Consider the following 144,179-nt stretch of genomic DNA (forward strand, 5'->3'; position numbering starts at 1 on the left):
GGTAGCTAGTTGTGAAAATTAGAAACAGAAAAACGGAACCCTGATGAAAATTAAGACTCTGTATGCTAACTTCAACTTGGTGGATGCAAAAACAGCGCACGCTGAGCACTCTAAAGGCGGCTGAAAATGTGTGCCCCGACCGGGACACAAACCCCGGATCTCCTGCTTACGTGGCAGTCACACTATTCGACTGAACCATCGAGGACACAGCGTATCTATCGAACTATCCTCTGTGTCCTCGATGGCTTAGACAGATAGAGCGTCTGCCATGTAAATTCTAAAGACGTGTGCATGTAGTAGATGCCTACAGTGGTGGCTGAAAACGCTATGTCCAGTGTGGCCCATGTTCTGCTCTATGTCAGAGAGATCTCGCCTAGCAATTCTCTGGAATGACCTTCAGGAGGCATCTTCTGTGACACCGTGAGGAGTTTCCACGTACTCTCTGCTACAAAAGTTGGCTAATTCTGCCAGTGTCGGAATCTCACCGCCAACTGCAGCAGACCTTTCGAGTTTCGACCACTGGTAGTTTAATAAATAAGATTAAGAATTTCATACTTTTACGTATTATGTAGTGGTTAACCAGTGAGGTATGTTTCTTCCTTGGCATACGGAAGACTGAAAATCTCCACCACTGTGTAACAAATTTCAAGGTACAGCCAATGCGAATACTTCCACATACAGTGTGTGGGAGCTCTCGTCTACTACAAAAATCATTAATATGAACTTACCAGAGAACCCACTGCTAAAATTTGAACAAGGATTGCATCTGTCCTCGTATGGACTTAAAGGCTGTTCCCATGTTTTGTAAGCTTGTATTATCGCCTGTCTTTCACATTTTTTTCTCTGCCAAACAGCATTCCTTTCACTTCGTACTTTATGGTATACTGGTGATCCTCATTCCACGCCCTGCTGGGCCAGGTCGGTAAATCACTCTATTTGTCCTTTACCTGTCCAGGTTGGCTTTCAGCAGAAAACATCTGTACAGCTAGTGCTGTTTCCCTTAGTGAATTTTTCCTGTCCGCCAGCTAGCTAAAAGCCACAAGCCTGCCATAATGACGAGACTCCCTCGCCATTCCAAGAGGAAAGTAAATGTAACATTAATGAGAGATGCAATCACTGGGAGATGTTATTATCAAATGCAGTTTTCATGCAGCATTAGACATTTGTCTTGACTCGCTAGTCAGAAGTACACATTTGCTTAATAAATTGGTTACATGACGATTTCTGGAACAAGCTGCCACATAATAGTATAGTCCATCACTTTTTTCTTATGCTATAAACTTAATTCTACCAAATAAGATTCAGTAACTGATTAGTTACCTGAACCACCCATCTCATCTTCAACACTCTCCTGTACCACCACATTTCAAAATATTTTATTCTGTTCTTTCCTGAACTGTTTATCGTCCACAACATCAGCTGTACTTGATACATACACCTGCAATAAGACTTCCTAACATTTAAATTAATATTCATTGTTAATAAATTTCACTTTTTCAGAAACACTTGTCTTACTGTTCTCAGCCCGTTTTAATGTCCACTGTACACAAACATCATGATTTATTTTCCTTTTTCATTTCCTGATTTAATTCCCTCAGCATCGCCCAATTTAATTCGACTACATTCTATTGCCCTTGCCCTTGCTATAATTTTGTTGGTGTTCGTCTTACAATCTCTTTTCCAGACACTGTCCTTTCAGTTTACCAGCCCTTTCAAGCTCTTTGGCCTCTCTGACAGGCTTATAATGCCACTCAAAAACTTCATTGTTTTAATTTCTTCTTCCTGAAATTTAAATTCAAATTTCTTCTTCGTTTTCCCCAAAACGCTCGCTCAATGTAGAAATGCTACAACATCAGCCGAACATCGTTGGTAGCCTACTAACCTGTCCTTTTCCCTTCTCAGCTACTGCTTCAGCTACATTTCCTTCGACTCTAATAATAGTCTTCTAGTTTCAAGAAAGAAATAGATAACTTGTCATTCCCTGTGCCTTTACCTTGCTACTTTCAGAGTTTCCAACAGATTATTGCAATTAATATTGTGAAAATTATTCTCTAAATCTGCATTTGATAAATATAAGTTTGTCTTCCCCCAATGTACCTTCTACTGTAAGTAATAGGATCATTATTGCCTCTCGTATTTTTACATTTCATCTTCCTCGATGTCGTCTTCCACCAGTTTTTCCATTCTTCTGTAAGTAGTTTGTGACAAAATTTTTAAACTACTATTTATTAAACTGATGGTCCACTATTCCTTACACTTCTTAGCAACTGTCTGCTTTGGAACTGGAATTCATTTTGACACCTGAGAGTACTGATTGTTTTTTGTAATGGCTGGTTCTCCAAGTATTTCAAAAACTGTGCTGGTATATCGTATACTAAAGAGAGTTTGTTTCGAATTAGGTCTAAATCCTCTGATGAATTTTTCTCAGAATATCATACTACCCATCTTGCCTACAATTAGTTCCTCTTCCTATTCTATAATACTGCCTTCATTTCGCTTCTGTTTATTCGTTCCTCCTTTCAGCTTTCCCTTTATTGCCATCTGAGCTCTTAATATTCATAGACGTGCTTCCATATTCTTCGGAGATCTTCTTAATTTTGCTGTCGGTGGTTTCTATCTTTCCCATAATCATGCAGTCTTCTTTACCTTTGTTGTATTTCTGCACTTCTACCGATCTTATATTTTAGACATCTGTATTTGCTTTTCAGCTTCATTTCTTGCATCTATCTGTTTTCTTCTGGTCTCATTTACATTGAGTATCAATTCCAGTAGTTCAAAAGAAACGCCCCTTTTGCATGCTGCACATTAAGTTTTTTTTTCTATTTGCCTTGTGCACCCATACGCGTTTCGCCTTAGTTACAATTCAGTGGATATTACACAGTTTTTTCGTTTGCACATACAGGTTATTGTTTTCACATGTAGGTTATAGATTTCAAAGGGTTCGTTGAGGTTTTTACAATAAAACGTAAAAGTACTTAAAGATCAGCGCTTAATTTATTATTTTGAAGCCAAACAGTTTTCCCTCAGGTGGAAAACTGGTTGAAAGTTTGTACTTTTCCTTTGGGTCACTGTTTTTAACGTATAGCAAATTTAACTTCTATTTTCTGTGTGTATAGTGTCATTTGTTTCTGTAACTGTTGCAAACTTTCTCAGCTTTTATTTTCGTCTGTTTCTTTGAATATATGTGCGCTGATATACGTTGTGTGTGTTTTCATTTTATTTCGTTGTATTTTATTTTATTTATTAATTTATTTCTCACATACATTTACATTATGTAAGTCTGCAAGCTTTCGTGGTCGTTGTCACTAAAGTTAAAATCTTCTGGGATGTTAGGCCACATTATATTTCCTCTAAAATAATCGACGTTTCGACCCCTTTGCCGGGATCTTCTTCAGGATCTTCCGGTGATCTAGCAATATTTGACACTAAGTTTCTTAAGAAGATCCTAGCAGAGCAGTAGAAACGTCGATTATTTTAGAGGAAATATGATGTGACCTAAAACAAAGAAGATTTTAACTTTACATTTACATTCTTGGGAGGGAAATGGGATTTCTGACCATCTATTGGGATTACTATCTATTATATGATCAGTCAGTGTAAACAGTGCGTAGCTATAGTCATTTTCAATTGGTCATTTAGTAGCATCTTCCTTTCAGCCATTGTTTAGTATACTTGGTAATTTTCTTGTAAGGTTAGGAAGTGTAATTCATTATTTACTCTGACTATTTTCATGTCGTTCTGTTTTGTAGTAGGTTTTTAAATGTTTTCTCTTAAACGTTCTGCAAAAGTTGAGTGGCCTGTCTTATATTTACATGCTCTGATATGTTCTTTGCATCGTGTGTCGAATATTCTTCTGGTTTTTCCTACATATCTTCCATCACTTGTATTGCATTGCTGCTGGTATTTTCCTGCTTTCCGCCAGAGGCCTGTGGTTTTTTTTATTTTTAGAGTGTACTTTTTGACTTAATTGTCTGTTTCGAAAGTTATGCTTCTTCCTTGTCTTTTGAAGATGTTTGTTATTTTATGGTCAGTCTGTGCTAGCAGGTCATTGTGTATCTGAATCTTCTTGCTGTGTGTGCTTGTTTGTATGGCGTTCAGTTGTGATGTTGTTTTTGGTTTAATATGTGTCATATTTATTGACTGTATTTGTTGTTTATTTTTTGTGTAACTTCTTGACTTGATTACTATTGTATACATAATTTTTAGCTAGTGTGTAATTATTTCTAGTTCTTCCTAGTAGCTTTCTGTGCTGACTGGTACTGTGCTGAGTCTACAAAGCGTGTATCTGAGACCTGATCGTGTCTGTGAGTGTGGGTGATTTGAAATCTAGTGTATCATACGTCTGTTGTTTTAGGTTTACAGTATATTTCAGAACTATGCTGATTGTTTTCTTTTTTGGTTATATCTAAAAAGTTTATTTGGTTGTCATGTTGTTTTTTCATTGCAAATCTTATATTTTTGTGTATTGTGTTTATATCTGCATGCAACTAATCAATTTTGATGGGGATTCATCAATTAAACAAACGCTATCGTCCATGTATGTGATCCAGTAAAGCATCCTGTAATTATTTGTGATAAAGTTCCTAAAATTAGGTTTACTAAGGGTTTATGAAAATGTTGGCTAGGAAATCTGAAACTGGGGATCAACTTGTAGACTATATTTCTCTAAAAAGTAATCATTGTTAATGTGAAAGTAGACCTGTTCAGTTATCAGTTTGTGTATTTCTGTGATGAGTTCATCTGGTCGTTGGCTGTTATCCTTCAGGGTTTGTTCTATGATGTTTGTTTCTGCTACTGGTATGTCAGAGTACATATGAGGTATGTCCACAAAGTAAGTTCCGTTTGGTTATATAAAACAAACGCTTACAGATACAGAAAAAATATTTATTGTACAAAAATCTACATCTGTTAAACTACGTTTCTACATAGCTTCCGAAATTTTGTAGACACTTGTTACAGCGTGGCTCAAATTTTTGTGTACCTTTTTCATAAGATGGTTGGCACCTATGTATTCAACCATGTGGTAACATGTTCTTTCTCTTGAAGGACAGATTTTAGATGTAAGAAAAGATGAAAGGCACTATGTGTAAACTTACGGTTGTGCCTAACCTTCTCGTCAATTGTGTGAACCAGTTCACCAGCAACCACAGATGGACGTCCACTTCGTTCTTCATTGCGCACTTGATCACGTCCTTCATTGAACAGTCTGACACATCTTCTAAACACTGAATCACTCATAGCGTTTTGTTTGTAAACCTCGCAGATTTTCCGATGAATTTACTTTGGTTTAACTTTCTTTGCATTTAGAAAACGAATCACAGATATGATTTCAGATGCGGGGGCATTTTCAACTACGGTTGACATTATAAAGAAGCACTACAAAGCACACGTCTGCAGCAGCGATCTGAAAACGGCGTACATGTCTTCTGCTTGAGTCAGAGTAACTGCCGCGCATGCTCAGAACTGCGATCGTAGCGCAAACGCGTATAGAAATATAAACGGGACTTACTTTGTGGACAACCCTCGTATTTTCTACGTCAAAAGAGAGCAGGGTAGCTGTGTCTGGTATTTATATAACTTTGTATTAACTGTGATGTATTTGTTAAACACCGTCTTCTTCTAGTTTACAGGTTTAAGATAGTAATTTCATCATGTGCCATGAAAATTTGTAAGTGGAACCTTTTTTGAAGTTAACGATCGAATGTAAAGGTATATTTGATTTATAGATCTTTGGTTGGCATGGGAGGATGGCTGCAGTGGGAGTATTCTGTATTAATTGTCCTCTTTCTCTGTCATCTAATTGTTCTCCATATGTTAAGGATACTTTTTACCTTATCCTGAGACCTGTTTGTTGGATCTAATTTCAATTTTTAATATTATATCATAAAATGAACTATTGTGTTTTCTCAACGTATTGTTGTTTCGTCATAATAACAACTATACTTCCTTTGTCTGCTTTGGAGTTAAAATATTTTCATTTTGTACTATCTTTTTTTGAAACATTATCACAAAGAATTATAAAATATTTTGTTCGATCAGATACATGCATGATATTCTTTGTTTAACTGACGTAACTCCATCAAAAATTGATCAATTTCATGCAGATATACACACAATACACAAGAATATAACATTCCCAACGAAAAACCAGCATAATAACCAAATAAACTTCTTAGATATAATCACCAAAAAAAGAAAGAACCAGCATAGCTTTGAAATTTACTGTAAACTTGCAATAATGGACACTATCATACATCACACTTCAAATCACCCACACTCACAGTAGCAATCAGCACTAAGATACATGCTTTGTGGACTCAAAACACGGCCACTCAGCATGGCAAACTACCAGAAAGAACTACACATCGTTACACAAATAACAACAAAAAAGAGTAATCTAGTCACAAAGTTAAACAAAAAAATTAAACAACAAATACAGGCAATAAATGTTACGCTCACTGAACCAAAAACAACTTCTCAACAGAACACCACACAAACAAGCACACACAGCAGTAGAACTACAGTGACACAAAAAATATATGAAAACAAGAAAGAAATTCAGGATGTTACACAGTGACCTACAAGCACAATCTCACATATGAAACAACAAACATTTTCAAAAGACAAGGAAGAAACATAGTTTTCAAAACCGACATTTCAATCCAGAAGCATATTCCAAAGATAACAAAAGACACAGACAGCTACCAGAAAGCAGGAATGTACCAACTGCAATGCAATACATGTGATGGAACATATGTAGGACATACCAGGGTAACATTCGACACCCAGTACAGTGAACGTATCAGAGCATGGAAATGTGGGATCAGCCACTCAACTTTTGCATAACATTTAAGAGGAAATAATCACCATCTTACTACAAAAGAGAAAAACATGAAAATAGCCCGAAATAATAATGAAGGACACCTCCTAACCTTACAAGAAAATTACCACATGTACAAAACAAAGGTTGAAATGGAGATACTATTAAAAGACCAAGTGAAAGTGACTAACTACTCACAGTTTACACTGATCGATCATATAATAGACAGAAACTCCAATAGATGATCATAAATCCCATTTCTCTCCCAATAAAATAAATATATGTGAGAAATGAATACATAAATAAAAATAAAGCAAAATAAAATAAAATGAAAAAAAAAATAAAATGCACACAAGTAGTACTCGTTTCACAACTCCTGCAAACATTCCATTGACACAAAATACTGACAATTATAGAACAAGTGTTTTTCTTTGTTAATTTGTAAATAGCTGACGCTAGTAACTTACTTATAAGGGTGCACACTTATGTGACGGCATTAACCATTGATAAAACATGATCTAATATTTTGTTATAGCTATTATTACAATACATCATACCATGAATGACGTATTTTTGTAAATTTCCAGTACACGCGCATGAAATCTTGTGAGAGGGCCGTATCGAATGCTAACGAAAGTCTATAGCCTACCATGCACTCGTCGATATTGTGTTTGACGTCATTTTTGGGGGAAATGTTGTCAAACGAGGGTTATACCCTCACCTCCCCCCCTCCCCCACCCACTCACACACACACACACACACACACACACACACACACATACACACACACACACAGAACTAAAATCAGCACACGTATAGTCACAGAAAAGACAGTTCAAAGCAAAGCCGGAGAAAGTTTGCAACAGTTACAGAAACAAATGACAACACAGAGAAAGTGGTTGTTAAATTACAATACGTTAGAAATGGTGACCAAGAGGAAAAATGCAAACTTTCAACCAGTTTGCCACATAGAGAAAGCTGTTTGGGTTAAAAATAATAAACTAAACGCTGATATCTAAGTACTTTTCCATTTTATTACGAAAACCTCAACGAACTGTTTTAAATCAGTGAACTGTAAGGGAAAACGATAAAACGATAACCTGTATGTGCAAACGAAAAAAATCGTGGAATGTATCAGGACACCCACTGAAGAGCTCTTGTAAGTAAGACGAAACGCATCTTCATGCGAAGTTAAATAAAAAACTTAATGTGCAGCATGCAAGAAGAGTTTTGTTTTTGAACTACTGGAATTTATATACAGCTGCTGCGAAAATGGTCAGCACAAGGAAATTTTTACATTCAATATCTTGCGGACTTTTCCAAGAAGTTCTTTTGGACCTTGTTGTTTTGCCTATTTTACTACGTGCTTCCTTCACTACTTCAGCTTTCAAAGCCACCCAATCGTCTCCTATTTTTCCTCTCTCCCCTTTTACAGTCAGTTGATTCACAGTTCTCTCTTAGAAACTTTCGACACCTTAGTTTCTTCCAAATGATCCAGATTCCGTCTCTTTAGTGCCTAACTTTCTGCAGTTCCTTCAGTTTCAATCTGAAGCTCATAACGCAATGAATTGTAGTGCGACTCCACATCAAGAAATGGAAATGTATCTGATATCGAAATCTCTGTTTTACCGTTTCGTAATCTACTTGTAACCATCCAGGTCTCCAGGTCCCTTCCACATAGGCATCCTCCTAGTCTAACGAGAAACACTTAGAGTTTGGAGGGCAGTATTGTGAATTTCCATGTTTGTGATTGGTTTATTCAGCGATAATAAAGGGTGAAACGATATGGCGGTTTATTGTTTCTTACATTTAAGTAAAATCTGAAAACAAACAACGCAAATCTGAACACAATAAAAAGCCTCCGACAAATACATGATTAAAAAGTCTGCCGAAGACGTCCTGGTTCCTATATGGGTCGCTTTGATTCGTAAATAGTTTGTGGCGATAAGAGCAAATATTACAACCCAGTAATCGTGCTTACAATTGAAACAGCTGCTTCCACTGTTATACGGATACCGTAGAACCGTATGTTTTTCTTTCAAATTCCCCAAACAGTGCGGGGAACTCCACTTCAGTTCAAAATCTAGGATGACATCCAATCACTCTTGTCTAGTTTCTAGTATGAAGGTAAGCAAAAAGGAAATTGAAAACTCTTGTTAAACGCTATTGACAAATAAAACCAACCAAACACACACACACACACACACACACACACACACACACACACACACATACATACATACGTACACACACGCGCACACGCACACACACACACACACACACACACACACACACACACACACACACACCAACGCCGACGGTATTTGATTGACGTAAATGTAGAATGAAATGTGTTAGCCTATCATCGCCTCCATATAGGTTAGAGTGTGGCGTATTCAGAAACACATATTCTCGGACTATTTACTGTAAACGTTCCGTATGCAATAAGTATTACATGATGATCAACTTTTCCATGGATTTTACCAGAGCATGGGAAACTTCCGGAATGCCGTTAGATTTCTATGCAGCAGGTATCTTGAACTATAGCTTCAAACGGTGGTAACTGACTCCTACATTAAGAATTCGAATTTTCGGAGCTAATCTTGTTGCCACTGGGAAATGTCTATGTATTTTGTATTTTCCTTCCCTAGTAGTGACCGAACAGGATGAGCTATTACTTCGAAAACACGAGTTCAGTTATTAATATATTCCGTACCATCTTTAACTCTTCCACGATGCCCAGACACGTATTACGGAAAATGTATTAATTATGCTGCTACTTACGTACTTATTTGTACGATTTCATCTTTACACCAAAATACACAGGTTGTGCCAACAACTGCTCGTAGCAGAGGGGACTTCTTGATCGTTGGAATAGCGTGTACGGTTGCATCTAAGTGTGAGAAGAATCACATGCTTCATATTGCCTCTGAGACAAACACAACCGCGCAGCGACTAGTCGCAGGGTACGCAGTTGTGTACGTCTCTTTAATTTGTGATCTGAGAAAAAGTCTACCAGGCTGCTTCTCCTTTCATTTCTTTCCCTAGTCCATGTTATCCTATTGGTTTTCGTTATCTCCCTTTCCGTACAATCGGATCGCAGTCCCCCGTCCCAAGTAAAGTTTTGTCACCGTTTACTATCTGGTTATACATTCTGCCCATCTTTCCATTGTCTGATGAGATAGAGGGCACATAAACTTGTGTTTCTGATGACCGTCGTGGTGAAAAAGTAAGTAAGTAGACTTGTGCATGCCTTTTGACAGTGATTATTGAGAGGGCCTCCAGAAACCATGCGGACCCATAGAAAGAACGCGAAATATGGAATCTGCAAATCAAAAATAAAATACAAGCAAGTTGAAACACATGGATGTTGCGTATTCTGAGTTCTGTCATATTTAGACATAGCTTGTTGTTGATGTTCTCTGTGGTTGTATTGCCAATGCGTCTTTGTAGACAGTCGTCCTAGAGTGTCTCAGGGAAGTCGTAGGCAAAGCTTGCAACTATCTTCATCAGCAAAATGGGAGACATTGATAAGTGACCAGTGCCTGCAGGAAATGGCAGATTTTCCAAATAATCTACGACAAACTACTTTAAGTTGCGAATGATAAGATCTGGTGAGTCGTTAGGCCCCGCTATATTCCTCTTCAGCCTTCCTCACTGGTCGACGTTTCGCTACTTCAGCTGGGAGTTTAATAATGATTACACTGGTGTCCCTTGATGACTGAACACTGTCGAAAGAGAGTCGCATTTATTTAGAAAAATACATTTTTCAGTGCTTTTTCGGAGAAAAGCAGTTACTGGCTACAAATCTATAGGCCGCTGTTACTTCACCTAGTGATGCTACAGCTCCGAAAAAGCGCAGGAAAATAGCCTTTTGGAAGTAAAATCTACAATTGCTTTCGATGGTGTGCAGCCGTCCAGTGACACTGTTGTATCCCTGAAGAAAATCCCAACACAGTGATCGAAGGGCTGAGCAGTCAACGCGTATGAAGAGGAATCTGATGCAGACTGACGGCTCTGAAGACACTATCATCGAAAACACCGGCCTGGAAAACGCGAGGCTTATATTTCGAAACTGTAGCCCTGAGGCATGTACTCGTTGGTATACTAACACATACTGTAGGAGAACCTTATTGAGAAATTATATTCGTCACCAACCATGTTATAAATAATTTTTTCAGTCTATTCGAGTTTACACTGCCACTATCTCAAACCACACATTACTCCAATAACATCACCTCCAGAAATCTTTGATGTGATATACGTGAGCCGTGCACGGCTCGTGTTCATGCCATTTATTGTTTGTCATCTTCTATTACAGTACTGCGACCTCATTTTTTTATTCCATTAACTGGCGTCACTAACTTCCTGCCTTACTTGCCCGTGCCGGTCGGGGTGGCCGAGCGGTTCTAGGCGCTACAGTCTGGAACCGCGTGACCGACAACGGTCGCAGGTTCGAATCCTGCCTCGGGCATGGATGTGTGTGATGTCCTTAGGTTAGTTAGGTTTAAGTAATTCTAAGTTCTAGAGGACTGATGACCTCAGAAGTTAAGTCCCGTAGTGTTCAGAGCCATTTGTACCATTACTTGCCCGTGAGCGGCAGGAGCAGCGCGTATCGATAAGTGCACTGTCGTACCATCTCTGGAGCGACCGATAGTATTTCCGGGTCGTCGTGCGTCTGGCAGTGAATTCAAGGCGGACCAGCTGAGTAGTCGGAGATGGAGCCCCAGTGAGGTCGGCACTGTCAGTACCAGCGGGGACTACCGTTGGTTGGTCGTTCGGTCGGTCGTCTCGTTGACGACGTGTATTTGGGTCGGTTCCTTCCTGTGCAGAGACGTCGGTTGTGTTACCTCTACATGGTTGGGTCGGAGCCAGTGTCTCCGAGATGTCCATCTGAAGGAAGAAAGTCGGTTGGAGACAGACCAGCAGTGCAGTCATGGACAGAGCCTCAGTGAGGTCGGCACAGCTAGTACCAGCAGGGACGACCGTTGGTGGGTCGTTCGGTCGGTCGTCTCGTCGACGACGTGTATTTTGGTCGGTTCCGTCCTGTGCGGGGACGTCGGTTGTGTCACATCTGCATGGTTGGGTCAGAGCCAGTGTCTCTGCGACGTTGTCTGTCCGAAGGAAGAAAGTCAGTTGGAGACGCACCACCAGTGCAGTCGCGACGGAGCAGCATTCGCGGACGGACCAACAGTCCAGTCAGTCGGTCGGCGTGGAGCAGCAAGCAAGATCAAATTGAGCGAAGTCGGGCTGGAGATGCTGGCAGCCTGCACGTGCGGTTGGAGTGTGAGGTGTTGCTTGCGAGTGCTGCGAAGTTCGTCGCCCACCGATCATGGACATGAAAGTTGAGTCCTCATTTAACTTACTATCGAGTCCCAACTATTTACGGGGCCAATATTCTGTGTGGTGTATTGAGATCTTGTGGTCATTTTGCTGGTTGCTTGGAGCGGAACTGATTTGGTTGTTGGGTCAGTCAGCTGTCTGTCGGTTGAGTTGCCTTTCGATTAAGAGGTTGTTGTTCAGGCTGCCTGTCTCGCCTAAACGGGCGTTAGTGTTACAGCTCCAGGCCGACCCTTGGAACTTCTGAGCGCCATTCCGTGTTTCCTGTTTGAGTTTTAGTTATTTGGTTGATGTGTGGCCTTCAGCCGAATTTTTATATATCCTGGATTAAAGTTTTTTTGTTGCCCTTAAGGCATGAAATTGTTGTTCTTATTGGTTCCTTCAGCCGAATTTTAAATCAAATATTTTAAGGTCTTAAGCTGTTAAATTATTAGTGTGTTGATGTGTGGCCTTCATCAGAGTTTTAATATAAATTAATGTTCTTGTCTTGCTCTTAAGGCATACGATCGTGACGCCTTCAGCCGTATTTGCTTAATTGTTAGAAAATATTTTTGGGGGACACCTCCAGAAGAACCTTCTATGTCAATTTCTTACTTCGGCCTTGCGTCTTGGATTTTGAGTGTTGCCTTCAGCCGATCTAAAGTTAATCCAGGAGGTCGATTAATGTTTTGAGTGTTTGCATTCTTGTGTAATGTTATGTGTGGACAAATAAAGTTTGTATCTTGAGTGCAACTGACATCAACCTCATTTTGGCACCTTTGCACAACGTAACCCTCTGTGGCCTGCTAGCCCAGGCATTTCAAAACGTCTATCAAATATTACGAGGAGTAATAGAATTATTTCTGTTTTTAGTTATTCACGTTTCCTCTGTCCTACGAAATCTGAGATCTGTCAGAGGTAATTTTGTGTTCCCTTTGGACAGTTACGCAAAGAAACAGCTGAGTGAGCTTAACATAAAAGGATGGTACGGCAGCAAGCAGAGGCCTGAGTGCTAACCTTTGTGCGAGGTCTGTCTCAGGGGTTGACAGGAGGGGGTGGGGGGTTTGGCCTCATCGGCCATAAGGAACTAATTCTGTGTTTCCCTTATTAGAGCACTTAGCGCAGCTGCACGGTGTATCATAAATGATAGCGAAAACTGACATGGTTGTATGTATACGACATTAATAGAAGCAGAAACGGTCCAGTAAACATCAATCAGCAAACTAACCGAATGTGTGGTTACAAGTCTTCACTGACTTCAGTAATGAGTATTGTCATAATTATTGTAAATGTATCTGAAGTGTAAACTTCGCAATTGTTGCATTGCACCAAAGAAATGGCCATTTGACACGAAATGGAAAATGAACATGTTATAAAGTGACGATGGACATCGAAATGAAGGCAGGTACCTGATTCTAAGTGAAATTCTTCTTCTCATTCACTGATGATACCAATATCATAAGCATATTTTATAATTAATATTCTTCCACTCTGACTTTTAATACCACCCTGCGCCCACGAACCACCACTAGTAATCTGCTGGAAAACCGACACGGATTCAGAAAATATCGTCCTTGTACAACACAGCTAGCTCTGTATTCCACTGAAGTAATGAGTGCTGTCGACAAGGGATCTCAGATCGATTCCATATTCCTAGATTTCCAGAAGGCTTTCGACACCTTTCCTCACAAGCGACTATTAATCAAATTGCGTGGATATGGAGTATCGTCTCAGTTGTCTTCCAGGATTCGTGATTTCCTCTCAGAGAGGTCACAGTTCGCAGTGATGGACGGCAAATCATCGAGTAGCAGAGAAATGATATCTGGCGTTCCCTTAAGGTAGTGTCATAGGCTCTCTGCTGTTCCTGATTTACATAAATGGCGTAGGTGATAATCTGAGCAGCCCCCTTAGATTCTTCGCAGATGACGCTGTAATTTACCGTCTAGTAAAATCATCAGACGATCAATTCCAACTACAAAATGGTCTAGAGAGAGTTTCTGTATGGTGCGAAAAGTGGCAATTGGCATAAAACAAAGAAATGTGCGAGATCATCCACATGGGTACTAAGAGAAATCCGATAAATTTTGGGTATACGATAAATCGCACAAATCTAAGGGCTGCCAATTGACTAAATACCTAGAAATTACAATTACGAGCAACTTACACAGGAAAGACCACATCGATAATATTGTGGGGAAGGCGAAGCAAAGACTGCGCTTTGCTGGCAGAACACTTAGAAGATGCGACTAACCCACTAAAGAGACAGCCTGCATTACACTTGTCCGTCCTCTGCTGGAATACTGCTGCGCGGGTGGGATCCTTACCAGGTAGGATAGACGGAAGACATGGAAAAAGTGCAAAGAAAGGCAACTCGTTTAGTGTTATTGCGCAATAGGGGTGAGAGTGTCACTGACATGATACTCGAGTTGGGGGTGGAGTCACTGAAACAAAGGCGGTTAGCTTTGCGGCGAGATCTATTTACGAAATTTCAATCACCAACTTTCTCTTCTGAATGCGAAAATATTTTGTTGACATCCACCTAGGTAGGGAGAAATGATCATGATAATAAAATAAGAGAAATCATAGCTCGAGCGGAAATATTTAGGTGTTCCTTTTTCCCACGTGTCATTTTAGAGTGGAACGGTAGAGAAGTAGTATGGAAATGGTTCGATGAACCCTGTGCCAGGCACTTAAATGTGAACTGCGGAGTAACCATGTAGATGTAGCTGTAGATGTCGAAGGTGATCTAGTCGTATACATCTGATGCCACGAACCTCTACAAACCTACCAAGGAATTGCCACTTGGATTTGCTACTGTGTAGCGTTCTAAAGGTGGACCAATGCGCTGTTACGCAACTGATCCAAACATTTTGACTCATCAGGTCTTGTGCTGCTAACTGATAGGTTGACAGTGGTGGCCCAGTGGGCTTGGTACGAGTGGAAGTTTCCCTTTGTGGAAGTTACGCACGTTGTCCCAAATCAATGAACCGTCGTAGGACAGAAATTTGTAATACTAGGCATACTGGGTAATGCAGATGTTATAAGAGCTCAGTGTAAACGCGGTTTGAGCATTTTTTAGATGTAATACAAGTCGACATACCTGGGGTGCGTAGTATTTGAGCTGAGCAACGTACGCTGCAACTGAGAAGGTGGAAAAGAACTTGTGTCACACTGTCATTGTCAGTGATCAGAATCGTGTAGGCCCATTTTGGATGTGTGACCTTGCACTGTAGATGCGGTCTTCTAGAGCTTCGTGACTGTGTCTAGCTGCGTCAAGGAGAGGTACTCTAAAGGTATTGAGGTTACTGATGTACCAAAAAGGGGCTACAACAAGTTGATGTGCGGCTACCATTTTTACAGCAAGCAAAAGCGCGATGGGCTGCATTTCAGTGAGTATACAGCTGAACGATTTTTGCGTCTCTTCCAAATGACTGAGCTTCATTTCCCAGGAAAAATTCTTAATTGCAATCAGGTACTGACGTATTTCCTTGCTTTACAGAAATGAATGATAATGAAAAATACAATGATAATGAAAAATACAACCCATCTGACAGTACTTCACCCTGTAAAGAGGAAGCTGGAAATTACTATCTTTTCATGATCATTAAAAAAAGACAGCTTCGTAAAACACATTGTATACCTTTTTTGACCATATTGCATTATCGAAATGAAAGCTGATTATTTAAAATACCTTCCATCTCAGTCTTAATTCATTGTTGCTTCTCGCATGTGGATCTGCACGGAGATAACTTGTCCTCCGATGTGTGATGGAGTTCGCAGCAGTTATTGCTTTGCCTCCCATGCACGCCGATGAAATGCGTCTTCACATGTATATTGTCTTCTTGGGTGTCTCCTCAGCACAGTTCTGCAGAGCTAGCTATGCAGCGAGCAGTTGTGGCCAACGGGTGGTGACGCTGCGTGGAAGTTTGCGGCCCAGCGTCCGGATTTGGGCGTTGTGTGACCGGCCAGCACGTTCGTAAAAGGTGCGGGCGGTAGCCTGGAAGAGGTCACGGAGCAGAGGTACCTCCGCGATGTCGTGAAGATGAGCGGTGGGGAAATCGTAAGGCAGGTGTAAGGCCAACCGAAGGATGCGATTCTGCAGTGTCTCCAGCTTCTTCAGATCCGTGTCGGCGGCGTTCCCCCAGACGACGGCGGCGTATTGGAGTACAGGGCGGAGCAGCGCCTTGTAGAGAGTGATGCCCAGCCGCGGTGGTAGTTGGGAGCTGGGGTTCAGCACCGGGTACAGGATGCGGAGCCTGTTCCGCACTTTGGTCTTCACTTCGCGGATATGCGGAACCCACGTGAGTCGGCGGTCGATGGTGCCGCCGAGGTAATGCGCCGTTGAACGCCACGGGACAGGGCTGCCACCGACGGTGAGCGGTTGCAGACCTTCAGGAACGAGTCGCCTGGTGACGATCAGGAACTGCGTCGTGGCCCCATTGAATTGTAGACGCCACTTGACTGGCCAGGCTGCCAAGGTGTCAACGGCGAGCTGCAGACGGCGGCGCATTACGGCGGCATTGAGGCTCCTCGTATATAGAGCCGTGTCATCCGCGTACAGGGCGAGCCGCACACGGTCGATTTTCGGGGCATCAGAAGTGTACAGCGAGTACAGGAATGGCCCCAAGACCGAGCCCTGTGGCACACCGGCGTTGATGCGGCGGACGGAGGACAAGCCATGTGCGGCCCGCACATGGAAGGTCCTATCGGCAAGATAGGAACGGATGAGACGGACGTGCGACGTCGGGACCCCAAGTTCAAAAAGTTTGAATAAGAGGCCGCGGTGCCACACACTGTCGAAAGCACGCGACACGTCCAGGAACACCGCGCCGAAGAACTCGCGCTGCTCGAGGGCGGCGAACGCATCTTCCACTAGCCGGAGGAGATGGTGAACTGCCGAGTGGCCCCTGCGAAAGCCGAACTGCTCTTCGGATTCAAATGGATCAAATGGCTCTGAGCACTATGGGACTCAACTTCTGAGGTCATTAGTCCCCTAGAACTTAGAACTAGTTAAACCTAACTAACCTAAGGACATCACACACATCCATGCCCGAGGCAGGATTCGAACCTGCGACCGTAGCAGTCGTGCGCTGCTCTTCGGGCATGAGGCCTTCCTCGTCGACGTGGCGCTGCAGCCGCCTGATGTACACCCTTTCAAAGACCTTGGAGACGGCCGGCAGTAAACTAATAGGTCTGTAGTTCGCGGGCTGACGCAGATCCTTCCGCATCTTCGGAATCGCCACGATCTCTGCATGCTTCCAGGACTGAGGAAAACTGCAGGACCGGAGGATTACATTAAAGACGTCGGCGAGATGAGTGACAGCCACCGGCGGCAACTTCTGGAGTAGGGCGTTGGAAACTTCGTCTGGGCCCGCAGGTTTCCTGGGGTTCAGGGCACGCAGGATGGACGACACCTCCTCCGCCGTCGTCTCCTCAGTGACGTCACTAACTGCTTCTCGAGTCACCTGCGGCTACGAATCCGGTACTCGTACCAGAAAACACTAGCTATAATAAACGTAGCGGCATGCATGCTTGCTTGTAGAGGGTTGTGGAACATACATTATTGTTCCCATCTCCAGTAACCCATCTTGCAATATCTCGAGGCGAGTATAATTTCTGATATACAATAATTAAAGTAAACGGAAAGACATACACCCATTTAAAATATCTCCAGAAGTATAAACTTTTTTGTTGAATAACAGACATGATTATTAAAGATAACTAATGCAGCTGACAACACTTTCTCATAATACTAATATCTTCAATGGCTCTTTCATATACTTAAGTAGATCGTTCCTAGAACGAACCTTACTTTTGGAGAAAATATAAACAACGAGGCACGTGTTTTCACCCAAACACAAACAGAAAAATGAGAACCAACATCACTCAATATTCAGTTTAGTCCTTAACTAAACATACACTCACTTCGAAAGAGCATCCATGCTATGCAAGAATTCATTTCTAGCGAATCTCAGATACACAACCCTATCAGACAAGGTGTCACTGAAAGGCTATGTTACCTATAGATCATGGAACATGAAAACTTCACTTTTATAAACTCTATTCACCACAAGAACATTTCGAACAGTGCTAAAACTGAAAGTTTATCTCCAAACTTCTCTACAGCACAAGCTAAGGTGCATAGGCGTGATTTCACCGAACCATGATATATCTGTATTCGCAACAGCCCAACTCGAGTGCTACAACATGGCCGGAAATGACGTTTGCCCGCTCTCTCTTTGTTCAATGTCCAATGGCGGGAGTGAGCCAAAGAAAAAGGCACAGACCTCACACAACCACTGCACGTGGGTAACTCGACACTCTGATGCGATCAGTACTCCATTCCCGCTTCCTGCCGGGTAATGAAACTACTGTCTCATTGGCTGATTCATGTTAAGTTATACGTTGGTCTTGAATTGGCGATTGACTTAGGCCCTTTTGCTGATTGGTCTCGGGGCAGTTTTTCGGCAAGCGCTGTTCGAGGTGAGGAGGAAGAGCTTGCGCGCCGGAGTGAGAGAGTTGAGTGGCTAATGAAGTGAAGGAGATGATTGGACTTCGGCCTGCTGCCAAGTTATTTAGGAGTTATACTTTAACTTTTTTCACGACTTTCAGATTATGGAACCGCACTGGTGTCGACAAGATGATGATTTCGGCTTCGCGCAGTCAACTTCATACAACCAGTGGCATTCTCCGCTATCATTTCTCACGCCTCAGTGAACACTGCCATCATCTTTGGCTGCGATTACGTGGCCGCGGTAAGACTGCAGATTTCGAAGCGCGTCTTCAGTCTCAGGCTATCCAGCAGAATGGAGAAGGAAAGGCTTACCTCGCTATATAGCGAGTCACTCCTTGAGTTACTGATTTACTTGAGGTCATGCATGTTTTTTTATTATTATTATTTTAGTTTTTTTTGCAGGCAGCTTTTAATTGAGATTTTCAATCGGTAGCCACTAACGAACCTGTTAATTGGTGCTGTTATCAACAGTAGATCTCACGACTCCTCTAATCATCTTGCAACTCCTTGATTTCAAATTCCATTCCAGTTGTGTACTAGGTTGAGGTCATACCGATTCGAGGTATTTTCTACGACGGTTTAAATTATTCTTTGTATGTCCGCAAATTGTTCCGTGGCCATCATTCCAATCGAATTGACCAGTATAATGCTGGTGACAACCCCTTGCAATTAATTACTCAAATATATATCCTGTTAAAGAAAGTCGGGTTTTAATAGCTCTTGTGTTTCCAGTCTATTCATTAAATCTTCCGATTTACCTAGTTTCGTCTTGAATAAGAATACAAATGTTCGCTAATCTCTTTCATTCAGTAGTTATTAGAATGCCCTAGGTATCGACGGGACCCTCTGATAGTTTTAGGTGTTTAATTTCAAAGTTTCTTATCCTCAACGGTCGGAATGTCCGTGAAATTCACGTACTTCATGGGAGTATTTTATCAGCTCTCAGGATGAGGTTTGATAAATCAGCAAGATCTGGTTATGTGCTTACCATTACTTAATTCATTGAGGCGGTATCAACTTACACAGAACACCGACTTCTGACACACGTAAGCTTTGTAAGGAGACAATGCCTTAGGGTACTCTCTGTGAAACCCAATTGGCATTCCATCCGGGCATGGTGAGCTATTTGTTTTCAACTTTTTCAGTTGCCTTTCTACGCCAAGGATGCCTATTACTGTGTCCTATTCGCGGCGTTCCGTTGTCGCAAAGCATCGACGAGTTTTCTACTCGCCATCATCAGCCGACGAGTAGCAACTCTCTACACATTGCGACAACACGAGGCCACAACTGGGCTGATCCCCCAAAAAGATTTCATCAATGGAATCCTGCGTTTCTACTTAATAGTCTTCTTACATTCTCTTATTCATGGGAAAGAGAAATGGCGTTTTAGCTTTCGGCTTAGTCGTATACAAACCAGGTATAGTTTTTAATACACTACTGGCCATTAAAATTGCTACACCAAGAAGAAATGCAGTTGATAAACGAGTATTCATTGGAAAAATATATTATACTAGAACTAACAAGCAATTACATTTTCACGCAATTTGGGTGCATAGATCCTGAGAAATCAGTACCCAGAACAACCACGTCTGGCCGTAATAACGGCCTTAATACGCCTGGGCATTGAATCAAACAAAGCTTGGACGACATGTACAGGTACTGCTGTCCACGCAGCTTCATCACGATACCACAGTTCATCAGGAGTAGTGACTGGCGTATTGTGACGAGCCAGTTGCTCGGCCACCATTGACCAGACGTTTTCAATCGGTGAGAGATCTGGAGAATGTGCTGGCCAACGCAGCAGTCGAACATTTTCTGTATCCAGAAAGGCCCGTACAGGACCTGCAACATGCTGTCGTGCATTATCCTACTGAAATGGAGAGTTCCCCAGGGATCGAATAAAGGGTCGTAACACATCTGAAATGTGACGTCCACTGTTCAAAGTGCCGTCAGTGCGAACAAGAGGTGACCGAGACGTGTAACCTACGGCACCCCATGCCACCGCGCCGGGTGATACGCCAGCATGGCGATGACGAATACACGCTTCCAATGTGCGTTCACCGCGATGTCGCCAAACACGGATGCGGCCATCACGATGCTATAAACAGAATCTGAATTCATCCGAGAAAAAGACTTTTTGCCATTCGTGCACCCCGGTTCGTCGTTGAGTACACCATCGCGGGTGCTCCTGTCTGTGATGCAGCGTCAAGGGTAACCGCAGCCATGGTCTCCTAGCTGATAGTCCAGGCAGCTGCAAACGTCGTCGAACTGTTGGTGCAAATGGTTGTTGTCTTGCAAACGTCACCATCTCTTGACTCAGGGATCAAGACCTGGCTGCACGAACCGTTACAGCCATGCGGATAAGATGCCTGTCGTCTCGACTGGTAGCGATAAGAGGCCGTAGGGATCCAGCACGGCGTTCCGTATTACCCTCCTGAAGCCACCGATTCCATATTCTGCTAACAGTAATTGTATCTCGGCCAACACAAGCAGCAATGTTGTGATACTATAAACCGCAATGGCGACAGGCTACAATCCGACCTTTATGAAAGTCGGAAACGTGATGGTACGCATTTCTCCTCCTTACACGAGTCATCACAACAACGTTTCACCAGGCAACGCCGGTCAACTGCTGTTAGTGTATGAGAAATCAGTTGGAAACTTTCTTCACGTCAGCACGCTGTAGGTGTCGCCACTGGCGCTAAACTTGTGTGAATGCTCTGAAGAGCTAATCATTTGCATATCACACCATCTTCTTCCTGTCGGTTAAATTTCGCGTCTGTAGCACGTCATCTTCATGGTGTAGCAATTATAATGGCCAGTAGTGTACTATCGTCGATTTCTTTAGATGTAAGGCAGCGGTTGTTATGTTCACTCGTTGTAGCTTAGAAGAATTCAGCATACCAGTAAAGTTCAATAATACCATGAAAGCTTTCGCGCCCAGCTTGCCTATCTGCTAAAATTTCAGGTCTAAGTGGCCATTATCGATGTACAAACAAAACGTAACTGTCCGCAGCTCGTGGTCGTGCGGTAGCGTTCTCGCTTCCCACGCCCGGGTTCCCGGGTTCGATTCCCGGCGGGGTCAGGGATTTTTCTCTGCCTCGTGATGACTGGGTGTTGTGTGATGTCCTTAGGTTAGTTAGGTTTAAGAAGTTCTAAGTTCTAGGGGACTGATGACCATAGATGTTAAGTCCCATAGTGCTCAGAGCCATTTGAACCAAATCGTAACTATTTACTAACGTACCATCGTCATCTGCGGGAGATATCTTCAGATGTAGAACTGGCCACAACCTCGAAATCTTGAGGTACCGCAATTTACAGGCATCTCCGCTCGAGAGAAATTCAGCATGCCCATTTCTGGTACAGTATCCTGAGAACGATGGATTAAGAGAAACGGGCAGATTCCGCACTTTCAGATTTGTGGAAAACATTAGCCACAATGCAGACTTAACGAAAATACGAGCATATGGAACAGATTCTCACAAAGGGGAGTTGTTCGAAGAATTTATAAGTAGTAATGCCATGCGGAGTGGCCGTTCGGTTTAGGGTGCCATGTTACGGATTGCGCGGCTCCTCCCGCCGGAGGTTCGAGTCCTCTCTCGGGCATGGGTGTGTGTCTTGTTCTTAGAGTAAATAAGTCTATGTTAGTTTAAGTAGTGTGTAAGTCTGGGACAGATGACCACAGCAGTTTGGTCCCTTAGGAATTCACACACATTTGAACATTTTTTTGATGTACTAAGACCCTGAGCTTTGACCTGTATGCTCAGTATTCATCAGGTAGAAAGGTGTCGGCACGAGTAATGCAGAAAAGTGTAATACGATCGCTCTTGTTCTTTACGTACTAAAGAATCTGCCAGTTAGGCTGAGTAACACTTTGCGACTGTTTGCTGATGCGCTGTAGCTTACTGGCAACTGTCGTCGTTGAACGACTTTCGGAGGATACTGGGTGATATGTACAGAATTTCTCTTTGGTGTGATTGCTCTAAATGGGGGAAAATTTAAGTGTACGAAGATACAGTGTTAGTGATGTGCCGCTTGACAGAATCATGTCTATTAAATATCTAAGCGCAAAATTACAAACCAGCGTCTAATGGAGCATATACGGCAGATTGTATGAAAATCGAATAATCGACTTTATTTTGTTGGACGGTTTCTAGGAAAGGTTAGCTCATCTGTAAAGAAGACCCCATGTAGAACGCTTGTGCAACCCAGTTTTGAGTGCTCGTCGAACGTATCGCATCCCCTCCAGATCGAATTACAGGAAGGCATCGAAGATATTGAAAGGCATACTGCTAGATTTGTTGCCGGTAGGTTCGATCAACAGGCGAATGTCATGCGAGTGGGCCATAAGCTCAAATGATATCCTTGTAGGGGAGAGTTCTTTTCGCTAAACACTGTTGAAAAAATTTGGAGAACCAGAATTTGCGATAGACTGGAGAAAGAAGCTATTGCTATCAATGGCTCACACGGAAGAATATAGAAAGTTGTTTTCCCTACCTTCATTTGCGAGTGGAACAAGAACGGGGATAACTAGTACCATAGCTGTACAAGGTACTGTCCGCCGTGTATCGTAACGTGGGTTGTGGTGCATCTGTGTAGTTGTACATGTAGATGTGATGTCATTCCATACCAGTGCACAATTAGCTCCGTCAGGTGAGATTACGCTCCATCAAAAAGTAATTGACTGGAAAAACTTTGGCTAACCACAATTAAAATAATTTTTAAGCCCAACAGGAATTAAAAATATTAATGTAGACTAGCTGCTACGTATAAAATACCATTTAGTATTCTGAAGTGTGTGTTGGAATCGCAAAAAGAAGTATTAGCTTTCACTTGTCCGAACAGAGAAGAAACTGAAACTTCGTGGCAGATTAAATGCGTGAGCCGGACGGGGACTCAAACACACGATCTTTGCTTTTCGCGCACAAATGCTCTACCGACTGGGGTAGGCCAGCATGACATACGACCCGTCCTCACAGCTTCACTTCAGTCACTACCTCATCTAGTACCTGAAGCTGTAAGGATAGGGCATGAGGCGTAGCTCAGCGTATTCAGTCAGGAGTCTAGCCAATCTCTAAATAAAAACTGAGTAATGCCCTCATTGAGAAAATTAGGAGGGTATCATGACACATCCACAAAGAATGATAGACGACGTAACAACGAAGAAAGAGATCGAAGGAAAGAAGACAGAGAAAAAAAAAAATCTGTAGAGCATTTTCCCGTGAAAGCAAAAGTTCTGTGCCGAGTCCTGGTCCGGCACACAGTTTAAGTGTGCCACAAAGTTTCAAGTACACACTCCACAGCAGAGTAAAGGATTCATTCTGGATAAGAGAAACTGTCGCTTGGAGTAAAATTACAAATTGGCCGTGGTGGATCATGCTTCTCGATTTGGAGAGCGTGAAGCAAACTTCCGTGAGAGTGACGAGAGTAGCCTTATACGTATTATATGGGCGATTAAATATCGGTAAACAATCAGGCAAAGTCGCTTTAAGCATTACGGCAATGTCCCTACTGTCGCACCGTGTTGAAGATACCCGTTTGGTGAAACACTGTATCCCGACGGCGAAGTTTGTAACTGCCTGCTGCACATCGATCCTTCGAGGCCTTTTTTGAAGCCACCGAAAGCGTACAGTCGCACGGGGAGCGGTCAGGACTGTAAGACGGGTGCCCGAGTGTCTCTCAGTTGAGCTGGCATAACTTCGGCATCACACCATTAGCGATAAGTGGGCGTGCGTTATCATGAAGCAACACGGAACATGGCGCATCGTTTCTCAACGGAGGTTTGCGACAGACATGTTGCCCCAAACACATTCTTCATTCTCCGATGGATGACTGCCAATGTTTGTCCTTCGGCAGCCAAGCAAAAGAAAAGCACCGCGCTGGCCGAGTATTGACGAATTTGGCGATAACGTTACCACATTAATCGCACGCCATCGGAAAGATACGAACGCCACACTTACATGTCGTTGGTTAGATAGCCACGTCAATGTCGCGCTGCTTTGTATGTATGTTGCAGCAGCGCCCTCAAACGCAAACTTCTAACAACCCTACCACAACAAAGGTCAAAATTTAATAATGACTGTGGTGTTGCTCACGCTGCTAAATACTGCATTTTGGGGCAACAACAAAGTTATTATGTGGCAGGCGTCATTAGAGCACAGTTAATAAAGTCATTTCATGTAATAATGAATAAACTAGGCACTCATCTTTTCGTGTTTCCCACGCTGGTCTCGTTGTAAAATCATGGCTCAATCGTCGAAAATCTAGGTGGTGATGATTCCAAGCGCAGATGCAAAGAGGCCACGGTTTTATTCTGCTATATTCAAAAGTTTTATAGATGTGTTTCACAAACCATTCTTGAAGATTAAACATTTGAAAGTTAGCACAATGGTGATGTAAAAAAATAATCAGCACTCCGAATTTAAGTTACACTTCCTTTTTATTGCTTTTCTTGCAATATCACGTAACACACAAAACATCACTTCACAATACAAAACATACTTGAAAACATCTTCCTCACATTTTATAAGCTAACTACAATATGCGTCTTTCCAACATGACGTCAAAGACTTGGCTTTTTCATGGTCCGACTCTAACAACTAACTAATCGCTTACGCGCCCAAAAATCAGAGTTACAAGTACGTCAAAGATTGTAGTGACAAAAGAAAGAATACACATAAGAATAATATCATTGCAATATAAACATATCGATGTATCACAAATGAAATCATATCTGAATGTCGTCTCAGAAATATGTTAAGTTGTTAACAGAAACACAGTAGAATATTACTGGTATCGAGAGGTTCAGGTGAGGTGCCGTAATGGTTACGTAATTCAAGTACCATTACAACTTGATGATATGAAAGACAAAGAAGGAGTATAATAAAATGCAATATTGAACGGTATTTGTACAAATTTACTAATTCTAATGATGGATTACTTTTAACCGGGACTGATGTCCCTTGATCTTTCGACGCAGTTAACATTTTCATCTCTAACGACCTCTCCTGCAGATGTGGACGAAACATTATTAAGTAGCTTTATACAAGTAGCTGTGTCTATCAGCTTAGAAAGTTTAATGGGAATTACCGCAAAGTGAGTTTGCACGCTTTTAAGTAATAGATGGATGTGTACTACTTTAATACGTTTGCCCCTATCCATAGTTCGTAGAGTTGGTATTCTAATCAAGGTGAGGCCGTGGGTAGGGATTGCAGAAAATGGCCACTCACTGAAACTTAATACAGAATGAGCAGTGTCCGTCACTTCTACATCCAGCAATAATACGTTGCTGTTGATGTATGATGCTGTTATGGTCGTCAGTCTGAAGATTGGTTTGATGCAATTATCCATGCTACTCTATCCTGTGCAAACCTCTTCATCTCTGAATAACTAGTGCAGCCTCCATCCTTCTAAATCTGCTTACTGTACTCAAGTCTTGGTCTCGCTCTAGGATTTTTACATACTCCCCCCACCCCCGCCTCCCCACACAAACACTTAACTCAGAAGGTTTCCTATCAACCGATCCCTTCTTTTAGTGAAATTATGCTACAAATTTCTTGTACGCCAACTCTGTTCAGTACCTCCTCATACCACATTTTAAAATCTTCTATTCTCTTTTTGTCTAAACTGTTTATCGCCCATGTTTCTCTTCCACTAAAGGCTACGCTCCATACAAATACTTTCAGAAAAGACGTCCTAACACTTAAATCTATATTCGATGTTAACAAATTTCTCTTCTTCAGAAACGCTTTCCTTGCCATTGCCAGTCTACATGTTATATCCTCCCCACTTTGACCATCATCAGTTATTTTGCTCCCCAAATAGCAAAACTCCTTTACTACTTTAAGTGTCTCATTTCCTTATCTAATTCCCTTAGCATCAACCGACTTTATTCGACTACATTCCATTATCCTCGTTTTGCTTTTGTTGATGTTCATCTTATATCCTCCTTTCAAGATACTGTCCATTCCGTTAAACTGCTCTTCCAAGTCCTTTGATGTCTCTGACAGAATTACAACGTCATCGGCGAACCTCAACGTTTTTATTTCTTCTCCGTGGACTGTAATACCTATTCCGAATTTTTCTTTTGTTTCCTTTACTGCTTGCTCAATATACAGATTGAATAACATCGGGGACAGGCTGCAACCCTGTCTCGCTCCCTTCCCAACCGCTGCTTCCCTTTCATACCCCTCGACTCTTATAACTGCCATCTTGTTTTTGTACAAATTGTAAATACCCTTTCGCTCCTTGTATTTTTCCGCTGCCACCTTTAGAATTTGGAAGAGAGTATTCCAGTCAACATTGTCAAAAGCTTTCTCTAAGTCTACAAATGCTAGAAATGTAGGTTTGCCTTTCCTTAATCTATTTTCTAAGATAAGTCGTATGGTCAGTATTGCCTCACGTGTTCCAACATTTCTGTGGAATCCAAACTGATCTTCGCCGAGGTCGGCTTCTACCAGTTTTTCCATTCGTCTGTAAAGAATTCACGTTAGTATTTTGCAGCTGTGACTTATTAAACTGATAGTTCGGTAATTTTCACATCTGTCAACACCTGCTTTCTTTGGAATTGGAATTATTATATTCTTCTTGAAGTCTGAGGGTATTTCGCCTGTCTCTTACATCTTGCTCACCAGATGGTAGAGTTTTGTCAGGACTGGCTCTCCCAAGGCCGTCAGTAGTTCCAATGGAATGTTGTCTACTCCCGGGGCCTTGTTTCGACTCACTTCTTTCAGTGCCCTGTCAAACTCTATACGCAGTATCGTATCTCCCATTTCATCTTCATCTACATCCTCTTCCATTTCCATAATATTGTTCTCAAGTACATCGCCCTTCTATAGACCCTCTATATACTCCTTCCACCTTTCTGCTTTCCCTTCTTTGCTTAGAACTGGGTTTCCATCTGAGTTCTTGATATTCATACAAGTGGTTCTCTTTTCTCCAAAGGTCTCTTTAATTTTCCTGTGGGCAGTATCTATCTTACCCCTAATGAGATAAGCCTCTACATCCTTACATTTGTCCTCTAGCCATCCCTGCTTAACCATTTTGCACTTCCTGTCGATCTCATTTTTGAGACGTTTTGCCTGCATTATTTACTGCGTTTTTATATTTTCTCCTTTCATCAATTAAATTCAATATTTCTTCTGTTACCCAAGGATTTCTACTAGCCCTCGTCTTTTTACCTACTTGATCCTCTCCTGCCTTCACTACTTCATCCCTCAGAGCTACCCATTCTTCTTCTACTGTATTTCTTTCCCCCATTCCTGTCAATTGTTCCCTTATGCTCTCCCTGAAACTCTGTACAACCTCTGGTTTAGTTAATTTATCAAAGTCCCATCTCCTTAAATTCCCACCTTTTATCAGTTTCTTCAGTTTTAATCTACATTTCATAACCAATAGATTGTGGTCAGAATCCACATCTGCCCCTGGAAATGTCTTACAATTTAAAACCTGGTTCCTAAATCTCTGTCTTACCATTATATAATCTATCTGATACCTTTTAGTATCTCCAGGATTCTTCCAGGTATACAACCTTCTTTTATGATTCTTGAACCAAGTGTTAGCTATGATTAAGTTATGCTCTGTGCAAAATTCTACAAGGCGGCTTCCTCTTCCATTTCTTCCCCCCAATCCATATTCACCTACTATGTTTCCTTCTCTCCCTTTTCCTACTGACGAATTCCAGTCACCCATGGCTGTTAAATTTTCGTCTCCCTTCACTACCTGAATAATTTCTTTTATCTCATCATACATTTCATCAATTTCTTCATCATCTGCAGAGCTAGTTGGCATATAAACTTCTACTACTGTAGTAGGCATGGGCTTCGTGTCTATCTTGGCCACAATAATGCGTTCACTATGCTGTTGGTAGTAGCTTACCCGCACTCCTATTTTTTTATTCATTATAAGAACTACTCCTGCATTGCCCCTATTTGATTTTGTATTTATAACCCTGTATTCACCTGACCAAAAGTCTTGTCCCTCCTGCCACTGACCTTCACTAATTTCCACTATATCTAACTTCAACCTATCCATTTCCCTTTTTAAATTTTCTAACCTACCTGCCCGATTAAGGAATCTGACATTCCACGCTCCGATCCGTAGAACGCCAATTTTCTTTCTCCTGATAACGACGTCCTCTTGAGTAGTCCCCGCCCGAAGATCCGAATGGGGGACTATTTTACCTCCGGAATATTTTACCCAAGAGGACGCCATCATCATTTAACCATACAGTAAAGCTGCATGCCCTCGGGAAAAATTACGGCACTCAAATAATAAAACTCATCTACTTCTTTGCCTCATTTCCTCATCTATTTCACTTGGCATCATCAGATTTAATTCTACTTCATTCCATTATACTTGCTTTGCTTTTATTGATGTTCATCTTATCTCCTCCTTTCAAACCACTGTCTATACCTTTCAAGTGCTATTCCAAATCCTTTGTCGTCTCTGACACAATTACTATGTCAAGAGGAAAATAAATTTTTTTTACACCGAAGCACCAAAGAAACTGGTATAGGCATGCGTATGCAAATACAGGTATATGTAAACAAGCAGAATACGGCGTTGTGGTCGGCAACCTCTATATAAAACAAATTTCTGGCGCAGTTTGTAGATCAGCAGGTTATCAAGATTTAAGTGAGTTTGAACGTGGTATTATAGTCGTCGCACGAGCGATGGGACACAGCATCTCCGAAGTTGCGATGAAGAGGGGCCTTTCCCGTATGACCATTTCATTAACGTATCGTGAATATCAGGAATCCAGTGAAATGTCAAATCAACTACATAACTGCGGCCGGAAAAAGATCCGGCAAGAACGGGATCAACGACGAATGAAGAGAAAAGCACAGCCCATCCTCAAATTGCTGCAGATTCGGAGTCAAAGGCCCACTTGCATATCCTTGATAACTGCACGACACAAAGCTTTACGCCTCGTCTGGGCCCGTGAACACCAACATTGGGCTGTTGATAACTGGAAACATGTTGCCTGCTCGGAAGAGTCTCGTTTCAAATTGTAGCGAGCGGACAGACGCTTACAGGTATGGAGACAACCTCACGAATCTAGGGACCCTACATGTCAGCAGGGGCTATTCAAGCTGGTGGAGGCTCTTTAATGGTGTGGGGTGTGTGCAGTTGGAGTGATATGGGCCTCCTGACACGTCTAGATACGACTCTGGCAGATGACCGTACGTAAGCATCCTGTCTGATCACCTGCATCTATTCATGTCCATTGTGCCTTCCGAGAGAGTTGGGCAATTCCAGCAGGACAATGTTACACACCACACCTCCAGAGTTGCTACAGAGTGGCTCAGGACACTCCTTTGAGTTTAAACACTTCCTCTATCCACAATACTCCCCGGACATGAATATTATTGAGCATATCTGGGAAGCCTTGCAACGTGTTCTTAGGCTTTTGTGGACAGCCCTGTGGGATTTATGGTAATTCCCTCCAGCAGTACTTCAGACATTAGTCGAGTCCATGCCACGTCGTGTTGCGATACTTGCTCGGGGGAGGGGAGGGGGAGGTCCTGCACTATATTAGGTAGGTGTAGCAGTTTTCTTGGATCTTCGATGTACGTCTTCTCCTTGAACTTTAATACCTACTCCAATTTTTTCTTTGGTTTCTTTTCATTCTGGCTCAATATACAGAATAATGCTAAGAAACTGTCAAAGCGGTTATTAAGAAAGAACGTTTCTTTATTCTTTATCTTTGGGTGAAATATAATATCTATTGTTTTTATGGTTTGACTTGTTTCTTTTCTACGACCATATCAAAACGACGAATGTTGTTAACATCAGCCAGTTTACGTGGAAAGAGGAAAAAATCTTTTCTGTCGCTAAATTTGATAGTAATGGAAGTAACATGACGGTGAAGAGAGTGCCCAGAAATGTTTGTTGAAGTAAAATGGTTCTATTTTATTCGTTCAGCTGCCAGTACGAAAACCATTGACGAGCTCTTTGCTGTTAACAGTTACATCAGAGAACGTGTGGGTGGATGCTGGCGCGCACGGGGCAGCATCGCCGGAAGAAGAGCACGTCGGCGCTGACACGGGGCGAGGTGGGGGTGGTAGCACCTGTTGCTGACCGCTGCTAATTGTCCCCTCAGCCGAGCCGTCAGCTGCACGCGACACGACACGTCTGCCCGGGGGCGGACAGCAGGGAGCGCTAAGCGACGCCAGGGGGTAGGGGTGCTGACGACGACACACCCTGAGGAATGCTGTCCCGAGTAGCTGCGACGGGACAGAGAACGGATGATGATCACATTGCGGCTGACAGATTGACTGCTGGGGGCACAAAGTTTTCTTTAAATGCAAATGTGACTTATGAATATCGGTTCGAACTACAAGTTGCTGTAACCAGTCACAATTCGTTTTTCTTTCCATCATGCGTTTCGGAGACTTAAAGTTCCATAATCAGGTAGATATATCGTAATTAATAAGACACGTATATGCTGTATGTACGTCTTCTGTGTTACCTGTAGCGGTGTTGGAGAGGTCACAGGCTCAGTTCCTTTTCATGTTTATATCTCACACATCACCACATGTACTTTGTGCACTTCTGCTTTGTAGAACGTTAATCCAAATACCACTTCCTTGGTATATAAGGTGTATCTTACAAGAATCATCCGATTTCACACGTATTTAGTTCTGAAACTAATAAAGATATATAATGAATTTTGTTTGTTGATGAATGGGAAACTCAAAAAGTTTTTCACACTTTTTTATCGGTGTTTAATATGCCCCTCTGAGATGCAAAGCATACGTCAGTGCGGGATTCATTTTGTTCTCTCACTTGCGAGCATGTCTTGAGTAACAGCTTCCACGACTGCTGTTATCCGATATCTCAGTTCATTCATTGTTGTATGTAATGGAGGCACATAAACAGTCTTTTATAAGCCCCCCTCAAGAAACAATCACTTACAGTCAGGTTTGATAACCTTGGAGGCCAACAATGAATCAATTGGTCCAGTACGACCGATCCATTGTTCAGTAATTCTTTGATTTAAAAGTTCCCGCACTTCCAGATTCCAGTGTGGCGGTGCCCCATCCTGTTGATAAATGAAGTCGTTCGAATCAGTGAGAAAAGAAAGTCCTCAAGCACATCGAGATATATGCGTTCTCTAACAGTATTTTGCCAAAGAAAAATGGGCCATACTCCTTTTCCCGTGAATCTGCACAAAAATCATTACATTTTGGGGAGTCCCTCTATGTTGCAGAACTTCATTAAATTGTTCCGTATCCTTAAATCATGACGGTTCACCTTTTTAAGTGGAATTTTTTCTCGTCACTAAACCCTAAGCGTGGAAGAAAACTGTCATTCTCCATCTTACCAAGAACGAAATTACACGCCTCCACATGTTGTTGTTTGTCACCTTCAAAAAGAGTTTGCAGTGCGGAATTTTGCATGGTGTCATGTGTAAATATCGACGCAACGCACAGCAGACGGGCATCGGGGGGGGGGGGGGGGGCGGGGGGGGGGGGCATGCTGAGATGTCGAGCTGCACAGCGAACGGATTTCTGCGGACACCTTGTGAAACTACTGCGGATGCGCTCCACGTTTGTGTTAGACGCTCGGGAACGGCCCGGCGGTTTGGCTGTACACAATCTGTTTCTCGGAACTTTTCATGCCATTGTCTAATGCCCTGTGCTGTAGGTGGATCCACACTATACGTAGTACGAAAGTCACTCTGAACAGTTATTACCCACCCGCACTGCACAAAACGTAGAACACAAAACGCTTGTCCCGACACCATTTTTACCAAAACTGAAGTGGTCGCACACTGCTGCAACTTATCGGGAACCATGTGAAACTTGAGAGTTTTCTCTTTCCAATAGAACGTTGTTTGCGCACATGTCTCAAATAACATAATAGTTATGATTTTCTAAAATTGGATGATTTCTTTTGGTACACTCTGTGTTATTTGTATATACGCCTCGTAACGAAATATGAGAAGCTCCTAGAAAACACCATCAGATGTCAATGTAACTTCACACAATGTAACTTTTTACACGTACATACCACCAGTGGAGCTGAAATGACTTTAGAATAGTGATTCCCTGTAATAGTCAGAACAGCCACTGGAGTGCGTAAGTGTACAGAATCGCTATTAAGTGATCTCTGTGAAGGACATCGTCATGCTGCGTGACCACGTGACGCAGCGTTATCAGCTAGTGACAGAGATTGAAAGGAGGCCTCATTATGGGTCTCCTTTAGTCTAGCTGGTGGAAGGTCAGATCGTGAAATATTGATTTGCGAGGCATTCGAACGTGAGCGTGGCCCGATGTTGGACTTCATGGGTACATGGGGGCAGGCATAAGCACCGTCAAGTTTCTGTTGGATAACGTGTGATCAGCACAAGGGATCATCATCTCATTATGCACCAGGCACACCATAACACCTTCCATCAGCACCCGCCATCTGAGAACAAGTAATCGACTCCCTGCAACAATCTGAGTTATTCCCCACCACTTGTCAAGAGACTAATACCAGCCTGCCTGGGGAATTACTGACTCATGTTTAGGCTGCCGTTGACACTGCAGCACGAACTGTTGCGCTTGGAGTGGTGTCATGACGTGGAAGCGTGAACTGTTGATAAATGGCTTCGTATTATGTTCAGTGAAGAATCATGTGCCAGCTTACCCTGGATGACTATCGTCAGTGAGTACAGTGGCGACCTTAGGTATGTCCCATTCTTCCAATGTTTTGGAGAGGCACAGCGGTGTTAGTCTGGGTGTCATGACGTGATGAGCCATCGAGTGTGAGCTCATGTCACAGCTAGTAGTGACTGAGGAAATTGCGATGGCGCAATGGTAGGCGACGGACCTTCTGCGTCCTCATGTGTTACCTGTCATGCAGCAGCATAGTGGTGCCAGTTTCAATGGGACAACACTCGTCGATACGTGGCACATATCACTATGAACTGTCTGCGAGTCCCAAAAGACATGTGTGGGACCGCAACTCTGCCCCAGCGCAAGTAACAGGATACCAAGAACCAGTTACAGCAGTTGTGGGCCAGCCTGCCTCAGAAGAGGACAGGACTGCTTTATGTCACACTTCCAAACTGAACCAGCACATGCACCCAAGAGTGAATGTAACGTTACAACGATAGTTGGTTTCATACTTCGAAGTTATTTACAAATTTGACATGATTTCATAATAATTGAAATAACATCATCCCTTCAGGAGGCTTCAAATGTTTTGAAAGGCACTGTAGTTTGGCAGCTCTTTGAATACTTGTGAACCAACAAAGAAGAAAACATAAATTACAGTCAGCCAGCACCCATCCACTGACAAACAGCAGCAACAGTGAAGTAACCAATTTTGTCACATTTTACCTGTTCCTGTGCCTGTTAATCTAACTTATCAGGCACAGTTTTGTATTTTCGCCAATATGTAAAGTAGAGTTCCGCAGCGCATGTCGATAGTCCTCTGTTTGTCTGTGTAGTGTAGATTTCCACGGCCTCTAGTATGGATAGTATTGACTGTGATTGCTGTGTGTGCTGCAAGCCCAGTTGGTGACACTTCTATCACAGCTCCAGGCTATATTGGTATCGGTTACACAGCTTGAGGCTGTGATGGATCGGCTTCTCTGTAGTGGGCCTGAGTGTGGATTTGACCTCTCATCCGTGCTCGAGTGGGAGGTCGCCTCGAGACGTGTAGGTTGGCGAAAGACTTAACAGTGGGCTGAACATAAGGCCCCCTCGGTTAGTCAGACAAACAGCTTCCAGGTGCTGCCTGTGGCTGACACTATCCCTCAGCCAGAAGCAGTCACCTGGTCTGTTTCAAAGGAAACCTCTCAGACTGCAACATGCAGGCAGTCGCAGAGGATGGAATTACTGGTAGTTGGGAATTCTATCGTTAGGGACGTTGTGCTAAGCAGGGGAAGAGAGCCAGTATGCACTGCGTGTGCATAAGGGGTGGAGTCATTCCAGACGTGGAACAGGTCCTTACAGATGAGGAGCACAGCTTGCAGGCAACTGCTGGTGGTGGCTCAGGATGATACCAGTGACGCTTTGGATCGGAAGAGACTCTCTGTGGTTTGAGTGGCTATCATAAGCGGTAAAGGCTGCCAGTCTTACTTGCGAGATGAATGCTGAGCTCATCATTCGCAGCATTGTCAACAGGACTGACTGCGGACGTCTGGTACAGAGCTGAGTCGAGAATCTGAATCAGAGTCTCAGACGGTTCTGCGGCAATGTAGACTGCAGATTCCTTGACTTGTGCCATAGGGTGTTGCCGTTTCCGGTTCAGGTAAATAGGTCAGGCGTCTATAACACGCAGGAGGCTGCTACGCTGGTAGCGGGTTGCTGTGTGGCATGGACTGGGCATTTTTTTTAGGTTAGAGGGTGTCGGGAAACAAAAAAAAGGCTGCAAATGGTGCAGGTTCAACAGAAGAAGAACGTAGATCTAGGAACCATTGGAAAAAGCGTTGTAAATTGTTGTAGCTGTGTGGGGAAAGTACCAGAGCTCCAAGCGCTAATAGTAAGAACTGATGCTCGAATCGTTATAGGCCCTGAAGCTGGATACACAGAGACAGAAATTCAGCCAAAATTTTTGCGAACGACCTAACTGTGATGGGAAAGGATAGGCTAAATACAGTTGGCGGTGCCATGCTTGTTGCTGTTAGAAGTAGTTTGTCTTGTACGGAAATTAAAGTAGATAGTACTGTGAGGATGTATGGGTAGAGGTCATATTTGGATACTTTAAGCGACCTCCCACGCGTTCCTATATTGGGCTAACCTAGAAGAGTAATGGGTCCACTTCTGCGGTCCGAAAGAACAGACACCACTCACTCACGTAGCTAAATAGCCTAGATGGGCAATGGACTCACCTTCTTCAGTGCAGATGCACAAGTATATCCAACCTCCTGCGGGAATCTCAGAGTAGCGAGCGTGGAGGAAATGGACTGCGGATAGGTGGTGCTCGGTGGAAATGTGGGTCGACCCTGAGGGGTGCCGAGGTAGTCTGCACGCTTGTGTTAATACTGTGTCCGAGATGGAGCAGTGGTTAGCCCATCTGCAGAGTAAGCAGAAGGTAGCAGGTTCGAACCCCGAGACTGGTACACACGTCCCTGCTGATTCTGAGTAATGTCCCGATGCAGCTGACATCAGTAATCCCTTCCCTTTCCTTTCCTTGCCCCCCCTCCCCCCTCCACCTTCAACTAACGTATAAAGACGAAAGACTGTTTAATAGTAATATAACTCTCTCTCTCCTTCTCTGACTTACACATAGATAACATACCCACCATCGATAGCATACCTACCATACAATACAAACGCTTAGGAGAGAATTTGAGTAGCATTCTTACTGTTGTTTGCAGACGATCTTGTCGCTTACCGCCGAATAGAGTCATTACATGATAAATACAAATAACAAAACAGATTTGCGAAATGTATATGTATATTGCGGAAATTGGCAACTGATCCAAAATAAAAGTGTGAGGTCATCCACGAGAATGCTCAAACGAATCCGTTAAACTTGGTTTACACGAACAATCAATCAAGTAGGAAGGCCGTAAGTTCAATTAAATACCTGGGAATTACAGTTACAAACTAACTAAAGGAACACATAGAAAATGTTGTAGTAGGGAAGGCGAACCAAAGATTGCGTTTTATTGGCAGAACACGGAAAAGATGCAACAGCTGTACTAAAGAGACTGCCCATACTACGTTTGTCCGTCCTCTTTTTCAGTACTTCAGCGCGGTGTGGAATCCTTACCACTTAGGGTTAATGGATAACATCGAGAAAGTTCAGAGAAGGGCAGCACGTTTTGTATTACCGAGAAATAGGGGAGAGAGTGTCACAGACATGATTAAAACAAAGGCATTTCTCGTTGCGGCGGGACCTTCTCACGAAGTTTTAAACACCAACTTTCTCCTATGCATGCGAAAATATTTTGTTTACGCCGACTTACATAGGGAGAAACGATCATCACAATAAAATAAGGAAAATCAGGGCTCGCACAGAAAGATATACGTGTTCGTTTTTTCTGGACGCAGGAAGTGGAATAACAGAGGTCTATTGTGAAGGTGCTTCGAAGAATCCCCTGCCAGGTACTTAAGTGTGATTTGCAGAGGATCCATGAGGATGTAGATGAACATTCCTTCGGAATTTGTGAAATCATTGAGATGAAATGTATAGAATTCATGAGACTAGAGGCATGCCATCAGACTTTCGGAACGATATCATAGATACAGTCACGAAGGTATCAAAATCTGCCAACTGCGAGGGCTCTTGCAACAATCATCTTAACAGCTGATACATCCGAGGCGTTGACAGCTGTACTTATTTCTGACTCAGTTTTCTGACTGGTTTGATGTGGCCCATCACGAATTCCTCTCCTGCGCCAACCTCTTCATCTCAAAGAAGCTCTTGCAACCTACGTCTTCAATTATTTGCTGCATATATCCCTATCTCTGTCTTCCTCTACAGTTTTTGCTGTCTCCATCTCCCTCTAGTACCTTGAAAGTCATTCCTTCATGTCTTAACAGATGTCCTGTCATCCTGTCCCTTCTCCTTGTCAGTATTTTCCGCATATTCCTTTCCTCTCCATTCTGCACAGAACCTCCTTATTCCTTACCTGATAGGTACACCTAATTTTCTACATTCGTCTGTATCACCACATCTCAAATGCTTCGATTCTCTTCTGTTCCGGATTTCCCACAGTCCATCTTTCACAACCATACAATGCTCCGCTCCAAACGTACATTGTCAGAAATTTCTTCCTGAAATGCCCTTGCCCTTCCCAGACATGACCTTTTTCCCAGTTTTATCCTACTTTTGGTGTTCTCCTTGTCCGTCAGTAATGGGTTATTTTGCTGCCTAGGTTGTAAAATTCCTTAACTTCATCTACTTCGTTACCATTGAACCTCATGCGAAATCTCTCACTGTTGATATTTCTTCTAATTACTTTCGTATTTCTTCGAGTTACTCTCGGTCCATAGTCTGTACTCATTAGACTGTTCATTCCATTAGGCAGATCATGTAATAATTTTTCACTTTCACTCACGACAGCAATGTCGTCAGCGAAACGTGTTGTTGATATCCTTCCACCTTGAATTTTAATTCCACTCTTGAACCTTTCTTTTACTTTCATCATTTCTTCTTCGATGTACAAATTGTACAGGAGGGGCGAAAGACATCCCTGTCTTACACCCTTTTTAATCCGAGCACTTCGTCCTTGGTCGTCCACTCTTATTTTTCCCTCTTGGCTCTTGTACAACTGCATATTACCCGTCTCTCCTTATAGCTTACTCCTATTTTTCTCAGAAGGCCATCTTGCGCCACTTTACATTGTCTAACGCTTTTCAGGTCGACAAATCCTATTAACGTGTCTTCATTTTTCTTTAATCTTGCTTCCATAATCAACCGCAACGTCAGAGTTGCCTCTCTAGACCTTTGCTAATGCCAAACTAATCGTCATCTAACACATCCTCAGTTTTCTTTTCCATTCTACTGTATATAATTCTTGCGAGCAACTTGGATGCATGAGCTGTTAAGCTGATTATGCGATAATTATGTAGATGTTATAATTCCGCAAGTCAGATGGTAAGTCGACAGACTCGTACATTCTTCACACCAACCGGAACAGTGGTTTTGTTGCAACTTTTGTTGCCAGTTCTGATGGAATGTTATCTATCCCTTCTGCTTTATTTGGTGTTAAGTCCTGCAAAGCTATTCTGTATAGCACGAATGCTATACAGACGAATGAAAAAATATGAAAAACCGTTAGACGACAATCTGTTTTGCTTTAGGAAAGGTAAAAGCAGCAGAGAGGTGCATCTTCCGATGAGCTTGGTATTTAGGGCAACGCTTTAGAATAAATCAAGGCATATTAATAGGATTTAGCGACCTGGAAAAAGAGTTCGGCAGCTTAAAAGACCGTATTGCAAGGAAGGAGTCTTTCTCTCCTGTCCTTCAACTTCCACATCAAGAAGCTACGTTGGATATGGAGCAAAGGTATTGGAATGGGATGACCTGTACTTCTTCGAGCATACCGGGAGTTATAGCATTCAACTGATCTTGGTATGCAGCGTCGCAGTGCACCCAAAGTTGTTAGCTTGGGAGGCACATAGACGAAGTCTTTCACCAATCCTCTAGAAATCATGTGTTACCTTGAGGTAAGGTAATTATGGAGGCAAATGGTGCTGTGAGGGAGGTGTACTCTCTTACGCTACGTGAGGTGCAATGATGTAATCTCAACAAAAATAATGCTACACATATTTAATGAATTGCACCCTCCCCCCCCCCCCCCACTTGAAAAGGAGTACGAAAAATAGCTTTTGTTGTTCTCTTATAGCCATTTTGATTCAGTTGGTTAATGAACGGACGAGCGAGATATCCGGACGAGGGTTTCCCCTACCAGGTGCCGCATCAAAAATGGTTCAAATGGCTCTGAGCACTACGGGACTTAACATCTGAAGTCATCAGTCCTCTAGAACTTAGAACTACTTATACCTATCTAACCTAAGTTAGAAGTAAGAGTGATTTCAGGTGTGCCGCAGGGGAGTGTCATAGGACCGTTGCTATTCACAATATACTCGTACATAAATGACCTTGTGGATGACATCGGAAGTTCACTGAGGCTTTTTGCAGATGATGCTGTGGTGTACCGAGAGGTTGTAACAATGGAAAATTGTATTGAAATGCAGGAGGATCTGCAGCGAATTGACGCATGGTGCAGGGAATGGCAATTGAATCTCAATGTAGACAAGTGTAATGTGCTGCGAATATACAGAAAGATAGATCCTTTATCATTTAGCTACAAAATAGCAGGTCAGCAACTGGAAGCAGTTAATACCATAAATTATCTGGGAGTACGCATTAGGAGTGATTTAAAATGGAATGATCATATAATGTTGATCGTCGGTAAAGCAGATGCCAGACTGAGATTCATTGGAAGAATCCTAAGGAAATGCAATCCGAAAACAAAGGAAGTAGGTTACAGTACGCTTGTTCGCCCACTGCTTGAATACTGCTCAGCAGTGTGCGATCCGTACCAGATAGGGTTGATAGAAGAGATAGAGAAGATCCAACGGAGAGCAGCGCGCTTCGTTACAGGATCATTTAGTAATCGCGAAAGCGTTACGGAGATGATAGATAAACTCCAGTGGAAGACTCTGCAGGAGAGACGCTCAGTAGCTCGGTACGGGCTTTTATTGAAGTTTCGAGAACATACCTTCACCGAAGAGTCAAGCAGTATATTGCTCCCTCCTACGTATATCTCGCGAAGAGACCATGAGGATAAAACCAGAGAGATTAGAGCCCACACAGAGGCATACCGACAGTCCTTCTTTCCACGAACAATACGAGACTGGAATAGAAGGGAGAACCGATAGAGGTACTGAAGGTACCCTCCGCCACACACCGTCAGGTGGCTTGCGGAGTATGGACGTAGATGTAGATGTAAGGACATCACACACATCAATGCCCGAGGCAGGATTCGAGCCTTCGACCGTAACAGCAGCGCGGTTCCGGACTAAAGCGCCTAGAACCGCTCGTCCACAGCGGCCGGCCATTGCCACATCAGCCGGCAAATTACAGCTGGCGGCAATGCAGACTTTTAGTTCCGGATGCGTAAAATTGAGTCTCTATCTCTTCAGTTGTAAATGAATAGTCGCTCTGGCATAGCGGGTGTTAATTGGGTGACAGGATCAGGGGGAAGGGATATCAGTTGCCTATTGACAAGACTGTTTAATGTAGGCGTTCATTTGTTATCATTGACGAATCCGATGTAATTGCCGTCATGACACAGACAGCAGTGGTTCCTGTTGCCTCCAGAGGGAAAGCCGTGCAAATACCGGGTGATTGTAAGTGCAGCTATTCGCTATGGTCTAGCGTGGGCTGTGATCATCGAGAGGGCCAAACTTCGTACATACACTGATGCGTTAGTTACGATTTTGGCCACCAAATGCAAATCTGGTGCTGTACGCTATATGATGGTATGACATCCACGTTGCGATAAGTGAACAGAGACCGTCAGAAGAGAGACCGTGTGCTGTTAGTGAAACTGTTTAATGTGAAGGACAGCAATTGCTGAAATTAAGGGACCGCACTGGGAGAGTATCAGTGTCTTAGAAGTCTGAGAGGCCTTAAGTGATTAAATGGTTGAAAAAAGATGATAACTGAAATTCGGAAACACGGGTCACCGCGGTGTGGCCTCTGAAAGGGGGAGACGTTCTGTCACAGTGGAATTATTGACGAGGTAGCTGTTGCTGTAACTGACCATACAGCACGTCACCCAGGTGGTGCCAGCGCTCGTGCTGAATCACGAGAATTGTCCATCCCATGATCAACAGTAAGGCAAGTTTTTTGGTCTGTTTTCTACTGGTGCCCGTGCAAGATGGAGAGGGTGCAGCAATTGAAACCCCACGATCCGCAGCAGCGTTGTGAATCTACTCTTGAGTCTCTGGCTCGGATCGAAGTTGATGAAATGTGCCCAGGCAATATTCTGTAGAGTGGCGAAGCACATTTTACACTACCAGGTGCAGTGAGTACGCAGAACTGCCGGATTTGCGCAACTATTAAACCGGATGTTGTGCCCATAGAACCACTGCACTAGCCGGATGTAACTGTGTGGTGTGAATTCACAAGCACCTCCATTGTCGGTCCGTCTTTCTTTGAAAAACCTCATCTCGCTTGTCCACTGAAAAATCTGCTTAATGCAACCGTACGCGCACATGCTATCTCCAGAGGTTTCCCAGGTGCATGGCCTGAATGATCGACTGTTCTCAATACACATGATGTGTAGCTCTGGAGATATCTAAAAGACCGCATTCTTCAGGGAAACGTGCGATCTCTTCGTGATCTGACGGCCAGTATACAGAAATAAGTTGCTCATTTTCCGCCAGAACTACTGCAAGCAAATGTTGATCACGTTGTTTTACGGATGCAGCATGTCGTCGAAGTCTCTGGTGCTCATACTGAATAAACCGTACAAGCGGCGGTTAATAAAAAAATCGACATTATGCCTTTCTCACTTGCTTGACCTTTTCCGTCCACATTCCATTCCTAATCCAGTACATCGGAAATATTTCTATACGTCTTCCTCGCATTCACAGTGTCATATTTGCACCGGATGACCAAAATTGGAACTAAATTTTTCCAGCGTAAATCGGTTCTGCATTAACACATTAGAATATCCACCAAGTTTCCCTGCCATAGTATAATTACAGCCGATACTTGGCCTCTGTGAGTAGCTGCACTGTAATTATAACTACCCTGTACGTGTGGTCCATCGCACGGTAGTTGCAATGTTTGAAAACGTGGCGAAAGGCCTAAATCACGTGTAATGGCCCATTTAATTTACGTTCCGAACGAGGAATTGTAAACCACGGTTGTATAGCGCTGAGCCAATCACTTAAAAAAATCAGGCCTTACTATTACGTTGTAACACGTAATGTGAATCACAAACGTAATAAAATATGTGTTTCCACCACAGAAATTTTAAAACACAGAAAAGTATAATTAATATCTCCTTACTGTTAAGTAATTATGTTACTAACACGAATCTAGAAGTTTTTCGGAGTAATGAGCATTCCATGAGGATTCGTGCTTGCAGCCGGATGAAACTGATATCTTCTCATCAGCAATCGTCAGACGAAATATTTCAAACGTGTAATGTTCAAATATGTTTGAAATCTTATGGGACTTAACTGCTGAGATCATCAGTCCCTAAGCTTACACACTACTTAACCTAAATTATCCTAAGGACAAACACACACACCCATGCCCGAGGGGGGGCTCGAACCTAAGCCGGGACCAGCCGCACAGTCCATGACTGCAGCGGCTAGACCGCTCGGCTAATCCCGCGCGGCTAAACATGTAATACTCACCTGAAGATGACTGTATGGCTGTCAGGTGAAATATCATGGCAAGATGGCAACATCATCCGGCTGCAAGCCCGAAACATCAGGGACTATTAGTAATATTATTTATATTTATTGTATATTTATCATAAACTTATTTGTCAACAGAAATAAAATTTTAGACATCTTCATATTTTACTTGATAAAAGCAAAATCCACTGACAATTACAGTAATATTTTTAAGGAAAAAATAATCTATAAAATCCAGATGTCAATGTAATCACATGAACTATGCAGAAAAGTGTGGAATCCAGTTTTATGTAAAGGTTGACATTTAAATTAAATCAGTATGTAAATTGATTATTTTTTGCATCTATGTCTATTAACAATTAACAACATATGTACATTAATATTTTGAAAAAACTGTTGCATAATACTTTCAAGAAAGCTGCCCCTTCTGTATTCTATCAATTTTTATGTCAAAAGAGATAAACAAGTTATTAGACAGCAGGTATATTTACTCTTCTTTCCATAAGGATTTAATGCAGAAATTAGTATTCTTGCAATTTACTTAAATGTCATCATATTTTTTCATTTTATTTTTGGGAACGGTTTGTTACATAACCTTCACTACTAGACTACATCTTCTAGTCACTATTTTCAACTTAGCTTAATCCAAAACATTACCTACGAGGTGACTTGAACGAGTATGTTACACAATGTCGTAGCAGGCCAAGTACTTTCTATCGAATGCTACACTACACTTCAAAGTGACACTATTTTTAGCATATGCACTCCAGTAAGTCTCTTTAAATAACAGTCGGAACATTCTACCGATCATTAATTCTTTAGCTATAAAAATTCACAGCTTGGTCACAAAGCCATTCGATAAGCACTGTAAGAAATTACTCATCACTGTAAAATTTCTTCACTCCAAATGCATCTACACGAGACGGAAAAGAAGGAAATCACTTGGACTATGTGGCGGGTCAGCAACACACAATCTGCACGGCCTTGCTCAAATTGTTGTGCAACATTTCGTTACACTTGGACGTGAAATGTCCGTATATCATCAATATTTCACGGTGAACCTGTGTGAAATTCAGACCTTCTACCCACAAAAATTGTACCATCCGGTGTTCTTCAGTTTTGGCGCATGTTAGCAGTTGCTGCACCATTTCACTCACACACTACGATGGGCATGTTATCTGTACCGCACCAGAACTACACTCCTGGAAATGGAAAAAAAACACAATGACACCGGTGTGTCAGACCCACCATACTTGCTCCGGACACTGCGAGAGGGCTGTACAAGCAATGATCACACGCACGGCACAGCGGACACACCAGGAACCGCGATGTTGGCCGTCGAATGGCGCCAGCTGCGCAGCATTTGTGCACCGCTGCCGTCAGTGTCAACCAGTTTGCCGTGACATACGGAGCTGCATCGCAGTCTTTAACACTGGTAGCATGCCGCGACAGCGTGAACGTGAACCGTATGTGCAGTTGACGGACTTTGAGCGAGGGCGTATAGTGGGCATGCGGGAGGCCGGGTGGACGTACCGCCGAATTGCTCAACACGTGGGGCGTGAGGTCTCCACAGTACATCGATGTTGTCGCCAGTGGTCGGCGGAAGGTGCACGTGCCCGTCGACCTGGGACCGGACCGCAGCGACGCACGGATGCACGCCAAGACCGTAGGATCCTACGCAGTGCCGTAGGGGACCGCACCGCCACTTCCCAGCAAATTAGGGACACTGTTGCTCCTGGGGTATCGGCGAGGACCATTCGCAACCGTCTCCATGAAGCTGGGCTACGGTCCCGCACACCGTTAGGCCGTCTTCCGCTCACGCCCCAACATCGTGCAGCCCGCCTCCAGTAGTGTCGCGACAGGCGTGAATGGAGGGACGAATGGAGACGTGTCGTCTTCAGCGATGAGAGTCGCTTCTGCCAATGATGGTCGTATGCGTGTTTGGCGCCGTGCAGGTGAGCGCCACAATCAGGACTGCATACGACCGAGGCACACAGGGCCAACACCCGGCATCATGGTGTGGGGAGCGATCTCCTACACTGGCCGTACACCACTGGTGATCGTCGAGGGGACACTGAACAGTGCACGGTACATCCAAACCGTCATCGAACCCATCGTTCTACCATTCCTAGACCGGCAAGGGAACTTGCTGTTCCAACAGGACAATGCACGTCCGCATGTATCCCGTGCCACCCAACGTGCTCTAGAAGGTGTAAGTCAACTACCCTGGCCAGCAAGATCTCCGGATCTGTCCCCCATTGAGCATGTTTGGGACTGGATGAAGCGTCGTCTCACGCGGTCTGCACGTCCAGCATGAACGCTGGTCCAACTGAGGCGCCAGGTGGAAATGGCATGGCAAGCCGTTCCACAGGACTACATCCAGCATCTCTACGATCGTCTCCATGGGAGAATAGCAGCCTGCATTGCTGCGAAAGGTGGATATACACTGTACTATTGCCGACATTGTGCATGCTCTGTTGCCTGTGTCTATGTGCCTGTGGTTCTGTCAGTGTGATCATGTGATGTATCTGACCCCAGGAATGTGTCAATAAAGTTTCCCCTTCCTGGGACAATGAATTCACGGTGTTCTTATTTCAATATCCAGGAGTGTATATTTATAGGACACCCAAAACATGTATTTCTTTCCCGTAAAGCATAACTCTTGTTATTAAATGCGCTTCGCATATGACGACATTTTTAACTTACTTTCTGAAGTCTCTACGAATATACCAGTGTACTCTGATGAAAGAAAGTCGTAATTCGCAGGTTTCCGTAATGGACTCCAGTGTTACCATAGTGCAAAGAGACACGGTGTCACAAGGTGCCACATGTACCTGCAAAACGGACAAGATAGCGAGAATGTGGTGCTCGAAACCTAACTGCGATTGGCTGCTGTCAAGGCTCGACTTCTCAACGCGTTGAAACGTCGATCAGAAAGTTATTTCAATAGAAGTACATCAATTTTAGTGTAAATTATAAGACATTTACAGTTTTGGCCGCGTCTTAGAACTTTCCGTCCACTATTTTTCCTGCCAGCAAAAACCCATACAATAAGATTCTGTAGGTCTCCTCGATTGCCACTCTTGACTTTTCTTTCTTTTTTTTTGCCAAGGTCATGCCTGACTAAAAGACTGGTTTCCTTAAATTGAATGGTTCTGTCCCAGTTTTCTTCGTATTCTGGCATGACTAATATACTACACTTAACAAGCCATATACTTTGCTAATGTCCTGCAGCATGCTTGTTGATTCGAAGCCCCGTCACGCCAAGATAGTTAGGGTTGCCGGGCGTTCCAATTAATAAAGACTGTTTTGAATTTAAAATTCCCGGATACTTACTTCGGGACGATCAACGTCCTGCTTTATCGTCTTCTTGATATTTGCATTGTCAAACTGTATACGCAGAGGCTCTGATCGTTCCTGTATTCAGGCGATTAGAAGGCGTTTGACGAAAAAGTTCGAAAAGGTGGGTATCATATCTTTCGACTGGTTCTGCCTGCTGCTTGTACCGGTGTTAGCAAATTTTACAAAAGTTAGCAAATATCGGACGACTATTTTAACTCATTCCGTCCTAGTTCCGCTCGGGCAATGTCGGTAGAACTAGACAGATTTCGTGCGCCCAACAGGTGGCATCTAACAACCAGGCATGGAGTTTAAAATGCCATTGTGTCATTGCCACTTGAATTTGTTTTATTTAGCGTATATTATTACAAATAATACAATATTTGAATGTGAACGCCCTTACAGTGGGCAATCGCAAAATCTTGTTATTTCCATAGAAAGGCTGGTAACTGCTTACCACTACACTACCTCTTCCCCCTCACTCACCTCTAAGGTGAACTCTTTAAAACCTTTTTTTACTGTACGCACAGTATAGTTTTTAAAAATTAGTGAAGAAGTTTATAGCTTTTTAGCCTTGTCCAAAAAGCCAAGGAGAAAATGCAAATTTTACAGCAAACATACCGAGAAATATCCCTTTATTAAAAAAGGTACATTGAAATATGAAGCCTTCCGCAAATACTGCAATACATATTTAAATATTGGTCATGGAGGAACTACAGATATAAACAACCACGTTGGAAAGCTAAAACATAAGTCCAACGTATCATTGTCAAGTATAAACAAATCCCTCACTAATTATTTTGTACAACACGATAATTTAGAAGAAGAAAATACTGCAGCAGAATTGTGTTTTGAGTACCATGTGGTCAAAAAACATCCAGTTTTTGCTTCTACAACCGCCTTAACATGTTAATACCAAAAACATTTAATCACTCAAAAATTGCTGCTCAGTATGCCTCAGCTAGAACAAAAACAACATCTTTGATCATGCAAGGAAATGAAATCCGAAAATCGAAAGGTACTGTTAAAAATATAGTATAGTATGGCACTGAAATGTTAATTACTTACACCGTCATATGCACAAATTATACTACTCAGCATAAACTAAGAAACATTGACGTCAACATCGATGACATTGTGCAGCTAAAGAATTTATTACTATACTGCAATGACGAAGAAACGCGTTTGTAAAGCAGCTTTATATTTTGGGTGTCAAGCTTTGATTAGCGATAAAAATATTTTATGATGATAGTTTGTAACAATCTGTATAAACAAAAACACAATCGGATTCCAGTGCAACGTATTGCCAATATTTCAGAGCATTCAGTCAAAAACTTACAGAGATTTGCGAGTATGAACATTTACGTCTCTGTATAAGTACAAACATAGATATTCTTTTTTTCAGAAACTCAGATCTCTGAAAGTTCTTCACGGATTACATTGACAATTTATATAAGTTTAATAAAAGGGAAACGATATAAAATGTAGATGTTGTTGTTGTTGTGGTCTTCAGTCCTGAGACTGGTTTGATGCAGCTCTCCATGCTACTCTATCCTGTGCAAGCTTCTTCATCTCCCGGTACCTACTGCAACCTACATCCTTCTGAATCTGCTTAGTGTATTCATCTCTTGGTCTCCCTCTACGATTTTTACCCTCCACGGTGCCCTCCAATGCTAAATTTGTGATCTCTTAAAACATGTTCTACCAACCGATCCCTTCTTCTAGTCAAGTTGTACCACAAACTCCTCTTCTCCCCAATCCTACTCAATACCTCCTCGTTATTTACGTGATCTACCCACCTTATCTTCAGCATTCTTCTGTAGCACCACATTTCGAAAGCTTCTATTCTCTTCTTGTCCAAACTAGTTATCGCCCATGTTTCACTTCCATACATGGCTACACTCCATACAAGTACTTTCAGAAACGACTTCCTGACACTTAAATCTATACTCGATGTTAACAAGTTTCTCTTCTTGAGAAACGCTTTCCTTGCCATTGCCAGTCTACATTTTATATACTCTCTGCTTCGACCATCATCGGTTATTTTAGTCCCTAAATAGCAAAACTCCTTTACTACTTTAAGTGTCTCATTTCCTAATCTAATTCCCTCAGCATCACCCGACTTAATTTGACTACATTCCATTATCCTCGTTTTGCTTTTGTTGATGTTCATCTTATATCCTCCTTTCAAGACACTGTCCATTCCGTTCAACTGCTCTTCCAAGTCCTTTGCTGTCTCTGACAGAATTACAATGTCATCGGCGAACCTCAAAGTTTTTACGTCTTCTCCATGAATTTTAATACCTAATCCGAATTTTTCTTTTGTTTCCTTTACTGCTTGCTCAACATACAGATTGAATAACATCCGGCCGGCCGAAGTGGCCGTGCGGTTAAAGGCGCTGCAGTCTGGAACCGCAAGACCGCTACTGTCTCAGGTTCGAATCCTGCCTCGGGCATGGATGTTTGTGATGTCCTTAGGTTAGTTAGGTTTAACTAGTTCTAAGTTCTAGGGGACTAATGACCTCAGCAGTTGAGTCCCATAGTGCTCAGAGCCATTTGAACCATTTTGAATAACATCGGGGACAGGCTGCAACCCTGTCTCGCTCCCTTCCCAACCGCTGCTTCCCTTTCATGCCCCTCGACTCTTATAACTGCCATCTGGTTTCTGTACAAATTGGAAATAGCCTTTCGCTCCTTGTATTTTACCCCAGCCACCTTTAGAATTTGAAAGAGTATTCCAGTCAACATCGTCAAAAGCTTTCTCTAAGTCTACAAATGCTAGAAATGTAGGCTTGCCTTTCCTTAATCTATTTTCTAAGATAAGTCGTAGGGTCAGTATTGCCTCACGTGTTCCAACATTTCTGTGGAATCCAAACTGATCTTCGCCAAGGTCGGCTTCTACTAGTTTTTCCATTCGTCTGTAAAGAATTCGCGTTAGTATTTTGCAGCTGTGACTTATTAAAGTGATAGTTCGATAATTTTCACATCTGTCAACACCTGCTTTCTTTGGGATTGGAATTATTATATTCTCCTTGAAGTCTGAGGGTATTTCGCCTGTCTCATATATCGTGCTAACCAGATGGTAGAGTTTTGTCATGACTGGCTCTCCCGAGGCCATCAGTAGTTCTAATGGAATGTTGTCTACTCCTGGGGCCATGTTTCGACTCATGTCTTTCAGTGCTCTGTCAAACTCTTCACGCAGTATCTTATCTCCCATTTCGTCTTCGTCTACATCCTCTTCCATTTCCATAATATTGTTCTCAAGTACATCGCCCTTCTATAGACCCTCTATATACTCCTTCCACCTTTCTGCCTTCCCTTTTTTGCTTAGAACTGGGTTGCCATCTGAGCTCTTGATATTCATACTAGTGGTTCTCTTCTCTCCAAAGGTCTCTTTAATTTTCCTGTAGGCAGTATCTATCTTACCCCTAGTGAGACAAGCCTCTACATCCTTACATTTATCCTCTAGCCATCCCTGCTTAGCCATTTTGCACTTCCTGTCGATATCATTTTTGAGACGTTTGTATTCCTTTTTGCCTGCTTCATTTACTGCAGTTTTATATTTTCTCCTTTCAACAATTAAATTCAATATTTCTTCTGTTACCCAAGGATTTCTATTGGCCCTCGTCTTTTTACCTACTTGATCGTCTGCTGCCTTCACTACTTCATCCCTCAGAGCTACCCATTCTTCTTCTACTGTATTTCTTTCCCCCATTCCTGTCAATTGTTCCCTTATGCTCTCCCTGAAACTCTCTACAACCTCTGGTTCTTTCAGTTTATCCAGGTGCCCTCTCCTTAAATTCCCACCTTTTTGCAGTTTCTTCAGTTTCAATCTGCAGTTCATAACCAATAGATTGTGGTCAGACTCCACATATGCCCCAGATGTAGATAGGGAAATTGTATTAATGGTTTATTGATTTATGATTAGAATATTACTACAGTATATGAATTTTCGATAACAATAAACTAGGTTCAAGGTAAGAGAGTAGAGGGGGAGAGGGGGAAGAATAGATGGACTTGGGGGGGGGGAGGTTGTAGGAGGAAATGGACATAGAAAGACGGTGATACGCAGAGGGGCAGGAGGAGATGGAGAGAGATGGGGCGGAGAAGAGTGACAGAGAATGGAGGGAGGAGCTGATGGACGAAGGAGCATGGGATGGCTAAGGAATGGAGGAGAGGGAAATGAACAAACAAAGGGGAGAGAATAAGATTAGGACGTATATTCAGTTCCCATACGTATTAGAAACATGTACTTTCTTTTCCATTTAAGCAGACTGTATCACAACAAATCGTGGCCTGGTACAGCTAGTAGTCAATAAAAGAAGCACGTTGTCACCGTATTTAATTCCTCAATTGCAGAAAGTCAATTAAAAGAGTTATCAAGAAATTACAATTTACAAACAAATGAGACTTAGCTGCATTGCTGCTGCAGACGTTGTGGTACAAGGGTAGATCAAAAATATTAATATCTCCATAATTCATTCCGTTGCAGTGTTACGTTAATTACTTCGATAGATTAGGAAATGAGACACTTAAAGTAGTAGATGAGTTTTGCTATTTGACGAGCAAAATAATTGAAATGTTCGAAGTAGAGAGGATATAAAATGTAGACTGGCAATGGCAAGGAAAGCGTTTCTGAAGAAGAGAAATTTGTTAACATCGAGTATTGATTTAAGTGCCAGGAAGTCCTTTCTGAAAGTATTTGTATGGAGTGTAGCCATGTATGGAAGTGAAACATGGACGATAAACAGTTTAGACAAGAAGAGAATACAAACTTTTGAAATGTGGTGCTACAGAAACATGCTGAAGATTAGATGGGTAGAACACATAACAAATGAGGAGGTACTGAATAGAACTGGGGAGAAGAGAAACTTGTGGCACAACCTGAGTAGAAGAAGGGATCGGTTGGTAGGACATGTTCTGAGGCATCAAGGGATCGCCAACTTAGTGCTAGAGGGAAGCGGGGGGGATAAAAATCGTAGAGAGAGACCAAGAGATGAATATAACAACCAGATTCATGAAATTGCAGTAGTTGCTCGAAGATGAAGAGGCTGGTACAGGATAGAGTGGCATGGAGAGCTACATGAAACCAGTCTTTGGACTGAAGACCACAACAACAACAACAACGTAGGAAGTACGTGCTACTCTGAAATGAAGATCTCTGCACAACAGAGGTATTCATATCGGCTGACATGAAACTAGTCAGAATAACGACTAAAAGCAGAAATAAGGTACATGACATTGCTTACAACGTAGTACTGCTGTAAGCGACTGCTTCTTAATAGAATTAAAATTAAAAGATTATATTTGGTGTCACTTGCTTCCAGCGCATTTTTTTCAGTTTCTGTCTTTTATTGACTTCTTTCCAGAAGACAGTTCTCATTTTCCGGAAAGTAGTAAAAAAGTAATAAAAAACTTTAAATCGAAGGTATTTAGTTCTGCATACAAAAGACCGACGCATTTCGGTGCCTCGATGTGTTACGAGGCTAAGGTCGCCGAACTGACCTGAAGATCAACTGCCAAGGAATAGATAAATATTTGAGGAATGTCTGGTGTTACGATTAGGTCCCATATCGTCTTTCGGCGATAAAAATGAATCACATGCACAGTAGAATATTCTAAACGGACCATTCGTTCTAATTGTAACAGAATAACTCTGGTTTCGCTTTCCAGCTTTTCAAATACCACTAAACTATACACATATAATTCACAAACCGGGTAACACGCATCCGGATATTCGGGAGCAAGCTGTAATCAGAGAAAATTCAAAGGGGGTCACTCTAAGGTAGTTACAGTGGGTCACTCATAGTGGTGGTGGGATACAAGCGCGCACTTGCCATAGTGGTGAAGTAAGTCCGTTTAAACTACTCGAAAAATATAGTATACAAAAGAATGATAATTTTTATAGGCAATACGTTTGTGTTTCATTACACTGTGCTGCTGACGATGATGAAAGATTAAGTCGCCATTATCACACAGAGCACTAGATGTCTGTTACTGATTCCAACACACCTACGTTTCTCCACTGGAAACAAAAAGTGTGTAAGCCTCGCACAATAAATCCTGCCACTGAATGAGGTCGTGTGTGTGAAGCGGCAGATCCCCAAATTCTTTAGCTATTTCCCTAAAGTGCTGTGCTTTGCTTGCCTGCGCCTCTAGCACGCGTGTAGCTCTGCGATGCCTAGAGGAGGATTTTGGTAAATCTGAGTTTAGCGCGGCGTGGCATGATACCAGGGCGCCATTAAAAATATACACAGGCCGGCCGGGCTGCAATGTTAGTCAGGGCACTCCGCGAGATCAAAGCTGCGCGAGCCGACGCTACCCCCCGCCGCCTACCACCTCCCCACACCACCACGTATATATACACCTGGTGCTGCGTCTACTCGCTGCTAGGACCGCGTCGCCTTCGGGTAAGTATCTGGTGCTGAAGGACAGCACAGCTTTCCATAATACGATAAAACTTGCGAGGGCAACATTAAATGTTGTTGACCAGCCACAAGAATTTCGTTGACATCGATGAGAACATTTTTGGTTTTGTTTTTTATGTTTGGTTATTTTTCGTTGTTACTAAATGTTGCAGAATGCCTCAAATGAGGTGCCCATTTGATCTTTGCAACAGTTTTCCGTAAATCCTTCACGAAAGAAGACGAAGTAAATATTCCAGAATTCGAAACCAGAACAGCTGTTAGCATGAGTGACATATAGCGCCTTTCTTAGCTCACTTGACGAAAGGTCTGTTCCTAAAGACTGGAAAGTAGCGCAGGTCACACCAATATTCAAGAAAGAATATAGGAGTAACCTATTGAATTACAGACCCATAGCACTGACCTCAATTTGCAGTTGGATTTTGGAGCATATACTGTACTCGAACATTATGAATCACGTTGAGGAAAATGACTTATTGATATATAACCAACACGGATTCAGAAAATATCGTTCATGTGCAACACAGCTAACTTTTTATTACCATGAAGCAATCAGTGCTGTCGACAAGGGATCTCAGATCAAGTCCATATTTCTAAATTTCCAGAAAGCTACTGATACCGTTCCTCACAAGCGACTATTAATCAAATTGAGTGCATATGGAGTATCGTCTCAGTTGTGTGACTGGATTCGTGATTTTCTCTCAGGGAGGTCACAGATCGTGTGATAGACGGTAAATCATCGAGTAGAACAGAAGTGATATCTGGCATTCCGCAAGGTAGTGTCATAGGCCCTCTGCTGTTCCTGATTTACATAAGTGATCTGGGTGATAATCTGAGCAGCCGCCTTAGAGTGTTTGCAGTTGACGCTGTAATTTACCGTCTAGTAAAATCATCAGACGATCAATTCAAATTACAAAATGATCTACAGAAAATTTCTGTATGGTACGAAAAGTGGCAATTGGCACTACACAAAGAAAAATGCGAGGTCATCCACATGGGTAGTAAAGGAAATCTGTTCTACTCTAAGTGTTCTGCCAACAAACCACAGAAGCACGAGATGGGGTAGCGGTCACTGAAACAAAGGCGTTTTTCTTTGCGGCGAAATCTGTTAGCGAAATTTCAATCACCAACTTTCTCTGCCGAATGAGAAAATATTTTGTTGGCACCCAGGGAGAAATGATCACCATAATAAAATAAGAGAAATCAGAGCTCGAACGGAAAGAGTTAGGTGTTCCTTTTTCCCACACGCCATTCGAGAGTGGAATGGTAGAGAAGTAGTATGAAAATGGTTCGATGAACCCTCTGCCAGGAACTTAACTGTGAATTGGAGAGTAACCATGTAGATGTAGATGCAGTTCTTTCTCTCTCGAGTTGAACTCAATGGCAATTTTCCCTTTCCACGTTCAGTGATCAGGACCAGGATGCAGCGCACATATGGAAAAAATTTAAAAGCCTCATTTAATATGTCTTAGGCAATAAGATCTTAAGGGATGAGAAAGATTCACCGAGGGTTAATAACATTGTTAGAAAAGTGCTCCGTGAACATCGAAAGCTTCACCTCACATTCAGGAGAAGTTAAAACATACATGACAAACAACACTTGGACGAAGCGAAAACGAACGTAAGGTAAGGAGAGCAATGGGAGAATGATTGAGTGATTTTAAAAGCAACTTTGTCAGCCGATCTGAGAAAAGACCCTAAGATGTTTTGGGCGAATGTAAAATCGGTTTTCCGAAATAGTTTCACCGCGGAGGATCGTAACACACTCCCCTTTCAGTCATCGTACGAACGTCGAAATGACAGATATTGAGAAGTGATCGTGGAGCGGAAAAGCAACTACACTCGCTTAGTAGTAGTAAGGCATCAGGACCGCATGAGTTGCCAGTAAGATTCTACGAAGATTATGCGATAGAATTTGACAGATACACACGATTACCGACCTTTATCGTTGACATAAACCTGTTGTAGAATTACGGAACATATATTATGCTCAAGAATTATGATGTTTCTGGAGAACAAAAAAAAATCCTTTAAAACAATCGCGGTTCTAGGCGCGCAGTCCGGAACCGTGCGACTGCTACGGTCGCAGGTTCGAATCCTGCCTCGGGCATGGATGTGTGTGATGTTCTTAGGTTAGTTAGGTTTAAGTAGTTCTAAGTTCTAGGGGACTAATGACCACAGCAGTTGAGTCCCATAGTGCTCAGAGCCATTTGAACCATAAAACAGTCAACATGGATTCCGAAAATTCAGCTCGCTCTGTTCCTCCATGGCATTCATAGGGCTGTAGACAACGGTCCTCAGGTTGATGCGCTGTTCCTTGATATCAGGAGGGCATTTGACACCGTCCCGCATTGCCGTTTAGTGAAGAAAGTACTTTTGCCGAGTATAGTACCAGGCTTGCGACTGGTTTAAGATTTCTTTGCAGATAGAATTCAACACGCCACTCTTAATGGAATAAAATCGACGGATATAAAAATAATTTCCAGAGTACCCCAAAGAAGATCGATAGGGCTGTATTGATTACTATGTTTATAAATGATGTAGTAGGAAGCGTCGGATGCTTTTAAGACTGTTCGCAGATGATGCAATTGTTTATAAGAAAGTACCAACGTCAGAAGACATAACGACTTGCAGAAGGATCTACAGAGAACGCAAATATATGTAACGTATTGCGCATGCGTAGGAAAAGAAAGGCGCTACTGTACAACTACACTTTTTATGGGAATCTGCTGGAAACAGTATCTACAGTGAAATATCTAGGAATAACTCTCCAGAACGACCTAGAGGAATGACGAAACAAAAAAACAAACTGTAGGAAAAGTAGATGCGAGACAAATTCTTATGAAGAATCTTAAGGAAATTTAACATGTCCACTGAGGAAATGGCTTTTACGGCGCTTGTTCAACTGATTCTTGAGTATTGTTCTTCGAGATGGGGTATGCCTAAGACTCCCAGCATAAAAAGTCACCTCTCATTCTGCCAACGGCCTTGTCAAAGAGGGTGGTGGAGCGGACAGAGGTTCAGGGCACTGTCTTGTCCTAGGTGTGCGAAAATGCACCTAAAGGCGGAAGAATCTGAAACGATGAACGGCATGAGGATGCAGAAGGCAATGGAAACCACTTCATTAAAGACACGTAACGTGTATCCACAGGAAATGTGAACTGTAATTGAAGAAGAGTCATGATGATGTCTCCTTTGGCAAAAGGATCCGGAATAGTCCCCCATTCGGATCTCCTGGAGGGGACTGCCAAGGGGGAGCTTACCATGAGAAAAATGGTTCAAATGGCTCTGAGCACTATGGGACTCAACTGCTGAGGTCATTAGTCCCCTAGGACTTAGAACTAGTTAAACCTAACTAACCTAAGGACATCACAAACATCCATGCCCGAGGCAGGATTCGAACCTGCGACCGTAGCGGTCTTGCGGTTCCAGACTGCAGCGCCTTTAACCGCACGGCCTCTTCGGCCGGCTTTCCCATGAGAAAAAGACTGAATAATCAACGGAAGGATAACGTTCTACGAGTCGGGACGTGAAATGTCAGAAGCTTAAACGTAGTAGGGAAGCTCTAAAGTCTGAAAAGGGAAACGCAAAGGCTCAATCTAGATATAGTAGGGATCAGCGAAGTGAAGTGGAAAGAAGACAAGTATTTCTGGCCAGTTGAGTATAGGGTAATGTCAAAAGCAGGGGAAAATGGTTTAACGGAAGTAGGATTCGTTATGAACAGGAAGGTAGGGCAGAGAGTGTGTTACTGTGAACAGTTCATGATAGGGTTGTTCTTATCAGATTCGACAGCAAATCAACACTGACAACGTTAGTTCAGCTATAGACGCCGACGTCTTAAGCTGAAGATAAAGAGATAGAGGAAGTGTATGAGGATACTGAAAGACTGGAATGCAGTTTTAGGGGAAGGAGTAGAGAAAAGGTTGCAGGAGAATGTGGGCTTGGGACAAGCAATGAGTGAGGAGAAAGACTAATCGAGTTCTGTAGTACGTTTCAGCTAGTAATAGCGAATACTCCGTTCTAGAATCACAAGAGGAGGAGGTATTCTTGGAAAAGGCTGAGTAATACTGGAAGATTTCAGTTGATTACATCATAGTCGGACAGAGATTCAGAAATCAGATAATGCATTGTAAGGCCAGGAGCAGACACAGACTCAGATCACAATAAAGTAGTGATGAAGAGTAGGCTGAAGTTTCAGACATTAGTCAGGAAGAATCAATAAACAAAGAAGTGGGATACGGAAGTACTAAGGAATGGCGAGATATGGTTGAAGTTCTCTAAGGCTATAGATACAGCAATAACGAATAGCTCAGTAGGCAGTAGAGTTGAAGAGGAATGGACATCTCTGCCGGCCGCTGGTGGCCGAGCGCTTCTGGGCGCTTCAGTCTGGAACCGCGCGACCACTACGGTCGCAGGTTCGAATCCTGCCTCGGGCATGGATGTGTGTGAAGTCCTTAGGTTAGTTAGGTTTAAGTAGTTCTAAGTTCTAGGGGACTGGTGACCTCAGAGGTTAAGTCCCATGGTGCTCAGAGCCAATGGACATCTCTAAGAAGTGACATCACAGAAGTTTGGAAGGAAGACATAGGTACAAAGAAGGTAACTGCGAAGAAACCTTCGGTAACACAAGAAATACTTCAACTGATTGATGAAAGCAGGAAGTAAAAAAATGTTTCGGGAAACTCAGGAACAGAGAAATACAGGACGCTAAGGAATAAAATAAATAGAAAGTGCAGGGAAACTAAGACGAAATGGCTGCAGGAAAAAATGTGAAGACATCGAAAAAGAAATGATTTTCGGGAGGACAGACTCAGCAGAAAGAAAAGTCAAAACAACCTTCAGAGACATTAAAAGCGAGGGTGGAAACATTAAGAGTGGAAGGGAATTTCACTGTAAAATGCAGAGGAGAGAGCGAATAGGTGTAAAGAATACATTGAAAGCCTCTATGAGGGTGAAGATTTGTCTGATGTTATAGAAGAAGAAACAGGAGTCGATTTAGAAGAGATAGGGGATCCAGTATTAGAATCGGAATTTAAAAGAGCTTTGGAGGACTTACGGTCAAATAAGGCAGAAGGGATAGATAACATTCCATCAGGATTTCTAAAATCACTGGGGCAACAAAACGACCATTCACGTTGGTGTGTAGAATATATGAGTCTGGCGACATACCATCTGACTTTCGGAAAAGCATCATCCACACAATTCCGAAGACGGCAAGAGCTGACAAGTGCGGAAATTATCATCTTAATAGCTCATGCATCCATGTTGCTTACAAGAATAAAATACAGAAGAAAGGAAAAGGAAACTGAGGGTGCGGTAGATGACGATCAGTTTGGCTTTAGGAAAGGTAAAGGCACGAGAGAGGCAATTCTGACGTTGCGGTTAATAATGGAAATGAGACTAAAGAGAAATCAAGACACGTTCATAGTACACTCCTGGAAATGGAAAAAAGAACACATTGACACCGGTGTGTCAGACCCACCATACTTGCTCCGGACACTGCGAGAGGGCTGTACAAGCAATGATCACACGCACGGCACAGCGGAACCGCGGTGTTGGCCGTCGAATGGCGCTAGCTGCGCAGCATTTGTGCACCGCCGCCGTCAGTGTCAGCCAGTTTGCCGTGGCATACGGAGCTCCATCGCAGTCTTTAACACTGGTAGCATGCCGCGACAGCGTGGACGTGAACCGTATGTGCAGTTGACGGACTTTGAGCGAGGGCGTATAGTGGGCATGCGGGAGGCCGGGTGGACGTACCGCCGAATTGCTCAACACGTGGGGCGTGAGGTCTCCACAGTACATCGATGTTGTCGCCAGTGGTCGGCGGAAGGTGCACGTGCCCGTCGACCTGGGACCGGACCGCAGCGACGCACGGATGCACGCCAAGACCGTAGGATCCTACGCAGTGCCGTAGGGAACCGCACCGCCACTTCCCAGCAAATTAGGGACACTGTTGCTCCTGGGGTATCGGCGAGGACCATTCGCAACCGTCTCCATGAAGCTGGGCTACGGTCCCGCACACCGTTAGGCCGTCTTCCGCTCACGCCCCAACATCGTGCAGCCCGCCTCCAGTGGTGTCGCGACAGGCGTGAATGGAGGGACGAATGGAGACGTGTCGTCTTCAGCGATGAGAGTCGCTTCTGCCTTGGTGCCAATGATGGTCGTATGCGTGTTTGGCGCCGTGCAGGTGAGCGCCACAATCAGGACTGCATACGACCGAGGCACACAGGGCCAACACCCGGCATCATGGTGTGGGGAGCGAGCTCCTACACTGGCCGTACACCACTGGTGATCGTCGAGGGGACACTGAATAGTGCACGGTACATCCAAACCGTCATCGAACCCATCGTTCTACCATTCCTAGACCGGCAAGGGAACTTGCTGTTCCAACAGGACAATGCACGTCCGCATGTATCCCGTGCCACCCAACGTGCTCTAGAAGGTGTAAGTCAACTACCCTGGCCAGCAAGATCTCCGGATCTGTCCCCCATTGAGCATGTTTGGGACTGGATGAAGCGTCGTCTCACGCGGTCTGCACGTCCAGCACGAACGCTGGTCCAACTGAGGCGCCAGGTGGAAATGGCATGGCAAGCCGTTCCACAGGACTACATCCAGCATCTCTACGATCGTCTCCATGGGAGAATAGCAGCCTGCATTGCTGCGAAAGGTGGATATACACTGTACTATTGCCGACATTGTGCATGCTCTGTTGCCTGTGTCTATGTGCCTGTGGTTCTGTCAGTGTGATCATGTGATGTATCTGACCCCAGGAATGTGTCAATAAAGTTTCCCCTTCCTGGGACAATGAATTCACGGTGTTCTTATTTCAATTTCCAGCAGTGTATTAGTCGACCTGGAAAAATCATTCGACAGTGTAAAATGATGAAGGATGTTCGCTATTCTGTGAAAAGTAGGGGTAGGCTATTGGGAGAGAGGGTTTATATACAATATGTACAACAACCAAGAGGGAATAATAAGATTGGACGACCAAGAACGAAGTGCTCGCATTAAAAAGGGTGTAAGGCGAGTATGTAGCATTTCGCCCCTACCGTTGAATCTGTACATCGAGGAAGCAATGATGGAAATAAAAGAAAGGTTTAGGTGTGGAATTAAAATTCAAGGTGAAAGGATATCAATGATAAGATTCGCTGATGACATTGCTATCGCCGGCCGCGGTGACCATGCGGTTCTAGGCGCTTCAGTCCGGAACCACGCGGCTGCTACTGTCGCAGCTTCGAATCCTGCCTCGGGCATGGATGTGTGTGATGTCCTTAGGTTATTTGAACATTGCTATCCTGATTGAAAGTGAAGAAGATTTACATGATCTGCTGAACGGAATGAACAGTCTAATGAATACAGAATATGGATTGAGAGTAAATCGAAGAAACACGAAGGTAATGAGAAGTTGTAGAAATGAGAACAGCGAGAAGCTTAACATCAGGATTGATGGTCACGAATTAGATGAAGTTAAGGAATTCTATCTAGGCAGTAAAATAACGAGTGGCGGATGGAGCAAGGAGGATATCAAAAGCAGACTAGCAAAGGCAAAAAGGGCATTCCTGCCCCAGAGATGTCTACTAATATCAATTATAGGCCTCAACTTGAGGAAGAAATTTCTGAGAATGTACGTTTGGAGTACAGCATTGTATGGTAGTGAAACATAAAACCGGAACAGAAGTGAATCGAAGCATGTGAGATGTGGTGGTGCTACAGGCGAATTTTGAAAATTAGGTGGACTGATAAGGTAAGGAACGATGAGGTTCTGCGCAGAATCGGAGAGGAAAGGGATATGTGGAAAACACTGATAAGGAGAAGGGACAGGATGATAGGACATCTGTTAAGACATGATGGAATGACTTCCATGGTACTAGAGAGAGCTGAAGAGGGCAAAAACTGCACAGGGAGACAGAGATTGGGATACATACAGCAAATAATTGAGGACGTAGGTTGCAAGAGCTTCTCTGAGATGAAGAGGTTAGCACAGGAGAGGCATTCGTGGCGGGCCGCATCAAGCCAGTCAGAAGACTGATGAAAAAAAAAAAAAATACAGAGATGCTTATTAAACTCCGCTGGCAGGCGTTACAACAGATACAACAGACGCATTGTGCATCACGGAAAGTTTTACTAATTGCGGGAGAGAAGTTTCCGGGAAGAGTAGGACAAGATGTTGCTTCCTCTCACATACATCTCATATAATGAGCACGACGAGAAAGTTCGAGAAAATAGAGCAAACACAGAGGATTACCTACAATAATTCTTCCCAGGCGCCATTGTCGGGTGGAACAGGAGTGCATCAATTAGTGGTCTCAGAAGTACACTGCGCCACATACCATTAGCTGGCTTGTGGAGTGTTATGAAGGTATAGATGTACATGTAGAAATACACTCTGTTATCCACAATTGTCTGCATCGAGTTTGTTAGATATACGGGTTGGCCAAAATTCTTCAGTGAACTAATTAGTTAAAACTGGTCTTGAAAGCATTTTGTACGCCTCAAGATAGGCAACCAGACTTCATGTTACGCAGCCAGAATGGATTATGTAGATAGGGTTGCCCGTATTAATACGTATGAAATATTTTCTGGGCCAATTTCATTTTTCCCGTCCTCTATTACGTTTAATAACCATAGGCAAATCAGTTACCGCATTATACGTATCTGGTAAGTTGAGAATCCGCTACGGCCTTACTACCACAATGTGTGGTGCTTTTCCGTGGTATCATCATTGGCATCTGTTTTACAAATGAGGCTTAAGAGTTACAAGCATCTAACTTTCCTTAACTGATTTGCTGTGACAATTATTGCATGGTTTTATGCGATGCATGTAGTTAGCAGAAATTCGTGAGTCTGTAAGACGATCTATGTGCGAATTACACAACTTACACCGTCTTTTCTTAGTGACAGATCAGCCCGAGAACTGGAAGAAATTTTGGTCCTACGTAAAATCGCTGAGGAGGCCGAAAGCTTCTATCCAGTCCTCCTTCAACTAGCTGAGGCAACGGATGACAGCAAAAGAAAAGTTTAAGTTTTAAATTTCGTGTATAAGAAATCATCCAGGCAGGAGGATCGTACAAAAATACCGTCGTTTGACTCCCGTATGGAGGACGAAGTAATAGGCATCCCTGGCAAAGAAGAACAACTGAAAGAGTTGAAAACAAATAAATCGCAAGGCCCGGACAGAATCCCAGTTCCGTTTTGCAAAGATTACGGCATTGGCTCCTTACTTTGCTTGCATGTATAGCAAATCTATCTCTCATCGCAAAGTCTTAAGCGACTGGAACAAAAATAGCGCGATTGACTTCAGTATACAAGAAGGATAAAAGAACGGGCACTCCCAATTACCTAACAATATCCTTAACTTCAGTTTGCTGCAGGATTACTGAACATGTTCTCAGTTCTAGTGAAACTCAGTTTCCCTTTTCTCTCATTATAGCCTGTAACCCATAGATGGAGGGAGAGAGCTAGATTCCATATTCCTACATTTCCAGAAAACATTTGACACGATGTTCCGTTGCAGACTGTTAACGGAGATAGGAGCGTACGGAATAGGTCCCCAGATATGTGAATGGCTCGAAGACATCTTAAGCAACACAACCCAGTACGCTGCCCTCAATGGCGAGTGTTTATCAAAGTCAAGGGTACCGCCAGGAGTGCCCCAGGGAAGTGTGGCAGGACCGCTGTTATTTTCTGTATACATGAATGATCTGGTGGACAGGGCGAGCAGCAGACTTCAGCTCTTTGCTGATAATGCTGTGGTGTATGGGAAGGTGTCGTCGTTGAGTGACTATAGGAGGATAAAAGATGACAGACTTTCTAATTGGCGTGACGAATGGGAGGTAACTATAAATGTAGAAGAATGTAAATTAATGTAGAAGAGTAGGGCAAACAATCGTGCAACGTTCGAATACAGTATTAGCGGTATGCTGCTTGACATAGGTACGTCGGTCAAATATTTAGGCATAACGTTGCAAAGCGATATGAAATGGAATGAGCACGTAACAACGGTAATATAGAATGTAATATGGAATGCTAATGGTCGGCATCGGTTTGTTGGGAAAATTTTAGAAAAAGTGTAGCTCATCTATAAATGAGACCGCGTATACAACACTAGTGCGACACATTCTTGACTACTGCTTTAGTCTATGGGATGCTCATCGGGTCAGATTAAAGGAAAATATCAAACAAATGCAGAGACGTGCAGCTGGATTCGTTATCGATAGGGTAAGTCGGCACACAATTATTACGGAAATGCTTGTGAACTCAAATGGGAATCCGTGGAGGGAAGACGACGTTCTTTTCCCGAGGCACTACTGAGAAAATTTAGAGAACCGTAATTTGAGGCTGACCTCAGAATGATTCTACAGCCACCAATGTAAATTTCGCGTAACGATGACGAAGGTAAAAAAAGAGAAATTAGGGTCCATACGGAGGCATATAGTGTCATTTGTCTCTCGGCCCATTTGCGATTGGAACAGGAAACGATACGTGTGATAGTGGTACGAAGTTCCCTCCAAGCCATACGCCATGCGGTAGCTTGAGGAGTTTATATGTAGACGTACACTATGCGATCGAAAGTATCCATACGTTTTTCATATTAGGTGCATTGTGCTGCCACCTACTGCCAGGTTCTCTATATCAGCGGCCTCAGTAATCATTAGATGTCGTGAGAGAGCAGAATGGGTCTCTCCGCGGAACTCATGGACTTCGAACGTGGTCAGGTGATTGGGTGTCGCTTGTCTCGTACGTCTGTACGTGAGATTTCCATACTCCTAAACATCCCTAGGTCCACTGTTTCCGATGTGATAGTGAAGTGGAAACTAGAAGGGACACGTACAACACAAAAGCGTACAGGCTGACCTCGTCTGTTGACTGACAGAGACCGCCGACTGTTGAAGAGGGTCGTAATGTGTAATTGGCAGACATCTATCCAGACCATCACACAGGAATTCCAAACTGCATCAGGATTCATTGCAAGAACTTTGACAGTTAGGAGGGAGGTGAGAAAACTTGGATTTCATGATCGAGCGGCTGTTTATAAGCCACATATCACTCTGGTAAATGCCAAATGACGCCCCACTTGGTGTAAGGAGCGTAAACTTTGGACGATTGAACAGTGAAGAAACGTCGTGTGGGGTGACGAATCACGGTACACAATGTGGCGATCCAATGGGAAGGTGTGGGTATGGCGAATGCCCGGTGAACATCATCTGCAAGCGTGTGTAGTGCCAACAGTTAAATTCGGAGGCGGTAGTGTTATGGTGTGGTCGTGTTTTTCATGACGGGGTCTTTCACCCCTTGTTGTTTTGCGTGGGAGTATCACAGCACAAGCCAAATTGATGTTTTAAGCACCTTCTTCCTTCCCACTGCTGAACAGCATTTCGGGGATGGCAATTGGATTTTTCAACACGATCGAGCACCTGTTCATAATGCACGGCCTGTGGCGGAGTGGTTACACGACAATAACATCCCTGTAATGAACTAGCCTGCACAGAGTCCTGACCTGAATCTTATAGAACAGCTTTGGGATGTTTTGGAACGCCGACTTCGTGCCAGGCCTCACCGACCGTCATCGATACCTCTCCTCAGTACACCACTCCGTAAAGAATGGGCTGCCATTCCCCAAGAAACCTTGCAGCACCTGATTGAACGTATGCCTGCGAGAGTTGAAGTCTAAGAGTGGGCTAACACTATATTGAATTCCAGCATTACCGATGGAGGGCGCCACGAACGTCTAAGAGTGGGCTAACACTATATTGAATTCCAGAATTACCGATGGAGGGCGCCACGAACTTGTAAGTAATTTTCAGCAGGAAGTAGAAGTGTGTGCCAATTGACTCCTCCCTGCGAACTGGAATCTGTAAATGAGTGAGTCTCTTTATTACAGCTCACCTGCTGTTTTTTGTACTATGAAATTATTGTGTGAAATACGGGGTCGCGTAGAGGAATTTCAAGCACATGTGACTGGCGATGGATATATTGCCTCATATTGTCCATAAGAGTCCTACAGTGATTTAAGTGTTTACATATGTCGTGTGATTATTTTGGAGGGGGTGTTTTATATGTGATTACTGCGTCTTGTTATGTGGTGGATTGTAATAATTAGTGTTAGTCCAGCCCACAAACAGTCTCAACTATAGTTAATTACGAACAATAGCCCAATTAGCGGGGGAAGCTGTGTGTCTATGCTGTGCAGTATATTCCTGTTACTGTACACAAATATTCACAAAAGCTCTCCATACTTCTATATTGGGACACTTTAACGTGGTTATCACTATTTCTCGTTAGACAAAATACAGACGACAGTCATATTTGGCAGGAACATCATAGCGTTTTGCATAAATGTATCCAATAATTTTAACTGCAAACAACGAAAAAATACAAGAACTGCAAATTTATGAGATGAATATTTAATTATAAATTACGCATGTTTCAGAGTAACTGATAGATGAATTAGTTAGATGGAAAGAAACATATCACTTATGGGAAAAAGATAAGTGCAATCAAAAGTTTCCTGAAATTCAGCCCCTTATTTACCGCAAAGTTCATTACTCTCATTTGGAGGAATTAGGGATAAATTGCACCCGCCATGGGACCATCCTCAAAGTATTTTACCGAGATACCACTTTTCTTAATGTAAATGTGATAAATGGACTGTAACCTAATGAACTGCTATCAGCGGATATCCGTTCTTTCTCTTGGAGTGACGGCAGCCGTGTGGTTATGATAGTCGGTCTTCGGAGCAGCATACCCACCGGACACGCGGCATTCGTCTTCGACCGACGTCTTCCTAGATGGTACCCACGAAATGAGCGTATTGAAAAAAAATCGAAAAAACACAAAGAAACATCACGCTAATACCGGGGAACACAACCTATAACCTTGGTAAAGTCTTATTTCCGCAACGAAGAGACTTCACAAGTCATGCGACACTTATCTGAAGCTAGTGTGGGCTATAATTATGTGGCAGCGAAAATTGATAGCTATTCTAATGTGTTAATTCTCAAACGATTTACAACTGAAGAAACAATTGTTCCAATTATGACCACCAGATGGAATTTTAGCTCTGTGAATGCAAGGTAGACGTATACAAACGTTTCAGTATGTAACCGACTACTAAAGTGGTTTGGGCAGAAAAGGTCAAATAAGTGAGAAAGACATAATTTTATTATTAACCCCCACTTACACAATTTGTTCCATATGATGACTGGAGACGTCGATGAGATGCCATACAGCGCCAGACTTGCACCTGGTAGCCAAAACTGAAACTAATTTTTTTCCCGCAAAGATCGGTACCGCATTAATGCATTAGCATATCTAACACGTTTCGCTACGATATGATAATTACGGCCCACACTGGAGCTCCGTGAGTAGCTGCACTTCAATTACAGCCACCTGGTAGCAAGTATGAATAAGTGTGGCAACTACCGTAGACTCATATGATTCTTCAAGTTAGCCCGGCGTACTTCGTTAAGAGACAGCGTCCACTGGTGAACAACCGGATGTTACTCTCTGGTGGGCACAATCTCTCAGTAAGCGACCATGTTAGCATCACCAGGTGTGTTGCTGGGGGGCCGGTGCCGAGGTTTTATCTCCCCCATCCCCTCCCCCCCCTTCTCTCCGATCTGTTTTTTATATCCGCTGTTTGCGCCCATCATATCCTCCTCCACTGCTCCCGCCGACATACTGCTCCGTCCTAGGTTGGAGCCCAGATATGCGTGCTGGTGAAACCTCTGCTATTTCTCCACCGGTCTCAGTTCATTGTAGGATATCTCCTTGTTCTTCTTTATCAGATTAACTACGGGGTGCCAGGCCTTACTAAGGATATATCCAGTATCACGACTAATCAGTGGTTCCTTTACTCGATACTCGATAGACCCTTAATGACACAGTCCCGGAAAGTAGATGTGTGACGCAGAGTGTACATGATTAAATACAACTGCAAAAGCTGCATGTGCCTACTGAAATACAGTACCATGGATTATCCATAAAATATCCCACAAAAAACCGTTGTGACATTAACGGAAATGATCCACCTGATGATGGAGGTATAACTGTTAGAAACGCGTACTTTGAAGAACAATAAATGTCACTGCTTACAGTAATTTGCATTTTAAAATGGCGGACTGCTCATTGGACATTACACTTTATACCGAGCGAGGTGGCGGAGTGGCTAGCACACTGGACTCGCATTCGGGAGGACGACGGTTCAATCCCGCGTCCGGCCATCCTGATTTAGGGTTTCCATGATTTCCCTAAATCGCTCCAGGCAAATGCCGGGATGGTTCCTCTGAAAGGGGACGGCCGACTTCCTTCCCCGTCCTTCCCTAATCCGATGAGACCGATGACCTCGCTGTTTCGTCTCCTCCCCCCAAATCAATCCAAATACACTTTATACCAAATACATGCCACGTATATTTCCCTGTTGGTACAGGGGCAGTTGTTTCAGTAAGTATTGCATATTTTCTACGTTGCCTACGCTCGTATGGCAATACACACCACACTCAGGAAATAGTAAGTTAGGTAGTTGACAATAAACATTTATCTTCTGCAAGGCCTGGACGTTCATAAACAGTGCCGGAAGGCAAATGGCAAGCAGTCAACGTCATCCTCTTTGAATCGGATCATAAATCACGATAAAATATGCTGCTTGCCCTGAGAGGAATAATGTGCTTGTCTGAAAGCATAATTCCGAGAACGAGACTACCTGATCTCCATCCTATTTAAAACTTGAGCGGCCTTCATTAATTACCGAGTTAGGGACTTAAGCTAACCGCCGCATTGAAACATTTATATCCCGACACACGTTGATTAATGAGGTTCTCGGTTTATTCATGTCACAAACAGGCCGTTTCCTCTTTTGGTGCAACGGGAGATGCGCTGCACATCCGTTCCTGATACCGATGAGTATAGCACGCAGCTCATGACAGTGATGCACACACAAGTCTACAGAATCTTTTCACCCAGAGTGATGTCAAATGGACGAAGGTGCACTGATACGCCAAGCTTCCCCACATTCTAGGCAGCCGCTTAGCATGGTCACTAATGAGATGGTTAAAGAGCTCGATTGACAGTGGATGTCACTGGTAATGGTGACACGTTCGCTTGGGACCACGACTGATAAGTCTTCAGCGCCCACTCTAAAATATTTTAGCCGGCCGGTGTAGCCGTGCGGTTCTAGGCGCTTCATTCTGGAACCATGTGTCCGCTACGGTCGCAGGTTCGAATCCTGCCTCGGGTATGGATGTGTGTGATGTCCTTAGGTTAGTTAGGTTTAAGTAATCCTAAGTTCTAGGGGACTGATGACCACAGATGTTAAGTCCAATAGTGCTCGGAGCCATTTGAACAAAATATTTTATGAGACAAACAATCTGGGGGAAAAGTGACGCAGCAATAAAAAATTCAACAAGTGTTAAAAGTCTGCAGGGAAGGCACATTGCAGTGTACGCTGTTTCATTCTGAAATAGTCACTTTATTTCATATTTAGCTTTTAGGCAATTTCGCCACCTTAGCCTATATGAAACTACTAATTTAGACATGAAACCCAGATGTGAAAAGGGTATAAATGTAAGCCTTATGCAGGTTTTGAGACTGTTCCATCATACCACATATTAAGCTTCCTGGCAGATTAAAACCGTGTGCCAGACCGAGACTAGAACTGTGGACCTTTGCCTTTCGCGGGCAAGTGCTCTACCAACTGAGCTACCGAAGCACGACTCACGCCCCGTCCTCACAGCTCAGTTGGTAGAGCACTATAAAAACTTAGGCTGGAGAGTGCAGATAGTACTAAGAATTACGAACAGTAAATACCACATTGGCTGTGTCCTACAGGAACAAAGACTTTAGCTTTTTTTTAGGGGGAGGGGGGGGGGGGACGGATAGACTTAGTGCGGATGTGTCTCGTCAATCTCACACAGCTGATTCGAGCCAGCGGGTGATAACACTTTCTCTTGCATAAAGGGGGCAGTGGGGAGTGCAAGCCGCTGCTTCAGTCAATTCCCGATGCTATCAGTAACTGTTCTTATCCAGTCTATGGAGTTGACGACACGCAGCTGCAGTAAGTCCAAAAAAAAAAAAAAAAAAAGAGAGAAATGAGTATTCCACATCTCTTATTGGTAGAAAGACATATAATGCACAGAAGAGCTTCAGAATACGAATTTTAGCACTGGGATCGTCTTGGAGTTGTGCATTCCATTTTGCTGTCCGTTGCGGAGACCAGAGCTCTTCCCCTACTAACGAGCTTGTACGGGTAAAACGGCCGGAATGAAGTCTGGACCAGTGACGACATGGAGGAGAAGTTGAAATGTCAACAAGAGATTCCTGCTTGGTGAACGTTACCGAAAGTTGTGCTTACGTCTGTTAAGGGTCCTTGCAACCAAAGTAAAAGCCTCAGATTGCGCTAGTAGTGTCTGAGTTGTGAAGTTCTATGTAGGGGAAATATGGCCGTCATTTTCCAATCCACTTATAACTGACTGGCTGAGAGTGTGTCACGTGATATTTTCCACCGTTTTTGACCTTCATATTACGGTCGTGGCATGGGATTTGTCATGTATTTTAGGATATTTCAAGTTAAATAATGCCGTAGTGCTGTGCTATCACCTACCATTTCAAGAGCAGAGGTGATCAACATATTATAGTACTTCTGTTGAGGAGAGCATTTAGTTTCGGCAGTCGATAATTATTGAGAAGAGAAGGGGGAAAACTGATACAGCTAACCGTCAATAATAGTGATATTTCCATGGAACCACTCTCGGGTCTGGTGGTCGTCCGCTTTCGGACGCTATGAATTACGGGTGTATTCTGTCGAGAAGTTATTTACAGTGGATTGTCGTTCTGATCAAAGAAAGTGTGTATTGAACTGTTAGTAATGTATCTTTCCACAGCAGAGAAACCTTGAAATTAAGTTTTGAAAGGAACGCCGGAAAAGCTAGCGCCCTCGATATTCTGAAACGACTGATTACTAATGTCAAGTTGCTTGGTGAGCAACAGATCAGTATCGAAATTAACACCTTCCATTGTGTATCACCTAAATGTATATATAACCACGTTCGTGAACAAATATTCAGGAGTACTGATACTTGTATAAAATTTAAGCATAATAATGGTTCCGTTACTAGAGTTAATAACGTACGCAGGTCTCGGATTGCGATCTGCGAGAGTCTGTAATTTACCGTTGAAACGCCACTCTGAAAGATGAGAGGAGTTCTTTGTTTATTTGGTACAGGGGACAGCGCACGTTATCAGAGAAGAAGTGTGTTCCCGAAACCCGTTCCATGGCAAGTTAAATGGCAATCAAATTGTCAAAGAAGAATTACAAAAGCACGTATCCTATTATATGACTGTATGAGGTCGTATTGAATTTGTTGAGTATCAAAACTTGCCTCTCACATGCTCCATGTGCAATTTAATTGAATAGGTGATGGATAACTGTGACGTACAGGCCCTATACAACTGCCTGTTGGAAACTGTTAACGAGGATTAACGACAGTGCAACTGTTCTCTTAGGGTGGACTGATCCCTCTGTGAGTGCATAGGGGCTTCGAAGTCGGAGAAATGTCAATCAAGAAGTTACAGAAGCTATGGCCAGAGATCAGGTGATCACAATGGAAAGGTATAAAACTGACCGCGAAAGTCAGTTAGTTGAAATGGATGATATCGGCATCAGCAATAGGACAGATGGTGAGGAATACTAGACTGCGCCTATGGAAGTGCATGAATGTGTGGAGATGGCAGCAAGGGTTAATGAAACTATCGCGTCAGAGCAAGGGTACGGAATGAAGAGCGGCCTAACAGATAATAAAAGAACGATGAACATGCTATCATTGTCACACACAGGATGAGGAATATCAGAACGCAGCTATGGAAGTGGAAGAGGACTGGGATATGGCAGCAAGCGTTAAGCACAGAATTGAACAACGAAAGTAGCTGTTCAGCAAAAGGCAGGAAACAAATGGAAAAATCATTGGAGAGACGGGCGCAATAACAAAACCTCTTCGACACTGCGACAGTCTTTAAAATTTTCAATGCGAAGGTGAAGAACAACAACAATACCTTGTTTAAAACTGATAAGATAAGCAGCGAAGATGCTGAGAAGAGAAACACAAACTGTCTCGAACATAAAACATCATCTACATTACTAAAACGCTATCCAGGAACCTGAAACCTGGAACCTGGTAACAGCTGCAACGTACAGGCAAGAAAAACTCGATTTTCAGTATTTCCCTGAAATACTGACCTAATGTAAAAAATTTAAATTGCTGTCATAATCTACTGATTAAGATGAGTAATCTTAGGTTAAAAGTTTGCACAGGAAGACAGGTAATACAGTTAGAAACTTTGATTCTTCTTGAGGCTGACGGCAGGCAAATACAAGGACTATACTCACTCAGTATTTGAGAATGATAGCACTTACCGACTTCTAACAAAGATTATACATAATTTCAAATCTTTCCTTTTTTTCTCATTCACATTCTTAAAGGCGAAGGTTTAACACATTAAATCATTTCTACAGACATTTGAAGCTCTTTTGTGCATGGGAGTTCGATCATTCAAAGAATCTGGAGTTTACTGGTAAAAGACAAACGAAGGACAATGAAATTGCACCATAAAAGGGGAAAAGAAAGCGTTGTATCCCGGGATGATAGAGGACCCACCGAATGAAGCCTAAGATCCGCTGTGCAACGAAGTAACAACGATTTGATACAGAGTGATTTAGACGATGTAGAAAACTGTATAACGGAGTGAAGCGCTTTAATCGTTGCACTACCGAGAGCTCACGCCACGTGTTGTGGAACACGATCTGTGGCGTGAAGGGGACGTAGCATCATTCCTGGGAGTGGCGTTGAGCCCATTTACTGCGCGAGGCAGTGACTGAAGCAATATGGACAGCGCAGGTCTGTGGGACAACGAGACGTGTGACTTCCAAGTTTGTCTGTCCGAACGCCTTCCGGACGCTAGGGACGTGCACCCGAAACTGGAGTGGACACGTTATTCCGTTGCCGACCTGATTTGGAAGCGGGTGGTGGGGTGGTCGTCACCCGCGCATTTTGTGGCGACTCCAAGCTTTCCTACTGTTCGTCACCGTGCTGCGGCCTTGCGTGCTCGGTGACCTGCTTTTAGATCGTTGTTTCTGTGCCAAGACCACGCGGCATTCCTATAAAGATTGATATTGCTCGCCCCTGTGAGCTCCGTAATTGTGACTGGTTCTGTTCCTGTGCGCGTTTGTGTATTGCTGCTGCTATATCGGACTCGGTTCAGCTTCCTGTTGTTGTTGTTCCCTGTTCTTGGGTCCGGCCAAGACATTTGAGGAACTCGTCGCTCTTACGAACACACAATATTCTCATATTGTAACGGTCGTAGAGTTGTGATTTGATTGATTATTGTGATTTTGAACTGCTCGTGGTTATGGAAATTTTTTTAATGTTCAGTATGTCATTATTCGTGACGTTCAAAACACTTTCTTTATCCGGCACGTTGCGCGATAATTCGCCAAGGAAGAGTGTACTGAGCAGTATATTATCGGTCCTGCCCTAAGTAATTTCAAGACTATCTGTTCGTACCACATTATCTGAGGCATGGAGTTTTCATACCAAGCAGCTTTAATCATTTTTCTTTCCTTTTAACAAACTCCTTTTAGGTAAACCTGAATTATTTGATTTTAGTCAGACATATTCTAAGAATGTTTATTAAATGCCTATTTTGAACACTCTTTCCCTATCATTTTATACTGTTTTTAGGGGCATTCTTGAGTTTTGTACTTAAATCGTTCTTAAATTGTTTTATTTAATTGGATAGCTTTGCCTTAATACGTCAAGCTCCTATTGACCTAACTGGTAAAGTTACTTTCCCGAGGAGTGTTTACAAAAATTTTGATACGAGTGTTCTTCAGCCCTAATTTTTCCCGATCCTTCCACTCTCAAGCAACGCTATGCCACTTGCACATATCATTATGCTAGCTTGAGTGTGGTTATTTTTCGAAGTTGAAAGACTGAATTATATACATATTTCAGTTGCACTCGACTGTTATGGAGCCCCGAGTCGTGGTGGCAACGGGCTGCCTTCGCAAGGACCAGTTGAGATACGAGAATAAAATCCGACGATTGGCAGAGGATGGAGACGGCGCAGAGCTCTAGGCGTGTCTTCACACAGCTTAGGGGCTTCGGTGAACGTGACGGCGAGTGTATTGGTCTGATGAGCGTAGCCATTGAACAATGCCTCGCTCCTCTGTCGGAGATAGAGTAGATCTTAAAAGTTTTTTCGCTATAGTGCCCTGTTGCGCACACAGCTGTACCGCATGTAGGCGCAAATCACGCACTGGTCGCGGAGAGTTGAAGACCTGGCTTCGCAGTCACAGATTTCCATTTCAAGCCTGACGTTTGGGAACTCTATAATAGAGTGATAAATTTGCAAACTAGTTTGAGTGCTTTAAGGTGGGAAGGTAGACAGGGGCTTAGCGAACGGGAAAATACGGTGATTACCGTAAACGGAACCGTTTCTCCGGGGCCCAGAAATGGCGATATAGAGAATCTGTAGTTCAGTTTTGGTAAATTACCTAATACTTTCTTGAATGTGTTGAGCGCGATAGAATGCCTTACTATCAGTTTTGTGGTTCCTGTTACCGTAGAAGAACAGATTAACGGTTTTAAAATGCCATGGGAGACCGTTTTTCGGTTGATTTATCATTTGTATCAAGAGTCCTTGGCCGAAATGGTCGGGGTGGTCTTCGCCAGGAAGGACTGGTTAAGAGAGCAGCGGCGTTTGCATAAAGTTGTCAGAGCTAACAGCTAAGCAACACTGCGTGAAAGAACCGCAGAAATCAATGTGGGACTTACGACGAACGTGTCAGTTAGGACGGTGCCTCAAATTTAGGCGTTAATGGGCTATGACAGCAGGCGATCGTCGTGAATGAGTTTGCTAACAGCACGACATCACCTGCTGTGCCTCTCCTGGGCTCGTGACCATATCGGTTGGACCCTAGGTGACTGGAGGACCGTGACCTGATCAGATGAGTCCATATTTCAGTTGACAATAGCTGATGGTAGGGATCGAGTGTGGCGCATCACCTCGAAGCCATGCACCGAACTTTTCAACAAGACGCTCTGCAAGCCAGTGGTTGCTCCATAACGGTAGGGCTATGTTTACATGTAACTGACTGAATCCTCCGGCCCAAGTGAACCGATCACTGACCGGTTACATGGAGACCATTTGCAGCCATTCATGGACTTCATATTCCCAAATAACGGTGAATGTTTATGGATTAGCGTGCACCATGTCATCAGACCGCAACTGTTCGCGATTTGGTTGAAGCGAGCGAATGGTTTGGTCACCCACATTGCCTGACACGAATTCCATCGAACTTTTTTTTTTTTTTTTTAAAAAAAAATTTCTTTATTCAAATTATTTCATACATTGTAACCCACCACCTAATACATTAGTGGGTCTTAGATCTACATTACATTTAATTGATATTAGCAGCATTGTTAACCTCTATTACTGGTGTTAGTGAACTTGCTTGCTGAAGGAAATGAGGAGTTAGTTTCTTATTGGGTAAGATCTAGTTCTACTCTTGGCTAACTAATCTAAGGGCTACTTCCTGCAGCGTTACAGGCGTGCCAGTTGTTAAATATAAACCTACTGTGTGGCCATGCCCACTGAGCTAACCCCAGTGAGCATGCCCCTGGCACTGGGCTGGCCTTAAAGAAAGTCGCTGAAGGTTCTGTTAAGGGTCTTCTATCTCCTATCTACTAAGTGGTTAAATTAGTTCTAAGTCACAGTCGGTGCGCAGTTGTCAATTTCGGGTATTGGCTCTCCCTCCCCCTTGTTCCAGGGCGTGGCGGATTCCTACCGTCACGGCGATTGGCCAGTCCACGCCCTGGCGGAATGGGATGGGTCGCCTTCAATTATGTCATGTCTGGTGGCTCATATATTTTCCCTGAGGTATTCTTGCAGGACTTTTGCTGACACCTCGCTGGCAAGGCGGTTTAATATGGTGAATGTAGTAGGGTCTCTAATTAACTGGTACGTGTTGTTGTGAGGCAGCTGGTTTCTTAAGTCACCGGCTACGTCATCAAAGACCGGGCACTCATAGATCACGTGATCCGGAGTGCCCCATTCAGCTCCACAATCACACGAGGGGGTAGCCCTTTTCCCGAATCGGCAAAGATATGCCGGATACGGTCCATGCCCTGTGAGGAAGTGCACCAGTTCCTTGCTTGGTTGAAAATGCGAGAGTTGGAGGCGTTCTTTGATGTTTGGGAGCAGCTGGTAAGTCCTTCGGCCTGTTGTTTCTGCGTCCCAGAGTTCTTGCCATAGCTCTTCTCCTCTCCTCTTAATTGCAAACTTGTCCCCCACCCGCACTCCCAAGATGCTCTCGGTCTTTTCTATATCTCCCCTTTTCACCCAGTTCCAGGCTGCCTGTCCAGGGGACACACCCCCATGAGTGTTAGTAGTGCCCATCCTGGAGATGTTCTGTACGCTCCGATGGAGCGCAGAAGCATGTTACGTTGCACCCTCCTCATAGACATAGCGGGCACGACCCTCGTGAGCCTGTGTGCCCACATTCCGGATCCGTAACCCACGATGGAAACGAGAATGGTGTTGTGGTACAATTTTATGAGTTCTGGTGGAAGATGAAACCTACTGTGTCCTATCATGATCAAATTGTTTAGAGCTTTGTGTGACTGTTTCGATGTGTTTGGCAAAGTTCCACCTTTCATCAATTGTTACTCCAAGGTACCGGGCCTCTCGACGCCGAATCACCGGTGAGCCCTCGATTCTTACCGTTGGATTCCTGGCCAATTGGCCTTTCAATAACAAGTATGTTGACTTGCTAGGCGCAATAGTCATTTTCGCGTTTTGGCACCACTGTGTAAGAATTGCTAGTGTCCTACTAATTTTAGGTTCGAGGTCTTCGCGACTTCGGCCGCCAACCAGCAGAAGGAGGTCGTCAGCGTAAGCTATCGCCTCTAGCACATCCACACTATTTTCCAAGCTCTCCAGGAGAGGCTCCATATTTATATCCCAAAAGAGTGGCCCCAGGACAGAGCCCTGTGGACACCCTTTCGTGATTTTCTTGCCAATTCGCTCGCTAGGGGACGATAGCCAGACCTCTCTTTCCATACAATAGCTCCTAAGACAGCCGTATAGCGGCCCTGGACACTCCTTCTCCCGCAAGCAGGAGAAGAGCGAAGGCCACCACAGGTTATCAAAGGCGCCACTGATGTCCACCATGATGCCAACTATGTACTTGTGAGGAGACGATCCACAGACCTCGGATGCGAGGGCAATTGCGTCACACGCAGATCGCCCCTGCCGAAAACCGAATTGTCTGTCGCTCATCCCGCACAACATCCGGTGTGCTGTCAGTCTATCAGCTAGTAACCTCTCCAGCAATTTGCCTAACAGGTCCAACAGACAGATAGGTCTGTAAGATTTTGCTTCTTTAGGGTCTTTGTCCCGCCGTTTTTGATAATTACAACATTGGCCTGTTTCCAAATTTTGGGGAATGTTCTGAGGCGCAGGGCCTCGTTGTAAATTCTTGCTAAAGGTGTCACCAGTTGAGGAGCGAGGTATTGCACCACCTCTGCGATGATGCCGTCTGGTCCTGGGGCCTTTCCTTTCTTTAGTTATTTTATGTGGGCTGCCACTTCCTCTTCTGAGAAAGGGTACACCATGGTGTTATGCTCGTAGTCTGCCTGCATAGCCTGCCTAATTAGGCATTGTTCTTCTGTGTCCTCTTCCTCTTTATCATCAGGGAGGAGGGAGTGGAGGGGGACCTCAGCAGTTTCCTGCCAAGATCCAGTCATCCGGTTCCCGTCCCTGATAGTGGAGAGCACCATTGGCGACCTGATTTTCTCTCTTACTATTTTGTAAGGAGTGCCCCATGGATCCATAGCCAATTGGCTGTGCACATATTTCTTCCAGCTTTCCAGCCTGACTATTCGCAGTTCCTTCTGGAACTGCTCTTTGGCTTCCTTGTATGTTCGTAGCCATGTTTGTTTTTCTTCCCAGACGACACTTCGCTGGTAATACCTCCTCGCCCTCCTGACAGACTGACGCATCTGCCCCAGTTCCGCTGACCATGGTGATGGAGAAGCCGCAACGGCTCTCCTCCTGGTTGGTACAGCAGCCTTGACTGACCTGGTAAGAGCGCCCACCAGATCTTCGGCGTGTTTGTCGATATCTTCGTCATCATCTGGCCATGTCGGAGTGTCAAACTCTCTTGCAAGGCGCTCCCAATTGGTCTTGTTATAGTTTAGTTGTACTTCCCACCCTATGTCCCAGTGGCACTCCCGATCTGAAATTGTAAATGTGATCAAGTTGTGATCGCTGGTTGTTTCTCCATCAGTAACAATCCAGTTTTGTATATTGGCAGCGATGTTGGTGGTCATCAACGTGATGTCGATATTAGTTCCATCTCCTCCCCCTCCTGTGTAGGTGGGGGGGTTTCCTGGTCTATTGGCAATGAGGAGTTGTAGAGACATGATAGTCTCTTCCAGCTTGCCTCCTCTTTCATCTCGGGTGCCACTGTGCCACAGGGGGGATTTGGCGTTCACGTCCGCCACCACAACTGCCTTTCTGCCCCTCAGCACCGTTGCCACCTGCGTGAGTTGGTCAAGGTAAACGTCAATGTCTGTACCGTATTGAAAATACATGTTTATTAAGTATATCACGGCAATTGGTGACTGAAGTTCGATGACATTGCAGTGATCGTCCGAAAGATGTGAGAGCACCGTTACCCGCAGTGCCTTGTTGGTTATTATGATGGTGGCTTTCGGGTCATCTCCGAAGCTTACCACTTGCCAGCTCATGGCAGCAAAGGCTACATTCCCCGCAAGAGAGTATGGCTCCTGCAAACAGAGCACATCAAGGCTCCTCTCCTCCACCACTCTTCGAAGCTCCTGCATGACCAGCCTACTATTATGTGCATTTAGCTGCGCTATCTGTATTTCTGTAATTATGGGAAATATGTGTGTACATATGATGCTGGGAAGGTTTTCGTCCAGTCGTAGGCTATTCTCCCATTGGATAGGACAGACTGATTGTATATTTCATCTAAGTTCAAGGTTTCGTTCCTTCTCTCAAACACCTTCTTTACTAGGTCACGCAGGGCGCCAAAGTCGGTGGGGAGATTCATAGTCTTTAGTTGTACCCTGTCAACAGCCTCCATGACCGAGAAGGTGACCTTACGCCCGTACCTATATCCTACCCGCACTAGATGTCGCAGTGCAGTGGTCAGTACAGCCGGCTCCTCCAGGCGGGATAATTGTAAAGAATGTTCAAGATTAGGGTATATTCTGATCGGATCAACCACTGTTCTCACAGTTGTTGGTTATCTCGAGTCAGTACTAGCGTTAGTGTTATTTGTTGTATGTGTATTTGAACTTGTAATTGTGTTGACCTGCACCGGCAATTCCAGTACAGGACTCCCTTGAACGAATGCTGGTCGGCCCACCGCTACAGGACGCCTGTCTCGAGTTGCCTGATTTCCTGGCGTTCGTGATCCCCAGCAGTAGGGAGAGGGAGCTGCCGCTTGTTCTTGTGGATCCGTTTGGACACACGCATCCCTCATTCTCTTCCTGCCATCTCTTCCTTCTGCGAGTGTTGCAAGGACATTTATGGGACATGATCGAGACGTCAGTTCGTGCACAGAATCCAGCACCAGCAACGCTTTCACGATTATGGACGGCTATACAGGCATCGCGGCTCAATATTTCTGCAGGAGACTTTCAAGGACTTGTTGAGTCCATGACACGTCGAATTGCTACGCTACTCAGGGCAAAGGAAGGTCCGACACGATATTATGAGGTACCCCTTGACTTTTGTCACCTCTATACAGGGTGAAAAGTATTTAAACCGACAGACTCTGGGAGGTTGTAGGGGACATCAAAACAAATATTTTTCCCTAATGTCATTTTCTCCTATGAGGAGTATTTAAACCGGTAGAGGAAGATTTCTCTGGTGAAAAATTAATTAAACCAACCAACTCTTTTCCATTTTTTTTATGACCAAGAGACAGCACATTATCACAACTCAATTTCCATTACAGTAGATTTTCAAAAATGCCTCCATTGACACGTAAACAAAGTTTACACCGTCGGAGCATGTTCTGTCTGACACGGGGAATTGTTCCTGCTGCTGCTACTATCCGGGCAACCGGATCCTCTTCTGATGCAACAGGAGTTGCGTAAACAAGATTGCACGTTTCTCCCCACACAAAAAAGTCCAGAGGTGACATATCTGGGTATCGAGCAGGCCTGGGTACAGGACCACCTCTGCCAGTCCACGTTTCTGGGAACCGTCGGTCCAGGAATCGACGCACACGACGACTGAAATGTGCCGGCGCCCTGTCGTGTTGGAACCACATGCGTTGTCTTGTAGGGAGCGGGGCGTCTTCCAGCAATTCTGGCAATGCTCCGGCGAGAAAATTGTAATAGAGCCTTCCATTTAATGGCCTAGGTAGCACATACGGCCCAATTAAACAGTCCTCAACAACACCGACCCACACATTAACGAAGAACCGCACTTGATGAGCGCTAGTAACTGTGGCATATGGGTTATCTTCACTGCAAACATGCAAATTGTGCATGTTGAAGACTCCATCAAGCCCGAACGTTGTTTCATCGGTAAACAACACAGAAGATGGAAATGTAGGATGTATTTCACACTGTTCCAGGTACCATTGCGAAAACTGTACTCTGGGTGGACAGTCAACTGGTTTCAGGTTGTACACACGCTGTAAGTGAAATGGACGCAACAATTGCTCTCGAAGGACTGTTGTTACATTGATCTGATTCGTCCCCATGTTACGTGCAGTTGCACGAGTGCTGATTGAAGGACCCCGCTCCACATGCTGCAAGACAGCTTCCTCAAATTGCAGCGTTCTTTCCGTGCGACGGCGTCGCTGTCCAGGTAATCTGCTAAATGACCCGGTCGCACGCAGACGTTGCTACACAGCAGGAAAGGTCGTATGGTGCGGAATACGGCGATTAGGATATTATTGTTGATAAACGCGCTGTGCAGCTCGTCCGTTGTGGTGTGCTACGTAGTACGCACCAACCACATCAGTGTACTCACTCCAGGTGTATCGCTCCATTAGTAAACAGAGACAATGCACTACTACACTGGCGGACAGCAGTTGCCTACAACTGAAGAGCGTAATACACTCTCTAACAACTGAAGATGGTAATACGGCCTCTAACAACTGAAGAGCGTAATACGGCTTCTACCGGTTTAAATAATCCTCATAGGAAAAAATGACATTAGGGAAAAATATTTGTTTTGATGTCTCCTACAACCTCCCAGTTTGTCGGTTTAAATACTTTTCACACTGTATATAAATCATACAATAGGCAGCTTTCATCATTTCAGCTACACATTTCAGACACACACAAGAACTCGAGTCAACAAGATTTATTCACTTTATAACCAGAATAAAGTTTAACAACAAACAGTGAACATAGATCTATGAAACTAGGACTAAGAGTAAATCTAACATGGCAAAGCATGCCAGTCTGCCAAAGAATAGAATATGAGTGCTCAGTCACTGAATTCGGCGCTTCCTACACAGGCCCGCAGCGTAGAGCGGAGCTACTAGGATGTGGGGTTATTTGTCACAACCTTTTATTGGCTACAGGCGTCTTCGGTTCTTCCTGCTGCTTGGTTTAGCAGACCTGTATCACTATCTGGTTGACTCGAAATCGCTGGATTTATATCTCAGGTATCTTGTTGTGTTGGTGTGTCTGGAATTAGGAAATACGTCGATTTTACCCATTCCCATGACACCGTCATTGCTCATTATTTGTGAAGTATGTTCATCACGTTCTAGTACTTGGGAAGGTCCACAGTATGGTGACTGGCGCGGTGAGCGAACCACATCTTTCCTTAACATCATCTGCGAGCCTATTTTAAGGTTCTTGTTGATGAACACACTCTGTTTTCCGTGGCGGCACGCTACTGAAGGGCACAACTTAGCTGTCTGGGGCTCGACATGTTGCAGCATGTACGGTAGCTCTGGTTCCGTGTGCATGTTTTTCGCAGAAAAAAATCTATGACAGCAGGCACGTCATCTCTCCATTGACCATTTCTGCAGTAGATGCCCAAATGTCTACATTAAAGGCTGTACGAAGTCTTAGCAAAACCAGTGGTTTCACGGCTGTCCATTTGTTGTCATGGCACATACGAGGTACGTCTTTCAACATTCTAAGTCACCGCTCTACCACCCCGTTGCTTGCAGGGTGGTACCTGGTCGTAAGATGGTGCTGGAACCCACACAGTCTAGACAGTTCAAGAAACGCCATCCATAACATTGCCGTCCCTGGTCCTTGGTGAGTTGGTGACACATATCGAACAACCGAAACAGAAAATCGATGTTTTTATGAAGGCCCTTGCTGTCGTTTCTGCTGATATATCACTGTCTTCATCTCTGCCCACTATGTATATCTGTAACGACGTAAAGATATCCCTATCATGGTGGAAGCGAGCCTGCGAGGTCTAGATGAAAGAAACGACTTGTTGCTTTAGGAAATTCTCCCAGTGGCTTGTGTACATGTCTGCCAAATTGCGTTGTTGATTTACTACCCACCCCTCGATTACTGGTGACAGACTTTGTTAATACTGTGCCACAAAAATTTCTCCATCATTGGTTTTAAGATGATATTTGTGCTGGGATGGGCGAGGTTGTGAGAGCTATCTAAAATTGCTCTTCATAGCGTTTCGGGCACGAATGGTCGAGATGAGTGTCTAGACATGTCAGGCGATAAAATGCCCTTTGTGCCTGCACCCACACTTGTGTGAGATGAAGAACAGTTGAAACATCTTGCAAATATGTTGCAGCTGTCCTTAGTTGATCGTAATTTATTGCAAAAGAAGTTGCGCCGTCTCTAGAAGAAATCCACTAAATTTTTTGCCCCTATTACATGTCTTACGTGCGTTGTGAATTGTCTAAGAAACTCTAACTGGTGGAAGTGCTGGAGAGAACAACTTTCCTTGATCCTGTGAAAAGTGAAAGTGATTGGCTTGAGATCCATGTTGACTGTAAATAGGCGAGCTTCAACGTAAGGGCGAAGGCACTGTACTACTTTATAAATGACCAGCAGCTTTCAATCGTATGTACTCCAACAAATTCATCCGATGTTGCGTCGTCTTCCACTAGGTTTCTCAGATGTAGCCATAATTCAGATGACGTTCTGTCGCCGATACGCTCGCACTGAAGCACTTGCTGCATTCGTTGGTCCAACGATTTTCACATACGTCTGACCACAGTGTCCTTGAAGTGGAGATGCTGTTGTTTCGAGGGTATATTCAAATTACCGACCAACACCATTTCCACTGCCCGGCATCCGAGCTGGTAACCACCACAGCGATCTTTGTATAATCGCTAATGGTGCTGTTGTGTGCAAATACCAAATATAGCATTACGAACGACAGTTCAGGCTTCTCTGGTAGGAGCTTCGGTATTTGAGTTTTCACCTTCCTAGTGGACACTATGTTAGATTCAGATTGTGTGTCGTATTCAACTGTTGTTGGTATAAAGTCATGTAGTCTCATGCTGCAGTTCGATTTTGCAGATCCCTAATCTGCTTCTGTAAATCCTGTTAGGCGTAAAAGCCGTCCTTCGGATATGGCTTCGCCTAACATCGCGACCAGAAGTTGCTATTTCGCTCTGAACATCGCTTGAGGTATCTGCTTTCTCTCGTACGAGTAATTCCTGAGTCCCCAAGTGATAGGCCATAAATACACAGAGAACCCACGAACTCGAGTTAACAAGATTTACTCACTTGATTGACAACCAAACAGTAAACAGAATAACATCAAACTGAAATTGAGAGTAAACGTAACAAGGCAAAGCCGTCCGGTCAGCCAAAAACAATATATGCGTTATCGATTACTATCCAGATTTGCTGCTCCGCACACATACATGCACTCATATACATAAAAGAGTCAAAGAAACTGCTAAATTCATGACTATTCAAATACAGAGCTATGTAGACAGGCAGAGGGCGGCGCTGCGGTAGCCAGTGTAATTGTTTGATCTTTTACTGCTGCTACAAAGGCAGATTATCAAGATTTGAGTTCGAGCGTGTTTACAGTCGGCGGACGAGCGATGGGAAACAGAATCTCCGAGGTAGCGGTGAAGTGGGAATTTTCCCATACGCCCATTTCACGAGTGTACCGTGAATATGAAGAATCGGGTAAAACATCAAATCTCCGACATCGCTACGGCCGGAAAAAGATCCTGCAAGAACGGGACCAACGAGGACTAAAGAGAATCGTTCAGCGTGACAGACGTGCAACCCTTCCGTAAATTGCTGCAGATTTCAATGCTGGGCCATCACCAAGTTTGAGCGCGCGAAACATTCAACAGAACATCATGGATATGAACTTTCGGAGCAGAAGGCCTAATTGTGTACCCTTGATGACTGCACGACACAAAGCTTTACGTCTCGCCCGTGCCCGTCAACACCGACATTGGACTGTTTATGATTGGAAACCTATTGCCTGGTCGGATGAGTTTCGTTTCAAATTATGGCGAGCGGATGGACGTGTACGGGTGTGAAGACAACCTCATGAATACATGGACCGTGCATGTCAGCAGGGGACTGTTAAAGCTGGTGGAGGCTGTATTAGTGTGGGACGTGCGCAGTTGGAGTTATATGGGACCATTTATACGTCGAGACACGACTCTGACAGGTGAGACGAACGTAAGCATCCTGTCTGATCACCTGCGTCCATTCATGTCCATTGTGTATTCCGGCGGACTTGGGCGTTTTGAGCAGGACAATGCGACACCCCAAACCCCCAGAACTGCTACACAGTGGCTCCAGGAACATTCTTCTGAGTTTAAACACTTCCGCTGGCCGCCAAATTCCCCAGACATGAACATTATTGAGAATTTTTGGGATGCATTGCAACGTGCTGTTCAGAAGAGATCTCCAACCCCTCATACTCCTACGGATTTATGGACAGCCCTGAAGGATTCATGGTGCAGACATTAGTCGAGTCGATGCCACGTCGTGTTGCGGCACTTTTGCGTGGTTGCGAGGCCCTACACGCTATTAGACAGGCGTACAATTTGCTTTGGCCCTTCAGTGTAGGACTGAGTACGATGATAATCCTCAAATTCTAAGGAAACCTCACTTCAACTAATTTCTAAAATGTGAGCGTTTCACCTTTAACATGCGTATAAAGTTCAACTAGCCGCATGAGACATTTTCGGTTAACAACCGAAAAACACAAAAAAGTGCTAGCTGAAATTTATGCTATTTTATCACTTGTGGCTTCCGTGGTTTAATGAAGTGCGCTAGGTTTCTAACAAAAAGGTGAGATACAAAACTCATCTCGTAAAGAGGACGTTTTCACCATGTTTTTTAAATTCTTTTGTTCATTAGAATGTGTTATTTGCATTAATGAGAAAGAAAAGAATTTTATTAGTGTCATTACTAAATGATCATAAGTGACTGAAAGGAAAAGTGCATACCGTAATCTGTTTTAGGAAAATACAGCGCAATAGCTCGACGATGAAGGCATTTAAACAATAAGAGATAAACAAAAAAAGCGGAAAAAAGTTGTAAAGCGTGTGCCTGGAATCCGGAATGTCTTGGGATCGAATCGTGGTCGGATCACGGAATTTTAAGTTCCCCTTTAACCCAGGTTTCATCTGTCAATAACATAAATAATCGTCTCGTGATTGGAACTTCGCGTTAAAACGCAGTAAGCACCAGTTTTACTCCTTTCACTATTTTTGTATTTTTGGAGGGAGAGACAATGTTGATGGTGGGGAGCGGGACGGCGGGAAAGAGGAACTGCAGCGAGAACAAAGTTTCGAAAAGGTTTGAAAGTATGCGATAATTTTGTTGCAAGTTACTAAGTGGTCTCATTCTGAAACACTGAATGAAAAGATAGTCTGCCTGGTTTGCATACTGGGTGCGTTCTGATCGTTTATATGAGATACAAAAAAAAAAAAAGGACTGAGACGAAAATTAAGCTGGCGGGCAGGCAAAAATAAGATACATGCAGCGAAGAAAATGGACGCTTTCAACTTAAGTGCTTATTGAGTGTAAACTTATGGAGAAGAGCTTTATGCGGCAATATAATATCAAATGGATGACAATGATAATAGGTCTATAATCATCGTGCCCAGCCAAGGACAGTTGGAGTCGATAAAATATTCACCATCAGAAGATGAAAAAACGGTGCCGTGCGTGTTCAAACCGTTAACAACTATCCAGCTCTGACTGAGGGAAAGACATTTCAACTGAGAAGCCTGTTGTAGCTTCACTGGTTAAGTATGATATTGTGGCTGTACAGTGCCTCAGATAACCATACGCTCTTGCAATCAGGGTTATCTTCAATCTTTTTCACCGCCATTCCTTTCGGGCGCTCTAGAATGGCTATGGACCAGACAGTATAAATAATTGCTTGTACGTAGCGAAAGGGAGCAGATGATATATAAAGCGTATCGCTGTACGACAGCTACTGAAATTTATTCAGCAATTTTTGCCACCGGTTTTTCGCACACGTCGTTCACACTCAGACCTGAAGAGCACATTTCCGGTTCGCGAACGATGAAAGGACGCGTGAAAGCCAGAAATCTTTTCCGCTAAAATTCGTGCTGTACGTTTGAGCTCACACCCACCCGCCGCTCTTTTGACAAACAAATGGAACTTTTAACAGCTCTCGCTGGTGGCCGGAGCCAGCAATATCGAACTTTTGCACGAAGTTACTGCTTTATTTGCGCGCCATATGACAACGAAAGGAACAGAGAGGTTTCCTGTCGTTGCAAAGGGCTAGAAATTTAGAGAAGGGGTACAGACGCTGTAGAACACATCAATTTCTATCACAAAATTATAAATGTCAGTGTTACCGAAGACGTGCTTTATGCTCCTGACGTAAGAATAATAGAGCTTCTTTTTATTTTCTTGATTTTACTGCTAGTAGCAATGTTAACAGACCATATAACGTGAAAAATACTTTTATGAGCTGAATACGTCCACGTATGACACTACTCTATTAGTGCTAACTTAACAAACGTTTAAAATTTTTAAGGTTCGAAAAATGGTTCAAATGGCTATGAGCACTATGCGACGTAACATCTGAGGTCATCAATCCACTAGAACTTAGAACTACTTAAACCTAACTAACCTAAGGACATCACAAACATCCATGCCCGAGGCAGGATTCGAACCTGCGACCGTAGCGGTCGCGCGGCTCCAGACTGCAGCGCCTAGAACCGCTCGACCACTTCCGTTGGCAAAATTTTTAGGGTTGAGGTTTAACATTCTTACCACCAAAACCTCTAAGTAGAGTAGAAGCAGAAAACATGTTACAAATTAGTAAGAGTTAAGTCTGGTATCTGCTCAAGATCAAGGTCATGAAGGAACATAAACCCAGTATGGAAGGAAACGAAGATGGTGGAGGTCGTAACCGATATAGAAAAACGCAAGAAACGTTTTAAGTTATGTGGTGCCTAAACTTGGCTTAGAACTTGTAATGGTACATGAATTACGTAACCATTACGGCAGCTCACCTGAACCTTTCGATACCAGCAATATTATAGTGTCTTACTGTAAAGTACTTAAGATATTTCTGAGACAACATTCAGATTTGATTTCATTAATGTAGAGGTACTTTGATACATCGATATGCTTTTGTACTGCAATGATAATATTCTCATGTGTATTCGTTCTTTTGTCACTATGATCTTTGACGTACTTGTAACTCTGATTTTTGGGCGCGTAAGCGATTATTAGTTAGTTAGTTAGAGACGGACCTTGAAAAAGTCAAGCGTTGGACGTCATGTTGGAAAGACGCATATTGTAGCCAGTTTATAAAATGTGAACTTTAACAGTGAGGAAGATATTTTCAAGTATGTTTTGTATTGTTAAGTGGTATTTTGTGTGTTACGTGCCATTGCAACAAAAGCAATAAAAAACAAGTGTATCTTGTATTCGGAGTGCTGATTATATTTTTACAACACTATTGTGCTAACTTTGACAGGTTTAATCTTCAAGAATGGTTTGTGAGCGCATCTACAAAACTTTTGAGTATAGCAGAATAAAACCTAGGCCTCTTTGCATCCGAGCTTGGAATCATCGCCACCTAGATTTTCGACGATTGAGCCATGATTTTACAACGAAACCAGCGTTGGAAACACGAAAAGATGAGTGCCTAGTTTATTCATTATTACATGAAATGACTTTATTAACTCTAATGACACTTGCCACATAGTAACTTAGTTGTTGCCCGAAAATTCAGTATTTAGCAGCGTGAGCAGCACCACAATCGTAATTAAATTTTGACCTTTGTTGTGGTAGGGTTGTTAGAAACTCCGTTTCCCGCCAAAACAGTGCAAATTTAAGCGATAACTCGCTCGAACTCCTCAAAGTAGTTTTACCTCAATTCCATACTGCAATTGATACACTAACTCTCAGAAAAAAAAACCGTTCAACGACTAGAGATATGACGTTCATATTCACTGATACGTCGCGCGGCTGGCGCCAGTGCTCCTTTCTTGTAGTGTAATCCTTGCCATCAATTTCCCTTTGGCCGGCCGCGAGTCAGTTGTTCGTCGCGGGTTCGTCTATTTACGCCTGCGGCGTCGAGGTAGCAGCTCTCACTGTGCCGTCTGTCGGTTGCGGTTGCAGGAGGGTCGGGAGGTTCGCTCTTACTTGGAGCGCTTGCTCACTGCGCGTAGTATTACTGGAGTGCTGCGGCCGGAGACGGCGGAAAGGTTTAGGTTTCCGGCACGAGGCGGGAAGTTTGGCTTTCTCGCCACGCTGGGCTTGTTGAGAAGAAGAGCTTGACGGAGCGTCGCCTGGCATTAACCGTTCGCTGGACATATGGTGTGTTTGATTTAAACATGTGCCATTGTGAGCGTATATGTATTTGGTAATGGTTAACTTATACTGTCTTCAGTGACGAGTCTGATATGTCAAGGTTATGTCACACATGCTACGATAACGGGGCTTGGGCTTTCCACCTTCGTTTCCTACCACTTGAGGAAGGACCTGCAGCTATATGTAAGGATATCCGGTAGGCTTCTTATTATTGAGTGATGGTATATCTAAAATTGTTGTAACCTTGGTCATTAAGTACCAAAATTTGCACCTTAACGAAGGACGATGTTTTCTCGTAAAACGACATTACATTCTATGAAAGTATAGCTCTGTTGGGCTCTTACTCGTTTAAGGCAATACTCAGCTGTTGCCATTACCTTTCAAGGAACAATGTTTTTTAAGCGTGTATTGCAGAGTATAAATGAATTCTTAAGTGTTGAGTTAGAAAAATTTTTTTGGGGGGGAATGAGCCTTCTTTTTTACGTTCTGTTTTGTTCTTCTGTGTTATGCGAATGTGCAATTTCAGGTGTGGTGTTGTAGTTGATTTATGTTTTAGTTGTGCAGAGCGAAGTGTATTTTGTCTGGTACTGTGGGACGTAGCACCGGCCATTGACGACTTGGCCGTTGCCAGTGGAACCGTGTTTCGTTGGACCGGGCTCCACATTCCTGGATTTCTGTCTCGATCTCGTCCTTAAGTTGAGTATTGCTGTTCTCTTTGTCCCTGGCTCTATCAGGCTTCGTAGCTGTCCCTTTCGCTCGAAATATGAATGTAAACCTGTTAAACTGGGTCACACTGCTGGAGACTCCGCCTTATTAATTCTGTATTCCCTTACCAGCCATTTCTATCACATTTGTACTTTGGATGCTGATTATGAATTTAATTGTTCTTAAAGGAGGGTTTCATGTGCGTGTGTTTTCAGGGAATGTTGAAATGCTGAGGCGCTGTTTTTTTATTGTTTGTTACTTAACTAGTGCCTACCTGTACTGGCATCAACTGGATTAATCCTTAGAAGTTCGTGAGCCGGCTGTCTTCATTGCCGAGCGTTAAGTTTTTAGAAGATGCTTGATTGTTATTGGTGTGCCTTATATTATGCCTTAATGTCATACATTGGTGTGAATTTATATTGCAAGAGAGAACTCATTGTACAAGAAAGCCTTTGCTGATTCAGGCTTTGGCAAGTTCTGATTGTATTATGTATTCCAACCAACAAAACTTTCTTAATGTTTTGTGCATTTGTTATGCAGCTTTTAACAGGTGCTTAAGAAAAATTTTTATTGTGCTCCTGTGAGGTGGTGAAATTTGTATATTTTTATTGTATTAAATTGTGGAATATATTAAAAATTGTTTACTACAAGCTGTGTATGTTTGGCCCTGCTGCTTCCTGTCATATTACTGGACGCAAACAGCATGTTTCATTCACAGAAAATGTACATTAGTATGTTCTGCAGAAATGATTAGCGTTTCAGTCACCACGGTTCAGCATGTATCCTCTTGCCTAGTAGGCACAAGATCAGAAGTGGGCCCTGATAACTTGTTCCATGCGTGATAATACCGATGCGTATAAGGCGCGAATGGCGTCAAGTGGTACAGCCGTCCATTCCACATTGACCTGGTTCCAAAGTTCATCTGTGTTGCTTGGCATTGGACCACAGCACTGCACTCGTCGTTCCACCATATCCGATACATTTTCGATTGGTTACAAGTCTCGTGGGTCAGAGCAACGGGTTGACCGCCTGTGACACCAAGAAGGCACGTGTTCGTGAACTGTGTTGCCGAAAAATGTGCCCTGCACACACCCCAACTGTGATTTGGGGTTGCACCCAAGAGCGCCCCATACCGTAAAGCCTTGAGTTGGCGCTGTATGTATTGTGCGAATACAGTCACTGTGATGCCACTACCCCTGCCTGCGGCGGACCATAATGGGGCCACAATTTGCAAACAAACAGAACCTGGATTCGTCTGAAAACACCATCTGATGCCATTCCTGTCCAGTGACGTCATTCCATACACAATTGCCGTCTAGTCTGTTCCTGCACATTCATCGAAGGTAGGCAGAGAAGTGGACGATGTGCACATAACCGGTGCAATAATAAACTTCGACGGACTGTCATCCCCGACAGTGAACGATGTGTTACTATTGGATGTTGCACCAATGGTGAGGACAACACAGATCTGTCTTGGTATGCCATTCGGATGAGGTGCTGATCTTCTCGGCGAAATGGTCTGGATGGTACAACCTGATGCATCTTTTCGTGCCTTCCATGAACCATTCTGCACACACCCATTGCACTGCCGAAACATTCCATCCCACAAGAACAGCAATTTCCCAGAAGGATGCATCACATACTCTCATGCCAATAATGCACCCTATCCAACTTTACTGATTTGATGGTACTGTTGACGCACAGGTCTGTGAGGAATTCTGCACATCTGCTCAAGTCACACTTATCTTGTACCTTCGGTTTATAGCGACGAGAGCCTCTGGCACATTTTACCTGTATGTGGTATTGCGCTATGATATTGATGTTAACCTTGAACCCGCGGGCCGACATGGTTAAAACGCTAATCATTTCTGCAGGGCGTACTAATATACATGTCCTGTGTATATGAATCTCCTATCTCTGGTCATTGAAGGTGTTCTGTTTTTTTTTTTTTTTTTTCTGAAGGAGTGTAATTCGGAGTAGGTAGAAGGAAATGTATACAACGAACGACAGCTTTCGGTAAGCACGAAACAAATACGTCGCCATAGTGCTCTAGCAGCTTGAGCTCCACTCCGGCAGAGCAGGTCCCTGGTTCAATCCCAAGTAGGAGTGGGGGTTTTCCTCATTCCCGTACCTCCTGGACCAGAACAGATCTACTCAGCCCGCTATCAAATGCGTTCTGGCGGGGAAAGGCGGCGGGGGGGGGGGGGGGTGGGGGGGGGATGGTTCAAATGGCTCTGAGCACTATGGGACTCAACTGCTGAGGTCATTAGTCCCCTAGAACTTAGAACTAGTTAAACCTTAACTAACCTAAGGACATCACAAACATCCATGCCCGAGGCAGGATTCAAACCTGCGACCGTAGCGGTCTTGCGGTTCCAGACTGCAGCGCCTTTAACCGCACGGCCACTTCGGCTGGCTGGGGGGGATGGGCACTCACCTTCCTCCTCCTAGTGTAGCGGCGAAGAAATGCAGCACTGTATCGGCAGTGAGGTCAATTTTAAGCTCAAGGGCTCAGAACAGACTTTATCTTAACGAAACAGACATGGGACATACTTTGCACAAAGGCTGTTAATTCAACATACGAAATGTATTAACTTTTAGTTTCTCCCTACGGTATTCGTTATTTAATACCCTATAATCACCGTTCGCCCAGCCTGCACTTTGTTGTGTTTCCATCAGTAGTTTCACTTACGGTACATTCATTACATGAAAATTCTTCAAGACTAGGTAGCCATTTGTGTGTTCACTCCTTCGTTTATTAAGGGTTTAGTCCTAACAGTACCAACGTATTTTCCATAATGAGCATTACCAAGGGGTATGTCCATCCCAAAAAAAATCGTTAATTGTTGTAGAATTATATTAACAACATGTTTAAATTATTTTCGATGTGTAAGTGGGATCCAGAACCTGAAAACATCTTCTATCACACCCTTAGCACTATTAGTGCACTTGCAGTAATGAGAGGGAGGGGGGGTAGGTTTTCTCTATGAGCTCCACAGAAAAAGAATTTTAAATGCAAATTTCGTTCATTGTTGTTAGCTTTTACTCTCGCCATACTCTTTGCAGAGATACTGACGTGTAAGTAACGACCGTAAACTAAAGATTTAATATGACATTCTTTAGGGTAGTGACATCTACTACTGAGACTTAAATTCTTGTATTAAGTTTAACTGAAAAATTTGAAACACGTGTGGAATCTGGAACAAGAATTTATCGTAAACAATAATAAGTATTATTTTAAATTTTTGAGATATGAGGTAACTAGCTAGATTACAATATTTTCAAAAGATGGGCATAAATAATCCCTTCCCCCTAACTTTGGTACAGCAAGGATTAAAAGACGCTCTAAGACTTCTTATAAATTTTCAGCCACCTTGGCGATACAACGTTCCCAAAAGAAAAATTGTGTGTGGGATCATGGTGTCATCTGTTTGTTTTACACATCAATGGTTTGGCCATTCTCAGAACTGGCATTCATCAGGGCGATATCAGCAGAATGGACAAAAAAACTGTCACACCACAAAAAATCACGCTAGTAGCATATAAAATTGTTTCCAACCTTGTCAGAGGCTCCACTTCGGCGGGGAAAAGAGTTCCCAAGTTTTTTAGAGTACGCCGTTATGAAACTTTTTCACTTGAGGCCCTGTATAGTGAAGACAGCCAGTATATATATAAAATCCCCTGGTCGCATTACGACCACTGCGAGTATTAAGTGTGGTGATGAAGCTGCCATCTCACAACTTTCAGGCTCACTGTGTAATATTTCTGATTTCCATTCCTAAGGAAACAGACAATCGCACGCTCCAGGCTCTGCCTGCCCTGAATAAGTCATCTCTTCTACCACTAGGATGCTATATAACATTCTCTTCCGGGATATGAGCTGATGACATTGTCTTCCGACATCTGAGCTGATAACATTGTCGTCAACAGAGAATGAAAATGAAAGGTACCTCACAGCTCGCAACATAGTACCATCATGGTCGACATATCAAGAGCTGGCCAAGAGAGGCTGATACAAAACGAAACAGAAGTTATCTTACACAAGGAAGCAGAAGCATTGTCAGATAACTAAGGGCACACCAAGTCTACCGGCGACATACTCTAAAGGAAGAGACTTTCCACTACTGACCCAACCGCCATGTGTGAACCTATGATGAGCATAGTTTCCTCCAGCTTATCTCTGTGGATTGCTAAGGCACGCAAATCTCCTCATCCCATTGAGGTAGTAGTCCATGATGAGGTCATTGGGAGTCAACTAGATATTCATAAGCTTGCCGGCCGGGGTGGCCGAGCGGTTCTAGGCGCTACAGTCTGGAACCGCGCGACCGCTACGCTCGCAGGTTGAAATCCTGCGTCGGGCATGGATGTGTGTGATGTCCTTAGGTTAGTTAGGTTTAAGTAGTTCTAAGTTCTAGGGGACTAATGACCTTAGATGTTAAGTGCCATAGTGCTCAGAGCCATTTGAACCATTTGAACCATTTATAAGCTTAATTAAAATATTGAAGAAAATAAAACATTACGCAAACATGTACAGAGAATTCCGTGTCAGGCCCCGCTGTACCAACCAAGAGGAAGAGGGGACATAGGAAGGCGCAGAACGTGGTGACAGTGAAAAATGAAGATGGAGCAGCCATAGTCGTCTAAGTCTTCAACTGCAGAAGCAGAAGAAGACGACAATGTGAAGTGAAGCCTGGCACTGATCATTAGTTCCTGCTGAGCTAAGAAATTACAGGGACATTAACTACCTACTACGTGTCACCCACTTTTCCGAATAGCCCCAAAATTTTGTGTAGAACTTCTATTGGTTGATTTAACGAGCCAGTCGAGATGAGAAAGTGATTGTTTGTCAAACAAGACATGTATGCGTGCAACCCTGTGAAGCATAGAGTGCCCACATTACGCTCATCATGAAGATGTAGAAGAAAGTTCACCATTTGGTAACGGGGGAGTGTTGATATGAATATCGTGGTTCATTTTAACGATGGCTTGTGTGTGTGGGACCAACTCAAGGTACAGAAAACCCTTAAAACATTGTAATACTTTCTCTAGCCTGAGGCACGCTCTCCACAAGCTGTGTGTTAAGTGTCTCATTGGGTTGCTGGTGGTCTTGACGCCCTTACATCATTGATAAGAGAAATGAGCAACTCGCCATACTTTACTAAACGTTTCCAGTTTGTGTAGTTTTTGCCCATTGACAGCTATATGTGCTGTTGAGAGCAATGGTCCCTTCTGAAGTAGCCGACTACAGATGCTCGCTGCCTGCAGTTCCTCTCATTATATGTAATTCTGCGAGCAATGAGCTTCAGTGAGGTGGCCGACTACTAACGTCACCGCATGTAGTTTCTCTTGCAGTATTTCAGATAGACATGCACACTTTGACAACAGCAATCCTTGTCGGATTTTAAAACAATGTCATTAAAAACTCATGACGTTTGTGTCTGATCTATGTGCTTTGTGTGAGTTAACGGACATTGCGCTCTCATTTAAATACGTGGCCCAAAGAGTCAGCCTACAGGAATAGTGAAACGAACCCTGTCGTCCAGGACTGCGTGACACAAAGGGCGCAGATATACTACCAGATGGGGAAACTCACAGGCGTCTATTGTCTATTAAGGACTATGCGCTGTAGTGTGCGAGTGAGACAGACAAGAACCTATGTCATAGGGAAACCCAGTATAAGGCTTTTATGGCCAAGGAGACGTAGCAGTGTTAAATGTGGCGGAGCTAAGAACGACCACAAAGGGAAACATTTATGGAAACTGTTTAATTTTGTTGTAATGCAATTTTCATGGTGATCCAAATAAAACTTTGATGATATCTATGATAGTTTAGGATTTACTGTTAGAGTGAAATTAACAAGTTTTGTAGCAAAGACCTGAATGCTAAAATCTGAATGCTTTGGTGGATATTAACGATCGACATTCCATATAGAAGCACATCATTAAGATGAGAAATGTTGTAAATGTCAACTCTGTAACTTTATTTATTTAAAGGATATAGTAAATTTAAATTATCGGTATTTTCAGTTAAGCATCAGATTATCATTTCGTCCACACAAAAGACATTGAACAATGACAGCATGACACCTTATTGAATCACTAGATAATAGAATATTTGTTGTAACGTTTAGTGCACAATAGTTACTTTTGCTCTTTATTTATTTATCAGAAAGCACATAGATGCTAGGCTACTAGCCATGACATCAAAGTTAAGAAAAAAATTGTATTGGTTTTAAAAGAATTTAACGTAATTTATTATGTAATGGATATTATTGTTATATTATTTAGGACGTGAAAGTAGTCAATTGTTGGTTACTTAAATATTTTAAAATGTAAAGTAATGTAGAATAAGCTGTAGCCAATCAGATGGACGGCTTCAGGAAAGGGAACTGCCCTAGGCAGTTGAGTGATGATGTTCGGCGTGCAGGAAAACGCGGCCGGGGACGGGCAGAGGGACAGTTCGGCTGGAGATATCAAAGTGGACAGTTCTGGTCTAGACATCAAAGGGTGCAGTGCTGGTGGTGATGTGGAAGTGGACAGCTGGGCTTTAGGTAGCTAGGAAGTGAATCGACTTAGAAAATTTAGTGTTGAGTGGTATCGCAGGACTTAGTCTCTGAGCAGTGAGCAGCCGCACGACTTGTGTGAACTCTAACTTTTCGTGTAGATAACTTGTATTTCACGATGAGATTGTGAATGATTGAACTGTGTCAAATGGATTTGCGCTTGAGTGCAGCAGCAACTCTAAATACGACCACTTTTGCTATTAGTTTGCTTTCTGAATAAACATTATGGCAACTGTGTGGCCTACTTCATTTATGGGACATTAATTTAGTTCCCAATATTATTATTACTGTTATAATATGTCATATTAACTTTGTATTTCACAAACTTGCCATCAGCCAGACAATTTAACCAAAGGCTCACAAATGTCTAATTTAGGGCGTGTAATGTGACACATGCGGTTCAACCCCTAGACGAGTTTGAGCCAAAACAATTCAACAAAGAGGAACTGCATATGAGCATGAACATCTATGGGATGTTTGCTCGCAGTTGGTATCTTTTCATGGCCACTGTTTGCATTCCTTGTTACCAGACTGCGAGTGGAGCATTATCACTTGTAGATGCTTTGCACAGTTCACGCTGAATATACCAGCATTTGGAGCAATGGCATTCACTCTGCGAACCTGTCACTTCCAAATACGATAGCGCCAATCTGTCATTCTCTTGTCTCCAAGTCATTACAAAGCGATCAGGATGTCCCTTTAAGGAGGCGCCCGTAAGTGTATTCGGTAAGCTTACGAGTATTTACTACTGGGTCAGTGCCACCTTCAGAGTTCGTGTAGCGTTATTTCGCCCCATTCGTAGTGACATTCCGTTTTGAATGGTACTGAAGTTTGTACCTCGATTCGATAGCAGTGGTGGCGATGGATATATCTTATTAACAGTCATGTCTGAAACTAGTAGTCAGCCAATGGACTTCTAAACATGTCTCTGGTTGTTAATAACTGAATGCTTTGTTTGCATTGTGTGCACGATTCCACTTAGCACGCATAATGCAGTTTGAACCCGACCTGGAAGGAAATGTGCTATAGCTCAACGAGGATCTAGCCTTCAGAAGAATAGCTGCCATCAATGTACCTAAAATATTCCAATGAGGTAGAAATCCCCTTCCTATCTTAGAACAGTCAACAACTATCCTATGTAATTGTATTTATTGGAATCACTTTTGCTCATGGTAAGTCATTACAATACACAGGAGCAATTTCACGTATCGCCTCCTCAGAAAAGTGGATCCTGGTATTAAATTTCTCAAGTAACATAAAACATAAAAGAATAATATCACAAAGTTTAGGATAGTTAACGATTTTAACTGAGGGAAAGATACTCTGGTGGAAGACTATCCTAATGTCGAGCAGAACAATGTTACTGGCTCTAACAAATTTTATTCTTTCCCCCCCAAATGTTAACCAAACGTGGCCATTGAGCACACGAAGGAAACGCGTTAATTTCTGGAAATACTACAAGGAGTAAAGATCTTCCTACTTTGAGCTTCGCATCACTGGAGAAAAACCTGGCTTGTGACACATTTACATTTAATGGAGTGCTGGGTTCTTTACGTTGTGTTGCACAGCGTCACCGGCTTGGCTGCTTCAGTGTGACATCAGATCTGTAAATCTATCAAAATTCTATACTGACATACTATAAACGAGACGTAAAACTGAGGCATACGGCATGTAAGGCGTTCAAAATTCCGACGGCTTACAGACCGATCGTGTTTGCGAGGTTGTCACATCAAAAGGTGCAATGAGACAGAGTGGTCCAACGATTGGAACCCACTGTTTGTTCTAAGCCATCACCAGGCTCAGAGTGTGGTCGCATACATCACTGTACAGACGTGCCCTTCAGGCTCAGTACCAAGCAATAGAAATAACGATCAAAAGTAGCCATCAAAACGGACAGCTGACCCAACTCTTAACTCTTGCTATCCAGTCTAAAATAGGGTTCAACGACATTCTTGATTGTCTTTGGGGAGCAGGATGAAAAAAATTATACAATTGAAGTCAACATAATCGTCTTCAGAGATCAGTAAGTGTATTGATATTTAAGGTAATTCTCATTTATTTTTCCATCTCAGTTGCAGATTACATGTTTCGATCACTCTGGAACACCTTAAGACATGAAACAAATTAATGCTAAAAATGTACCAGCTAATATTTTACAGTAAATAGAACATGCAATGAATGTGCATAAATATAGAATTTACCTAAATAGTTGCATCTTGTCTGCTCAGAACAACTTGTCAGAGTAGTGTAATTTTCAACTACAGTAAATTTTTTATGTAGGCATATCTCGGAGGTAAGCGAGGAGAAGGCACAGGGACGAAAGAAGAAACAAAGTGAGGCTGACTAGGGAAGGGAAAGCAACCAGGGAGGGGGTGGTTAGGATGTCATGAGTTCAAACAAGGCTCGTGCTAAAATTAAAGAATGTGTTATTATGTAAAAATTATTGTTGAAACGATAACAGTGTAAACAGTGGGTATGTAAGATGTTAATGGTATAAAATAGTGAAATTATAAAATGGAGCTAGAGAGGATTGAGAGCGGCAAAGATGTTAAGGGACTTGGGGTAGGGGGGTTGCTATGGGTTTAACAAGAATGGATCTTTTACTAAAATTGCAAAAACGTTGTAATGTATTCCCCCAGCAGTTATGACTCGTCCTTACCACTTGGCACGCATGGGGATATCTGACAGAACTAAAGTGCCTGTGAACCCAGGCCCTGCACGGTAATGAGATCCCTCATGAAGTTACAATTAGGCATCAGAATAACCACCATCATACATGCCCTAAAATATTTCAGTGAGGGGGAGGTACCCTCTACTCTAGAACACACAAACAACTGTTACCTGTACAAAATCTTTTTATTACAGAATAACCATACATATTGCGTTCAGGTGTGTAGTTGGTAACATTGGAAAATCCTCCATAATTAGGAGATACTGACAATGAGTTCAGAAACTAAATGAAATTAATTGTGATAAATATGAACACATAACAACCTGTCAAAAGCGTTCCCCCAAAATATTACACTCACCACACTTCGATATGCCCTATTGTCTATGCTATTTTAGCACTTAGATTTATCGAAACCTTTCTTGATTTTTAAGCCCTATTAACACTCATGCGATACGTGGCTAGCATGGACATGAGAGAATGGGAAGAAAATACATAACAAAACCCCAAACTCCAATATAACTGAAGTGAATACACACGTTAGTGACTGCCTTACTGAGCGCCTGAGAAACGCTATATTTACCGTGCTTTGTCGGCGGCTGCTATGGTCGACAGTGGCGTATGATGACAGGTTCAAATGGCTCTGAGCACTATGGAACTTAACATCTGTGGTCATCAGTCCCCTAGAACTTAGAAATACTTAAACCTAACTAACCTAAGGACATCACACACACCCATGCCCGAGGCAGGATTCGAACCTGCGGCCGCAGTAGTCGCGCGGTTCCGGACTGAGCGCCTGAACCGCTAGACCACCGCGGCCGGCGTATGATGACAGGGGCGCGTCGGCGCTGTGCGGACCTGTAAACGTCAGTACTAATCTGGCTTTGACTGTATCAGCAGTCGGAAACTGCCCTGAGTTTTGGTGAGTCGAAGAGCTGTGTTTTTTCCTAGCTCAACTACTGACAATGTCCACTCGCTCTGGCTTAGAGACGTGTGCACCTCTACCCTCTGTAATTGTTCCGCATAACGTAATAACTCGGGTCGAAATCCGTAATCTCCACTCCGGAGATGTTACGAGATTTTCGAACCCTGTGAACGCAAGTGTTAACTAAAAAGCTCTTCTAGGCTAATAGAACAGGAAGTGTTCCATCTACACACGGCCCTTGTCTGAAGAGATCTCCCTCTTCTCCTCACGGCCCTAGCCCCCATCTTTTTTGTTCTGCCCACTGTACCCTGTGTACAGCCCCTACGACAAGTAGTAACGGCCAATGCTGACTGTGGTACGACTTGCATCTTTTCTTGGCAGAATGAAGCTTGAGAAGCATATTCGGGGGGTGGAAACTATTTTCCTTCTGGCCTATAGCATTGATGTTTCGCACCTATACTCTAACTCCGCCCATAGACGAGCTGTGCACATGCACCCTCGTGTTCTCCACGCATCCATCACGTGTTACGCGAGTATTTATTAAAATACGGTCTTTTCCATGGTGGCCTGTTTTCTGTTTTGAAGGATTTCATTGATATGGGAGGAGGAGACCAAACTGCTAGGTCACTGGTCCCATCGGATTAGGAAAAGATAGGGACGGAAGTCGGCATTAGCCAGAGGCGGTTTAAGGAAATTACGGAAAAACTAAATCAGGATGGCCGGACGCGGGACTGAACCATCGTCCTCCCGAATGCAAAAAAAAAAAAAAAAAAAAAAAAAAAAAAAAAAAAAAAAAAAAAAGCAATTTGTTTCCTTGCTTTTCAAAGACCTATAGTTGTGATTCTGAAAGCGTAAGCGTTTCTTTCTGAGAAGCTTTACCAAGCATCAGGTGTGGTCTTTCTGTGAGTGTTCTGTCCCATCGTTTCTGCCCCGATGTTAACGTTATTTTGTGCGACTTAACTTTTTCGTGAATGTGAATTCCGTATATTGGTCGTCTAAGAGAGGTCGCGTGGACCCCTGTAATGATAAGATGTTTCTTTTCGTTCGATGCAGGTGTTAATGGCTTATTGTTAGCTAATCGTGCCTGTCTCCCTGCTGCGAAGGATCAGCTTTTATTGGCCCCCTTTAAATGCGTTCCATGTTCTATTTCTATCGCTGGTTGGGAATTCACTACGTCCACCTCAATTCAAAGTGTCTGCGTTACTACGTGACTATTGACATGCGAAATAGGGAATGCTTGTTAGTATCGAGTTCATGTATGCCACATATGAACGATTACTCTTCGTACAATGCAGATTAGTATCACTTTACTTGAAGTAGGTCATGTGTGGTATCAAACTCCTCCGCTCGATGAGTAGATTACGTTTCTACGTTTAAAACACTATGCTGAGGGCCAAAATTATACCGCCACCTTACAAAGACAATTATGTAAAAGACCTTTTGATAAAATAACGGAAAGGATGTTTAAAACTGTAAAAAGGAGATGAAAGATTACATTATAGAAGTGGAAATAAAGTAGCAAAAATTGGTTATTACGTTGAGATGTTCAAAGTGTGAAACTTTGAAAGTATGAAGCTAAGAGGTCTTACCCTGGAAGAGTAAAAATAAAAATTGTGCAAAAATTTGTTGAATAAAATACACTCCTGGAAATTGAAATAAGAACACCGTGAATTCATTGTCCCAGGAAGGGGAAACTTTATTGACACATTCCTGGGGTCAGATACATCACATGATCACACTGACAGAACCACAGGCACATAGACACAGGCAACAGAGCATGCACAATGTCGGCACTAGTACAGTGTATATCCACCTTTCGCAGCAATGCAGGCTGCTATTCTCCCATGGAGACGATCGTAGAGATGCTGGATGTAGTCCTGTGGAACGGCTTGCCATGCCATTTCCACCTGGCGCCTCAGTTGGACCAGCGTTCGTGCTGGACGTGCAGACCGCGTGAGACGACGCTTCATCCAGTCCCAAACATGCTCAATGGGGGACAGATCCGGAGATCTTGCTGGCCAGGGTAGTTGACTTACACCTTCTAGAGCACGTTGGGTGGCACGGGATACACGCGGACGTGCATTGTCCTGTTGGAACAGCAAGTTCCCTTGCCGGTCTAGGAATGGTACAACGATGGGTTCGATGACGGTTTGGATGTACCGTGCACTATTCAGTGTCCCCTCGACGATCACCAGTGGTGTACGGCCAGTGTAGGAGATCACTCCCCACACCATGATGCCGGGTGTTGGCCCTGTGTGCCTCGGTCGTATGCAGTCCTGAATGTGGCGCTCACCTGCACGGTGCCAAACACGCATACGACCATCATTGGCACCAAGGCAGAAGCGACTCTCATCGCTGAAGACGACACGTCTCCATTCGTCCCTCCATTCACGCCTGTCGCGACACCACTGGAGGCGGGCTGCACGATGTTGGGGCGTGAGCGGAAGACGGCCTAACGGTGAGCGGGACCGTAGCCCAGCTTCATGGAGACGGTTGCGAATGGTCCTCGCCGATACCCCAGGAGCAACAGTGTCCCTAATTTGCTGGGAAGTGGCGGTGCGGTCCCCTACGGCACTGCGTAGGATCCTACGGTCTTGGCGTGCATCCGTGCGTCGCTGCGGTCCGGTCCCAGGTCGACGGGCACGTGCACCTTCCGCCGACCACTGGCGACAACATCGATGTACTGTGGAGACCTCACGCCCCACATGTTGAGCAATTCGGCGGTACGTCCACCCGGCCTCCCGCATGCCCACTATACGCCCTCGCTCAAAGTCCGTCAACTGCACATACGGTTCACGTCCACGCTGTCGCGGCATGCTACCAGTGTTAAAGACTGCGATGGAGCTCCGTATGCCACGGCAAACTGGCTGACGCTGACGGCGGCGGTGCACAAATGCTGCGCAGCTAGCGCCATTCGACGGCCAACACCGCGGTTCCTGGTGTGTCCGCTGTGCCGTGCGTGTGATCATTGCTTGTACAGCCCTCTCGCAGTGTCCGGAGCAAGTATGGTGGGTCTGACACACCGGTGTCAATGTGTTCTTTTTTCCATTTCCAGAAGTGTATTAAAGGTATAGGCATGAGACACAATGTGTAAAGAATGGAAGACACAAATATAGTAAAATTACAGAAGAGGAATAATGTAGAGGACTTAGAGATGTCATTAAACATTATGAATTTTAAAAACTCTAAAGTACAAACCCATAAAATAACAAAAAAGTGAAAGTGAAACTAAGTGCAGCAACTAAAGTTGTAGGGAACAAGGTGTGACATTCGTGATTAACTGCATTTTCTTCTGCTTGGTGGCGTTCTATGGCGCACAGTTTTGCTGAATATGTGGAAGGCAGTCTGCACGCTGGCCTGCCTCTGTCTGTGGTGTGTGAGCCTATGCGCTACCTCTGTCTCTTATCCCTGAGTGGGGCTGTTGATCACATATGTGCTGCCAGAGGTAGATGATTGGAAGACGCTTTCAAAGTTTCTTAAAAATGCACCATTAATTTAATGTGCTGCCTGGCTCTTCAAGACCATGTGTAAAAATCTCAATTTCTTCCATCATTATCAGCGGGTGTCGTTTAGGTTCATTGTACAGCACTTCCAAATGCGTATCAATAGTTCCAACAGTATGCTTCGATGTTAGAAGTTGCTCACCAGACGCTGTTTTATCACTATGAATTGAAGTGTGCTCTTTGAAGAGTATTTCAAACGTGCTGCCTATTTTACTTACATAAACTTTTGGACAGTTTCCACACTTAAGTTTATATACACCTGCTGCTGTGAATTTAGAGGCTTTTCTACTCACACGGTGTCTCAGTCTGAAGCGAATAATGTCATTAGTCTTAAACCCTGTATGGAAATTGGTACTGCGACATTGTCTAACAATAATTTCTCAAATCCGTCCTTCATAACTCATGAGCATGACACAACTTCCCTGGCTTCTTATTCAGCTGTAAGCGTGTTGCCATTGATTCTACACTATCGTGGTCTTCTTAATTTTTTTAGTAGCTTCGTTACTGTTGAGACTGGATAACTGTTGCTTACTGCAACTTTCTTTATAATAGCGATACCTTTATCCTTCTCATGCTCGCTTTGTGGCAGTTTTAATAACTTATTAATCCGGATCGGAAATATGCCGTTTTGATACTTTCAGGGTGCCAAGACTTAGAATAATGTCTGCACAGGTCGACTTCTGTACAAAATAAAACCCTTTTTCCCTGCCTCTCTCGTAACTGTAATGTTGAGACAGTTGAAAGCTTATTTATAATCATGCTCAAGTGTAAACCCAATTTTTAAGTGAAGAGCTCTATTCCCTCCGCAATGTCATTAACACAGCTTTCATCTCCTTTAAGTAACAAAATTGCATCATCTGCATAGCTGGCTACTACAGAAATGTTAGTGAAAAATAAAAATTTCAGCCATAATGCCGACTAGCAATTTCCCATTGTTATTCCTTCAGGTTGGTGGTATATCTCATCGTTAAACGTGAAACAGTTGTAGGATAAAGTCAGTTGTAGAAGCTGCGCTACTTCATCTATTTCTTCTAAGGTCATTTTATTGTGTTTTATAAGGTCGTTCTTAATCATCTTTGCCTGCGGACAGGCATGTTAGTATGGAGATTTACAACAGCTGGGGATGCAAACATGGAATCAGATTGTGTGATTGTGTTCTGATCTTCATCCGCGAACTCGTAGTACTTTTTTAAAATGTGCTGCTTGTGAAATGAGTATAGCGTTTTTTACGTTTGTGCTAGTGTTGCATTTATCTAGCCATTATGATTCTGTCTCTTTTTGGATATAACCCGCATGGATTTGTTCTTTTTATGAAACTTTACTTCTGGAAGCGCATCTGCCGTCTGCCTCCCCCCCCTTCCCCCCGCCCGCCCACCCATCCTTGCCGTCTTAGCCTTTCTCAACTCGTCCTCGCTCCGTTTTATAATTTCAGTATTTCCCCTTCCCTCCACTTCCCTCTACCTCCAAAATACACCTATTTAAAAAACGAACCGCAGTTGCATAACGCGGTATTCTGATACCTGGCTCTGAGTAGAAAAAGACGGAATGCTGAAGCAGCTTCTTACGTAAATTCTACACTAATGTACGTTTCTTTTCTACTAACAGTAAAATATTAAATTGTGTGTGGTTATTTTTACTTTGTTTTAGATCTGAAGGTAATTTGGAGTGATCGAAACGTGCCATCTGATTAATAATCTGCTATTTGGACGGAGCAATAAGAGAATTAAGCTAGAAATCTTCATAAGACGTGAACTTGGCTCTGACCCCGTCGTAAATATACACCTCTTATGAAGATCACTCGCAAAGTTTGCCGAAACGTGTATTGTTTCAACGATTCTAGATGTTCCATTGTTGGTTGGGTCGCCTTCACGATATTTGCTTAAGTAACTTACGTAATTCAGTTCAGTGCAACTACCAAAGAACTCAGCGCACAGAATAAAAAATCGATTTATTAAATAAACAAGAGAGGATACAAAAAACTACCAAAGAACACACCACTTAGAAAACGAAATATGACTTATGAACTAAAATACCGATAATGAAATTTTAATTAACATGGCCCGATAGACTCAATCAACTTACGATGAACGGGCATAAATGAAAATAGAATTTATGAGTAAATCACACTATTCGGTATTTAGGCTAATGATACAGAAAGCTCTTGCGATATTCAAGAAAGAACAAATAGTCTCGGTTGTAAAAAGGTTATTTATTTATTTAATTCGTGCCGCGTTTCACTCTCACACGAACACCATCAGACATCTTGGGGAAAGACAAGTTTCCTCAGCACAAATCTATGAGCCAGGAATCAGCTGTAAAGCTACATTGCCAGTTCAGTAAATCAATTGGGAAACTACGACCCGAGTTGTGGAAAGAGCGTAACCAACGTCAAACTCATAGAGTGAAAACACTCGAGAACCACTGTCAAGTATACAGAAAACCGCGCAACCACCACAAATGGCATGTCATCCAATAAAATTTGCAGGACACATCGACCGATTAAAAGCACTCGAGGACCACTGGCAAGAGTACAGAACGTCCCGGAGTCACCGAAAATGGCACGTCAAACAATAAAACATACAGGACACATTCACCTACGGAAATGAATAAGAATACTTCAAGGCGAAGAGCGGCAAGCGGAACAAACATAACAAATCACTTATATAAGAGTGGAGCTTTGTTTTGAGGCCTAAGACGCTTGGCTCACAGAGTACGTGAGTAATATAAGGAATAAAACCGTACAAGAGTCACCACGTTACTTGTGTTTACTTGCAGTCACTCTTAACGCAATGCATGGCATGTATGCAACATAGGACAGGTATATAAAGCGTCCCTATGGCACACGTTTACTGCTGCTACTACATGTCTGTGAACCAGGTGACGGACACCGTACTAGATTTCACCGCCAGAAGGGAAAACAGAGAATGGGTTTATAGAGTAATGATAAATTTAGATCCATTTTATAAGATAAAAACAAGGACCACAGCTAAACAATATCAATGTCAATTGTCATAGACATTTATTTAAGAAGTATCATCATAGCCTCAAAGTAACCCTGGTTATGAAAGGTGAGTTGCTCGTTCAGCAGGCCTGGGCTCTTTAGACTCTTTTTCGAAAGTTCAAATTCTTCTACGTTGTTCATCTTCTCGCTGTTTTGTACAACATTCAACATATCAGTGAGGATGTGGATGAGATAATCTCCCTTCTGGAGTTACTTGCTTCACATAACAGTTTTTCCATTTGATGATAATATTTCCCAGCAAATCGATGGCCTGGCTGTGGAGACTTGTCTCTCAGGCTTTCTCGCCGATGTATTCGTAAGAAATCTCGAAAACGGGTATTTTTCTCTTGCAACTACTTCCAACTCCCAGACCCTATTTACAGAATGTATGTCGATGAAGTATTGATCATTTTTAAAGGTTAAGAAGTGGATATTGATGCGGTTTTAACAGTCTTCACCATGAATTGCATATTACTCATGAATCCCTGGATCAGCAGAGTGTGCTACATTACTTAGACTTATCCCTCCAATTGGTTAATATTAAGGTATATTTTAATATTGATAGGAAAGCTACCAATAGCTCTTCAGTGATTCACGCTACGTCAGCCCATCCAAGACAGTATAACTTAAGCATTTATAGGTCGGCGATTGCTGAAATGTTTGATGTTCCCTTCACCTACTGAAAAACAAATTAGCAGCCCTTTGTATACAGGGTGTTACAAAAGGTACGGCCAAACTTTCAGGAAACATTCCTCACACACCAATAAAGAAAAGAAGTTATATGGACATGTTTCCAGAAACGCTTCATATCCATGTTGGAGCTCATTTTAGTTTCGCCAGTATGTACTGTACTTCCTCGATTCACCGCCCGTTGGCCCAATTGAAGGAAGGTATGTTGACTTCGGTGCTTGTGTTGACATGCGACTCATTGCTCTACAGTACTAGCATCAAGCACATCAGTACGTAGCATCAACAGGTTAGTGTTCATAACGAACGTGGTTTTGCAGTCAGTGCAATGTTTACAAATGCGGAGTTGCCAGATGCCCATTTGATGTATGGATTAGCACGGGGCAATAGCCGTGGCGCGGTACGTTTTTACCGAGACAGATTTTCAGAACGAAGGTGTCCCGACAGGAAGACGTTCGAAGCAATTGATCGGTGTCTTAGGGAGCGCAGAACATTCCAGCCTATGACTCGCGATTGGGGAAGACCTAGAACGACGAGGACACCTGCAATGGACGAGGCAAATCTTCGTGCAGTTGACGATAACCCTAATGTCAGCGTCAGAGAAGTTGCTGCTGTACAAGATAACGTTGACCACGTCACTGTATGGAGAGTGCTACGGGAGAACTAGTTGTTTCCGTACCATGTACAGCGTGTGCAGGCACTATCAGCAGCTGATTGGTCTCCACGGGTACACTTCTGCAAATGGTTCATCAAACAATGTGTCAACCCTCATTTCAGTGCAAATGTTCTCTTTACGGATGAGGCTTCATTCCAACGCGATCAAATTGTAAATTTTCAGAATCAACATGTGTGGGCTGACGAGAATTGTGCAATCACGTCATCAACACAGATTTCCTGTGAACGTTTGGGCAGCCATTGTTTGTTGGTGATTTCTTTTGATTGGGCCCCATGTTCTTCCACCTACGCTCAATGGAGCACGTTATCATGATTTCATACGGGATACTCTACCTGTGCTACTAGAACATGTGCCTTTACAAGTACGACACAACGTGTGGTTCATGCACGATGGAGCTCTTGCACATTTCACTCCAAGTGTTCGTACGCTTCTCAGCAACAGATTCGGTGACCGATGGATTGGTAGAGGCGGACCAATTCCATAGCCTCCACGCTCTCCTGACCTCAACCCTCTTGACTTTCATTTATGGGGGCATTTGAAAGCTCTTGTCTACGCAACCCCGGTACCATATGTAGAGACTCTTCGTGCTCGTATTGTGGACGGCTGTGATACAATACGCCATTCTCCAGGGCTGCATCAGCGCATCAGGGACTCCATGCGACGGAGGGTGGATGCATATATCCTCGCTAACGGAGGACATTTTGAACATTTCCTGTAACAAAGTGTTTGATGTGACGCTGGTACGTTCTGTTGCTGTGTGTTTCCATTCCGTGATAAATGTGATTTGAAGAGAAGTAATAAAATGAACTGTAACATGGAAAGTAAGCGTTTCCGGACACATGTCCACATAACATATTTTCTTTCGTTGTGTGTGAGGAATGTTTCCTGATAGTTTGGCCGTACCTTTTTGTAACACCCTGTATAGCACACGAAAGTGGTTTTAGATCGTCTTTGGTCCGTCATTTATACAATGAATACCAGGCACGAGTGGAGTTTAAGGCCACGAGTTCACAACCACAAACAGTTGGCGCTGAAATGCGTTTAACTATCCCCTTATTGAGCCCCTTTTGTTATGATTTGTCAAAACTGTTTAGGAAAACTATGGTACAAAGTGTGTACTGTAGAAATGTGGGAACACAGATCCCGATTCCTCACAATTTGAAACCTAAGTCTTACCCCTCCTCGAAGGAAGGAAGGAGATTAATGTTTAACGTCCCGTCGACAACGAGGTCATTAGAGAAGGAGCACAAGCTCGGGTTAGGGAAGGATGGAGAAGGAAATTGGCCGTGCCCTTTGAAAGGAACCAGCTCGGCGTTTGCCTGAAGCGATTTAGGAAAATCACGGACGCGGGTTTGACCGTCGTCCCCCGACTGCAAGTACAGTGTGCTGACCACTGCGCCACCTCGCTCGGTCTTACCCCTTCTCGAGATAAGGAGTTTATAAAATTAAAAAATGGTTCAAATGGCTCTGAGCACTATGGGACTCAACTGCTGTGGTCATTAGTTCCCTAGAACTTAGAACTACTTAAACCTAACTAACCTAAGGACATCACACACATCCGTGCCCGAGGCAGGATTCGAACCTGCGACCGTAGCAGTCGCACGGTTCCGGACTGCGCGCCTAGAACCGCGAGACCACCGCGGCCGGCTATGAAATTAAGTGTCTTGATTGTGACGCACACTATATCGCCCAAACGGGAGGTCCTTTATAGTCCGTTTCAATAAGCATATTTTAACAACAAAAGGGCAACTTAAAAAAATGTTCCTTCTCACAACACTTGAAAACTTATCACCATTTCCCACCGTGATCTTGATATTCTGCATGCTGTACAAAGAGACAAGAAAATGAAGATCCTCGAAGAATTTGAAATTCCGAAAAGAGTCTATTTTAAGCGTCCAGGCCTGCTCAACAAACAACTGACGTTTCAGGCTATGTTCCTTTGGTTTATATCTTGATATTGTTTAGTTTTGATTACTTATTTTTATCTTACATAATGGATCTAAGTTTACCATTACTCTGTCAACACGTTCTCTGTTTTCCTCTCTGGCGGCGATTTACTACTCTATCTTCAGGCCTCCTCTCCGGTGTGTAGGAAGGTTACAACCTCGCTTGTGGTCAAAATAGGGGCCTGCAATCAAAGAATGGTATCTGTAGAGTTCTGCTTGATGCAGGGATCACTTCAACCATCATCATGATTAAGCATGATGAAGCATTAACATCTGTCTTAAGGAGCATAATATGGATTGTCGTCTGTGCAACGCCTATAAATCGGAAGGAGCACATCTATCACTGGCATTAGGGAGCCACAAAATTAGTTTTCCGATACTATTATTTTACTAAGACTCAATTATTAGTACGTTAGCATATACAGGGGAGCCATAGAAATTCTTCTTGTTTTTCTTCAGTTCTTGTATTAGGCAAAGAGCATGTTACAGTACCCATATCTTGTAAGGTCCTCTTACGTTTCTTCTTCCAATGCATTTATAATTTAGAGGCTTTACAGGAATCTTTCTCCAACCAAACGATCTTTTTATCCTATTTTTCCTTTAGTTTTTCGTTTAGATTATATATTGAGATCTCTGCAGTCATATCATTTATTTCTCGATCTTCCCCTTGTACATCATTCAACTTTACTTAGAATTCTCATTTCTTGAGCCTCTGTTCTGCTTTCTTGGTGCCTTGTTGTTGCTTCATTTCCATAAGTAAGAGTTGGTACTGCTATTGTTTTGTATAACTTCAGCTGGGTTTCTTTCGTGCCTTTATTCTGCAAACATTTTAAGAGGTTCCACGGATGGAAGTAAGTTTATTTAATTTCTGGTCTATGTCATGATTATATTCGTAAGTGATGTCACAAATATTAAAAATATTTTACTTGCTCCAAGATTGCATTATTCAGGATTATTTTAGATCTTACTGGTTATCTGCCCTGAAATGCAATCACTTCCATTTTGCCTACTGACAATGTTAGGTTGTAATCTGAGGCTATCTGCTGCAACTTATGATCTCTCATTTTATCTTATTTATAAGAGTGTTGTGAAAATACAACATCCTTGTTGTACTTCTTTGTTTATGTTTATTGTCTTTGTTGACATATTCCTATCTGTAATATATCTGTTGTGTTTAAACTCTAAACAGTATTTATGAAGTGAGACGGATGACATTGTTCATCCATGATGTTCAGTAGCATTGTTATACTCACATTATCAAATGCTTTTTCAAAATCCACAAAAGCAAGACGATTTTCCCTGTTTAACTCTCGTCTCTTTTCTGTAACTTATTGCAACGTAAACGCATGTTCAATAACTGATCGTCCTTTTCTAAAACCTGATTGTTCTTCAGATACTAGATTTTCGATGATATTTTCAAGGCTTGCATTCAGTAATTTGGTATATAACACTAGTTAACAAATGTAAACTTTTTTTTCCTCTGGTTTGTAAATGGGCGGCTTTACCTAATTTTAGGGTGCTGAATACGCTGGAAAAATCAGTTTTTCTCTATGACATCACATTTCCTAGATACACAGCAGAATAAAAAATGGTAACAGCGAAAATTGACACATTTAAGTCAAACAAAAGCACACATTCAGAAGGTTTGAAATCAATACTATTTCGTATGTATATATGGGCATGATGCGAATAAAAGGTCCAGATGAGTTCAGAAGATATTTTCACCTTTAATCGTCTTTGGTTTTTGAAAAATGGGACGACGGAGCCCATCATCGAAGGGTTCCAAAGGCCTTGACAACGGTGTTTCATGGTGAGAATATCTTGGTGAAAGCGTTCACCATGCTCATCGTTTAAGGCTCCCTAATTTTCCAGGAAGAAATCAGGATGACTATGTAAAAAGTGAATTTTAAGCGACATTCTACACCTTAATTTCTTATACTTGTCCAACAGATCATTCACAATGGCAACATAGTTTTTGTCTTTCCTGTTACCCAAAAAGACCTTCACGATTGCCTTAAAAGACCAAGCAGCTAATTGGATATCTGTGGGTTTGGTATCAAAGGTTGGATCTTTCAGCAATTTTCTTATTTGTGGTGCAACAAATGTACCCTCTTTCAGCTTTGCCTCACTTAATCTGGGAAATTTTTGTTTTAAGTGATTGGAGGCCTCGCCTTCTTTATCCAGAGCTTATACAAAGTTATTTATAAGGCACAACTTGATATGCAGGGGAGTCAAAATGATTTTATCGGGTTCAACCAATGGGGTATTGTTCACATTTTCGTTTCCAGGAACCTATGACTTCCATATAGGCCATTCCTTGACTGTATAGTGGTTCTTGGTGTCACGACTGTCCCAAAGGCATAAAAAGCAGCAGTATTTCGTGAATCAATCCTGTGAACCAGTAAGGAGTGCAACAATTTTTAAGTCGAAACTTCTTGACAGATTAAAACTGTGTGCCCGACCGAGGCTCGAAATCGGGACCTTTGCCTTTCGCGGGCAAGTGCTCTATTATCTGAGCTACCGATGCACGACTCACGCCCGGTCCTCACAGCTTTACTTCTGCCAGTATCGTATTTTTAAATCACAACAAAGCTGCCATTAATGATCCTTATATATGATTGCTTCTAGCAACAAAGCTGCGTAAGTCAAAGGTACCGATGGAATTGCATTACCATTATGCACCAGTACTGCTTTCAAGCTGCGTTTACTGGAGTCAATATATAGTCGCTACTCCTGTGGATTATGTTGTACATCTAGCTGCATCATCAGACCATTGACATCTCTACATACACACATGGAATCTGCATGTCGAAATACTGAGCGAAGGAAGCGCCTCTTGACCTGGAACAGGAAATTTTTGTCCCTAGAGCTAGAAGTTTCCGCTGTTGCAGTCTCGACCCCAAGAGTTCAGCTTGATGTTCGAAAGTTTTAGATCGCGTTCCAAATCGTTCAGTTCCTTTCGATTAAAGAACTGAGGCGAAGTGTCATGATATTGAAGGCAGTACTCTTCTATATGTTCAATACTTTCTGATTCAGTTGAGATGGTGTCTGCTGCCGTCGCTTTCAAGTTACAGACAGGAACAGGCAACCCCTCATCATGGCGACAGGCAAATGCACTGAAGGTACATTTGGATACATTTTTTATGTCTAGTTTTGTTTGAATGTCCCGAAATATTTGTAAGACAGAAGTAACAGTCTGAATAATGGCCATTACGCTCGCGCCACACCATCGGAACAGCAAATGGCATGTCTCGGCGTTTTCCTTTCAACCACTCGGTTAAGGTTTTACTACGGGTTATGCAGGCAGGCAATAAGAGGTGCAAAATTTTTATCTTGATCCCCAACAGGACAATCAAAATACAATTTTTATGCCTTCTTAACCAAATCTGTGATTGGTTTCCTTTGGGCTTTTGGAGTAAATTTCCCACACACATAACAAAAGTTGTCGGGGTTGTTTGGACAGCAACGAGATTTACTAGTTGCCATTTTTCTTAGTGTAAATTTTAAACACAAGAAATTTGTGCTATCTTTTACAAGAAACACTCACTGAGGATCTCTTTCACACCACTGGATTACCACACCAACAATTTACTGATGATTTCTAGATCTTGTAGCTGTCCTCTGCAAATCAAAAACAAACAATTAAACATCAAAACAGAAAAACTGCAAAAAGCGAAATACTGAATACGAAAATAGAAAACCTTTAAAAACTCCAAAATGGTACGTTCTGGAATATTTTGAAAGTTATATTCGGATCCTACACACCAAAATACATAGTAATTGATGTATCACATGCCAGATGCAAAATGGCCGTTGAGTAGTGTAATTTATAGCCCGAATCCAGGAGGGTCATACATCTCCAGGTACTATATTATTTGTATCGCCATTTTAGAAGATAGATATTACTTTGCCTCTCAGCCAAACTTTTGGTACTTCCTTATTTCTCCAACATTTGTTAAATATGTAATAATAGTCCTCCATATTTCCACAGTTGCATATTAATACCATCTAAACAGTGGCTTTTGTATTTTTGTAGCTTTCAGAGCTTCTGACAGTTCTCTCATATCAATATCGTCCCGTTCAGATAACGTCTGAATGAAACTACTATCATACCACAATTTTTTTATAATGAACTGTTCTTTATCTTCTGCAATATTATTACCAAGTATGTGATCGTTTTCTTGTCTGTTGAGTGATTTTATCACTTTATGAGGTGTACTCCCTTTGTCTGACGTGTAAATCATGCTAATAAAGCGTTCCCATGATTCCGTGTGCACTTTAAAATTATGTATTTTGCGTTATTGCTCTTTTCTTTACGTTCATTGTACTTTTCATTAGGTATTATTTACGTGCATCTTTAAATCTTCTTGTTTTTCTTTAATTGCTGTTTCAATCACTGTCATACAAATCCTTCCTCCTCTACGTTTTCTGAATACCCATTTCTTCCCCATACCCTCATTAGCTATGTTCGATACTGCTGTTTCTGCATCCCCCCCAGCCCCCGCCAAGTCTTTTACTGTTTCTGAATTTGCTAATGTTTTTGTCATCCGCTTTTGGTAGAGATCTCTTATGCTGTTGCTATCTTCTAAACGGTAAACTTTAAGAATGTGTTCTTTCACTCCTCGACAAACTCTGGTTTCTGTAACGTCTCCAGGAAATCCTTAATTTTTTATTATTTTTTCTATAAAACAGGGTGTTTGAAATAATTGCCTGATTTCGAAACTCCATATTACTTGATAAAACATACTGCAGACATAGGATGAATTGCAAAATACTCACAACATCTTTGAGTTGTAGCTATGTTATTTCAAATGTTCTCTGTGTCCTGGAGCAGCAGCACGAACAACATCTAGATGATAGCTAAATTCGTAATAAACTTTTACAGAAGTTTTAGCTGCTGTTATTCTGTTCTTCTATGTCACGATTAAAAGGGGAGATGAACACACTTTCCTCCACATATCCCCACAGTAAAAAATCGCATGGGGGTTGTGTCTGGCTACCCTGGAAGCCAAAAATGCAGGGCAGTGTCTCGGATCCCCTATCCAGAGTCACTAAGAAACTGACCTACGTTGCGGTGCCAGAGTGGCGGAGCTCCGTCCTGTTGGAAAGTTAAGTCATCAGAGTTCTCCTGAAGTTGCTGAAAAGTCAGTTGTGCAGTATTTGAAGACAGTTCATTCCAGTCACTGTATTTCTGTTTCTTCCTCAAGAAACAAGGGACCATATACTTTTTCACGAGAAATGGCACAAAAAACAATCACTTTATGTGGGCCTCTTTCGTGCTCAATAATGTTATGAGGGTTCTGGAGTCCCAATATGCTCACGCTATGTCGGTTCATTTTACCGCTAACATGAACTGTTGCTTCATCACTGAAAATTAACGTTGGTAAAAATGTATAGTCTCCCATGACCTCTACCAGAGCACCGCTGAAGTCAACCCGGTTCCTTTTAACATAAACTCTAAGAGCTTGCACTAATTGTAGCGTGTATGATTTATAGACCAAACGACGCCTTAACACTCTCCACACAGTTGTATGAGACACTGTGTTTTCTGCTTGTATGGCGAACAGCCTTTCGCTAACTCCGTTCAAACTTTTGCCGATTTTTTTCCACAATGTCATCAGAAGTGCGAGGTCGACCTGGACTCATACCGTTGCACAAGCATCCTGTCTCTTCTAATTGGCGATATCAACGGTGAATGTTTTTGGCTCCAGGCGCGTCAGTGTCAAAACGCCAACAAAAAACACGCTGGACCGAAATCACTGTCTCAGTCTTTGCAAACTGCAGCAAACAAAACGCCTTCTGTTGAGCGGACTCTGCCTTACTTCTGACTGAATGCAAACTGAGAAGACGCGTTGACTGACATCTAAGACGATTTTCTGAATCTCTGGGCCATTTTCTTGACAGCACCTGCAAAAATCAGGCTATTCTTTTTGAAACACCCTGTAGATCTGTTTGATATTACTGACCAGATAAATTCGTGTACTTCTTTCTTCCTAATGAAAGTATTGGTAATTTTTAAATGACTAAATGGAATTCAAAAGCACAAAACCCACTACATCAGAAAAGGAGAAGGAACGGAATTATATACGTTGTGGGACATACAGCTAAATAAAGTGATGCCAACTTTTCCACGCTACAGACTCCATAGCATACGTCTGCGCGATTATACGATCTTAGACAGCCGTCTGATGACGTAACGAACTGACCGTATCATGAGTAGGTGTAAACATTTAGGCTAACGGAACTTGTTGGAGACTGTGACTGGTTGCTAAGTAGTTACAGCTTCTGATGATGTAGCCAACTTTTTGAAGACAAAATATTAGGCGAAGAAATATGCTCATACCATAGCCTGACGCCCATAATGCAAAATCATCAAATCTGCGTTGTATAACATCGAAGTGCTTTATTGACTGTATCATTTCTGATTAACACAAAACAGTAACAAATAAAACAACAAATGCAAAAATACCCTCATTGTGATACGTCACCTGACTTATAATGCCAAGATTGACTTCGTCTGGTAGCCGAAAATGAAAAACAACCCGAGTGCTACAAGTCGTATGAAGCTGTTGAACACAGTCCCATCTGAGTCTCCTCAAGAGTCTCTTTCAGACATCTCTGGCCGCTTTCCAGGCCAGTGCCCTACAAACATTCTTTACTATTTTCCCTTTTTCTTTTTGTTCTCCTCCTTTATCTACGTTTTTCCTCTCCTATCGCTACTCGGTCTTCCCTTCCCTTTTGACCTTCCACATGTTTGTTGCTTATCACAAAACTGCATTTCCGGGGTTCCTAGGGCACGCCCTCCGGCTGGCATATCCTAGTCACAGCACTGCACGAGGGACAGTATTTGTGCACGCATCAACAGCAGACTGTCGCTGCCAGCTAGCGTCCTATGCCCCGCTTAAAGTCTCCGGCAGCTGGAGCCACAACTGCTCAGAAAACAGAGCAGGCAGAGTCTCAGTTTCACACACACCTACTCAGTGTCCCCTTTTCCATCCGCAGTGAAGTTTTTTATTTACTAAATGCATATTTTCGTTCATCCCAGAGCATTAGCAAGTAATCCTTTCAGCTTTTGAATACGAATTTTAGACATCGTATAAATATTCATGCATGAATTTAATGCTGCGCTTAGCACAGGCTTCAACTTGTAAGCTGCTGAGTTTGTCTGGCTTCGTTTGAAAGCCTTGCTCCGCGTACCGTGCGAGCGACCCACCACGATAAAGGGGGCACCCTTAATCTGTATGCATTACTGCGAGTACCGTCCGATGTCTAAGATAAATTGTCTGTCGGTAAATTCCTAAAACAAAAATTGGCAACAACTAACAGTATATGGTCCATAAACGGAATCCCTTTCCTCGTCAGTGGATTACTCGATCGGTGTTGAGGCAAATCAGGCGACATGTTTAAAGTTTCTCTGCAACTCAACAAAACTTATTAACTAGTAAGTTCGAAATATCATGAGCTGTTTACACTAGGTGTCCCTTCTAAGCGTCATCAAGCGCAGTTTCTCTGATGTATGGGCAGAATGTTAAAGTTTCGCTATTCCAATGTAGCTGAAGTTAGCCCAAAAAAATACTTCGATCTTCCAGCACGGTGTTAATCAGTACAACGAAAAACCAGCAAAAGTTGCAAAAGTCAGATGATTTGTTTGATTATTAAAATTTGTGTGGCCTCGATGGCCTGTTTCATGTCGGGACCCATTTTGAAAGCATCGCAACAAATAGTTAAAATGATATTTTCGAAAATGCGAATGTCAAAAGAATGTACGTATTATGCTGTGCAAATGAGTTATCTGCATGCGCTGTAACACTGAAACTGTTCATTAACATTGCATAGCGCATGTATTTTTGACATGATCTTTGCATTTTCGGAAATACTATTTTCACTACCTGTTACGATGATTTGAAAATGCGTCCCAATTACAAATTAATCATGGAGTAAATAAAAGAAGTGAAATTTACAACTTTGGGTGGTTTTTTCGTTGTACGCTACCAAAAATACAGAGTGTATATTTTAAGTTGACAAACCAGAATAACTCGAAATATAAACTTCACACGACAAAATGTGTAGAATCCAAAGTTGATTATTTTCGAGGGGGACATTTGCTGGTGCTAAAATTAGCCCGCCACCCCCCGGGGTGGGGGAGGCAACTTTAAAATTTCAAATGGGAACCCCCATTTTTTATTGCTGAATCAGAAGATTCTACATAAAAAACTACGTACATTTTGTTTTAAACATTTGTTTTGATTCTTGGTAGTTGGCGCTGTAATTCAAGAAAATCCATGTTCTCATTTTTGCGTGGAAAATGGTTACGGATAAATAAAAAATACTTCGTAAATGTTGATTCGTTAAAACTAAAACTCTCCCTCTTAGTTAGCTAGTCAGATGATTTGTTTGATTATTAAAAGTTGTGTGGCCTCATGACCACGAAACAAACAAAACTTATCCGAATTTGCGAAAAAAAATTAATAATATGGTCAACATTTGTAAAATTGTAATTCCTCTCTCTCAAACCCCACCCTATGGGGTCCGCGAGAACGGATCGAAGACTCCAATTTTATTTACTTATTCATTTCTGTTTGATTGTAACATACATAATTTTTGCCATCACAATTTAAAAGAACTGACGAAAGCAATTTCCTCTGAGAGCGAAATTGGAAGAAATTTTAAGCAAGCGTTTACTACAATTACCATGGCAAAAACATTGTGATTTTTCCCTTGCAATTAAAGGTTTATCTCATTTAATTTTGAAGTGATACCTGCCAAGACTTTTGTAGACTTAGAGAAAGCTTCTCACAACATTGATTGGAATACTGTCTTTCAAATTCTGAAGGTGGCAGGGTAGAAATACAGGGAGTGAAAGGCTGTTTACAATTTGTACAGAAACCAGATGGCAGTTATAAGAGTCGAGAGACATCAAAGGGGAGCGGTAGTTGGGAAGGGAGGGAGACAGGGTTGTAGCCTCTCCCCGATGTTATTCAATCTGTATATTGAGCAAGCAGTGAAGGAAACAAAAGAAAAATTCGGAGTAAGCATTAAAATCCATGGAGAAGAAATAAAAACGTTGAGGTTCGCCGATGACATTGTAATTCTATCATAGACAGCAAAGGACTTGGAATACCAGTTGAACGGAGTGGATAGCATCTTGAAAGGAGGATATAAGATGAACATCAACAAAAGCAAAACGAGGGTAATGGAATGTAGTCGAATTAAGTCGGGTGATGCTGAGGGAAGTCGTTTCTGAAAGTATTTGTATGGAGTGAAGCCATGTATGGAAGTGAAACATCGACGATAAATAGTTTGGACAAGAAGAGAATAGAAGTTTTCAAAATGTGGTGCTACAGAAGAATGCTGAAGATTAGATGGGTAGATCACATAACTAATGAGGAGGTATTAAATATGATTGGGGAGAAGAGAAGTTTGTGGCACAACTTGACTAGAAGAAGAGATCGGTTGGTAGGACATGTTCTGAGGCATCAAAGGATCACCAATGTAGTATTGGAGGGCAGTGTGGAGGGTAAAAATCGTAGACCAAGAGATGAATATAATAAGCAGATTCAGAAGGATGTAGGTTGCAGTAGGTACTGGGAGATGAAGAAGCTTGCACAGGATAGAGTAGCTTGGAGAGCTGCATCAAACCAGTCTAAAATTTCTTTCTTTTTACTCTGTTATCTACCAGGAAGCTAACACTCAGGTGACGAAAGTCATGTTATACCGATGTGCATATATACGGCTGACGGTATTGTGGTGTACACAAGGTACGAAAGAGCAGTGCATTGGCGAAGCTATCAGGCGATTCGCGTGAAAAGGTTTCAGACTATGGCAGCATGAGGGGAATTAACAGCCTTTTAATGTGGAATGGTAGTCTGAGCTACTGAGTTGCTGCACTACGCCGGTAAAAGGACGTGCGACACGATGTTAGGAGATTTCTCATGACTTTTTTCCCCTGAGTATGTGCAAAGGCCTTGAACTTTGACCATGGTATGAAAGTTGTAACTTGGGTAGTAAACTACTTTCGGTTCACTTCTACAGGTCGCCGAGTATTCAGAAATTCTTTGAATATTTCAGATTATGAGCAGGCTGACGTAATGGTTTCTGCCGACTTAAGGGGAGCACACCGCGGTTCAGATCGAAATAATCGATTTTCAGTTTTCATCATATTTCGATAGATTAAGGTTTTATTGAAGTACTCTAAAAAGGATTTTGCTGAAAAATTTGACAAGAAGAAGGGACCGGTTGGTAGGACATGTTCTGAGGCATCAAGGGATCACAAATTTAGCATTGGAGGGCAGTGTGGAGGGTAAAAATCATAGAGGGTGACCAAGAGATGAATACACTAAACAGATTCAGAAGGACATAGGTTGCAGTAAGTACTGGGAGATGAAGAAGCTTGCACAGGATAGAGTAGCATGGAGAGCTGCATCAAACCAGTCTCAGGATTGAAGACCACAACAACAACAACATGAAAATATTAAATTTGCTTCCTCCTTAATCAGTTCATTCACGTAAAAATCCCTCCTGAAAAGAAAATGATGTTATTCGCATGTCTTCGGCCATTAATTAGGTCCGTTCGAGTAAAGAAAAGGCGGTTTGTTTAGATGCAGTCCAGTTGCACTTCGTTTGTTTTATCAAGCATCTTCAGTGGCTTAACACTAATTTTCTTTCCTACTATTTGTATGTAATAGATATGAGATGAAATGATGGTGAACATGTTGGTAAATTATAGTAGTCTGCGGTTAACGACCACTTTTTGATGCATAAATTACTGTAGGTTTTCAATATCTTTTCGTTCCATTTACTAAATCGTGGCGGCCTTTTCCCCTTTCCAGCATTCCATGTTATTGATATTATACGTGCATGTTACGCACACAAATATATAGCGTTTTCAACTGTTTGTTTTTAAAATGAACCTGCGTTTACTCTTTGTGTTTACTGTGTGTATTGTTACCAAATATAGCGTGTCGTTTCTCTGTCATCTTTTATTTGTGTTGTGGTTCTGCAGGCAGTTCAGTTTTTCGTTTGATTGTTGTTGTTTTTGTGTGTACATGCTCGTGTGTGTGTGTGTGTGTGTGTGTGTGTGTGTGTGTGTGTGTGTACGGTGGAGGAATAGGAGAAGAGAGGAACCTGAATCGAGGAAATCGCTGATGTTTGCTTTTTGGTGATCTGTGTTTTACTTTTATAAGTACATAAGGCTGGGAGTCGTATGAAGATCGTGTGAGTTACAGTTTCATACGGTTTGCTCAGTTTATGGATTTATTATCTTTTATTCGCAAACATGATCGAAGAATTCCTTCTGGTATTAGTTTGATCCTCAGTTAAATTCTTATTTTCGCTACGAACCTGCTGTGTATGGGAATAAACACGTAACTTGGGCGGTTTTCTATTGTGAAGCTTTAGAGATTCTCCATGGTGCTAAACTAGGAATGTTGCCGTTTGACAAACAATACCTTCCCCATATTCTTACGTGGCGGCGGGTAAGTCTTTCACTAAACAAGACAGTCTCATCGTCAGACAATAAATTTGAAAATAAATTGGCATCTACCAACTCCAAGCCCCGAATGAATTCAGGAAATTCTGCTCGTTGTTGATATCATCACTAAGAGCCTGTAGTACTTAAATCCTGTAGGTTTTTAAACACTAACGTTGATACACATGTTTCGACCTATGTATTTCCCCCACCATCAACAACCAGTGTCTTACAACTACCTGCTCCGTCGTCGAATGCCTTGCGCTAAAAGAGGTACAGAACCATTATTCCGAAGTGTATTATGCGACTTGATTATTTCGGCAGAAGTGCAGAAGAGTGCATAGTAACTACAATGAGCACCTCCTGTGCTGCCAAGACACGGACGGCTATCATGCCACCGAACGCTCCAAATCTATATGAGAATTTTGTACAGACATAAGATGATAACACTTTTTTTTCTACTTGTGACTATTACTATATCCTGCAAGAATATGTGACGCTTTTTTTAAAACACCCTCTCTCTCTCTCTCTCTCTCTCTCTCTCTCTCTCTCTCTCTCACACACACACACACACACACACACACACACACACACACACACACACACACGAGCGCGCGCGCACGGCGCTCAGCACACGCACACGCAAAATGAGCCGAAATTGGCTCGCACTCTGTCACACAGCAATTCCTTGCATGCTAACAATGCAGAAAAATCTGTAATAAAATTTCATTCCATCCTTATTTGCTGTAGAAAAAAGATGTCAAAGAAAAGCAATTTGAAAGACAAAAACACTGTGATCATGTAGACGATAAATTTCTGCAATCAATACTTTGTAACTGTGATGCTCATTAGAGCAGTGACTACAGTAGAGCTCTGCCGTGAAATACTCGATTTCGAGAGGTCGAATCCAGGCTTTTTTCCCCTTCTTCTACACTCCTGGAAATGGAAAAAAGAACACATTGACATCGGTGTGTCAGACCCACCATACTTGCTCCGGACATTGCGAGAGGGCTGTACAAGCAATGATCATACGCACGGCACAGCGGACACACCAGGAACCGCGGTGTTGGCCGTCGAATGGCGCTAGCTGCGCAGCATTTGTGCACCGCCGCCGTCAGTGTCAGCCAGTTTGCCGTGGCATACGGAGCTCCATCGCAGTCTTTAACACTGGTAGCATGCCGCGACAGCGTGGACGTGAACCGTATGTGCAGTTGACGGACTTTGAGCGAGGGCGTATAGTGGGCATGCGGGAGGCCGGGTGGACGTACCGCCGAATTGCTCAACACGTGGGGCGTGAGGTCTCCACAGTACATCGATGTTGTCGCCAGTGGTCGGCGGAAGGTGCACGTGCCCGTCGACCTGGGGCCGGACCGCAGCGACGCACGGATGCACGCCAAGACCGTAGGATCCTACGCAGTGCCGTAGGGGACCGCACCGCCACTTCCCAGCAAATTAGGGACACTGTTGCTCCTGGGGTATCGGCGAGGACCATTCGCAACCGTCTCCATGAAGCTGGGCTACGGTCCCACACACCGTTAGGCCGTCTTCCGCTCACGCCCCAACATCGTGCAGCCCGCCTCCAGTGGTGTCGCGACAGGCGTGAATGGAGGGACGAAGGGAGACGTGTCGTCTTCAGCGATGAGAGTCGCTTCTGCCTTGGTGCCAATGATGGTCGTATGCGTGTTTGGCGCCGTGCAGGTGAGCGCCACAATCAGGACTGCATACGACTGAGGCACACAGGGCCAACACCCGGCATCATGGTGTGGGGAGCGATCTCCTACACTGGCCGTACACCACTGGTGATCGTCGAGGGGACACTGAATAGTGCATGGTACATCCAAACCGTCATCGAACCCATCGTTCTACCATTCCTAGACCGGCAAGGGAACTTGCTGTTCCAACAGGACAATGCACGTCCGCATGTATCCCGTGCCACCCAACGTGCTCTAGAAGGTGTAAGTCAACTACCCTGGCCAGCAAGATCTCCGGATCTGTCCCCCATTGAGCATGTTTGGGACTGGATGAAGCGTCGTCTCACGCGGTCTGCACGTCCAGCACGAACGCTGGTCCAACTGAGGTGCCAGGTGGAAATGGCATGGCAAGCCGTTCCACAGGACTACATCCAGCATCTCTACGATCGTCTCCATGGGAGAATAGCAGCCTGCATTGCTGCGAAAGGTGGATATACACTGTACTAGTGCCGACATTGTGCATGCTCTGTTGCCTGTGTCTATGTGCCTGTGGTTCTGTCAGTGTGATCATGTGATGTATCTGACCCAGGAATGTGTCAATAAAGTTTCCCCTTCCTGGGACAATGAATTCACGGTGTTCTTATTGCAATTTCCAGGAGTATATATATATATATATATATATATATATATATAGAGTGTGTAAGTGATGCCTTTGAAATTTACAAACTAACAGGTGACAGGAAATTTTGTTGCAGATGGTCAACAGAAGAAACGTTACACTTTCTACGGAACTATAAACATTGTTATGTAATTTTCCAAAGAGTTACAGCAAATAAACACATTTTTAAATGGAGCAATAGTTGTTTCTGTCGTGCAGTGGAATCACTGAAAGCAGCTGTGTACAAATCAGTTTCAGTCACATTCCTATCACGTTTAGTTTGGGAGCAACAACACTTCCAAGATTCAGCGTCGGATACCACGTCTGCAAATAAGGCAATACCCCTTCTAAAGGTGTTTCGGATGAGATGTGACATCGCCCCTGTGACGGAGCGACAAGCTTCCTAGATGTGCTGTCAGAATGCCGACTGTCGCCGTTCGAGGTCGTATACGCGACAGGTCGAACCATACAAACAGAAGGGGTACGATGTGCCGCGGTTACAGAGGTCAGATGGAGATGGCATAGATGCACAATGAGTATCTTGACGTGTTGCTGATACTCGGCGAATGCCTACACGATGCCACTGAAGCAGCCACGGCATATGCCGTGAGATATTCTAGGAGACGAGCACCGCCAGCCATTACGTTCGTACGTGCTGAACAACGACTTCGGGAAACAGGCAGCTTGGGAAGGCGCAACAGTAACAGGCGAAGACCTGCAAGAAGCGAGAAGACGGCGCTGTTAGTTTTAACTGCACTAACCACGATCGCCATATCAGCTTACGAGATGTTGCTGCAGTCGCTGGTATCAGTCTTACAACTTTGTGCCGTGTAGTGCAGGGTCACAGGTTTCACCAGTACCGCATGTCACTGATCCTGGAGCTCTATGAGAACGATTTCAATCGGAGACTTACTTACTATGAAGAGGCCATGCGTAATGTCACTCTGTAACCACGTTCACAAATTATTGTGCAGTGAACCATCATAACATACACTAATGGGCCGCAGACAATCCCAGTGGGTAAAATCTGACGAACATCGACGTCGGTGGTCTATTAGTGTATGGTGTGGAATCCTTGGGGATGAAATCATCGGTCCACACTACTTCACAGGTACTCCATCAGGTGAGATGTATCAGGCTTTTATAGTCGGTATTTTGGGTGCTCTCCTTGAACATGTGTGTCTAGACATCTTCGTTCATATGTGGACGCAGCGCGATGGTCACCAAGCCCATTCTGCACATGCTATTGTGGAAGACGTGAACAATAGGCTGCCTAGAAGATTGTTAGGGAGTCGTGGTCCTCACGAATGGCCCGCGCGGTCGCCCGATTTCACACCAGTAGATCTCTTTTTGTGAGGATGCTTAAAGACTCGTTTATGTATCACTAAGGCCACAACCCCAGATGATCTAAAAATGTGCAACGAAGGTGCTGCGTGACACCGACGACGTTACACCTCGCCCGCAAATCCTTTAGGAGGTGCATTGCGTTGTACATTCAGGAACATGAACAACGTCTGCGCATCTCATTTAAATCGACGTTGCACCGTCAGAACATTCATCACCACACAGTCACGTACAGCGTGTGGTATCCGCCCCTGAAAATTTGAAGGTTTGTAGCTCCCAAATTAAACATGATAGGAAAGTGATTTAAACTGATTTCTACACAGCTGAGTCCAGTGTTTATAGCTATGCGGAAAGTTAAATGTTTCTTATGTTGACCTATCGCAATAAATTTTCGCATCACCTTAGTAAGTTGCAGGGGCAAATACTTTTACTCAAACGCCTTTTATAGAAGATAAAGATCGAGATTTAGTTACGTGTCTAGGTGTATTTCTTTCATTTTATAATTTGACTCTTGATATCTCATATCGCTCCATAATTGTTATACAGCATTCGGAAGGGCCAACGGCACCGACCAACACCGTGTCATCCTCGGCCGACAGGCGTCACTGGATGCGGTGTAAGTAGGCTGTTTATGTTTTCTTATTGGCAACGTTACGTAGCGCTCTGTATGAAAATCACTGGCTGTGCTGTGTGCAGTTTGTGGCTGCTTTGCATTGTTGTAATACTCGCCATTGTAGTGTTGGGCAGCTGGATGTTAACAGCGCGTAGCGTTGTGCAGTTGGAGGTGAGCTGCCAGCAGTGGTGGATGTGGGGAGAGAAATGGCGGAATTTTGAAATTTGTAAGACTGGATGTCATGAACTGCTATATATATTATGACTTTTGATGACTATTAAGGTAAATACATTGTATGTTCTCTATTAAAATCTTTCATTTGATAACTATGCCTATCAGTAGTTAGTGCCTTCCGTAGTTTGTATCTTTTATTTAGCTGGCAGCAGTGGCGCTCACTGTATTGCAGTAGTTCGAGTAACCAAGATTTTTGTGAGGTAAATGATTTGTGAAACGTATAGGTTAATGTTAGTCAGGGCCATTCTTTTGTAGGGATTTCTGAAAGTCAGATTGCGTTGCGCTAAAAAAATATTGTGTGTCCGTTTAAATACAGTCATGTATAAATTTTTCTAAGGGGACGTTTCAGCGGTTATGGAGTAGCATGTGGACAGCACACGGCTCTCCTTGCACATGTTTGAGCACCTCAGTTAAATCGACATTCCGCACCCAGAATATCCATCACCACACACTCACGTATAATGTGCAGCGTGTGGTATCTGCCCATGAAACTTTGAAGGAATGTAGCTCCCAAACAAAACGTGATACGAATGTGTTTTAATCTGATTTGTACACAGCTGGTTTCAATGATTCCAGTGCACGATACAAACAACTATTGTTCCATTTAAAAATTGTATCTGTTTGCAGTAAATCTTTGGAAAATAACACAACAAACTATGTTCGTAGCTCCGCAGAAACTGTAACGTTTCTTATGATCACCTACCACAATAAATTTTCCCATCACCTATTGCTTTGTCAGTTACAGTGGCAAACACTCTTACTGAAACACCATATATATCCTTCTGTCTTTATATATGTATGACAGGACAATATGGCATCTGTTACGACATCGGGGATTAATTTTCATGGAACTGAAACGAGCTGCAGGAGGTAAAAACAATGCGAAAGCAGAGATTGGAGTACATCCAAAAAGTAATTGAAGACGTAGGATGCAAGAGCTACTCGGAGACGAAGAGAAGTGGACAGGAGAAATACCTGGACAGGACGCAACAACCAGACACAGGATTGCTGACTCACAGAAATCTTGTACAGTATTCTAAGTTCAGCTACAAAGTCTATGTTAACCAAAGGTTCTCAACTTAAAAAAAATTCTTCTAGCGTCATAATTTATTGTCCAGTTTTCTACACTGGAATTTATTGTCATATAATATCAGCAAGCAGATGGCGTCTGTTATAATAATCTGACTATAGTAATGTTTCGAAATAGTAAGACGATGTAGGTGAATAGGTGAAGCTGATGTAATTCCTTCAGTGTAATGTGATTTCACTGTTAACGTCATTAGAGAGAGAGAGAGTAAAGTGGGAGGAGGGGGGGGGGGGGAAGACAGAGACAGCTGTCGCAGAAGGGAAATGGGTGATAAATTTGCAGGAAATTTGTTCATTGCTGATACGATTCACCGAATTTGCGAAAGCCACATGACGTTATCAGGACTCAAAGTAGTTCCTCTGAAACACAGATCTACTCAACTAATACAATAATAGCGTTTAGCTTAATAACTAGACCTTACACTGACGTTACACTGATGTTTCTTCTCTCCACTACTTGCTCAAATAATTTGCCTTAACCTAACTTCATTCGTAACTGTTTGTGGAATTTTAATAAAGCGTTGTCAGAAAGACTATCAACTTTATGAAACTTCCTATTTCCTCAATTTTCGGTCACACTTGCGTTCACATATGAGCGAAATAGTGAAAAGACAGTTTTTTTTATTTTTTGGTGCATAGGATGATTGGGGAAAAGGCAAGCGTGGAAACGTTACGTAGAGGGGGCAGTAGGTCACCTTGTTTGGAAGCCTGTCGTAAAGAGACGTGGTTCCTGGCCGGAGAGGTAGACTAGGTATCTGCTGCGTAGTCAGCAGTGTTTATTTCCAGAACGTTGTAAAACCCTGTGGTGTGTGTATAACGCCTATAGTACGAGAGACCCAGGGTCGGCACAGTCATGTGGAAGTCCGCTTTTGGAGGCCTACAGGGAGGGTATGGGGATATCGAATGATGTCATTAAATTAATCCTCTTGTTTTGATCAAGTCAATAACATTCCTTTAAACTCGTAGTATGTCAATAAATGGGGGGTTGCCAGCACTTGGATAATTAACGACGCGTCAGCAGTTTGTGATTTCGATGCTGATGCTTTGGTGCGCTGGCCATGGGAACTCGGAACCTCCGACATAGTTTACGTTTATTGGGATATCTTGCCGCATACACCGTACGAGAATGAACTGCATTCTTCCGATACTCTCCATACTCCATGAGCATGTCAGCTTTTTTTGCACTGATAAATCCAATCGTTCACTCACTGCTTGGACAGTCACACACTAACTGGCTACCAAGTCACAATGCACTGAAAGAACACACAAGCACAGTAAGCAAACATAATAACATCTTAACTAGCAATACGCAGTTTGAATGGCACAGGCATGTGTCGATGTGGAAACTTTTCAAAATACGATTTGTCGTTAATGACTCACACTAGAATCCTGCAACAAACTCCACTGACATTCTAATTTACCCTACTTTTAGTTGATTAGTGTCAATACTCATTGTTACATTTTAAAGCTGTATGTTTACACAAAAAATACGCTGTCTAAGAATTATCACAATCTGTTGACTGCCTAGCACTACGAGCTCCTGACAACCAGTTCACTCTGCAAAAACCGCACATCAGTATTACTTTCCATTTTTGTTCCGCAATATTTGCAGTGGATATTTTAGGCTATTAATGTTCAATTTACCTAACGACGAAGATTATAAGATGAAAATGAAAGTTACAAGAGCTGATACGGAAGTTCAATCCAAGCTTTTATTCAACAGATAAACAAATAAACGATTATTAAAAGCAGCTGCAGATTCATGGGGGAAAGCCATGCAAACAACATACCAAGCTCTAGACAGCCCATGCAATACGGTGACGTGCCTGTAAATGAGCGAATTTCGCTCATTATTCTCATGTGAGAATGGGGAGAAAACGTTGCTTTTACATTAATTAGGATGAAATAAAAACTGATCTTAGGACCAGCTGTCGGAAAACATGTGTTACCTAAGGTGAACAAAAGAACACTTGGGTTACAGTCTCGGTCTACAAATATTAACGATCGAAACTTTAGTAACCGAAAGAAAAATGTTAAGCAGCTACATTACAAGTAATCGAAGGTGAGTCTTTGCTCCTAGGACAAACCAATGAATGATGATGAACATCGTAATGATCCCAGTAGGCCTCATTCCATAGTCGGCGCTCCCCTGACGCTCCTGGTCGGACAGTTTCAAATAGTCTCCAAAGCTAAAGCCAGTCCTTCACAGCTATCGTGAATTTTGAGGCGAGAATTACTTTTTGGTACTGCTAACTTCTAAAGTGCAGTTATTGTAGAAAATATATCGCAGAATAGGTGCACCAGTTTATGAGACACCCGACTAGCATTCCAGTCGTGTATTGAATTATGTGATATGAAATCTACTGGGCAACTAATTTCTATTAATTTAGTAACTAGTGTGTGGAAATTTCGTAATGATTTAAGTTCAGCATCTCTATATCATGACGCTGCAACTACGTTTTGGGTAAGCAACGTCTGCACTTAGCTGTGCATTAGTGAGTTTCTACTGTTATTTAGCTTTCGCACATGCTCACAGTCTATTGTATGCATGATTAAGTTACGGCTGCGTCTATGAAAATTCTTCCAGAATAGGCAGATGAGTCAAACACTTTTGTGGAATGCCAGTTCAAGTCAATTAAGCTTAGGGGTCCCATTCATTTTTTAGCTGTTTAGTAGAACTCTCTCTAACATAATCTTCCCCCCCCCCCCATGCTTATAATTTTACAAGTGTTATTAGCGAATATCTAAAACCCCTGAGAAGGCTAATGCCTTAGTCAAAGTATTCTGTGCGTTCTCGCAACTTTCGCCGAACACATGTGTACTTAAAAAAATTCTTGTATTGATCTGTAGTCGAATTAGATAGGCCTACGCGCTTAACAAAAAAAAAAAAATAAATAAAAAAATAAAATAAAATAAAATAAAATGAAATAAAAAAATAGAAAAAAAGAAAAAACCAAGATACAGACGTTACATAATCTTGGCTAGATCACTTAGTTGCGTAAAATTTCCTTCCCTGTTCCAATGCCTTACGACATCTGTTTAATGGCAGTTACGACATATGTAAGTGACAGCAGAGCTGCGGGGCCACCTGCATTTGCCATATTAACGGAAAGTGCTGCTCTGCCAGTGTTAAGACGTTCGCAGAACTTTTATATGTGGTGGCATGGTGTCTTCATTGGACCATCATGCCATCAATCCCAGCCAAGTTAGCACAAATATTAGCAACATTCCAGTAACATGGTACTTACGACGGGACTTCAGAAAGTAAGTTAAACATTATCATGGTAGCCCAAGTAACTTTTATTCAGTGCTCCACTACACTTAGAAGAAACACAGTTACATGGTTACATGACACTATTTTCCAACGCAGGCTGCAAGTCCCTGTAAACAAGGGTCGTTCAATTCCTTGGCGATAGAAACGCACTTCTTTGCCACGGAGCAACTCGAGAACAGCTGTGTGAACGTCCTCATTGTCGGAAAATATCTTTCTCCACCAGTCATTTTTCCCGCTGTATCCTATGGCGGACCAGCATTACCTACACTATGTGACCAAAAGTATCCGGATGTGGGGCGGCGGATAGAATTAATGTTGTTAAAAATGTTCCTATTATTTAGAATGTTATTTATGCTGTCTTTCGCCGTTCTAAGCACTTCCTCTCTAACTACAATATTGGCAACCAGAAAGTGATTAGTAAAACGTGAAGCCTGTAATTAGAATTCCTAGTGCCCACTTCATCTGAGAATACACTTATAGTTACTGCTTATAGCTCTGAGGAATTAGGAGATTGTCCGGGATTTATAATCAAAAACGATTTCCTAAAATAGTTGAGTATATTCTGAAAGTCACAGATGAAAAACAAAAGAATCCACATAACCTAACTAACAGAGCAGTTCAGAGCCTAATGCGCTGATGTAACTATAATTGTCCAAATTGAATATTTAAATGAATGCTCGCCATAATTTGATGATTACGTTCATCAAACGCCACGCTAAATAATGGTAGAATGTTTCTCCCACGACGGCACGTGAAAATACGACAATACGCAAACTGAAGATCGATAATTAAAGCCAACCCAGAATTAATACTTCACTCGCAAATGATTCATGGTTACACGTATCCCGAGTAACTTAATACGGCATCCGAGGCTGTTTGTAGCAATGATACCGACGCGACGCGACTCCCGACACAGATGGCGTGCTATTCAGCGTCTGGAGAGAACTGGGGCCTTGCCTCCTCACGCAGCGTTCTTATATATAAAGCCGCGGTGCGGACGGCTAAGGGAACGCCTGATCAAATCGGCTCTCCCGACTAGCCGCTGGGCTAGTAATGCACCACTTTAAGTCATTGAATAAATCATAGCTTCTCTTGCTGATGGCCAATGAAGCTCTTAATTTAAATGTGCATTCAGCACGCAGGTAAGTATTGATAATAAAAGTTTGACGTGGCTAAGTTAAATATTTTGGGCGAGAGAATTAATTTAATTACACTGCACGCAGTAGACGAGCTCTGAACTGGCCCTTTGGAGATACGCTATCGCTATAGTTTTATAGGTATTCAAATGAAACTTCTCACATCTTCATAGTTATAGCGGATCTCCAACCTACTTAACATCCTAGCCTTATTTATTAGCCTACTTAATTTATCTTGCTTCCTTAAGTTTTAAGACAAAAACCAGAAAATATTGAATTTCAACAAAAATTTTAATTTGTGTAATCCAAAGTACTGTTTTTATTAAATTATTATGAAAGATGAATCTAAATATAAATTTTTAACTTTCTAGCTCTTTTCTGTTGGGCCAATGATTTTTACAGAAAAACGTCCAAATTTCGAAACTGGCTAAAGTTATCGAACTGATATTCAACACACATTACTTTAGTATTACTCCTGACATGCTAGAAATGTTTTAGGTTATTTGCTTGATTTTTAATTACGCAACATTTATGACGTCAGAGCTAGTTACAGCGGATTGGCTGGCACACAATGGAAAGACTGATGTGAATTTACTACAGCGTGAGTAGGCTGCTTCCCTACATCACCCTCTACTTAAATTTTTTGTTTTTGAATGTCAATGAATGAAAAAAATTTAATTACAAAAAGGGAAGCAAGAGCACAGCTTAACTTCCTATGAAAATTTAAAATTGAAATATAAACATGTGGAAACATTAAAAGAAAACTGATTACCTACATTAATTATTTAAATTGAGGGCATGTTCACTGCCTCTTAAACAATATTATTGCTCAAAATTTAAGCAAAATCAATGAAACACTTCGGCATACATATTGCCTTAGACAAACAAACACATGAAATATATAAAATTATGGAAATCTCAAATCCATTAAATACATTTTTACATACACAAACTCAAAAAAATAAAAGTTATTCAAGATACATAAACAGATGATTATATCTTAGCAGTCTTTTCTAAACCTGAAAGTAAATTTCACAAATACTTTTTACACACGTGGTTGTAGCCGCTTTGGCTGGCGTCCTACACTTCCATTCACAAGGGTAGAGGAGGGGAAGTTACTATGGTGTGCGTCCTTCACGTTCACTCTAAATTACATGGGGAAAGGGGAGGGGTCACTGTGAGTTGTGTCCAAGTCACTCCACGCTTTCACGCAGCTACCAGGCTGCCATTATCTGGTTTGTCCTGTAGAACAAACAAAAAGAGTGCCTCAGACTCTGTTCACTTAACATCTAAGGGTGGGTCACAATGAAATGGGGATATATACATTTTATCCTTCAATATTTTGCTGGAACAAAGTTAACAGAACCTTTCTAATTTTACTCTCATGGTTACTTGACTGTCATAAAATCGGTAAACAAATGGCTCAAAACGCCTTTAGTCACGTACTAGAGAAAATTTTATGCTCAAGGCATACAATCATAAATCCTGTTTAATCTCAATTTATTATTTCTGGGCCGGAACACTGAACCAATGCTCGGTACGTTCTTGATATATTTGTATTTTATTCACTTAGCTGACTCATCTTTGATTACCTTATTCTTAGAGATTGTATGAGTATATTTGATTAGTAGTTTTTTTTCAGCTTCTTTGTACATATGAGTAACTTTTGGTAATAGTACAGTTCTGAGTGTTCAAAACATACTACGTTTAGTTGACTACAAAATCCACTTATTGGTCCTCTGCTGCTGTGTCAGTTCCACATCTGCAATTAGGTACTTACTTCATCGAAGTGTATTTATGCTGAGCTATAAATAATGTTTCACGTCTGCCATTAGGTTACGCAATTATGTTGCTAGTGTATGTACTTATTTAACACTCACTCTATTAACATTTAAAGCATAGGATAGCACATTTATTCCATATCTATAGTGTATTGCAGCTGATCAGTTTGCTCACGTGGCAATCCATTTCCACTCGATCGTACGCTGAAACCACAGGTAGTCTCTCTCGACCTACCACTAAAGTGCATCAAGTAATTATGGACGAGCATAATGCTAAATTCCTTAAACCTATAGGACACCATGAGCTGCTCTGTCTCATCTAACATAAGGGTACCTATGGTCGCATTTACGCCTCCAACTCATAACCTCAATACGTGTAGATGTGTCCTGTCACACACTACACCAAATAACGGCCAGCTCCAACCTTATAAATACTTCAGGGACGTGTCCTTCACGTCTCAACCACAAACACTGCTCCATTCTATTACACTGCCTTTCCTTGCTACACCAGGTGAGTTTATTCTTACAACTTGTCTGCATTTATCATAACACCAAGCACTCTCTTTTACTATTAACTAGTTAGCTCTGCAGCATACACTAGGTTTCACTGCCACTTCATATCCTGCTTGTACACGAATTCATATATCTTTTTAAATTACTGTTGGTGGACCATTTCCAATAAAACAATAACTTTGTACTTACTATACTACCTGGGTTCTATACATAATTGTTACTCAAATACATTTGTATCTTAATTACGTCATACTTCTCTATTGTTTGTCACTGTTAGGTTTGTCACATTAGGTATTTTTTTTCACTAATCGGTGGATAGAATGGTTACACAACTCATGGCTTGATAGCCATGGCGGAAAATTTTCATATTGGAAAGAAGGGGTCGAAATTTATGTGAATAGGAAAGATGAAGAGTGAGTGAGACCTGAAACGGGAAAGAAGATCTCACACACCTGGGACTGCACAGCTGCCACACTGTGTAGAGGTTACAGAACAACCTCCTCCCTACAGCATTCATTAACTTCAGAAATTTTTCGTATTGGAAAGAAGGGGTCGAAATTTTTGTGGACAGGAAAGATGAAGAATGAGTGAGACCTGAAAAGGAAAGAAGATCTCACACAGCTGGGACTGCACAGCTGCCACACTGTGTAGAGGTTACAGAACAACCTCCTCGCTATAGAATTCATTGGTTTCAGAAAATTTTCATATTGGAAAGAAGGGGTCGAAATTTTTGTAGATATGAAAGATGAAGAGTGAGTGAGACCTGAAATGGAAAGAAGATCTCACACAGCTGGGACTGCACAGCTGCCACACTGTGTAGAGGTTACTGAACAACCTCCTCGCTATAGAATTCATTGGTTTCAGAAAATTTTCATATTGGAAAGAAGGGGTCGAAAGTTTTGTAGATAGGAAAGATGAAGAGTGAGTGAGACCTGAAATGGAAAGAAGATCTCACACAGCTGGGACTGCACAGCTGCCACACTGTGTAGAGGTTACAGAACAACCTCCTCCCTACAGCATTCATTAGCTTCAGAAATTTTTCGTATTGGAAAGAAGGGGTCGAAATTTTTGTGGACAGGAAAGATGAAGAATGAGTGAGACCCGAAATGGAAAGAAGATCTCACACAGCTGGGACTGCACAGCTGCCACACAGTGTAGAGGTTACAGAACAACCTCCTCCCTACATCATTCATTCATAATCCCTGATCACGCCACGTCGCTCTGAAAATACCTTATGATGCCTTTTTAAATCCTGTCTCAGTTCTTCCTTCTGATTAGCTGAAATTTTATCGATTTCCTGCAATTTAGCTTCTATTTTGTCTAAAATAATTGCTTCTTCTTCTTATGTGTTCAGCTTATTTTTACTAAGATTAACACCTTCGTCCCAAAACCTATTTTTCAGAACTCGTATAGGCAGCTCCCAATTGTCATTATTAGTTACTACATGTTTATCAATAAAAGGTACCGTAATTACTCAATTTATCGGCAAGACCATTTTTAACTGGCTTCTTTCAAAGTCAACAACACTCTGATATTTCGACAAGAAATCTATACCAATTAAAACCTCAATACTGAGATTGTTTACAATTAAGAATGGATGATCAATTAAATTACCATTAATGTTAAATGGCAGCAAAGCTTCTTGCTTTACCGTTTTTGACACCTTTCCAGTAGCACCAATTATTCTTAGTCCTGATACTCTCATTACTGTAAGCTTGTCTTTACCAGGTAATGCATCAAAGGACTGAGATATCGAACTCACCTCACATCCACTGTCTAAGAGACAACGTACATTGATACCCAACATATTCACTATTATTATAAGGTGGCTTATTCTAGGTTGTACAGGTGGTTCCTCAAACTCATCCAATAGTTCCTTTTGAATTTGTCTCCAACTAAAGTGATCGACATCTGTCTTCATTACATTTAGGTCACAGTGTGTAGTGGTTTCCTGAAATACATTTTCAGCTGCCTTTTCCAGTCGGTCTATTAATTTTAAATCGAAACACCGCATGACTTCATTACATTTAGTTTGCTGAACATAACCCAAATTACTGTAGTCTGAGTGATTCTGTGCCTCCAGACCGGGCATAACACTAGTTACAGCTAAACCACTTTCACCATTATCGTCGGTTTCCTTCTCAAGTGACAACTGGCCACAGCTACTGGGTTCATCGACCCCCAACAGGATACTCTCTACATTCTCACTTATCTCCTGTCCTAAATCTATTAGTACATTATCAACATCCTGCACAGGCACTTTAGATAAGAGCACATCATCCTCATCGTAAATATAAGCATGAATTTCTTCTGCTTCTTCACCTGACAATTCAGTAGTTTGTAGCTCTTCCCTACTGTTACACTGCTGCGCCTTCTCTTTCATCTTCCCACTTAGAAAGCGTCTCTAACACGGTATCTATCAAATACTGTGAGTGATCTAATATTTCTGTTGTATCCTTAGATGCTTCCGACAGTTCATCCACCTGTTCAGTTTGAGTATTCTGATTTGTCTTATCAATTCCCGTAACTACTGGCTTAGGAAAAGTAACCGCCTGGTGAGCGCCAGTGTCCTCATAGACGGGAACTAGTTTTCCTGCCTCGGCCTACTACTGTTTCCTTTATTTTCATTATAGTTAACTGGCACAGCATTACTTTCCGTACTGTTGTTTACATACATAATTCTGTTTGGAACAAAATTATTATCACTTGGATGCCATTGTTGGTTCTGATAATCATATCTCCAATTCCTACCTCTCTTAGGATGGTGAACACCTACTGTTCTGATGTTTACATTGCCATTTTGCTCGTTCCTAAAATTACTACTATTGTTATTAGCATTTCTGTTATTACGTGCTTGCTCCTCATTGGCAGCAACACGTTCTACACGTTCCAAATATTCAATGAAACGATCCAGATTGTCTCTAGGGGCAGATATAATTCTAGTTTGCCAATACCATGGCAGTTTGGCTTCAAGACCTAATATAATCATTTCCGGTTTTAGCTTTTCCGCCAAATGTGACAAACGTGAGATCCATGACCTAGCAAACTCTTTAATTGATGCCTTGCCTGCATTGAAGCGTTTTCCACTCCAAAATTCTCTCAACACTTCATTTTGCTTATTACTAGACCAATACGCATTAATGAAAGCTGTTTTAAACTCCGCTAATGTTTTACACTTCAACATAACATCAGCATGGCGTCACCTGCGAAATGGTTTCTAATAAATGAGATTTTCTCTCGTTCAGACCAAGTTGGGGGAATCACATCTTCAAAATCGTTCCAGAAATCTAGCGGGTGGATATTTTTATCTGGATCGAACCGCAAGAACTGCTGACACCCGATAAAAGCGGCGTTTGCAGCTACAACTTGTTGTATACTACCATTACCAGAAGTTACTGAAGCTACTTTACTCTCAATGTTAGCAATGTTAGTACTAATATTTTCTACTTTAATTTCAACATTATCTACTCTTTGCACAATATGAGTAGTATCAGTTTTGATTGCGTCTACTTCTGCTTGACATATGTTTACTTTTATACTAACATCTTTAAATCTATCTGAGCACAGTTCAGATTCTGCCTCGATCTTTTCTGTTAACTTGTGCTCCAGCTTCGCATCTTCCATTTGGAAGTCTTTGTGAACCTCAGCAACTTCGGATTTTACTGTTTTATACATTTCAGAAAACTGTTGAGCAACCTATTTCTTAATATCCTCATGATTGTAATCAATTTTATAATTCAAACTGTCTAGATCCTCTTTCAACTTATTGCAACCAGCCTTGAAGGTATCGTCCATTACCTCCAATCGTTTATTAAAACTAGTTTGGCTCGTCTCAATCTCATACTTTAATTCAGCATCATTGGATTCTAATTTATTGTCCATTGCCTCAAATCGTTTATTAAAATTTGTTTGGCTGGCCACAATTTCAGACTTTAATTCAGCATTACTGCTTTTGACCTGTTCACTTATTTCAGACTTTAATTCAGCTGTCATTTTTGCATTACTGGCAGCTATTGCTTGTAATATAACATTTAAATCAACAGCCCCAGCATCTTTGGGTTGCTCACTAGCTGGCTTTTTATCACACTCAGGTGATGAAAAACTAGCTCCAACACCAGAATCATCGAAACTAAATGAAACTTCTGATTGATTAGTCATATCTAACTTCTCCTTCTTAAACTCTACCACCTCTGTTGACTGATTCATTTTTAATTCAACAGAGAAACTATCATCCAATAAATTAACAATTTCTGCTTTCTGCTTTACTACAGGGGTCTCTATTATTGAATCATTGCCCCTTCCCACACTACTGTCAGGAGACAATACTTCATATTTCACTTTAACATTACTACTTTCATGCATATTTACACTTGAACCATTGTCTGGATTTACAGTTCCCTCAACAGACGTAGGCTCTGATTTAAGTTTAACCTCAGTGCCTTTTGGCGGTTCCATCGCCGACAGTCTTTTAGTGCAGGTTAGTAAAATTTTTAACAGCTTTTCACTTAACTTAGTTCCTTCTGCACGACGTATGGCGTTGCCGGCGTGGCGTACCAGGATTACTGATGCGACGCAGCTCGCTGAATTGCAGACGGCACTCCGACGGCTGTTGTGTGTCTGCGTGGCCCGCAACTGCAGGCGCGGCTCCGGCGGATGACTGCGGTGCGGCGAAACTGGCTTCTCGCGATGCCAGCAGCACAGCTCGACTCGGTGCCAGCTCCGTCAATCCATATGCGTCGTTAATCCAGTTGCGTCGTCCACATACGCATGTAGCACATTCACTGTTCTATGCTCAGTTGCATGTCGCATTTCACTCGCGAATCCGAATAGTTAAAAATCACTTTCACTTTAACTCAGTTTATTTCCTGGCCGATGCACCATATGTGGGGCGGCGGATAGAATAATGTTGTTATATATAAATATGTTTGATTGTAGAAACACTGCATTTCCCGGCCGATGCACCATATGTGGGGCGGCAGATAGCATTAATGCTGTTAAATGTTCCTATTATTTAGAATGTTATTTATGCTGTCTTTCGCCGTTCTCAACACTGGCTCTCTAACTACAATATTGGCAACCAGAAAGTGATTAGTAAAACGTGAAGCCTGTAATTAGAATTCCTAGTGCCCACTTCATCTGAGAATGCACTTATAGTTACAGCTTATAGCTCTGAGGAATTAGGAGATTGTCCGGAATTTATAATCAAAAACGATTTTCTAAAATAGTTGAGTCTATTCTGAAAGTCACAGATGAAAAACAAAAGAATCCACACAACCTATCTAACAGAGCAGTTCAGAGTCTAATGCGCTGATGCAACTATAATTGTCCAAATGGAATATTTAAATGAATGCTCGCCATAATTTGATGATTACGTTCATCAAACGCCACGCTAAATAATGGTAGAATGTTTGTCCCGCGACGGCACGTGAAAATACGACATACGCAAACTGAAGCTAGATAATGAAAATCATCCCAGAATTAACACTTCACTCGAAAATGATTTCATGGTTACGCGTATCTCGAGTAACTTAATACGGCATCCGAGGCTGTTTGTAGCAATGATACCGACGCGACGCGACTCCCGACACATATGACGTGCTGTTCAGCGTCTGGAGAGAACTGGGGCCTTGCTTCCTCGCGCAGCGTTCTTATATATAAAGCGGACGGCTAAGGGAACACCTGATCAAATCGGCTCTCCCGACTAGCCACTGGACTAGTAATGCACCACATTAAGTTACCGAATAAATCATAGCTTCTCTTGCTGATGGCCGATGAAGCTCTTAATTTAAATGTGCATTCAGCACGTAAGTAAGTATTGATAATAAAAGTTTGACGTGGCTAAGTTAAATATTTTGGGCGAGAGAATTAATTTAATTACACTGCACGCAGTAGACGAGCTCTGAACTAGCTCTTTGGAGATACGCTATCGCTATAGTTTTATAGGTATTCAAATGAAACTTCTCACATCTTCATAGTTATAGCGGATCTCCAACCTACTTAACATCCTAGCCTTATTTATTAGCCTACTTAATCTATCTTGCTTCCTTAAGTTTTAAGACAAAAACCAGAAAATATTGAATTTCAACAAAAATTTTAATTTGTGTAATCCAAAGTACTGTTTTTATTAAATTATTATGAAAGATGAATCTAAATATAAATTTTTAACTTTCTAGCTCTTTTCTGTTGCGCCAATGATTTTTACAGAAAAACGTCCAACTTTCGAAAATGGCTAAAGTTATCGAACACATTACTTTAGTATTACTCCTGACATGCTAGAAATGTTTTAGGTTATTTGCTTGATTTTTAAAGTATTACGCAACATTTATGACGTCAGAGCTAGTTACAGCGGACTGGCTGGCACACAATGGAAAGACTGATGTGAATTTACTACAGCGTGAGTAGGCTGCTTCCCTACACGGACAAGTGGCTGAAAATGACTTACAGGTTCGTGGCGCCCTCCGTCGGTAATGCTGGAATTCAATGTGGTGTTGGCCCACCCTTAGCCTTGACTGCTTCCGCTCAGGTGCTGGAAGGTCTCTTGAGGAATGGCAGTCCATTCTTCACAGATTGCTGATCTGAGGAGTGGTATCGATGTCGGGCGGTGAGGCCCGCCACGAAATAGGCGTTCCAAAACATTCAAAAGGTGTTCTACATGATTGAGGCCAGTCCATTATAGGAAAGTTATTGTCGTGTGACCACTCTACCACTGGCCATGCATTATGAACAGGTGCTCGATCGTGTTGAAAGATGCAATCGTCATCACCGAATTGCTCTTTAACAGTGGGAAGCAAGAAGGTACTTAAAACATCAATGTAGGCCAGCGCTGTGATTGTGCCATGCGAAACAACATGGGGTGCAAGCCCCCTCCATGAGAAACACGATCACACCATAACACCACCGCCTCCGAATTTTACTGTTGGCACTACACACGCTAGCAGATGACGTTCACCGGGCATTCATCATACCCACACCCTGCCATCGGATCGCCACATTGTGTACCGTGATTCGTCACTCCATACAAAGTTTTTCGACTGTTCAACAGTCCAATGTTCATGCTCCTTACACCACGCGGGTCGTAGTTTGGGATTTACCGGCGTGATGTGCGCTTATGAGCAGCCGCTCGGCCATGAAATCCAAGTTTTCTCGCCTCCTGCTTAACTGTCATAGTACTTGCAGGGGATCCTGATGCCGTTTGGAATTCCTGTGTGATGGTCTGGGTACTTACAGGGGATCCTCGTGCAGTTTGGAATTCCTGTGTGATGTTCTGGATATATGTCTGGCTATTACACATTACGACCCTCTTCAATTGTTGGCGATCTCTGTCAGTCAACAGACGAGGTCAGCCTGTACGCTTTTGTGCTGTACTACGTGTTCCTTCACGTTTCAACTTCACTATCACATCGGAAACAGTGGACGCAGCGATGTTTAGGTGTGTGGAAATCTGGTGTACAAACGTGTGACTCAAATGACAACCAATCACGTGGCCACATTCGAAGTCCGTGAGTTGCACATTGGGCCCCATTCTGCTCTCTCACGGTGTCTAATGATTACTGAGGTCGCTGATATGGAGTACCTGTCAGTAGGTGGCAGCACAATGCACCTAATATGAGAAACGCATGTAACATGCTGTCGATGATGAGCGAATGCCAGAAAATACTCCCATAAAATTAACTGCCATAAAAAAAGCAGCTCACGTCGAATTCACAATTTATGTTATTGGGGGGTGTCCGGATACTTTTGATCACATAATATATGTCTGCACGGCATTGGTCAAATGGTTGGCACGATTTCAGTACGGCTGCACGCGAAATTGCGTTTGGTTCGTGTAACTCCAGAATATCACGGTGCATGTGTGTGCAGTTTGGACGTTTCTCCCGCAGAAATCATACTTTCTGTCGTACTTCAACTTTGGAGTGTATTTCCAGTTGCCGCGCTATTTCATTTGCGCACCCTAACCGCAGCACGACATTGTCTGCAGGACGCCCTGATCGTGCACCCTCTCCTGGCGAGGCAATGCATTTATAACTCACTATACTCGCATTCTGGAGGACTATGGTTCGGTATTCCGTCCGGCCAGCCAGATTTAGGTTTGGTGTGATTTCCCTGAATAACCCCAGGCAAATGCAGGGATGGTTCTTTTGAAAGGACACGGCTCTTTGCCATTCCCATCCCGCCTCTAATGATGGAACTGATGGCAGAACATTAAAATCTAGTTTTCTTTCCTTTCCTCGTGTATTCTCTTATGAAAATGAAAATTCGGCACTTTCGTTGCGTAAAGATCTTAGCGTGAGATATGTTTTCCAACTTGATTCCTTAAGTTCCTACGTATTAAATGCCGTTCATGTTGCAACTTACGCCGTCAGTTCGAATGCAGTGCCTAACGCACTGAGCCCTTATCGTGGAGGAGATGATATCATATCCCATCCCTTACCTGTTATTACTAAACCGTTTGAAGGATATGAGAGGCTGTTCCCCGAAATAAATTATTCAAAGGCAGAAGAAAAAATAGATACGCAGTGTTGCTTCATACTCGAAGCACCATCACTGATGTAACTATTTAGTTCTCGAAATAAACAGCATAAATTGTGGCATACACTTCACTTTTGCTTCAGTGCTGTTATAAGGCCTATGGTCAACGAACGAGTGATATACTGTCATTTACGCTGTGTGACACAATTAAATGTTTTTTTTTTCGAAACTTCGTAATTTTCTCCCATTGTGACGCATAACTTGGGAATTTGGCTCAAAGGTGCCTACAACCTTTCTAATAATGTAAAAGCCTGGGGTCTCGCAACGTCACCATGGGGCTCGGCGACGCTCCAACAGAACGGCACCAAATTTCACAAAAATTCTGTCCAAAGCGACCGCGCAAGTGTCACACGGTGGTGAGGCCGTTACTCAAATTCCACCCCTTCTCTTTACGCCTTTGCAATGTAGGTAGGAACCGCGACTCCCAGCGCTGAAATCACGCGGTTCTCTTTCACACACACCAAGCGTATGGGACGGTATAAAGGGCATCAGTGAAATCACCCCTTCACTAAGGGCGTTGATTCTCAAAGATTTCGCAGTCTAAAATGACAGCTACTGGTGCGATGAGCAGCAGAACGACGTTCTCGATGACCTTCGACACTTCTGATACCCTCGGACGATTCAACCCTACTCTAAGGACGTAGCAGATCAGCAACCACTATGAATGTGATAGCACCCATTTCGAGATCAATGCAACCGCAATTGGTGCTCTAGTGTATAGATTGGAACCACTACTGACTGTTCTGAACCATTTGGTGAAATCTGAATGTGATCCGAAGCAGCCAAGGGTGCTTTTACCGCCCTACTATTTTGTGCTTGAGCCATGCCGCGAGTCGATAGGACGCGTCACGCTCTAAGTGTATTTGTCTTTGGCCAGAGGGTATGCCTGGTGGCCTGATACACCGCATCGCCAGTGGGTTCGCTCTCTTGTTATTCGGCCGAGGGAGAGTAAACTTCGCCGATGAGCAGAGCCAGCGGTGGGGTCGCAATCTCACTCGCTGTGGGCTGGAGTGGCCTCATATTATGGGTCCGTGGTTCGTCGCCGAAACCCTTCCTTGTGTACGTGAGCCGTGCTGTCCGTGGCGACTTGGACGTATCACAGTGGGCCGGATGTGCGGAGTAATCCGTGTGACGTTTATCGCCATAGCAGCGTTCCTGTGGACAGCGGCTGGCAGACAGTGACTACTATGACTGGGGGAGGGGGGGGGGCGGAAGCGGCCTTCATACCGATGCCAGGCTGTGTTCTCTAACAGCTTGCCAGATACTTACTACGGGTGAGCACGTTTTAGAACTTTCCCTATAGGTAAATTCCTTGTGTCGCACGTTGCGGCCTTGGGGCAAGAAAGTCTACTGTGCGACCAGTTCCTTCAACCTTTTCAGTGGCTTTAACCGACGGAGCCGTGTTCTGCTCCTCGTGGTAATTTGGCTTACCGGGACCGGACAAACGTGTTTTAACTCGTTAAATTTGTATGCAGTGCTATTAAGCTTCGCTTAAAGTGCATTTCTGCTTTCGTAATTATGTTTTTAGCAACTGTTCCCCTTTAAATTCTGCGATTCATCAAGTACGACGGTGAGTCAAATGAAAACCTTAAATTTGTAATAACAAATCGAAATTTCGCGCCGTTATCCTGTGAGTTGGTAGGCGTGCTACAAACAGCGTGCAGAATGGCCTGTAGATGGCAGCATAGTGCAGATGCACACATACTGTCGCAGTATCAGTATAAAGGTGGCCGCCCCACTTGCGACTTGCGCCAGAGAAGAACAGCGTTCTTTTATTCGGTTTTTGCGTAGTGAAGGTGTGAAACCTATTGAAATTTATCGACAAATCAAGTTTCAGTACGGCGATGCAAGTTTATCACAGCAGCAAGTCTACGAATGGAGTAGGAAATTCGCAAATGGTGTGATTTCAGTGGAAGATGCTCCTCGTCCAGGTCAGGCACAACGAGTTGTGACTCCACAGAACATTGCAGCAGTTGAAACCATATTGAAGGAAAACCGCCGAGTGACACTGAATGAGATTGCAGCTTGTTTACAGATAAGCCATGGGTCAGCACACCACATTGTGCATGATGCACTCCAGATTCACAAAGTGTCTGCAAAATGGGTGCCACGGCAGCTGACTCCTGAAATGAGACAAGGACGTGTTGATGCTTGTGAAGAACTTCTTCAGCGCTTTGAACGAGAAGGTGGTGGCTTCCTTGCAAGAATCGTTACTGGAGACGAATCCTGGGTTCACTTTCACCAACCGGAAACGAAGAGAGCGAGCAAGGAATGGCGCCATTCCTCGTCACCAAAACCAAAGAAGTTTCGAACAGCCATCAGCAGGAAAGGTTATGCTGACTCTCTTTTGGGACGAAAAAGGCGTCATTTTGGAGCATTACGTGCCTAGAGGGACCACTGTCACCAGTGCAGCGTACACAGGTCTAATAAAAAATCATCTGCGGCCTGCAATCAAATCAAAGCGACGTGGATTGCTGTCAGCTGGTGTCCTTTTGCAACATGACAATGCAAGGCCCCACACTGCCTGTACCACAGTTGCAACAACCACAGACCTGCATTTTGAGTGTCTTCCTCATCCACCATACTCACCAGACCTTGCCCGAAGTGATTTCCATATTTTTGGACCACTCAAAGAGGCAATTGGAGGAAAGATTTCCGTACTGATGAAGAGGTACGCCACGCGGTGCATGAGTGGTTGCGCGGACTACCAAAAGAATCCTTTTCTAAAGGAATTTATGCACTTTGTAGGCGCTGGAGGACTTGCATTGAGCATGGAGGAGATTATGTTGAAAAGCGATATAGCTTTGTACCACTCCTGCACAATAAATAATACACTCCTGGAAATGGAAAAAAGAACACATTGACGCCGGTGTATCAGACCCACCATACTTGCTCCGGACACTGCGAGAGGGTTGTACAAGCAATGATCACACGCACGGCACAGCGGACACACCAGGAACCGCGGTGTTGGCCGTCGAATGGCGCTAGCTGCGCAGCATTTGTGCACCGCCGCCGTCAGTGTCAGCCAGTTTGCCGTGGCATACGGAGCTCCATCGCAGTCTTTAACACTGGTAGCATGCCGTGACAGCGTGGACGTGAACCGTATGTGCAGTTGACGGACTTTGAGCGAGGGCGTACAGTGGGCATGCGGGAGGCCGGGTGGACGTACCGCCGAATTGCTCAACACGTGGGGCTTGAGGTCTCCACAGTACATCGATGTTGTCGCCAGTGGTCGGCGGAAGGTGCACGTGCCCGTCGACCTGGGACCGGACCGCAGCGACGCACGTATGCACGCCAAGACCGTAGGATCCTACACAGTGCCGTAGGGGACCGCACCGCCACTTCCCAGCAAATTAGGGACACTGTTGCTCCTGGGGTATCGGCGAGGACCATTCGCAACCGTCTCCATGAAGCTGGGCTACGGTCCCGCACACCGTTAGGCCGTCTTCCGCTCACGCCCCAACATCGTGCAGCCCGCCTCCAGTGGTGTCGCGACAGGCGTGAATGGAGGGACGAATGGAGACGTGTCGTCTTCAGCGATGAGAGTCGCTTCTGCCTTGGTGCCAATGATGGTCGTATGCGTGTTTGGCGCCGTGCAGGTGAGCGCCACAATCAGGACTGCATACGACCGAGGCACACAGGGCCAACACCCGGCATCATGGTGTGGGGAGCGATCTCCTACACTGGCCGTACACCACTGGTGATCGTCGAGGGGACACTGAATAGTGCACGGTACATCCAAACCGTCATCGAACCCATCGTTCTACCATTCCTAGACCGGCAAGGGAACTTGCTGTTCCAACAGGACAATGCACGTCCGCATGTATCCCGTGCCACCCAACGTGCTCTAGACGGTGTAAGTCAACTACCCTGGCCAGCAAGATCTCCGGATCTGTCCCCCATTGAGCATGTTTGGGACTGGATGAAGCGTCGTCTCACGCGGTCTGCACGTCCAGCACGAACGCTGGTCCAACTGAAGGGCCAGGTGGAAATGGCATGGCAAGCCGTTCCACAGGACTACATCCAGCATCTCTACGATCGTCTCCATGGGAGAATAGCAGCCTGCATTGCTGCGAAAGGTGGATATACACTGTACTAGTGCC

This window comes from Schistocerca piceifrons, chromosome 2 (assembly GCF_021461385.2).
Source record: "Schistocerca piceifrons isolate TAMUIC-IGC-003096 chromosome 2, iqSchPice1.1, whole genome shotgun sequence".
Classification (NCBI taxonomy): Eukaryota; Metazoa; Arthropoda; class Insecta; order Orthoptera; family Acrididae; genus Schistocerca; species Schistocerca piceifrons.